Genomic DNA, 124,898 nt, shown 5'->3' on the forward strand with positions numbered 1-124,898 from the left:
ACACAGACCCTCCTGCACCGTCACTGACTCCTGCACTTGCAGCCAGAATATTTCACTCTGAGCCAGGGAAGCTGTAGGGAAATGAGATTAGATAGAGTCCTATCCCACCCTCCCTCTCCCCATTGGCCCACTCACCTGCCCACAGCAGGGGCAGCAGCAGCAGCAGCATCTCTGAGATGGAGGGTTCTGGACGTGCGTCTTGCGTGTGAAAGGAGAAATGGAAGGCAAGTGGGAGGGGATGATTTTGGGGGGCCCAAGTTAAATGGGAGGAGGCCACAACCTTGGCCATTCACAGAAGAGGAAGTGCAGACCAGAACTTGTCCCTCTACACAGAGCGGGTGGACAGCCTGCAGCTCAGACACCCTGAGACCCACCCATGGGGGAGCAGAGAAGGGTAAGTTCACATGTCCTGCCCCCATCACGGGGTTTCCCTTTAGCACCAGAGCCTGGAACAGAACCTGCGAGGACATCTGAGGAGTGGGACATGGTAAATGTCTAAGGACCTCCCATCTGAGGTGCTTTTCTTAGCACCGGTGTCTACATCAAGGAGCAGATCCTTCCAGGTTCAGGATTCTTTAGGGTCTGTGTAAGCATCTAGAACAGAGGACAAGGGGATCTTAGGTGAGGAGAAGGCAGCATCCAATCATTAATTCATCCTTTAATTCATTCTCCAAACACTTAGTGAGCATCCATGTGTTCAGGAGGCTGGAGACAAGAAGGGAGACGACCCTCCTGGTCCATGCCCATGAGATGCTCCCCACTCAGTGGTGTCACTTCCTCCCCGAACACTCAGCCCTGTCACGCTTTACAGTTGCAGCCACTGATGAGTTTGCTGTGTGTCCTGGAAGAATACTGGGTATTTTCTAAAATAGGAGTAGGGATTTTTTTTAACTTATTGTGTACTAATTCATGAAATTTTAATGGCATCTCCAAACTAAAATCCATGTAGCCTCTTCAAGTAAAACAAAATGGAGAACACACGTTCTAGGAGCCAGTGCAGAGGAAACTTCTTTTCCCTGAATGCTGCCATTCAGTGTTGGGTGGGCTGGACCAAAGTTTTTTAGATTCTCATAATACAGATTAGCATTTCCTTTCATGTAAAACATCTTCTTGCAGTTACACGTGACTCACAAGACAAAATATTTCCAAAAACATGAGTGGAAGCTACAATTAAAATTTTGGATTCAGCTCACCTGGTTTTGCATCTCACTCCATGTCATGTGCATCTGGGAAATCCTCGACACCTGTGACATAACAGCAGTTGCCACCATCTGTTTGTAAAAAGCTTTTAAATACAGGAGTATCTAGATAACTGTCCCTTCAAACTTATTAACATGGAAAGATTTTACACCCTCTTTATATGTAAGGATTTGAGTCTCCAATAAGTAAAATAATATTTATGTTCTAGATTATTACAGAAGTAAGAATGTGGTATATAATAGAAACCCCAGTACAATTGGTTTCACAGTCTGGAAAGTTATACCATGTTCATGGACTAGAAGGGCCTCTGAGTTCTCATTGTTTTTCTTTAAATTTTCATAATTAATGTAAAATAGTATGCACCCACTTGCAATTTACATTTCTACAAATTTTGACCATCATATACAACCCAGTTATGTCCACCACAATCAAGATATAGAACATTTTCACTACCCCAAAAGGTTTTCCCACACTTATTTGCAGCTCATCACTCCCACCTCTGCCTCAGGGAACCACTGATATACTCTCTATCTTCGAGAATTAATTTTGTTTACTTGAGAATTTTCTAGAAATGTACTCAGTTGTGACTAGATTCTCTCGATGAGTAGTTTTTGTTTTTGTTTTTGTTTTGGTGAGGAAGATTGGCCCTGAGTTAACATTTGTGCCAATCTTCCTCTATTTTTTTAATTTGGAAGACTGCCACAGCGTGGCCTGATGATCAGTCTCTAGGCCCATGTCTGGAAACTGAACCCACGAACCTCAGGTCAAAGCACAATGGGTGAACTTAACCACTATGCAACCAGGCAAGCTGCAGCATACTGTCTTTGAAATGGATCGAGTTGCATGTTCCACTATGCAGTAGTTCATAATGTCTGATCCTGAGCAGGGTGAGGACCATCAGAGGGGCACAGGTAGGGGAATGCTGGGAGGGCGCGAAGTTCCTGTTTTCACCCCTATCAGGACCCAGACTTTCTGCTGATTCATGACTCTGGGGCTCAGGAAAGCTTGGGGTAGTAACTACAGGAAGTGTCTGGGCACAGTTGGGGTGGGACCCCTGGAGTTCTTGAGGCCACCTACCGAGAGACCAGAATGCTCCAGACAGAAATGTGAGAAAACTCAGAAAGAGGAATAACCTGTCCAAGACTGAAAGTGAAAATCAGCTCAGATGGAGAAAGGCAGAAGCTATTCTTGCAGGGGTGGGTGGGGTTCAGGCTAGGTGCGGGGACAACTACAAAATTTAAAGGAAAGGTTATTTCTCCCAAGGTCTTGCAGCAGTTGTAAAATGCCATAAAGACTCCCTCTTTGAGTGATTAATGCTTTCTTATTGATGATGTCCCGACTTTGGCTTTGTTATTCCATCTAATTCCTGGGGATATGCATGGCTCAACCACCCTAACCTCAGGACAGCACCCAATCCCTAATTATCACCTGTAGGGGATCAAGAACATAAGTCTGCAGATGGCAGCACACCCTGGAAGGTTCCGGATACCCCTGACCAGCATCGTTGACCTAGGATGTGACCAGACCCTTCCCCAGGCTCCTCCCACTCTGCCTTGGGGACTTGTAAATGGTTGACTCAACAGGGGTCTCCATCCACCAGGAGACACTCTGGCTCCTGGGGAGATCCAGGCAAGGGAGATGGTGCTGTCCGTGGTGCTGAAACAGGCTCACCATTGGAACTCGGCTACCTCCTCTTTCTGCAGAAGGGCCTGAACTGAGGCTTAAGGTCCCAGTTTGGGGCCAGGAGAGCAACGATATGAGGATGGATAGAGGCAGGTTAGTAGCCGACAATCAGGAGTGGGTGGTGCTGGTCTCCTCTCTCTGTTCCTTCTCCCACCTCTCCTGTTCAGTCTCAAGCATTGTCCCTACTGTGGACGATGTTTATCTGCCCCACCTGGGCTGAACCACAGGGCAAGACCAAGCTCTTGCTAAGGATTCCTTTTACTGGCCTCTGTACTTCTCTTTTAAACAGCTTGCTTCATGCCAGCCTCACAAAAACAAAAATAGAAAATCAACAACTCTGAAAGTGAGGAGGCTAGTCTTCACATTTGACAAAGGAGAAAACTGAGTGTCATGATCAGAAACATCAGATACTATGCCTGGATCCCTTTCTCCAATTCTGTCCACCTGTTCCAGTGTTTTTGGGCAGGAGAGAACAGTCTCAGCCCTATTGGGGAAGGTAAGGGCTTCCTGAACACTTATTTCTGCTCCAGTCAATCTCCCTTGCCAGTAGTGTGGAACTCGATTGATATTGTCAAAGGGGCTCTCCCTCCATCTAGGAGAGGAATGCACCTACCTGGTTAGCCTTCTGTTTCTTGATCAGGATGTGGGAAAGGGTGAGACTGAGTGTTCTCACTCTGTTAGGAGAGGACCAAGATGCCCTACCTCCGTATTGTTCCTCCAGCCCTGGGGTCCTAAACCAGCTCACTTTCTTACGACCTTCAAGAGTTATCCTTTGATTGCTTCTTACACCATTTATAGGGTTTATAGTTGTAAAGAGAGGAGAGAAGGAGGGAATAATGGGTCGATGACATCTTATCTGCATTATAAGTCTAGCCACTAACTTTTAATGTTTCAAGAGATGGGTTTACTCACATGACCCACTGACATTATCATAAGCAGAAGTCTAACTCAACTCTCCCTTCTGTGTGTAGAGTAGGGGGAGGCAGGGTTAGGTATCAGCATTTTTACACCAGATCCGAATCTTCTATTAGTTTATTTAAGGGTCACTTTATGATCTCATGGCATAAGGCTTTGTCCCTGTTATGGTTTGGTGCTGCTGATGAATTTTGGCCTATTTTTCTTTAAACTGATCTTTATTGAAATTAAAATATTGGGTTTTTAGGAGGAAGATTATGAGATCCTACTTCCCTCCACCATCTCAACCCAAACATCCATTACTGGGCTGATTCTGAAGGATAAACGGTGTTAGCCAGATGAAGACATGGTGATGGGCCTTCCTGGAGGAATGCCATGGATGCACAAAGACAATGAGGAATGCCTTAGAATGGAGGTGCTTAGAGAATGACTTGAGGGATTGATGGTTAGGGTATGGCGATGGGGAAGTAGATAGGGTGAGATGAAGAACAATCTACATTAGAGGTCAGGAAACCACATCCCATGGGCTGCCTGATTTTGTAAATAAAATTTTGTTGGAACACAGCCAAATTAATTCATTTGCAGATTTTCTGTGGCTGTTTTTTTAATTAAAAACACAAATTTGAATAGTTTCAACAGAGGCCATACAGCTTCAAAGTCTAAAATATTTGCTATTTGGCCCTTTACATGAAAAGGTTTCCTGACCCCTGACTTAGAATGTCAAGTTGAAAAGCTTGTAAATTATTCCTTTGGGCTGAAGAGAATGAGAAGTATTTTGACTATGATCAGCTCTGAGCGTTAGGGAATTTTCTAAATGTTAATGTCTGATTTGCCTAAACTGGGACTAGTCAGAGGCAGGCAGGATGGAAAGGGAACATCCAGTAGTGGAAAGAGATGATGCTGGAGGCCCAGTCAGGGCAGGATCCACGGGAGGGCTTTGAATAGAGAGTGAACTGACATGTTATGATGTGGCGTCTGAGACAGAACACACCCAGCCTTTGGGTGAAATGTCACTAAGCCTTTCTGTTCAAGGGAGAAGGAAACAGGATGCACCAAACTCTCACAATATACCCGGATTTTTCTGGGTGTTTTCCATTTGCACTTTATTTAATCCTCACTGCAACTCTGTGAGGCAGGACTTCTTAGCCGCATTTCACAAAGCAGGAAACCGAAACATGGAAGAGTAAGGTGGCTTGCCTGATGTCCTACTCTTAATAAATAAAAGAGCATGGGTTTGATTCCATGTCTCTCTGATTTTGAAGCCTAATATAGTTCTAGTGTAGCCGGAAATTCACATACAATAGCTTATAAAACCATTGCCTATTTGGATGTTAAGTCTCTAAGAATTTGCCTTTGGGTCCCCTTCCTGTAAAGAATATGGATGCTCCGGCTGAGACTGACGCTCTGGCTGGTTCTCCCCTGGGTCCTGTAGGTGCCCTCTTGAGGATTCATCCTGTTAAAGCTGAGGGAGGCATAATGAAGCTCCTGCTCCATCTCCAAGGTGGAGGCAATGCCTGCAGAGCTTGTGAGGTCAGCAGAGCTCTCTGACTCGGACTCGTGCTGGTGAACCTGTGTGGAGAGCAAAGAAGGGGGTCAGAGCAGAGCACTGGGTGGGGAGATAAGTCAGAGAGGGTCTATGAAGTGAATTTGATTCTGAAATGACATTTATTCTTTCTTCCATTTTTATCTAACATTTCCGAAGGTCCCACTTATTCAATTATCCAGTGAATATAGCACTTATTGGTTGCTTTCCAATTCCACTGAAAATTCACACAGACATCTGTGGAAAATACTATTACTTGGCAGAGAAAGAAGCTCAGTCTCAGAGAGGTTAGGTACTTCGCAACATCACACAGCTACTGATCATGCTCTCTCTGTGGTCTCCTATGTGCCAGACACTGGATACACAGGAAGATGTTTATGAAAATCTACTTCACCTCTTGTGTCTCTCTTTTACTCTCACACTCGAAAGTCTTCTGACACCAGATGTGTGGGGTTTTTTCCTCCTACAACAGACAATTCTCTGTGACATCAGCTGAGTGTCCTCCAGTTGAACGCAATTCTGACACTACCTTAATGGAGATAAGGTGAGATCCCAGAGTTTAAGGTCTCAATCCCACAAGCCTGCCTTCCCACCCACCACTTCAGATGCCAATCTCAAGTCCAGCTTGTCGCTTGTGCTTCTGGCCAACAGGCTATAAATTGAAGGTTTCCATGGCCCCCTCCCCAAGCTCAATTAATTTGCTAAGTGGCTCAAAGAATTCAGAAGAACAGTTTACTGTGTACTAGCTTATTACAGAAGAATATGATAAAGGATACAGATGAACACCCAGATAGAAGAGATGCACAGGGCAAGGTATATGGGAAGGGGTGAGGAGTTTCTATGCTTTCTCCAGGAGAGCCACTCTCCCAGCACCTCCATGTGTTCAGCAATTTGGAAGCTTCCTGAACCCCACACTTTTGGGATTTTTGTGGAGGCTTCCCCATATAGGAATGATCAATTATTAACTACATTTCCAGCCCCTCTCCAGTCTCTGGAGAAAGGCTTCAGGGATGGAAAATGCCCATCCAAGAGCCCACCAAGAGTCACCACATTAAAACCAAACACAGTGTTCTCCCCCAGGAACTTCTAGGAGTACAACCAATTTCTTCTGCAGACTCATTTCTCAGCTCTAGATTGACTGCAACACTTCTCAGAAGAGTCTTTCCACTTCCTTTCCTCCCATTCTCTCTTGAACTCTCTCCAATCAGGATATCCGCCTCTCCCAGGCTACCAGATCTGCTTTTGTCAAGATCAGCTGTGATACCACTTAGCAAAATGTAAACAGTCATTTCTCAGACCCTATTCTACTGGAATTATTAGCATTTGAAACAAATAAGCATTCTCTCCTCCTTGAAGCTCCATATCACCTTGGCCTCCAGAACCCAACCCTACACCCTCCTGGTCATTTATTTTTCTCTTTGATCTTCTTGTTCTTTCCAACTCATCTCCCTGACTTTAAATGCTGGAAGATCCAAGGCCTTCAGTGACTGGAGAAAGATAAAGAGCACATTTAAGATGGGCAGGAAGGAAGTTGTGGGTCATCCTGGCAAGACATGTGTTGGAGGAAGAGGCCTGATGGGGGCTTCTCATGTCTAAGTGCAGCCCATCCCCCCAGCCCTACCATGTGAGCTCTGAGAGTCCAGTGCTGACCTGACATGGCAGAGACCCCACCCCAGTCAATGCCTCATGGGAGGGGGCTCCTTCCTACCTGTGCCTCTCTACATGAGCACTTATTTCCTGTACATATTCACTACTTATTTGCTTGTTATTTTATCCCCCTCCCCAATTAATATGTTTTTTTAACAGAAGGGGCGTTTTACATTTGTAACATATGTATTTGAAAAAGTACACGTATTACTCAAGCCCTCAGGACAATTGACAAGTGGGAGATAGTAGCTGAAGGAGTAGATGAATGCATGCGTGATTGTTGACCGTGTGCTCAAAACCCTCACAGCAGTGACCACACTGGTCAGAGCTAAATAAATAAATGAAAGTCAGCACTCAAAGGATGAGCAGAAGTAGCACAGGCTGATATAGGCATGTGAGGAGGAGGGGACAGGGGAGCAATGATTCTGAGAGGCAAAAATTTACTCTGCTTGAGCTGAGCGAGCAGGCCAGTGTGGGAGGAGTGAAGCACTGAAGGTGACTCTGGTTTTCCTGCCCCAAATGCCAGACCAAGTTGTTCGGAAGCTCACCTCTTGGAGGTGTGGAGAAGCAGTGCGTTTCAGGATGGAGGGAACGCTAGTGTGCTGAGGAAGAGAGCTGGGAGGGCTGCAGCAGAATAAGGACTAAGAGGGGAGCTCAGCTCAAAGGCAATGATTGTATTAAGCTGTATTCAGAAGAAGCACAAAAAGGCTTTCCAGCATATGGGTGCAGGGAGAGGTGATGAAGGACTGGGGTGGGACAAAGCCAGGTCTCTGGTTGGGTGCCAGGGAAAAGAGTGTCATGGGTGAGATGGACAGCCCAGCAGGAGTCATGTGTGTCAGGCGTGTATTAAGCATGTGTTCCTGACGTTTTGACACTGGGTGCCTTTTGACCCTGCCAGGGCTAGTGAATTGCTAGAGGTAGTAAAGGACTTTCCTGCGAGCTTGCCTTTCACATTGCAAACCAACCAGTCCAAAGCTCACACTCCAACCACTTCCTTTCCCAAGTTCTTACACTCCAGACTATTCTCCCGCCATAATCTCCCCAGGACCAGGTACCAGACAACTGGTACCTGGAGACAACCCTCACACCCCAGAGCCTGCCAAAATTATTAAAACTAACCAGACATAAACCTGCTTATCCTGCCTCACTTGCCTTTCCCATGGAAGCCACAATCAAGGCTCCTGCTGACATTTTCCCCTTGCTCCCTCTGCCTCCTGACCACCGCTGGTGCTTCCTTGCATGGCCCTATGTGGTGTGGCATTTCACCCTCCTCTTGGGAACTGTGAGTAATGACTGTCTCTCAATCTGTTGGCCTCATGTACATGAATACAGGCATGCATTGCTTAGGACCAGGACAGGTTGTGAGAAATGCAGCTTTAGGTGATTTCATCATTGCGTGAACATAACAGAGTGCTTATACAAATCTAGATGGTATAGCCTACCACACACCTACGTTATGTGGTGCTAATCCTATGGGACCACCTTTGTATACGTGGTTCATTGTGGACCAAAACACTGTTATGTGGTGCACGACTGTAATAAGAAAACATACAATTTCAAACATGCAGGAAGGTGATGAACTTATTTCTGGACACACCTAATGGAGCATGACTGTCAGCCACCCCGTGGAGATGTGGCAGGCAGACTGCATGCCAAGATGCCCATGTCATCCACCAGGGAAGCTGATCCAACAGCAGGGTGGATGTCATCCATGCCCACTGCTGTCTTAACTGCTTTCCTACTGTGGGTCTTCACTCTGATGGGAGACACCAGAGTCTTTGACACAGGTCACTCTTTTGAGGCTGGAGTGAGGGACTAAAGCAGGTCAAGTGTGGGATGAGCCCAGAAGCCTTCATAAGAAGACCTTGTAACAAAGTCTCCTTGCTCCTGGACGTCTGGGATGAGGGCTGGGAATACACTCATGACTGGCTCAGGGTCTACCAGCTGGATTCTCACCATCACCATACATCCCACCCTTTCTATGGGCCCTCACAACCGCTCCAGGTCCCTCTTCACCTCTTGGCCCACAGGCAACCCAGCTCACTTGAAGAAGATGAGGCAGAGGCAGAGAGCGAGCAGTGCAGTGACACCAGCTCGCCCAATGATCCCCTGAATCACTCCTGCCCTCATCCCTGGTTCCTCTGCAGACAGAAGAGACATGGAGTGAACTCAAATCTTGATGAACTGTCTTGTGTCCTCTCCTCTTCAGCACCTAGAACGGGGAGCCCCTCCCCTCCTATCCAAGGTTCAGCTGCTCAGTTCACATCCATGATAGGACCACAGCTTTCTCCAGAAGGACGCAGTCCACATGACACCTCCTATCCACACCCCACCTTCTTGTCCAACAAGCTCCATCTCTTCTAGGACCCAGGTTTTCCTCCACTGAGGGTCTCTCTACAGCCCCCAGACTAGGCCGCAGCAGGAGTGTGAGGCACTGGGTCTCACAGTGATCCAGAGAGAGAAAGAACACAACCCAGAGAGCCCTGTAGGATGCTAAGAGCCTTGTCCCTACTTCCTTCCAGGGAGGATGTTTGAATCTCCTCTCCTGTCCTCCACAGTCCTTGTCACTCAGGGTCAAATGTGGCCTTTTGTGCCTCCAGAGGGGGCTGGAAGCTAGGAGTTCTCATTCCTTCAGGTCAGACCCAGACAGCCCTCCTGGCCCTCGCTGGCCATGCCTCCTAGGAACCCAACACCCAGGGTAAGAGATGTGTCTCTGGGCATCACCTGCCAACAATTTGATGGGCACTTCTGATAAAGCCCCAGAAAGACTTACTGTCCAGTGAGGGTCCCAGATGCCATGATCCATGGGCATAGAGCAATCAGGGGAGCTGGACTCCAGAGAGAGGTCAGGGTGAGGATGGGAGATCAACAGTCTAAAAAGAACCCAAGAGATTTTTTTTGGGCAATGGAACTATTATGTATGATACTATAATGATGGATACATGTCAATACACATTTGTGCAAACCCATAGAATGCACAACACCAAGGGTGAACCTTACTGTCAGCTGTAGACTTTGGGTGATAATGACGTGTCCATGCAGATTCATGGGTTGTAACAAATGTACCCTCTGGTGGGGCATGTTGATAGTGGGGAGGCTGTGCATGTGGGGCAACGTGCAGTGGGTATAGGGGAAATCTCTCTAATTTCGGCTTATTTTTGTTGTGAATCTAAAACCTAAAGTCTCTAAAAAATAAAGTCTACTAAAAAAATTCCCCCAAGGCCTTCAGTGACTGGAGAAAGATAAAGAGCACATTTAAGATGGGCAGGAAGGAAGTTGTGGGTCATCCTGGCAAGACATGTGTTGGAGGAAGAGGCCTGATGGGGGCTTCTCATGTCTAAGTGCAGCCCATCCCCCTAGCCCTACCATGTGAGCTCTGAGAGTCCAGTGCTGACCTGACATGGCAGAGACCCCACCCCAGTCAATGCTTCATGGGAGGGGGCTCCTTTCTATCTGTGCCACTCCATATGCAGGCACCAATTTCTGGGTTCTCTGGAGCACCTAGGACAAGAAGAGAGGATTTCCCCCTTCATTGGGGAGGGTGGGGTGAGAGAAGCTGACATCCTCCCAAATCGCAGGAGTCACAGAAATAGTGGAAGCATTGGACTTGTGTCCTTCTAGGTCCTGTACTCAGGCAAGCCCCCAGACAAAAGAACCAAGTGTCCCCAGCCTGGCCCTCCAGTCCCCCACACCTTTAGGGACCCGGGCATTCTGGCCTAGCACTTGAAGGTGAGATTCATCTGGAAGGTTCTTTCCAGGACCACATCTGCAGGGAACTTCACCTGACAGGTGAGGCTGGTGTCATGGTCCTGGGGCCATGGGGTGAGGGTGAGCACTGAGGAGAGGTGGGTCCTGGGACCCAAGGAGGTGAATGCAGCTGATGTCCAGGAGAAACTGGGGGGCATGTCCCACTTATAGGCCCAGGACATAGAGCAGGTCAGGTTCCTGGGGTGGCCAGACTCCAGGGTCCCTGGGCTGAGGATGTGAGGCCTGTTGGTCAGGGCTGGTGAGGAGATAAGGAGACATGAGGATCAGGAGGGAAGGTCTGAGGTGTAGCCCTAAGAGAAGCCTCAGGCTTTGGTCCAGCTCCTCCCTCTAAACTCTGCCCTACTTTAGCCCCAATCCCTTCTAAGAACAGGGTCTTATCTCAGTTGCACCGTGGGGCCCCCATGGCCTTCTCCTGTGGCCTCTTCTAGAGCCAGGGCCTTACTCGTCACGTGCACACAGAGCTGTTTAGTTCTGTAATCCCATTTTTGACTTCTTCTCTCCACCCCAAAACAGTATTTTCCATTGTCACTCCTCTTGCCATCCCTGATATCCAGGCAGCAGTTTTTGGTTCAGGGGTCCCCGAGCAGATGGCATTGGCACTGGGTCTCCTCCTGCACTTTATGAGCTGGGTTGTTTGCCACTGGAGCATCCTGGTTTGTATCAGCTCCTCCCCAGAACCAGTAGCCATGAGCTGGGGCAGAGTCAGTCCAGTAGTACTGGGTGTAGGAGAAGGTGCAGGGCACAGAGATGCACACGCCCTCCTCCACAGTCACAGATTCCTGCACTTCCAGTAGGTATCTGTCATACTGAGCCAGGGACCCTGACAGGAAAGGAAAGTCAGCCACAGCCTCTCCCCTCAGCCCACTCACCTGCCCACAGCAGGGGCAGAAGCAGCAGCAGCAGCATCTCTGAGATGGAGGTTTCTGGGCTTTTGACCTATGTCTGAAATGAGAAGGAGAATGCAAGTGGGAGCTGGCACTGATGGGAGACCTACAGGAAGCTGCAGAGAAACATGTGACCTGTGCCATTCACAGAAGAGGAACTGCAGGCCTGAGCTCATCCACCCTCTGCACAGAGTGGGCAGACGCTCCAGGATCCAAAGATGCTGAGCCCTCCCAGAAGGGAGCAGACAAAGAACAGATTCCATGTCCTCTCCCCATCTTTGGGCTTCCTTCCTGCACCAGAGCCTGGACCAGGACCTCTGAGGACATCTGAGGAGTGGGACACGGTGAGTGTCTAAGGGCCTCCCATCAGGGGTGCTTTTCTGAGCTCTGTTGTCTAAACCAAGGAGCTGGTCATCTCCTGCCTGGAAAGTCGTCTCCTGCTTGACCCTGGAAGGTCAAGCCTCATGTAGCGCTCAGGTGGTGGGTCCTGCCAGGTGTAAGATTCTTTAGGGTCTGTGTGAGTGTCTGGGGCAGAAGAAAAGAAAGGGATTCTAGGTGACATGAAGGCAACAGCCAAGCATTCCTTCCTTTCTTCCTTCCTTCCTTCCTTCCTTCCTTCCTTCCTTCCTTCATCCATTCATTCCCCCAAACACTTAGTGAGCATCTCTGTGTTGAGGAGGCTGGAGAGAAGCAGGGAGACGACTGACATAGTCTATACCCATGAGATGCTCCCTACCCAGTGGAGTCACATCCTTCCCAAACACTCATTACTATTGGGCTTTAGAGCTGCAGTCACTGGTGAGTTTGCTGTGTGTCCTGGTAGCATACTGAGCGTTTTCTAAAAATATGAGATTGAGAGTTTCTTCCTTACTTCTTGTGTGCTGATTCGTGGAGTTACAATGACATCTTCAAAATAAAAACCATGCAGCATCTTCATGTAAAACAAAGAGAACACGTGTTCTAGGGGTCAAAGTAGAGGAAACTTCTTTTCCCAGAACTGTGTTGTTCAGAGATGTGTGGACTGGGGTAAATTTTTTTAGATCCTCATCAAACAGATAAGCATTTCCTGTCACCTAGAACATCTCCTTCTCATAGTTACAAGCTGCTCACAAGGCATAATGTTTCCAGGAAATATGAGTGGACTATACAGCTACAATTAAAATTTTAGGTTCAGCTCATGTGGTTTTGCTTCTCACTCTATGTCATATGCATCTGGGAAATCCTTGACACCAATGACATAAATGTATTTGCCACCATCAATTTGTAAAATCTTGCAAATATAAGAGTTTCTAAATAACTGTTCCTTCAACCTTCCTAACAGAGAGAGATTTTCCACCCTCATTTGAAATGTAAGGAATTGAGTCTCCAATAAGTAAAATAATACTTGTTCTTGGTTATTAAAAAAGTAAGAATGTGGCACATAATGGAAACCTCAATATAACTGGTCTCACAGTCAAGAAAGTTATACCACGTTCATGGATTGGAAGGTTCTGAGAGTTCTCATTGTTTTCCTTTAATGAACATTATAAGTCACAGAAAATAAAATGTATCTGCTTGAAAGCTACATTTCTATGGATTTTGACAAATGGATGCAGCCCAGTTATGACCTCCACAATCAGGAGATAGAACGTTTGCACTACCCCAAAAGGATAACCCACAACTATCGCAGCTCATCACCCCCGCCTCCACCCCAGGCAACCGCTGATATACACTCTATCTTGGTGAATTAATTTTGTCTATTGGAGAAGTTCCTAGAAACGTACTCATTCTGTCTAGATTCTCTCACTCAGCAAACTACTTTTGAAATGGATCCAAGTTGCATGCTTCTGTAGTTCACGTCTGATTACTAAGTAGTATTCAATTACGTAGATATACTGTAATCTTTTTTAATACGCCTGTGGACAGACATTTGAAATTTTCAAGTTTTTGGCAATAAATATTAAGGCATAAGGCTTTTTATGGACATATTTTCATCCCCATGAGTACAGACAATAAGTGGAATTGTTAGATCAGTGAGTAACCACATGTCTAACTTTAGTAGGAATTGCCAAATTGTTGTCCAGAATGATTTTAACCTTTACTCCTGACTCTAATGTGCTAGAATTCCAGCAGCTTCACACCTTTGTTAACACTTGGTATTGTCAGTTTTTTAAATTATAATTCTATTGGGAGTGTAGTGCTATCTAACTGTGGTTTTTGATTTTCAATTTATGTTAAATTTAGATACAGTGAGATCCTCTTTTTATCATATACAATTCTGTGAGGCACGACAGATGTATTTCACTATGTACCCACCACCACACTCAAGATACTGAAGAGAGTCATTACCCAAGACGGTCCCTCCTTCTGTCCCTGGGGAGCCAAATCCTCTCTCCACCCATAACCCCTGAAAAAATGTTGATCTATTCTCCATCCATCTTGTTTTGCTGTTTACAGAATGTTGTAGAAATGGATACAGCAAAATGTAGTCTTCAAAGTCTGGCTTCATTCACCTGGCATAATGCTTTTGACAGTTCTCCAGATTACTTGGTGTATGCATCAATAATGTGTTCCTTTTAATTGCTGGCTGGTACTCCACTATTTCAATGTGCCCCATTTTGTATACACTTACCAGCTGAAGAACATTTGGGTTGTTTTCAGATTTGGGGCAACTATGGATAAAACTGTGATAAACATTCGCATGTAGGTTTTGTAGAAACATACGTTCTTGTTTCTCCAGGGTAAATACCTAGGTATCAAATTGCTCAATCTCATGATAAACATAGGTTTACCTTTATGTGTTCTCCACTGTTCTCCAAAGTGACTGTACCCTTGGTGCTCCCACCAGCAGCGAGTGTGAGTTCTGGCTGTTCCGCATCCTCATTAGCATCTGCTATTGTCAAAATTTCTCTTTCCTTTCTTTTTGTTTATCTTTTTAGTTATTCTGATAGGTGTGTATCTCATCCTGGCTTTAGTCTATCGTTTCCTAATGACAAGTGATGTTGAGATGTTTTCATGTGCTTATTTGCCATCTGTTTATCTTCTTTGGTGAAGTGGATGATTAAATCTTTGGCTGCTCTTTTTACTATTATGGTGAAAAATACGTAACAAAACTACCATTTTAACTTTTTGTAATTGTTCAGGTCAATGGCATTAAGTAGGTTCACATCGTTGTGCAACAATCACCATCATCTGTCTCCAGAACTTTTAATCTTCCTAAACTGAAATTGCGTCCATTAAATGAATAACACTTCATTTCCCCTGCCCTGGACCCTGGCCACCACCATTCTATTTTCTGTGTGTCTATGAATTTTCCTACTCTAGATACTTCATTTAAGTGATATTTGTCCTTTTGCGACTGGCTTACTTCACGTAGCATAATGTCTTCAATCCACACTGAGGCATGTGTGAGAATTTCCTTCTTTTCCAAGGCTGAATAATATTCCATTGTATGTGTTTTCATCACTTAGTTAATCCCTTCCTCTGTTGATGGCCCCTTGGGCTGTTTCCGTATCGTTTTTATTGTGAATAATGCTGTTATGAACATGTGTGTACATATATCTACTCAAGTTCCTGCTTTTGATTCTTTGGGTACACACCAACAAGTGAAAATACTAGATATTATGGTAATTCTATTTTTAACTTTTTGACAAATTGCCATACTGTTTTCCATAGCAAATGCACCATTTTACAATCTCAAAAGCAAAGGACAGGAGTTTCACTTCTCTGTATCCTCACAAACATTTCTTATTTATCCTTTGGGTTTTTCCCTTTAAATATCCACCCTAATGGGTGTGAAGGGGTACCTCACTGTGTGGCCGTAATTTATATTTCCCTAATATTAGTAATGTTGATCATGTTTTCACGTGTTTGTTGGGCATTTGTATATTTGGAGAAATGTCTACTAAAATTTTGGCCAAGTTTTGTATACAGGTATTTGTTTTTCTGTTGGTGAGTGGCTGGTTTTTAAAATACATATATGAAACTAGGCTTTTATTTTTGTTTTTTACTGATTTATTTTTGTGAGTCCTTGATATATTCTAGATACAAGTCACTCATCAGACATATTTGCTCATATACTCTCCCAGTCTGTAACTTTTACTCTCTTTATAGTGGTGTTTACCACTTTTACCATGGTATTACTCATTAGGTGACCTATTAACGTGTCAGGAGAAGGGAGAGCAGAGCAAAGATTAATGGGAGAAGATCTGGAGGTCAGATGTGGGCATTCAAGGGTAAAAGTTCATGTGAGAAGGGCAACCACCCAAAGATACCCAGGTCTTAATCCCTGGACCCTGAAAATGTTCCCTTATAAGGGAGAAGGGTCTTTGCAGATGTGATTAAGGTGAGGATTTTGACCTGTGGAGGTGATCCTAGGTTATCTGTGTTGTTCCCTAAATCTAGTCGCAAGTATCTTTCTGAGAGAGAAACAGAGGGCTATGTTCTACACACAGAGGAGGATGACCAATGTGACCACAGACACAGAGTGATGTGGCCACAAGTCAAGGAACTCTGGCAGCACAATCATCTGGGAGAAGTAAAAGGTGGATTCTCTCCTCGAGCCTCTAAGGGAGTGTGACACACAATTGACTTGATTTCTGCCCAGCATAACCGATTTTGGTTGATGAGCTTCACAAGATGTTACCGCAAGATGTGGTACATTTGCAGATTGAATATTTCAAGTTGGAGGAATTCGAGAAATGTATGTGCAGGAAGGCCTTTCAGACCTTCCCTTGAAGCAGGTCATAAAACCCTCACTGAGAGGCGCCCTCCCTGTACCCAGAGGAAAGAAGCATCTTATCTCCTAAGATCAAGGGGCACAGAGAAGAATGGGAAGGAACAGGCCTTGCTAAGTTTCTCCAGGTTTACTGCACTGAGCTCACATTCTTTGTCCTATCATATCTCTGCATGATTCGACTTTGTATCAAATGAAATGCCCAGATTTAACTATTTTTTCTGGTCTTCCTTTCCTCAGGAAGGCTCCTGTGCCATGTTTAACATATAGTAAATATATTTGTATGCATTTCTCTTGTCCACAGTTCTGGTGTTACAGGGATCCAATCGAGAATTTACAAGGCCAGAGGGAAAATATTAATTCTCCCGTCCATGAACTTCAGTCTCCAGAACAGCGAGAGAATATTTTTTTTTCAGACTTTGAGTGTGTGGTCAATTGTCACGGTGGCTCCAGGAAGCTACTACAGGTGGGAAATTAGGTAGATGGTGTCTCCAGGGAGAACACAGAGAATAGCAAAGAAAAGCCCTCCTTCATGGACCTGTTGCTCTGTTCGTCTTTGCAGCCAAACTCCTCAGAGTGTTGTCTGTACCCTCTCTTCCCATCTCACCTCCTCCAATTCTCTCCTGAAATCGCTCCAACCAAGTCTGCACCCCTTTCCTGCCTCTCCACTAAAACGATGTTGGGATCACAAAGGACAAACGTGTTTCCTTGTGCCCTTCTCTTCTCCAAGTGCAACCACCCCTCTTGGCCTCATCTGTTGTCATCACTTACATGGCTCTACATTCTCATATCTTCAGCCCAAAACCCACTCCTGATCTCCGGACATTCGTACCCAGTTCTCACGCTGACACCTATAGTAGGATGTCAAGTGGCTTCTCAGAATAAATATCCCCCTTCCAAACTCTACTCTCCGGCGTCCTTCATAGAACACAACTCTATCCTTCCAGTTGCTCAGGAGAAACATTTGGGCATCATCCTTGCTCCTCTCTCTCCCTCACTCCTCACATCTATTATGAAACCCTGCTACTTCCATCTTTATGATACATCTAAACATAAACCCTCACTCTCCACCCCACTCCCTGGTTCAAGTCGCCATAATCTCTTGCCTGGAAAACTCAGAGGTCCCTTCCCAATCTCTGTGTTGCTGTTGTGGACCCACTCTGGCCTTTTCTGATCAAAGCACCATGGGGATCCTGGGAAAAGGAAAGTTCAATCACATCCTCCGTGGCTTCCAGATTCTCGCATTTCTTTCATGGCCTCACACGCTCTGCACCAGCACGTGGTCTGCTCCATCCTCCTAGCTTCTCCACTCCTTTTGCCTCCCTCTGCTGTCAAACTTCTTCCTCCTGTTTCCCCAACACACCAGGTGTGCTTCTGCCTCAGACTATTCCACTCACTGTCTTCTCTTTTCCCTTTTCCTGGATAATTTTCCCTGAGGCAAACACAGAACCTACTTTCTTACCATCTTTAAGTCTTTGCTCCAACATCACACCTCACTTTCTCAGATGTAGAAAATTGTCCCCAAGATGTTATATGCTCCTCTCTCTGTGTGATTTTTCTCTGAACACATATTACTAGCCACCATGCTCTAATATTCTTATTTATTTTTTCCTATTTCCATGCTTCAGTCTTCACAATGACGGCTTCATGATGAGAGATTTTGGATACTGTGTTCACTGATGCATCCCTGGCACCTATAAAAATGTTGGTACATAGTAGGCCTTCAATAATACTTGTTCAGGAGTCTATAAATAAATCACTCTGCTCAGAATCATACAAGTGTCACACAAACCACACACTGCATGAAATTTAAGACTGATCCTGAGGAATGAGCAGGACTTGGAGAGGAAGGAATGGGGGGGCAGTGGCAGGGGAGGGCATTTCAGGAGAAGGAACAGCACACGCAAAGTCTCAGAGTCACAGGGGCCTTGGCCCAGCTGAGGGTGAAGACATTGTCAGATGCGGGGAGAGGGAGGAATCTGAGGGAGAGTCCAGCAGGGGACAGACCATACCAGGCTTTCAAATCCAGCCTGTGGTGGTTGCAGCTCAGTCTCTGGCCATGGAGAGGACAGGTAACTGTTCATACTGTGCAGGACGTGGATGATGATGATCTCTGGACACACAATCTGGAGGCCTGTGTTGAGGAGAGAGATGGAAGCAGGAGGTGAGGTGGGTTCAGAGACCCAGGAAGTGATGAGGCCCCAGGAATGACCATGTCAGAATAGTGAGGATATGGGCAGCATATGATCTCACTTATACATGGACTCTTAAAAAAACACACACAGACACACACAAGCTCATGGATACAGAAAACAGATTGGTGGTTTCCGGTGGCCAGGGGTAGGGGATACAAGCTTCCAGTTTACAATAAATATGTCATGGGGCTGTAATGTGACTATAGTTAGCAATTCTGTATTGCGTGTTTGAAAGTTGCCATGAGATTAGATGTTAAAAGTTCTCATCAAAAGGAAAAAAGATTCTGTAACTGTGTATGGTCACAGATGTTTAGATTCGTTATGGTGACTACTTCACTATGCATACAAACATCACATTGTTATATTGTACACCTGAAACTACTGTATGTTATACGTTGCTTACAGTTCAACAAAAAAAAAATAGAAAGAACACATGACCCAGCTCTTTAACTTTTAAGAATTTATCCAAAAGGAGTAGACACACACGTGAGAAAGTAGACATGAGATTGTTCATTGCAGCATTTCAGTTAGCAGAATAAAATGAACGCCATGGTTTTCCACTAGTAGAAAATGTGTACGGAATCAGATCCATCCAGGCCATGGGATACTGCACAGTCACGGAGAAGAATGAGGAAAGTCTGTACTACTGACATCAAATGATCCCTTTAGTTGAACAAACTAGGGCTCAGAGCAGCCTATGGACACTGGTCACTTCCTGGGAGGGGACTGGGCATCTGAGGGCAGACTCTTTGAATTTTTGTCCGTGTGAATATATTGCCTGTGTAAAAGTACTTAGATAAAGAATTGTTAAGGAAAATAAGAAGACTAGGCTGGAGGAATCATCAGGGGACACATTATCAGGGAGCCTGAGAGGTGGGCTCTGCCCCGTGAATGTTGCCCTCTTCTCCTTGTGGAGCTGAGAGGGATGGAGAAGTCTAGGGGGAGTGAGGGAGCGATGGGGACAGCTGCTTACAGTGACCATGTGGCTGAGGATGATAGGGACCAAGGGATTCACTCACAAGGGCATCTCTGGTCACTGGCGTGAGTCCAGGGTGAGGCAGGGATCAGGCTCTGCCCTGAGCTGGAAGAGGTCTGGCCCCCCGGCAGCCCAGGAGGGGGCTCCTTCCTACATGTGCTGTTTTCTCAGGAGATACTTACGGTCAAGTTCTGTGGAGAGTCTGGGACAGAAAGACATGGTGTTCCTACATCAGTGGTGAGGGCTGAGTGGACATTGGCCCTTGTCCCCAGGGGCTTCATAAATAGACAAAGGGTAGAGGTGGGTGTCCTCTTGACCTCTTTCCAATCTGGATTCTGGAACCCAACACCAGTGTCTGAGGCCCTGACCACCCCATCCCTACTGCCCTCAGGACCCCATCAGGGACCCAGGTGTCCTGGCCCAGCACTCACAGGACATATTGAGGTGGATGGTGCTCATAATGGTCGCTCCATCCCTAGGCAAGGTCACCTCACAGGTGAGGCTGGTGCCATGGTCCTGGGGCTGGGGGATAAGGGTGAACACTGAGGAGTGAACGATCGTGGGGACCTGGGAGGAGATGGAGGACTCCATCCAGGAGAAGATGGGAGGTGTACCCCATTCACAGGCCCAGGGCACAGAGGTTCCTTGGGTGGCTGGACTCCAGGGCACCTGGGATGAGACTGTCGTGCTTGTGGATCAAAGCTGGTGAGGAGACAGGGAATCATGGAAATCAGGAGGGTTCAAGGTTTGGACCTGAGAGAAGCTTCAGATTTTCGTCCAGCTTCTCCTTATGAACGCTGAAATGCTGTACCCCAAACCCCCTCCCAGGATGGGGAGACCCATCCCAACCCTGCCCCAGGACCCTTGTGTCCTTCCCCTGTGGCCTCTGCTGAAGCCCATTCCTTATCCATCACATGCATGAAGACATGGTTAGATATGCAACTCCATTTTGTACTTTCTCCATTCGAGAAAAGTATGAAGCGTTGTCCCTCCTCCTAGCATCTCTTATGTCCAGGGAGCAGTTGTAGGTTCAGGAGTCCCAGAGGAGGTGGAATCGGCCCTGGGTCTCATTCTGTGGTTCACCATCTGGGTTGTTTGTGGCCACTGGAGCATCGTGGTCTGTATTGTCCCCTTCTCTGAACCAGTAGCTGTGAGCTGGGGTAAAGATAACCCAGAGATTCCAGGGGTAGGTAAATGAGCAGGTCACCAACAGGCACAGGCCCTCCTGCACCATCACTGACCCCTGCACTTGTAGCCAGTAATCCTCCTGCTGCTTCCTCTGGCCGTCAGCCTCCTCCCTCCACAAGAACAGGGCCAGCAGCAGTAGCAGCAGCAGCAATGTGTCTGCGATTGGCAGTGCCAGGTTCCTTGGGAAAGTCTGTTTCTCAGGATTCTCTTTCCTAAACTAAAAATTCAAGATGTAGAGGAAGCTCCAACAGGAAGTTGAGGGTGAGGGCAGAACAGTGACCCTCCTCAGAGGAGGAATTTCACCCCAGACACTGTCAGGGCCAGGAGAGCCCTTGGAGTCAACCCATGTCCACTCCTGCAGAGCCTGGTGAGAGCCCCACCCAAATTCACATCCCCTACAGGGCCTGAGCCCAATCCTCTGCCTCCTTGTTGATGCCCCACCTTTCACTTCTGCAAGTGAAAATGGGTGCCTTGTGGCCAGATCCCAGAGCCACATGCTATAGATGGTGTGGAGGACAGTCCAGGGCTGGGATGTAGGGATGTGGGAGATGGGGGAGGCTTGGGGAGTGTGGGTGAGGAGGCCAATTGTCCTCTCTCCCTCAGCATCCATGTGGTAGAAAACCCCCTCTGCTCACAAGGTCACACACCAGCCTCAAAGCTGCCCTGAGAGTCACTGTCCGCTAGAGAGACAATAAATGTCTCGGCACCTGGAGTTTCCTGTGACAGAAACTGTAATTCTGTGAATATGTGTGTTTTGTGTATTTTGAGACTCCATTGTTGGGGAATACATATTTAGAATTATATATGTGTGTGTGTGTGTGTGTGTGTGTGTGTGTGTGTGTGTGTGTGAGGAAGATTCTTCCTGAGCTGACATCCATTGCCAATCCTCCTCTACTTTTGCTTGAGGAAGATTAACCCTGAGCTAACATCTGTACCAGTCTTCCTCTACTGTGTATGTGGGATGCCTCCACAGCATGGCTGATGAGTGGAGTAGGTCCACACCAGGGGTCTGAACCTGCCAACTCTGGGCCGCTGAAGTGGAGCATGTGGAACTTTAACCACTCAGCCATGGGTCGGACCTATAGAATTTTATATGTTATGGGGAGTGAACTAAACCTTTGGTTTTTATGAAGTGCCCATTCCTCATGCTCTTTGCCTCCAGGACTCACTCATTTGATGTCAGGACAGTAACACCAACTCTCTTCTGCTTAGTTTTTCCATGGTATATCTGTTGGCGTCTTGTCATTTCAAGCTTCCTCATCCTTAAGTTTCAGTTAAGTTTCCTGCAAATATGGTGAAGCAGTCTTCCAGTCATTTACCCTGTTCTTCATTTCTCCAAACATATAGGGATAAGTCCTATTCTTTTTTTGAGATGAGACAGCAAAGTGAATTTGACAGACCAGGACACTCTCCTTACTGTCCTGTGGGGAGCTGGACAAGGCACTCAAGACGATAACTGGGATTCTCTGTGAGATGGGGTTGTAAGGAGAATGAAAGGAGAGAGAACAAATGTCCCCTTTGCCACAGTGGCCCCACTGGCCTCCATGACTGACTTCTGGACACCTGTTCCCTTGCCCAGCCACACTTCCCCTCATGGTTCCAAAACAAGACAAGCTCTGCCCTCCCTCTGGGGCTTTGCCCATGCAGACCCCTCTGCTGGGTGTTTTGGTGCTCAGGACACGTGGAACGAGGACTGCCAGGCTGGGACTCATCCACCATTGGGAGCCATCGAGATTTGTTGGAGGAAGGGACTTGCTCCTGGATACAGAGGATGTGTTTCTCCTGCATAGCTGATGCTGTGCAGGAAGTGGTGGGAATCCTGGGACAGTGGAATAGGAACAGGAGGAGTCTCCTTCAATGGACTTATCGTCAGTTTTCAAAATTTGTTAGGACATTCTAGTTCTTCGCTTTTCTATGCACAAATTAGAGTTAGCTCATCAATTTCTACAAAAGCTCTCACTGAGAATTTGAGATTGCATTGAATTTATCCACCAATTTGGGAAAACTGACATCCTAACAATATTGAATCTTCCAATCCATGAACATAGTATATATCTCCATGTATTTAGATCTTCTTTAATTTCTTTAAACAATACTTTGTATTCTTTCAATATACAGAAATTGCATATATTTTATTCGATTTATTTCATCGTTCCATGTTACTGTAGGTTTCATCTTTAAACAAACTGTTGACTTTCTAATTGCCCTGAGCCAATACATAGCACTGAAAAGGAATTTTGTCATTTGAACTAGTATCTTAACACTTTGCTAAACTCTTTTATTGTCTGTGAATAAAGACTACTTTACTTCTTACTTTATGAAGGGGGGGGCTCTTATTTCCATTTCTTGCACTCATTGCCCTGGGAAGAAACTACAATATATTGTTGAATAGAAGTGGTAAGAGCAGCCATCCTTGCCTCATCTCTAATCCTAGGGAAGAAAGTTCTATGGCCTCTTGGACTGGCCTCTCCAAGCCCTAGGAGAAATTGTGAGCAGAAACTTTCTATTAAAACAGCCAAAGTCATGCCAGATACCTGTGTTCAGAGTTCACAAAGAGCTTCACGTCAGGACTGTTGTTACCTGTTTGTTATGTACGTTTCCATGCCTCTCTCACGATAATCTGATTAGAGGGTTGATTACTCTCCTTTGCAGAACAGTAAAGTGAACACAGAGAGATTAAAGGGACTCAGTCAATTAGTGGCATAGATGGATTTGAACTCAGTTCTCTTGGACACAAGTCCTGTGGTCTTCCACGTATACTAGGGGATTCATACCATTGACGAGAAGGCCATCAATTTTAACATAATCAGAGGCTGAGTGTTATGAACTGAAAAATCATAAAATTAATAGGTTGAACCTAACCCCCAGTACATCAGAATATGACTGTATTTGGAGATAGAGTCTTTAAAGAAGTAATTCAGTGATAATCAGGTCGTTACAGTGGGCCCTAATCCAATACATCTGGTATCATTATAAGAAGAGGAAATCTTTGTAAGAAGAGGAAAGACCATGTGAGAACACAGGGAGGAGACAGCTGTCTGCAAACCCAGGAGAAAGGCCTCGGAAGGAACCAGCCCTGCTGACTTGTGGATCTCAGACTTCCAGCCTCCAGAACTGTGAGAAAATAATTCCTCACTTGTGTGGCTGGACCTCTTCATACTCGTTGTTGCTGTCTTTTTGTTCCTGAGGCTTGTGAAATCTGAGGAACGCATAGTTGAGCTCCTGTTCCTTTCTTGAGATGGGGCTCGCCCCAGCAGTGGCTGGGTGGTCTGAGGGGGCGTCTGTCCAGTACTGGTGCTGATGTGCCTGAATGGAAGGAAGAGAATGGATTGAGAGCTGGGCAACAGGGTCTGGGAGAGGGCAGCCAAGGACCAGAATGGGAGTGGGACAGATGGAACTTTGATCATTTACCCATTCATTTATTCAAAAATAGAATATTTAAGATTGGCCCATCCTTGCTAAGTGTTTATATTTAACACCTTATATTTAAAAAGAAAAAATGCTGCGAGAGGATGCTATTATCGTATTTGTCTTACAAATAGTAAAACTAAGGCAGAGAGATTACATGCATTGCCCTGAAGACACACATCTCTGTACATGCCCCACTGAGCAAGGACTCACACCCAGCTGTTTCTCGCTATAGTGCCATCCTCTGTTGGGGCAGTGTGCCAGGTGCTGTGTGTACAGTAATGAAGAAAGCAGACCCAGCCGTTGACACCATGCAGCTGGTGGTTTTCTAGGAGAAGCAGTTACTAAACAAATTGAAACCAAATACATTTCAAGTTCTCAACTTGAGATAGGAGATATTTTGAAATATAAAGCAGAGGCAGGGGAGCCACACCCAGTTTCCAGACAGGTCCTAGAAGATGGAGCAGATAGCAGGTCCTGCAGGAAAGATGGCAACAAACACCTTGCCCCTCTCTGCTCCCCGCCCTCCACACTCTCAGGCTACAGACCCATGAAATAGAAACCCTCAAACAGCAGCTCAGAGAGGCAAAGACAAACAGTTCTCAGATCAGGAGGAAAGGGCTTCACTGTTGAAGAGCAAATAGAAGAGAGGGAGAAGGCTGCCCAGAGTGAGCAAGATGAAAGCCAAGATGAAAGTCAATGACGCATCAGCTGTGCTAATCTACCATAGCCAAAACACGAGAAAGGAAGAAACGTGTCTGTGAATAATCACGGCTACAGTATTTGCATATGGACGAAACTCACCCATCAAAAAACAGAGACAGAGATTTTAATAGAAAATGTTTTCCAGCAAGATAGTTATTCAATGATTTCTTCCAGAATACTTGTTTAGTATCTGAAGTGCGTTATGAGTCAGGCATTTCTCTAGGCCCTGGAGATGCAACAGGGAATAAAAAAACAACAGCAAACTGCCCTGGGGACTCACTCCCTGGAGGAGAAAATGTTTCTGATCAGTAGTAATGAGTCCTATGCACAGTAGGTCCCAGGTGCTGTTTTAAGTACTCCTCACAGCTACACTATGACACAGGACCTCCTCATATTCTCATGTCACAGAAAGTAAACAGAAGTCAGAGAGAGAACATCATTTGTCCAGAGTCACACAGCTCATCAGTACAGAAAGGGGATTAGAATGCAGCCCATCTGGCTGTGGAGCACATGCTTTGAACCACTGGGCTCTGCTGACTTCAAGAGACAGTCATTAAAAAAAAGTTTACTGAAAATTTGAAAGTAAAGCAATGAAAGAGATATATCCTGATTCCTGACTCCCATGATTCTCACCCCCATGATTCCTGATGGCGACTGAGCACACCCTGAGGATTCCATTCCCCAAGATGGACCAGAGGAAACAATGTAGGGAATTAAATAAATTGAATTTAAAAAATGATTTTCTGTCTCCTTGTTCTACCACCAATGGAGAGAGGAGTTTTGAAATAATCAACCGTAACTGTGGGTATGTCTACGGCTCCTTGACCCTCTTTCAGTTTTTGTTCATTTGTTTTGATGAATGATGCTCTGCTGCTGGGGGTATACATGTTTAGGGTTTATATATCTTTAATGAAGTGACAGAAACCAGATATATAGAATAAATATTGCGTGGTTCCATTTATATGAAGTTCCAGAACAGACAAAATTAATCCATCGTGATAGAAATCAGTGATCCCTGGAAACCAGGGGTTGACTGGGAAGGGGAAGAAGGGAATTTTGGGGAGTGATGGAAATGTTCCATGTCTGGACTGGGGACATGGCTACAGGGTGTATCCATTTGTCAAAATTCATTTAACCATATACTTAAAATGGGTGCATTTTACTACGTGTGAAGTATACTTCAATAGATACAGTGTTGATATTAAATAAGCACAGTGGTAGATTTGAAAAATGCAAAATGGGGTGATAAATTCTCCTTGTAACCAGCGGGGCTGACATATACTAGGTTTGGGCCAGTACTCTTCACTGGTTGGTAATCAAGGCCAGAAGAAAAGGCTGATATTTCCAGGGGAATATGATCATCTGACAGGTGAGGCATAAATACTCCCAACAAATCAACTAGACTGCATACTTATCCCACCAGAAGAAGAAACATCAGAGCAATTGAGTCAATAATTTAAAATGACCACACATGGAACTCCAGGAGTATTGGACGTAAATATGGAAATGCCTAAAGGCCCTTCCCGAGGGGCATCCACCAGGGATAATGTTGAATGGAGCTCATGTCCCTTCACTCACCCTGGAGCCTGAGCCCTCGACTGAGTTCATGTTCATGGTGCTCTGCACTGGCTGGGCTGCCTTCTTCCTGCAGGTCTTCACTCTAAGGGAAGAGCCCCGGGCATTTCAGCCTGGTTATTTGGGGCATTGAGTAGGCAGACCATCCCCTACTCCCTGTAAAGATCATGGAAGTGCGGAATGAGGTAGGCGAAGGTAGGGCCCCACTCCATGTGCTCCCTCTAACCCAAGAGCTGGACCAGGGCTTGGAACAGACCCCATTCTTGGCCCTGTTGGTTACAGGCTGATTCACACCACAAGTCAGCCTCCCTTCCCCAGCTCCTGGCTGTCCAACCAGTCCAGTTCCTCCAGCTCAGGTTTTCTGTGTCTGAGACCTTCTGCTGTTCCCACCCTATGCATCTCCCTCTGTCCCTGGAGCCCACTCTCACCTGAAGATGAGAAAAAGGCAGAGAGAAAGCAGGGCCATGATGCCAGCTCCCCCGACCGCTCCCAGGAACACCCTGGCCCTGGGTTCTGGTTTACCTGCAGATAATTTGAGTTTGTGTAGACTCCAACTCCAATACGTGGCATCCTTCCAACTAGCCACTTCTCTCTGTGTGTGTTCCTTAGTGTACCCACTCCTCAAACAACACTCAGTCACTCTGCATTCCAGTGCCCTATTGAGCCTGGACCAGCCCCTTCTCCTGGCCACAGCGCTGAGGATCTTATGCCTCTAGCCACTCTGGTCCAGGCCTTAGGTTGCCTCTCCTGCAAGTTTCATCTCTCTGGAGCTGTTACGGGTTAAACTGTTTCCCACCCAAAGTTCCTGTGTTGAAATCCACTCCTCCTCACCCGTGGCTTATTCCTTGCCCCAGACCTCAGAATATGACCTTATTTGGAGATCTGGTCTTTACAGCGGTGATGGTTAAATGAGGTCATTAGGTTGGGCCCTGATCCAATATAACTCGTGTCCTCATTAAAAAGGGGGAATTTACACACAGACAGGGAGAACACCAAGTAATGATGAAGGCTGAGATCGAAGTGATGCTTATACAAGCCAAGACACACCAAAGATTGCCAGCAAACCACCAGAAGCTGGGGGAAAGGCCTGGAATAGATTCTCACAGCCTCAGACGGAACCAGCCCTGCTGATCCCTTGATCTCAGGCTTCTGGCCTCCAGAATTGTGAGATGATAAATCTCCATTTTTTAACCCTCTGTCTGAGGTACTTTGTTAGCGCAGGCCTAGGAAACTAAAATAAGGTTCCAGGCTCCTCATTCCCCAGGAACCACCCCCTTGCAGACCTCTGACATGGCAGCAACAGGACAGCGGCTCTCTGGGCCCCTTGGACATTCGTGGCCTCACAGCTGACTCTGAGGCCAGAGCTGAGCCTCTCGTTGAGACTCAGGGAGCTGTTGGCCCAGGGCCCAGAGGAGCTGGAGGTGTTGGTGAAGGAGGCGTTGCTGCTGTTCCCCTCCAGCAGACCCTCCCCCAGGCGCCAGTGCAGGGAGGGGGCCGGCTGGGCTTGGGATGAGCAGCCACAGTGCAGACCCTGGTCCTCCCAGGAGCAGGAGGGTCCCAGTAGCTGTTGGGTCTTTGGGGAGGGAGGAGGAGGTCAGCAGTGCCCCTGCCCTCCCCAGGACCCTCATTCTCTCGGGGTCCCCACACTCACAGAGCACAGAGAGGCTCACAGAGACAGTTTGGGAGCCCAGTGGGTGCCGAGCCAGGCAGGTGAAGTCTCCTCCTGTAGTCCCTGTCTGAGGCAGCTCCAGGACGGCGCTGGTGGAGATGGGGGTGGTGTTCAGGGCTGGGGACCCCTGGAACCAGCTCAGCTCTGCAGGGGGGTTGCTGTCAGCAACACAGAGCAGCCGCGCAGCCTGGCCCTCCAGGATGGGAAGATTCGAGGCATTTTGCAGGATCATGAGGGCTTTGGGGAGAGAGATGCAGAGAGAGAGACAAAGACATAGACAGATGGAGTGAGTGAAGTTGGCATCTCTCTCCACACTAACTCTGAGGAGGGGACCAGTAGAGTCAGTCCTCAGGCCTTCAGAAAAGGACCAGATGATTTCCCTGGAGCTGCTCAGAGTGTCTGGCTGATGGAGGACAGAGGGCTCAGGACAGGGAAATAGTGAACAGTTGATGGGCCAGCGAGGGGCCTGCAGAAGAAGGAAGAGATAAAACAACAGAGAGGAGGGAGAAGCAAGAGGGATGTGACGGCTTCCTTTAGATTTGGCTGGAGAAAGCTGTGGGTGAGGATAGGGTTAACTTCAGGGAGTTTGGATTTGTAGGGCTTTCCCCCTGTGCCCTCCCCGTCCCTGACCTCAGTAGCTGACTTCTCATTTACATCTCAGTTCCCAGACAATTGGAGCTCTACATCCAGCTAGACCCTACATCCATCCCAGCTCTGGAGAGAAGAGATTCTTTCCTACCTGTGCTGTTTCCTTGGGAGATGCTGATGGCCATGTTCTGTGGAGCATCTGGGACAGAAGGATGAGCAGCCTCAACATCCATGGAGATGGATGATGGAGACGGATGGATGGGCACTGGGCTTTTCTCCCCAGGAGCCATGGAAACAAGTAAATGGGGACCCCTTCTTGTTTGACTAATAGGACCCCAACATCAAGCCCTAGCCAAGCTCTGCATTGGCCCCATCCTGTCATGGACATGAGCATCCTGGCCCAGCACTCACAGGTGATGTTGAGCTGGATGGTCCTTTCCACAGTCACACCACTTGCAGGGAACTTCACTTGACAGGTGAGGCTGGTGCCGTGGTCCTGGGACTGTGGGGTGAGGGTGAGCACCGAGGAAAGGAGCGTTCTGGGGCCCAGAAAATTGAGGGCAGTTGATGCCCAGGAGAAGATGGGGAGTGTGCCCTGCTCACAGGCCCAGGGCACAGAGCAGGTAAGGTTGCTGGGGTGGCTGGACTTCAGGGGCACCGAGATAAGAATTTCAGGCCTGTGGGTCAGTGCTGGTGAGGAGAGAGAGAGGAGGTTGGGAGCCCTTGATGTGTTTTCAGCCTGGCCTCAGGTGTTTTCACTACTGTCCCCACCCTACCACACCCTCAGGTGGAACAGAACCTTCATTTTTCTGTTTCTGGACTCTGGGGCTTTTCCCTGGTCCTCTGCCTTACCTGTTACATGCAGAGAGAGTGTCTTAGTTAGATACGGGTGTTTTGTGAAGGATTTCTCCATATGAAAGACGTAAGTCCCATTGTCCCCCCTGTTGACATCTCTGATGCTCAGGGAGCAGTTGTGGGCCTGGGTAACTCCAAGGAGGAAGAACCGGCCCTGGGTGCTCTCGTGGACCTTCCGTTCTGGTTTGTTTGTGGCCAATAGAAGATCACGGTTTCCAGACATCCCTTTCCGGAACCAAAACATGTGGAAGGGCCCATAGGTAGTCCTAGAGTAGGAAAATTTGCAGGGCACGAGGACACACAGGCCCTCCTGCACTGTCACGGACTCTGGTAGTTCCAGCGAGTAGATCTGACCGTGAACCGTGGGCACTGGGGAGAGAGACAAACTCAGCTTGGGGCTCCAGGGCCTCCCCAGATTGGGGTCCCCTCTCCCCTTGACCACTTACCTCCCCACAGCATGGGCAACAGCAGCAGCAACTGCAGCGACATTCTGTCCTCATGTCCTTGGACAGTCTGCCTTCTGGGATCCCTTTGAGAGAGAAGAGAAAGTCGCAGATGTTAGAGGGCAAAGGAAGCTTAGACAGGAAGCCTGTGGTAGGGGCCACAAGCCCAGAAGAGGAAACTTCAGAGTCACAGAGTCAGCTATGAGTGCCCATTTAAGATCACCCAGCCCCATTTCTGCATGTGACAGATGAACCCTGAAGCTCAGAGAGGCAAGGAGCTTGCCCAAGTAAGGCAGCAAGGAAGGATGAGAGACCTCCAAGTCCTGCCTCCTGGGCTCATGCACAGTCAAATGCACTGGAGCAGCAGGTCCCAGCTGGCCAGCTCCCAGAGAGTCAAGAGCACACGGAGGGTGGCTTCCCTGTGAGGACAGCCAGGGAAAGCCTTTTTATTTACCTATGATCAGGCCTGAAAAACCAGATATAAGTTTTTATCTTTGGGCTGAACTCCTTCAGTGGGCCTATCCATAGACCTATCACCTCCTAGGAAGGTCACCCATCATGTAGGGCTGGTGTCATGACCTTGACCCTAACATATTGGTGGTTAGTTAGGAACAGGGTCAGGGCTTGGGGCCCAGGGCAGAGAGAAGCATCCTCTTACACAAGTCACTGACATAGCACTGTTTAGATTCCAAGATGATTGCACTTTAGATGAGAGCAGTGTGGATTTGGGGTATCTGGTACAAGCTGGAGAGGAGAGAAATACTCAGACCCCAGAGTGTGATCCTGGGGGCAACCTCCACATTGGCCTCCCCCTCCATCAGTTCCATGGTCTTGATCACCTCCCACATCCTCGAGATAAGAAGCAGGGGTGCTCCTTTCTCTGGGGTTCTCTCCTGAGGGCCCTTGGCTACTTGTCATCTTTAGAGACAGTGTCATATATTGGGAGTAATATTTCACATAATATTGCTTTATCCTAAAGTATTCCCAATTTCCCACATTGGAAAATCTGATGCTCAGAGCACTGTGGGCCCCTGGGTCCCCGAGAAGGTTGAGTTGGCCCCAGATTCTCTCTTCCAGGTTTTGGTAGGATCTGTGACCAGTGGGGGATTATGGCATCTGTTGCCCACCTCCAGGATCTGGAGGTGGGTGTCAATTGGGCTAAAGTCGGTCCAGAAAATCCATGAGTTGGATTGGAGAATGGGATAAGATGCACAAGCAGACCTTCCTTCGCCATCACTGACTGAATGTTACAGACTGTACCTGCACCATCCTTCAGGGACCACTGCAGGACACAAAGTCTCTGACTGCAGCCCCACCTGGAAGTCTCTGCCTCAGACCTGTTACCCTCACAGTTGTGGACACAGTGGCAGCAGCATCTCTGGGTTGCAGAGGATCATCTAGATTCCCTTGATACCATCTGATGAGCATCTCCCAGCTGGGAGATGGGGGTGACCCTGGGGTGGTCAGTGTGCTGGGGGCTCTTTCTGGGTTGAAATGTATGGTTTCTGCCCTAAACTTCTCCATTCAATAAGAATACTGCCCCCCTCTCAGGCCACTGCAAGGGAAGTGAAAGCTGAGCTCTTCTGGGACCACAGCAGGCTGGAGCCTTCCTCCTTCCTGCACCCTGAAATGCCACCAGTCACTTCCTGAAGACCAACCCCCACCTCCCTCAAGAGAGATGTGGAGTTTGACCATCTATTTTTCTCCAGATAGGTTCCTCAGAGCCTCTCTCATGGAGGCAGAGGAATGAGAGACCAAGACTCTCATGGGACCAAATTCTTTCTGGATTGGACCCACTCCACTCCAGGGCTGGAGCAACCTGGAGGCCTTGGGAAGCGTTGGGTGAACTCTTGAATTCATCTGCAAGGAGAAAGCTTATGGACAGAGGCTGAGACTGGAGCCTGGAGCCCTGGCTCCTGTGCCAGACTTGGGTGAGTTGTTCGGGTTCAGGGTGAGACAAAACTTTTGACTGAGTGTTTGTTCCTCCTCACATTTCCTGTGAGCCCTGCACATATATGTACAGAATATCTCTCCCCATCTTCTCCACAGATCCTCCAGCCTCCATAATTATCCTCCATGGGTTGACCACTAATTCCCCTCTCCTTACTGATCTCCCTTTTGTAGCTTCTAGGTCTCCCACTGACGGTGATCCATCTCTGATGTCACAGAACTCTTTTCCCAATCTCAGCAACGTCCCTTGTGTGCCTAAACACTTTGAATGTCTTCCATCAACTTCCAAAAACAATGCTTCATTCAGCCTCTTAATATTTCATTCCTTCATTTATCTGGTAGACATTGAGGCATATTTTTTTTTCCTGCTTTATCTCCCAAACCCCGCCCTGTACACAGTTGTATATCTTAGTTGCAGGTCCTTCTAGTTGTGGGATGTGGGACGCCGCCTCACCATGGTCTGAGGAGTGGTGCCATGTCCGCGCCCAAGATCCAAACCCCGGGCTGCCCCAGCGGAGCGTGCGAACTTAACCACTCGGCCACGGAGCCGGCCCTGAGGCATAATTTTAAAAAAAATTTTCAGGATTTGGCACAGAGGTAGAGATAGTAAAGGACCATAAGTCTTGTTCTCTGTCCTCCAGAGCTCCATTTGGGTACCAACCAGAGACTAAGTGAGAGAAAGAGAGGAAGAGCAGGAGAGAGTGGAGGACAGAGAGGGAAAAGGAGAGAGACAGATATAAGCATGTTGGGGAGAGAGGCCCTTCCTGTCTGTAAGAGGAGGAAGAGGCGGGATGGGGGATTTCCCCAGACAGGGAGGTATTTCTGAAGAGATTGGAGGTGGAGTCTGCCCTGAGAGGCAAGAAACCAATGGTATGTGAGAAGACCCTCTCTCATGCAATGTAAGGCCTTATTTCCTGGAGGTGGGAAGAAGCCTGCGAAGGGCTGACCTAGATTGAGAGGCCCCTATCCTGCTCACGTCCAGTCCTCAAGCCTCTGCCAATTCTCCCCTTTGGTTCTACCCACAGGAGGGGGCCTCTTTTCAGCCAAGACACTGTCTGGCCCTTGGGGAGCCCCAGAAAGTAGAGGCGGCGCTGTCCGTGGTGCTGAAGCAGAATTGGGTCCCTAGTTTAGGAATAGCAAGTCTGTGTAGAGGGGTCTGACTAGAGCGGAACTGGATCTGGGCCTCAGGTCAGGAAAGCAACTGAGTCAAAGGTAATGGACCGCCTATGAGGGAGAAAATCAGGAAGGGGCCTACCCTCTGGTCTGGAGGCTGGGCTTCCCCTGTGCCCCTTCTTCTTTACTCTCCGGAATGTCCAGTAGGCTCTGCCAAGCCATTGAACTGAAGCCAACAGCCGCCCATCTCTAAACTTCTTCTTACGTGAGAAAAGTAAAGCCCTATTTGTTAAAGTTCCTGAAAGTTGGCCTTTTTGTAACTTAGAACAAAACATTTCTAATTGATGCAATAAGTGGGGAGAGGAGATGATTCTTCCAATTGCTTTGGAAGTCAACACGACATTTTCGAAAAATGCCCTTACTCACTTAAATCTCCCGAGGGCACTTGAAAGTGCCTGATATAATTGACTTTTTTCACTTTTCCTAATTCAAGATTAGAGAAATAGTTTTTACCCTTTCTTTATTTTGTATCGATAAACAACTTTTACCATCTATTTTTTTTAATTAACTGTAATCTTTCCTTGTGAATTTCTATTCAAAGCATTTACACACAGGGACCTTGGAGTTTTGCCTATCAACCTCTCTAAGGATATTAATCTCATCCTTATTATTTACCTTAGAGAATCATACATTTTGCCAACAGAATATGCATCCCTAAATTTCAAAGTTTAGGTTTCACTATTTTTGACCTTTATGTAAATGGCATCATATAGTACACATTTTTTTCTGGCTACTTCCACTCAATATTAGTTTAATTTTTTTATTGTAAAGTGTACAACATGCAGAAGAAGATACAAATGGCTAAGTGTGCAGCTCAGTGATTTATCACAAAGCAAATACAGTCAGTTCACAAAATAGAGTTTTGCCAGCTCTCAAAATGCCTCAACAGTCTACCCTCCCACCATCAGAACATGAGGCTTCTATTTCCTCCCATCTCCGTGGCCCTTGCTGTTTTCTGCCTTCTTGATTTTGCAGTCTGATGAGTCTGGAGTGCTGTCTTGTTTATGGTTGATTTTTTTTTTCAACTACAGTGAGTGCAAACATCTCAACACGCACTTGTTTTCCATTCATGCTTCCACATTTGTGAAATAAATATTCATGCCATTTTGTTTATTTTTACATTGGCTTCTTTTCCTTTTTCTTGTTGATTTGTGGAAGTTTTTGTACATTCTAGTTGAAAAACTCTTGGGAGTTTAATAAAGGAAATGATTTCTCCCATGCTGTCATTTCCCAATTAAATTTGTCTGGTTCTCCTCTATTTGATGGAAACCTTTGTTTTTGTTTCTTCACTTAAAATGGGTGCATTTTATTGTATGTAAATCATACTATTATCAAGTTGATTTAAAAATTGATGAAAAATTAGTGAGAAGAGGGGCTGGCCTTGTGGCGCAGTGGTTAAGTTTGCACATCCTGCTTCAGCAGCCCGGGGTTCGCCAGTTCAAGTCCTGGGTGCGGACCTATGTAGTGCTTGTCAAACCAACCTGTGGCAGACATCCCACATATAAAGTAGAGGAAGATGGTCATGGATGTTAACTCAGGGCCAGTCTTCCTCAGCAGAAAGAGGAGGATTGGTGGCAGATGTTAGCTCAGGGCTAATCTTCCTCAAAAAAAAATGTAGTGAGGGTTTTCAAGCTTTGCACACATAATGTCAAATGGTAATTTCAGAGGTTTGATGTTACATAGCTCTGCCAGACAACAGGAATTATCTGACTGGTACTGCATCTCAATTTTTTTCCCCACTTAAAATTAACTTTTGTCATTCTCTCTTCTGATTCAGCTGTAGCATCTCTGATGTTTCCTTCCAGCCATAGAGTCAACTTGAATTTGATGATATGTTTGTTCATGTCTCTGTCATCCAAATGGATAGGCATCTTGATGCTAGAAGAAATGACGTTAGAAGGAACATCCATCTCCAATGATAATTCAGTGAGCATTCATTTGGCTCTATTATAATAGTCAAGAATTAAAGATACACCTGAGTTGAAAACAGTCCATTTGGGTTCTAATTTTGATTGATTTTTCATCCAATCTACCAAGCGACAAACCAGTCAGCCAATCAGAATTGATTAACTGTACTTTTCACCAGCCTCACCAGTGCTGACTTCTGGGTTTATGAGGATGAATATGACACAGTCCTACCCTTAAGGACCTAACTCTTAGTGTGAGAATATAGTAGTGTATACATATAATTTCAACAGTATAATAAACGCCATGGTAAAGGTGGGTACCTGATACAGAGGTGGCCACATTTACACTATGACGTGATGGTCTCCTCTCTCCCCCACTCCTAACTCCTTTCCTTGCCTGTTAAGTTCGATGAGTCAACCTACAGAATGTCAGGCAGTTTGGAAAAGACAGCTGGAACAGAAGGAGCATTCCTTGTGCCCTGCATATTTGTTATTTTTTCTTTTAGATATCAATTACAGAATTGAGTTGAGTTGAAACAACCATATTGCTCAGTTCATAGAACACTATCTTGACATTGCAAGATCCCTCTCTTTTTTTTACTATATCCTATTACTATCCTTTCAATGAAAACCTTCATTTTTATTTTTGAGGAAGATTAGCCCTGAGGTAACATCTGCAACCAATCCTCCTCTTTTTGCTGAGGAAGACTGACCCTGAGCTAACATCCATGCCCATCTTCCTCTGCTTTATACGTGGGATGTCTACCACAGCATGGCTTGACGAACGGTACCATGTCTGCACCCAGGATTTGAACTGGTGAACCTCGGCCTACCGAAGCGGGAACGTGCACACTTAATCGCTATGCCACCGGGCCGGCCCCAGAAAGCTTCGTTTTGATGCAATCAAATGTATCATACAAATTGGTCTTTTATTTTCCTGGTAGATAAAACTGCATCTTTCTTGAGCTGTTAAAAAAATTATTCTCTCACTTATGAATATTGAGCTTTGGGGAGAAGAAACACTGCAGAACGTCACCAAAACGTGAGTGTCAGAGCATCAAACTTCTCTTACCTTGTCACATTTTTGCTACAATTTTTACTGTAATGTATATATAACATATATATATATAAAGTGTATAACCTTATAGGTGTCATTAGCCAAATGGTTAGAAAGCAAAAACTAGTGCAAACCCAACACAGACCAAGTAATAAGAAACTAATGACCACCCTCCTGATGTTCCCTTGTGGGTCACTCTGATCACAACACTCTGTGTATCCCTTCTGAAAGCATTCATGCTCCTGGCTTTTACATGAACCATTTCCCCATTTTCTTTATAGCTTTATTACCTATCTATGCAGCCCTAAAAAGTATAGTGCAGATAAACCTATTTTTGAACTTGTTATAAATGTAATCACAGTATACATTGTTGCCTGTGTCTGCTTCATTTTTTATTGCAGTATAATTTACATATAATGAATGAATATATATTTATGTAAATTTATAATTAATAGCTTCTTGTAACAAGTGAATTTTTAGATAATTAACAGACTTTATTTTTTAAAACAGTTTTAGGTTTACAGAGAAATTGAGCAGGTAGTACAGAGAGTTCCCACATACACCCTCCTGCCCCTCACAATTTCCCTTATTATCCACATCTTGCATTAGTGTGGTACATTTGTTAAAATTAATGAACCCATATGTTTACATCATTATCGACTAAAGTCCATAGTTCACATTAAGGTTCTCTCTTTATGTAGTTTGGTTCTATGAGTTTTGACAAAAGTATAATGTCATGTATCCACCATTACAGTATCTTACATACATATTTTATTAAATTTGCATGATATATACTTATCACGTGTAATATACAGATATATTTATATATAAGAAATGTTTTTAAATATTGTATTTATATATAGTGCACAGGTTTTTACTGCATTTTGATACATGCATACATCCCCCCACCAATAGAGAAGTAGAGTATTTCCATCACTGCACAAGTTTCCCTTATGCCGCCCCCTCCCTGAGGCAGGCTTTACTGATTTCTATGATAGTAGCTTAGTTTTGGCCACTCTAGAACTTCATGAAAATGGAATCTTACTGTGTAGTCTCTTATGTCTGGCTTCTCACAATTCCTGCATGCTGTTGTATATAATGGTGGTCTATTCCTTTTTAATGCTGAGTTGTATCTCAGGCACAGGGAGTCCAGGATCTGCTGCTTCCTGAGTCTGTCCTCAGTTCTGGAGAACTGTGCCTGCGGCTCCTTCTCGCCTCATGATCCATCCTGCTCCACTGGATTCAGGACCTGGGGGCTGTGGGGCAAATTCACATCAGCAGGCATGTCCCCTCTGGGCTCCAACTATTGGTCTCTCTTGCTGACAACTCCACTTTTCCCAGGAGCCCAAAAGTGGGTGGGTGTCTAGGGGCTCCAACCGGACCCACTTGGGGGAGTTTGGCTGGGCTGTGAAGGGAGATCCTGCGGCCTCAGTGATGTAGCCTGACCCAGGGGCTCTGCAGAGACACCAGAAAGCCCTGGAAAGGCAATGACCACATGGTCACTCATCCAACATTCACTCCACATGAATTTCTGGGGGCCCTTAGGTGAAGGCTACTGCAGTAGACACTGAGAGTAGACAAAGCTCAGAAAATCTAACTCTATTAGTTAACGTTAGAGAAAAAAAAGAAGACACAAACAGATCTGGACTAAACTTAATGAAATTTAGTCAAATCTTTGCCACCTTTTACTGTGAGAATATAAAGCTGTTACTTTAGTCGTAGTTTCCAATATGAGGAGGAAGGTATTTATCACAAGTGTGAAACTGACATGTGATGAGGCTTGTGAAGTCTTCAGCACATTCCTGGCACTTGGGAAACTCTGGATTCCAAATAATTCCCAACACAGAGATCCAAATAATGCACCCCAATAGGAAACCATTGTCAATCTGCTCAACTGCCAATCATTGACCCTTACCATGTCCTCAGGGACCCAAGGACAGGCCAACACTGACCCACTCATCTATTCCAAAAGGTCCCCAACTCACACTGCCCAGAAAGCAATGCACTCACCTTCATGAACTCCCATTACTGACCCCCTAGGCCTCTAGTGAGATGACTCCCATATGCTACCCTCAGCACCCCACTCTACTGATTTCTATGGGTCCCCAATTGCTGCCCACCTTGAATGTGTTACAATGCGACCCTCAAATTCTTCCAGTCCCTGAAGCTCCTGCTCCCGATCAGTCAGACTCATACAGGCCCCCAAGCAGTGGATCACTTCCCAAATGTCCCTCAGTACCATCTCTGTGAGGTCAGTGGGAGCAGTCCCAGGGACAGTTCTCCAGAACCCGAGGACAGATGCAGGAAGCAACAGATCTGGACTCCCTGCTCTTTAGATAATCTGGATCCTCCTGCTGAGAGCAGACCACAGGGGCCTGGTGTTTCCTCATCCACAGGCCTCTGTGTTACAGAGGAAACCATGGACTGGCTGATGATGGAGCAGGAATTGGAGTAGGTTTGCTGGGGAACCTCTTGGGTATCGGGGTCTCTCCAGGATCCTCAATGGGGGAGATCTTAGAGTGAGTGGTGGGGGTCTTTGAGGTGAGTTATCTCTTCAAGGGCATTGGTGGGGTGAGTGATGGGGGCTGTGTGAGGTGAGTGATGCAGGATCTTTTGATTGAGTGATGAGGAGTCTGTGGGGTGAGTGATGGGGGCAAGTTTCTCTAATTTAAGTTGGATGACTAGCTCATCAATTTTCACCCTTTCCTTGTGTTTTTCTTTATGTATATAAGTATTTTTTGTAACTGTTAAACTCCAACGGTAGTTTTAATATCAGGTTTTATATCACTGGTTCATGAGACCTGCTCACTTGAGGACACTGAACACGTGTCTTAGGAGGGTCTTAAGTTGGGAAACTTACAGAGGATGAGCTTGTCAAGCCCTCAGCACCTGCCTGGCATGTGGGAAACATTGAATAAAAGTCAGCAAATTGCAGAGTCAGGTATCAGCTATGTTGTTTAATTTTCACACAATCCTGTCAGCTAAATATTATGATCATTATTAGGCCAATTTTGTGGATGATGAAACTGACGCTGAGTGCTGTTACACATTTGCCTTAAGGTCAAAAGAGAAGAACAGGGAATCAGTCTCACATTGTCATCGCTCTAAAATACACACAGTTGCACCATCCCATGTTGTCCCCTACATAGTCAGCTTCCAGAAACAACACTTCCATTTCCTATGGCCTTCAGGTAGCTCAGATTTTCAGGCAGCCATGTCTGGTGTGCCTAGTCAAAGCTTCTGGACATTTCCCTGCCTATCTGTGACAGCCTACACAGCCCAGCCTCTACTGACAAAGATAAAAGTTAAATGTACCATACCCAACCCCCACCGTGAACTGGAAAGCCTGCAAATCTGCACCAAGACCCCCAATTACTGACTGTCTCTGGTCTGTCCATAACGGGTTAACTCACAGATACAAATCAGTCATTGATAGCACAGACCTTCAGAAACCCCCAATGAGTGGGCCAAGACTGCAGAGGATGCTGAAATGCCTCTGAGTTGCTGACACGGCCCAAGCTCTAAAAATCATTAACCTATCTGATTGCTAGTAACTGTGTCCCAGGGAGTGCCATTCACCAATTTTCACAAATCTCTGATAATCCCCTGCATAGGGATCAAAATATGGCACGCCAATGTAAACCCATCATCAATCTGTTTGACTACCAATCACTGACCTTTACCACATCACAGGGACCCAAAAAGAAGCTAACATTGGCCCTTTCCCTAAAGACCACCCACACTCACCACCCAAAGCAATGCAGTCACAAGCCCTCATCACTGATCCTCTACTCTTCCATCAACTGGCTCCCATATGCTCCCAATTACAGCTACCCTCAGCACCCCATGCTACCAACTCCTGTGGGTTACCACTCACTGGCCCCCCAAGTGTATTAAATGTCCTTTGAGGGCCCTCAAAGTCCTCTAGTCCTTGAGGCTCCCAGACTCTAAATCAATCACTAAACCCCCCATCCACCAGGCAGTGAATCATATCCCAAATGTCCTCCAGTACGAGACACTAAGGCCTTCTTAAGATACGCATTCACTTTCCTCAGATGAGCAAGTCCCTAGGATCAGACAAAATAAAAACTGATATTAATGTATACTTGGAATTTAAAAATTACAAAAATACTATATACAATTACATAAATAAAATGTGCAAGGAAAGATTGAAAATTAATGGGCTTATCATCCAACTTAAATTACAGAAAACATCACCTTCACACATGTCACAGACTCCTCATCATTCATCCTACAAAGGCTGCATCACTCACCCAGCTGACCTCCCATCACTCACCCCACAGACCCCCATCCTCACTCACCCTAAGACCTCTCCATCATTCACCCAAAATGCCACCCATCACTCACCCCTCAAACCCTCCATCACTCACCCTACGGATTCCTCCATCACTCACCCCAAAAATCCCCTCTGTTATGTCTTCATGCAGAATCTTCATGACTCAACCCAAGCTGACATCCTGCCACTGAGCCCACAGAACCCCCATCACACCACCCCATATCACCTCAGCTACCCTCAAGCACCATATGGGTGAGGAACTAGTGGCCATATCAGTGAAATGGCCTCTCTGGTCCACTTGCGGTTTGTGTCCGATTCCTGAGATGACATCTCTGACAAGTTTATTGATGTGCATGTCCACTAGCATTTTTTTTTCTTTTGAGGAAGATTAGCCCTGAGCTAACAGCCATGCCCATCTTCCTCTACTTTATATGTGGAACTCCAGCCACAGCATGGTTTGGCAAGCGTGTGTAGCTCCACACCTGGGATCCGAACAGGTGAACCCTGGGCCACCAAAGCAGATTGTGCAAACTTAACCGCTGCACCACCGGGCCAGCCCACCACTAGCACTTTTGATATAACTCTCTGCCAATAGTTATCATGGTGCACGACTGGGTTTCTGTTTCCATTGCTCACTTTTATTCATCAGCTTTGTCTAGCAAAGGGCATGGTAGTGCCCAAATTGAGCTAGTCGATGAAAGCTGCCATCTGCAAAGAAAAGTGCTATTTCATACAGGCAGGGAAGGCACTTGGAGTCTCACTGAGCAGTCTTGTGGCCGTCTCATTCTGGTAGAGGACCTACTATGTGTATGTATTTATATATGTATGTATATATAGAGAGAGAGAGAGAGCTAGGAAAAACTGAAATTGCATACTCTGAAAAATAACTTTTTTACATTTTCACAGTGACTTAAAGTCTTTTTTTTCCATGAACTATGAAAGAATTCACTGTCCCTAGTAGTCCTTTTGAAAATTTTATTGGCAATCTACTATGGACAGTGATAATAAAATGGAGTAACATATGTCAAGGCTTCTAAAGTGGAGCTGGGGGGCCATTAAGGCAATGGGGCTTATGCACGCACACTAAGTCTCTACCCAGATAGAATGTAACTTTTGAACTTTGCCTTACTGTTGTTATCTCTACCTTCTTTCAAGAAATATGCTTCCTCCCATAGATAAGAACTTTTTTGCCTTAGAGATGGCCTTACCAAACAGTCATGTGTAGCCCAGAAGTAACAGTTATTTCCAGCACCAATCTCAAGTCTTGCAAAACAGTATAATTTGTCTCTTTTTGCTTTTATAAACTCTTGCCTTCTTTGGAGTACATTTTTGTGTTTCTACCTGAATCTGTGTCTCCAGAATGGCAATTCTGATTGCCCAAATAAATATCTGCTGTTTGAATTGTAGTGTACTTTTCCTCAATTGACACTACAAAAACAGAAACCAGTTTAAGAGGCAAAGTGTGTATTTGGGATCAAAGAATTTCAATTTGGGGAGCACAGATTCAGGTCAAAATCCAGTGTCCTGACTACAGGAGAGGGGTTCAGGGGTTTTATGGGAAAAAGGGAGAAAAATGAGGTGAGTTGTGTTACAGAAGAGTTCATTGGTGCTGGATGAGGTAAGGCAAGGTTTGTACTACGTAGATTGACATGAGATTTGGCCATCAGGCAAAAGGCTAGACTTGCATTTCATTGATTGGTTAGCAATTCAGTCATCAGCAAAGTCCAATTTCATCAGTCCTTACAAACAGGATATTCTTGTCCTTATTGATTTCTTGGAATGTTGGTGGTTTGGTCTAGTTTGGAAGATAAAGAGGATGTGCAAGGCAATTTCTCTGAAATGGCTGCTCTGGCCCTACTTTAATCTGGCTCCTGTCATGTCATCTTTCACATTATCTTTCTGGGAAATTTTATCTTCATTGCTGTTTATACCTAGATGGACATATTGATGAAATTATCTATTAAAAGGCAATGTGAAGAGAATTTGGGGTTGTTGGGCCACTTTGTTTAAAGGGAGGAGAATGAAAGAAAAGTTAAGTTGAAAGGAAAATATAATTACTCAGGACAATGCCAGAAGGTCCAGTAGAATTTTCAGAAGGAGCTTTTTTGATCATCAAATCCTAGAAGCAAACCCTAGGAAAGTGGGTAATAGTGACCATAAAGTAAAGAATGAGGCAATTTTCAGGAAATAGGGAGGTTGAATAGATTGAGGACTGAAAGTAAGGATCGGAAATGAACCTCCTGGTTCATGGTAACATGAGAGCATTACGTGGTCATGGAAAGGACAAGAGTTAGAAGAGATTATAAGCAGCAAAGAATATCACACACAATAACATTGAAATAAGTCAGGTATGCAAATTCTTGACTGCACAATGAAACACATTTCAGACTAAGGGAGAATGAGGATGCTTGGGAAATGGGACAAGAATGAAAAAGTCTTGGATGGACCCCAAGACTGGTAAGAGGGTCACATTCATTGAATAACATCCTCGTCCATCCATCCATTCTTCCATCAATCTATACACACATACATACATCCACCTATCCATCTCTCCATCCATCCATCTCTCCATCCATCCATCCATCACATCTGCCTTTCCATTTATTCCTCCATTCTTCTGTCCATCTGTATCAGGTAAGTTCCAATTAAAATAAAAAACACCCCAAATATTTAAAACAGAGGAAATTTAATTGGTCACTCAGTTGATAGAAGAGATGAAAAATTAAACAGAAGACAATGAAACAATCTAGAAATGAGCAACAGCAGGAAGCTACCACCAAGACAAAAGGAAGAGGCAGGGTGCCAGAGCCCATGGATCAGGGGCAACCAGGGAAGCTGGACGATGGCAGGTCTTCCTCTTTGGGAGCTGAAGGCTCAGAGGGGATGCAGCCACTGTCAGAAAGGCTGCACAATGCAGAGAGGGCAAGAAATAAATACCTTGGCTTCTCCCTTTTCTTCCTTGATTTTAGTCTCCAACATTTGATTCTCACTAACTGAACCTAGTGGGAAACCAGCTAATAAAAGTCCCCGGAAAATGTAGCCCCCAGGGGTAAATCCCAGTAGTACAGAGCAGTGTAGGAAGGGACCAGGAAATGGTCTGAGGGCACACCAGCCAAGGACTCATCTCTCCAACCTTCCATCCATCCTCTCCCATGGGACCAGTTCCGAAGACCAGATATGAAAGAGGACAGAGGTTACTTCTGGCTAAGAAAAGTCAGCAAGTGCATCCTTGATGGATGGTGGGTTTTGGTGAGAGAGATGCCTGGGGCACAGGAACTCTGTCCCTCTGAGCTTCTGTGTCCTGCCTCTCACCACATCCAGAGGAGAGAGAGTACTTCAGTCCACTCTCCCAAACACACTCCTCTGGGACCCTCTGAACCTGAGGGAAAATGTAAGGGGAGCTTAAGGGGTAGGGCTGCAGGGAACTCGCCTTGGGGAAGAAGGTAAGGCCACTCTCTCTCGGGATTTGGGGACTCAGGTACTAGATCATCTGAGGAAGGGCTCACCTACTGTAGTAGATCTAGGTGAGTCCACAGGTGAGTACAAAGCTGGTCCCCATGAGGTTCCCCTTAAGTAGGATAAGACCCAGGGGCTATAAACACCTTGCTCCACAGAGATAATAGAATTATCTGAGGGAGAAGAGACAACGAAGTTTTTCTCCCAGACCTCATCCTGCCCACAGCCCCACCCTCAGAATGCAGGTACCCTGCCCCCTCTTCCCTCCCAGATGACTCTGCACAGAGTGGCTGATGGAGATGTGCTGGGAGCCCAAAGAGAGATGAGCTGGGCAGATGAACTCCCCTCCACCACCAGACTCCATTGTGGGCAGCTCCAGGACCCCAGGCTCTGATGACTGGGAGGGCCTCGGTTGGTGTTTGGCCCTCTGGGGTCCAGCTCAACCTGGCAGGGGGTTGCCGTCAATCACACAGAAAAGACCAAGAGATTGGTCCTTCAGGACTGATAGGGAGGAGCCAATCTCCAGGGCTGCAGGTTCTGGAAATGGGGCAAGAGAACATCAGAGAGCCAGAGACCAACAGTGACAAACGCAGCCTTGTGTTCAGATGTTTAGAAGTAGCTTCTCCCTCCACCACTTCCCTTTTTGAAGCAGTTTGGTCTCTTCCTCTTTTGAGTTGATCTTTCAGTCTAGATTCAGACTCCATGAGGTGCAGGAATAGAGGGAGGGTCTTTGTCCTTAGGAGTTCCCCAATCCAGTCCCCTGGCGACCCCCTGGTTCCCACACCTCCTCTCCTGTTATCCTTATCAACACATATCTCCAGTTTCCGCAGAGTCTAATCATGCATTCATTCATTCTGCAGCCATTTACTGCTCCCTATCTAAAGGAGGTGCCACTGAGAGGGTATTGGCTCCTGAGGGAGTCACTGTCTAGAGGAGACAAGAGGCTCAGGACCAGACCCTCCCTCAGCAATATGATGAGTATTGTGATGAAGTTACTCAGGCTAAGGATGCCCTGAGGATGAGCAGCTCCATGAGAGACAGTCAGGGAGGGCTTCCTGGAGGAAGAAGGGCTTAAGCAGAGGGAGATAGACAAGTGGAAGTAGATTTCTGATGATTTTGGAGCAGAAAAGCATGCTGGGAGGAAGGACCAGGAGAGCAAAGAACTGTGGATAGAAATGGCCTTGGATTTTCAGGGTATGTAAATTAATCTTGTAAGTCAAGAGGGACAGAGTGGGTATGGAAGTGTGGAGAGCAGAGGCAAAGAGAGGAAACCTTGGCAGCATTATATGTAAATATAAATGCAAATTAAATATGAACATAAATACAAATATGTGTTTGTGTGTATACATATATACATTATAATATATACATTATGTATAAGCTCAGAGTTGGGAATGCCACAGTGATAAGCAAAGAGTTATAAGCAAAGACTTATGAACTCAACTACATAAAACAAAATTTGTATAGCAAATCCAAGCTAAACTAAGTCCGAAGACAATGATAAGCTGAGAAAATATGCTCACAATCACATTACAGACTAATGACTGTATTTCCTAATATAGAAAGAACTTATCCAAATCCTCAAGAAAAGAAACATAAAGTAATAACAATGGAAAAGGGATATAAACAGTCATACATAGAATGGCAGAACAGAATAGAATGGAAAATATTAATGACTTTGAAACCTATAAAAAAATAAAATGCTCACCTTCAGGCCTAACTAGAGAAATGCAAGCTCAAACGATGGTGGGGTACATTTTTCGCCGGCAAGATTGGATAGATGAAAATCATTGCTAATGCCCTCTGCTGTTGAGGCTGGAACGAAGCAGAGACCTAACACATTGCAGGAGGTGGGGATGCAAACTGGTACAACCTCTTGGCATATCTATCCAAATTGGTCATGCGTGTGCCCTCTGGCTGAGGAACTCAAATTCATACAGACAGCTTAGCACACTTATAAAACATATATACAACATTATTCCTTGCAGCAATTTATAGGTAGCAAAAGTTTTTTCCATTAGCATACAATTGTTTAAAAACCTTATGACACATATATGCAATGGAATATTTGACAATTGTAATAAAGTTTGAAGTTTTTTATTGTCTGATGTGAGAGGATCTCTAAGAATTATTGTTAATTAAGAAAAAAGATTCAGAACAATGTATATAGGGTGCTTTGTGTGTAAAAAAGCAGGTTCACACAGAATCTATATTTATATCTACATGAAAATATACGGATATTTTTATATATGCAAAAGGCATTTCTGAGTGAACACAGAAAGAGTTTACAATGGATGCCTCCAGTGAAGGAAACGAGGAATCTAGGGGGACTGAGATGGGAGAGGTACATTCTATCACATGCTCTTTTGAACCTTTTGAATATGAGACTGTGCAAAATAAATTGCCTGGGGGAAATACTTAAATGAAAAGTATTGAAAAGTAGACAGGTGAGGCTGGGTGGAGAGGTAGGATCTTGAGGGGGTCTTCAAAGGCAACATCCGATGCTTGGATCTGGCTCTTGGGAAGGGAGCTGGGAAGGTCAAGAAGAAGTCAGCCGCCAAAACAAAAGATCCCTCCAAGAGGTCCAGGCAAGTGAGGATGGAAGGTCTCCAGAAGATTTGACAAGAAGAAGGTCTGTTTTTGTGGTTGTGAGTGTGGGGGCTGATCACGGGGGACAGAAGAGTTAGGGGGCCTTTGAGTGCCTACAGTCCACTTGTCTGACCTCAGCCTGCTATGCTTCAACCTCCAAGACTTTTAGACTTTGTTCTGAGGTGTTGTAGACACCTTCTTCCCTCCATCACAGCCTTGGACATGAGATATTCTCTCCAATCTTTATTATTCTCACAGAAGACACTGATGGTCAGGTTCTGGGGGCCATCTGAATTCAGAAGACAAATGTTCCTCTTCAGTTTTGAGGTTAGCTTCAGTTTTAGCATCCTCTTGTTCCCCCTCCCCTGCCCAGAACCCAGGACCCAGTTCCAAGTCCCCCAGGCCCTGACTCTCTTCCCGCAGCCACTCCCTGCAATCACCCAGAAGTCCTGGCCTGGCACTCACATGAGACATTGAGCTTGATGGTCATCTCTGTAGTCACATTGATGCTGTGGTTCCAGAGCCGTGGGACGATGGTGACCTGGTTAGCTGGGGTGTCCCATATGCAGGAGAAGACGGTGGGCCTCCTCCAACTACAGGCTGCCGGCATGGAGCAGACCAGGCTTCCAGGAGGGCCAGACTCCAGAGCTGCTGGAACTTGGATGTCGGGTGTCTGGATGAAGGGTGGGAAGGATAGAGGAAGAAACCTGAGACACAGAGAGGGGACTCCAAGGTGTGAATATGGAAATAGCCTCTGCTCCAGCCCCAGAGATGTGTCTCCTCTGAGCTCCCAGGCACACCTCATGCTGATCCTCACCCCCATACTAGGAGTAGGGGTCCATTTCCACCTGTCACATTCAGAGAGAGTGTCTTATACTTCAAACTGAACATCATGGCAGATCCCTCTCTCCCATCAAAATGAGTACAACCCACCATCTTTCTTCCTGGCATCTCTGATTCTCAGGGAGCAGCTCTTGGTCTGGGAAATGGAAGGAAATGGAAGCAGCCCAGGGTCCTCTCTTGCAGCTTCTGGCTCAGTTTGTTTGTGGCCACTGGAGGATCCTGGTATATGTCGGCCCCTTCCAGGAACCAGAAGATGTGTGAGTCCGAGTGATTCCATCCATCAGGGAGGTTGGAGAAGGCACAGAGTACCAGGACCCACAATCCCTCCTGCACCGTTACCAGCCCTGGTATCCGCAGCCCATCCTCTTGCACGCTCCTCTGGGAACACAGGGACACTGTAGAGAGCATGACATTTAAGTCTCTGACATTTAGCTCCCGCTGCCCCCCACCCTCCTCTGCTCCAGTCCACTCACCCCCAACCCCATTGAAGAGATAGCAGTGGTAGCATGGGGGACATCTCTTGGACTGGAGGGCCTACTCAGAGTCCCTTGATGCCATCTGATTAGCTCTACCCAGCAGACATCTGACATTGTCACTGGCCAGTTACCCCCGAGGAACTCAAGAGTGTGTTTGGAAGCATTTAACAGTCTTTCCAAATTGTTTTTTTTCCCTTTTGTTATGTTAAGGGAATGCAATCACTAACTACCCTGAACCCCACCTAGCCTCACCACAAGAGCTATGCCTGTGACCTTTGCCTTATTGTTAATGCTAAGATCTCTCCAGGAGGAGCTTAGGCCTTGTTACAGCCACCTGCAGTGTATGTGGAAGCATATTTTCCAGCTGAGCCTGTGCAAGCGAATCCCCCACCTCTCCCTTTTGCATATCCATTCCCCATCCGAAATAAAAGGTCCCTGCTTCCCTATGTTCAGGGAGCCATGGCTCCGGAAATAATTCCTCATGGTCTCCTATTTGCCGCAAATATACCCTACTTTGTGAGACAGCTACTTCTGGTGGAGAGTCTGATTTAACTCATCAGGAGGGAACCCCACTTTGTTTTCAGTAACAGCATCTGCTTCTGGGTTTTGCCTCAAGCTCTCTCCAAAGCAACCCCCAAACCACTGCCGAGGAGGTAAAGGGAAAGCCCAATTCACCCCAGGGACACTTCAGAAGGAGCCTTCCTTCCTTTCACTTCCCCACTCAGACCCCACCTTCTGCCCCTGGAGACCCTTCTCCACCTTCCCTCAGGAGAGCCAGGAATTTGGGTCATTCTCCCACAATGCAGGGAAGGAGGAGCCGGAAGCCAGGACCCAACTGGGACCAAATCCTCCCACCCCACACTCATCCTCAGCCCAGGTCTGGGCACATAGAAAGCCTGGTGAAGTGCTGGGCAAGCTCTTCAAACCTCTGAGAGGGAAGGCCCAAGGGTGGAGGCTGGGACTGAAGCCTGGGATGCAGCCCCAGGCTGGGGTGGGATGTTTGTGGCTTTCCTTGTGCCTGTTTGGGTTCAAGGAGGAGCCTGGGCCTGCCTCATGGACACTTCTTTGGTTTCCCCACAAGCTCTACCTTTGTACTGTGGCTTGCTTCTCCAAACTTCTCTTCTGCCTGCCCCTCAGCTCTCTTCTTTCTCAGGCTTTAGAGCTGCGTGGGCTCTTGCAGCAGGTCCTGAAGATCTACCTGAGATGGGAACCAGCCTAATAAGACAGGGCCATCTGCAAGGCCCCAGGTCTATGAGGATAAGCCCCTAATGAGATTGGCAAGCTAGGAGAATCAGATAGAGGCCACCAAGATCCACATTCCACAGCCTCTGGACTTTCCTGGGCTTACGCATGCACCCTAGCACCCAGGAGTACACTGAAGGTGACCCTAGCCCCATTACCAGACTAAAAATCACACCCAGGGGTGGAGAGCTAGCGTGCTATTGATACATGTGTCACATGAGGTTGCATGTTGAACAACAGCTCAGACACAAGCACAAGCCCACCTCTACACGCCATGACAAGGCACTCCTCCCCAGCCTTTGCCTAATAAAAGCTCCACAATCCTGCTCCATAACAGGCTGGTCACCCGCCCCTTTCCTTTCCACGTAGGCTCTCTTGTGCCTCTCTTGTGCCCAAGCTAATAAACTTTTACTTTTCTGCTCCCATTTGTTGTCTTTCTTGATTTCTCTCCTGGGGGACAATAAGAACCCAACATGCCAGTAACGCACCCTTTTCACACTTAATCCGGTCCCTCACCACTCAGGACCTCATCTATTGAGCCCATAGCATCTCCCTTCCTCATCCTGCCTCCCTTGGACCCAGTAGATGCCTGGCCTGCTGAGCTGCCTGACTGAAAACCATCTGGCTTATGGTTACATGAAGCCACGGAGTCCACTTCTGATGACTATATGATCTTCCTGGGCCAGGGAATGTGATGTGACTCAGGGACAGCCAGATGGAAGAGAGGCAAAGGGCAAGGTATGGGGAAAGGGCAAGGAGCTTCCATGCTCTCTCCCGGTGCTCCACTCTTCCCAAATCTCCATGTGTTCATCAACTTGGAAGCTCTCCAAACTCTGTCCTTTTGGGTTTTTATGGAGGTTTCATAACATAGGCAGGATTGATTAAATCATTGGCCATTGGCAATTGATTAAACTTCTAGCCTCTCTCCTCTCCCTGGAGGTGGAGGGGGTGTAGTGTGGGACTGAAAATTCCAACCATCTAATCACATGGCTTGTTCTCCTGGAAACCAGCCCCCATCCTTAGGTGTAATCCAAATGTCACCTTATTAATGTAACAAAAGACGCCTCAATCTCTCTCCTCACTTAGGAACTTCCAATGGTTTGGGGAGCTCTGTGCCACAAATGAGGACAAAGACCAAATATATATGTTTCTTATTATAAATCACAATATCACAAGTATCTACATCAGTCTTTCTGTCCAATGATGCGAACCTCCTACAATACAATGTGAAAATGATACAAAGAAATAGGTAAAATTGCAAATTTCCAAAGAGATGCAGGATTTCAAGAGATCAATGATAAAAATGATGTTTGAAAAACGTGTCAAACCATGGATTTGGGAGGATCCAGAAGAGTTAGACCCATTACCCCTGGAAGAAAATCAACAAGAACGATGACATGATTCAAAAGTGTCGACAAAAATAATCCATAACCCATCTATAAATGAAAATTTGGGTGAGTTTATTCTGAGCTGAAATCTGAGGATTATAACCCGGGAGAGTCTTTCCACAAAGGAACAAAGCACTCCAAAGAGGTGGGGGTACACAGGGTGGTTATATACCCCCAAAGAGTATGTTTCACATATGATTGAAATGTCCCTTTTACAATAGTCACGAGGCTGCTCTGTCAGCACAGTGATTGACGGAAACAGCAGATAGGTCTGCTGTCTCGGTGAACCCCACAGGGTGGCAGGTCTGTTGCCTCGAGCTGGGCCGTCACAGATGAGCACTGCAATCAGTTCCCAACCTAAGGAAAGATGCTTAATCTTTAAAGAGATGCCAACTTTGGGAGGGAGAGGGAAGTTGCACCTTTATCTCAAAATGTCTAAGCAGATATACAATGCATGCTCAATGGCCACAGTCAGGCCCTTTTGGAAAAAACAAAGTCAGGCGATATCATAGGAAACCTAATAAATATTTGTTGAATGAATGATATAGAATAAATATTTTTTTAAGATTTTATTTTTCCTTTTTCTCACCAAAGCCCCCCAGTATGTAGTTGTGTATTTTGAGTTGTGGATCCTTCCAGTTGTGGCATGTGGGATGCCACCTCAGCTTGCCTGATGAGCGGTGCCACGTCCGCGCCCGGGATCCGAACAGAGAAACCCTGGGCCACCCAAGCAGAGAGCGGGAACTCAACCACTCGGCCACGGGCGGGCCCGCGAAATGGAATATTATTTTTCTCCTATAAAGCTCATTCTTATTATGTGCCAGCACTATTTTAGCCATTTTGCATATGATAATTTATTTAATTATTTAATCCTTACAACCTTAGGAAACAGGAAATTGAATTACAGTGAGGGTAACTAACTTGCCCAAACTTGAACTTCAAACCCAGGCAGTCCAACTCCAGAATCTTTGCACTAAGTTATTATAACAACTGCAGTAAATGGCTGCAGAAGTAACGAATAAATGATCAGACAATGGAGAAGGGGGGGAAAGAGAGAAACAAAATGAGGGAGAGAAACTACTTCTGAATACTAGGTCCACCTTTTGTCTCTCCTTTTCTTCGTCTCCACCTTTTTCTTCTCCCCTCACCTGAGTGCGCTGGAGAGTGGCTCCTCCCTATCAGTCCTGAAGGCCAATCCCTGAGTCTGATCTGTGTGATTGACAGCAACCCTCTGGCAGGCTGAACGGGACACTGGAGAGCCAAGCCACGAGCCTCTTCCAGTCCTCAGAGCCTGGGGTCGTGGAGCTGCCCCCAAAGGAGTCTGGTGACGGTGGGCAGTTCGTCTACTCGGCTCCGCACCCTTTGGCCTCCTAACACGTCTGCATTAGCCTCTCTGTGCAGAGTGACTCTTGGGAGGGAAGGGCGGGCAAGATACCTGGATTCTGAGGGTGGGGCTTTAAATCAATGTGATAATACAGAGAAAAGGTATTTTTCAGAATGTGCAGTGCCAGTTGCTCTTAGAAATATATATACACAGATATTCAATAGGTCCTCTGCCAACGTGGGACAACCCCAAGACTTTACTCTGTGAGATTGCAAATACCTTCCCTGGCTGTACGGAATGGACATTCTTTGAAAATGACGGCCTCCATTCTTTATGGGCGCGGCCATGTCGTTCGCTTGACAGTTCCTGAAAGATTGAACCGCGCAATAGACATACGGACACTGCAAGGCGCCATGCTAACTATTGGCAGGGAGTGGCTTCAAAGCTTCTAGGGAGCATGTGCTCAGTTCAACCAGCCGAGAAAACGGGGACAACTCAACCTGAGCCGGAAGTGGCCCAGAGCCGTCATTTCCGCTTATGTTGTCAGCTGTTTCTAACCCGTCTGTCGCATGCGGGACCCTGAGGTGATTTGGGATGTTAGCAGTGGGGATTCTGTGGGGTCAGTGAGGCGACATCGGCTTGGTGTGAGTGATGAGGCGGGGCGATCTGTGGGGTGAGCCGGGTTTTCTAATTTAAGTTGGATGATTGGCTCTTTGCGTGTTTTTTGTGTGTATATAACTATTTTTGTAACTTACATTGCAAGTGTACTTTAATACCAGATTTTATGTTGTTGGCCCATGAAACTTGCTCATTGGAGTACAGTGAGCATGCGTCTTAACAGGGCGTTAGTGGATGGTCCTGGGGGACATTTGGGGGAAGTGACCCACTGCTTGGGGACTGTTGGAGGCAGTGATTGATTAGGAACAGGAGCTTCTGGGACTGAGGACTTTGAGGGTCACATTGTAACTCTGGGGAGCATGATTGGGGGCCTATAGAAATCAGTGGGGTGCTGAGGGTGGCGTATGGGAGCCTGTCGAATGGAGGCCCAGGGGGTCAGTGATGGGGGTTTGCGAGGCCTCTCCTTGGGGCCCTGTGGACGTGGTGAGAGGCAGTGATTGGCAGTTGAGCAGATCCACGATGGTTTCCTATTGAGGTGTGCTATTTGGAACCTCTTCTGGGGGATTATTTGGGGTCTTGTGGCAATCACAGCCCCTGGGGAACATTTACTGGCATGCAGCGTTGGAATGATTTCAGGAGTCTGGCCACATCAGTGACCGGCAGGCATTTCGTGACCTTGTGGCAGACCTGTGGTCCACTCTTTGGGGATTTCGGGAGGTCAGTGTGGTCATAACTGCATTTGGGGGTGGCTGGCGTGGGGCGGGGCAACCCAGGGACAGGGAAAAAACAGTAAGTGACTGGGGATCCTGGTGCATGTCTGCAGGTTTTCTGGGTCAAGGTGGGGGGTGAGTACACTGAACTTAAGTTTCATCTTTGTCGGAAAAGGCTGGGCTGTCTAGGTGGTTATGGATGGGCACTGAAATGTCCAGAGGCTTGGATTAGGTGCACCAGACATGGCCGACTTGAAGCCTCAGCTCTCTGAAGGCAACAGGAAACAGAAATGGGTGTTTCTGGAAGCTGACCGAGTAGGGGACCACAGGGCCTGTGGTGACAGTGTGCAGTTTAGAGTGAGGCAGACGTGGGACTGATTTCTTGTTCTTCTCTTTGCAGACTGAGTGACCTTAAGGCAGATTATGTAACAGCACTCAGTCTCAGTTTCCTCAAAATGGGTATAATAACGATCATGATACTTAGCTGACAGGGCTGTGTGAAAAGGAAACAAGGTACCTGATACCTGACTCTGCAACTTGCTGATTTTTGTTCATTATTTAACCACAGGCCAGGCAGGTGCTGAGGGCTTCACAAGCTGCATCTTTTGGATGTTTCCCAATGTCTGTGATAAATATGTGTATCCTCATTTTGGAAACTGCAACTAAAGTGGTATCTCCAGTTAAAAGGTGGCAGAGCTGCGATGAAAGCTTTTAAGTTTACTCCAAATCTCTTGGTCTTTTTTGTAACCCTAATAACTAGAGTTAGATTTTTCTGAGCTTTGTCTACTCTCAGTGTCTAGCACAGTAGCCCTCACCTAAGGGCCCCCAGAAATTCATGTGGAGTGAATGTTGGTTGAGTGACCATGTGGTCGTTGCCTTTCCAGGGCTTCCTGGTGTCTCTGCAGAGCCCCTGGGTCAGGCCACATCACTGAGGCCACAGGATCTCCCTTCACAGCCCAACCTGACTTCCCCCAGCAGATCTCATTGGAGCCTACAGATGCCTACCCAGTTTTGGGCTCCTGGGAAAAGTGGAGTTGTCAGCAAGAGAGACCGAGAGGTGAAGTCCAGAGGGGACATGTCTGCTGGTGTGAATTTGCCCCCGAGGCCCCAGGTCCTGGGTCCAGCGGAGCAGGATAGATCCTGTGAGGTAAGCAGGAGCCCCAGGCACAGTTCTCCAGAACTCTAGGGCAGGAGATTCCGGACTCCCTGTGCCCGAGGCAATCCAGGTCCTCCTGCTGAGAGCTGACCACACGGGGCTGGTGTCCCCTCAACATGTCTCTGATATAGGGGACTCTGAACTGGCTGATGAAGAAGGCTGTCTTAGAGAAGAGGGTTGGCCCTAGGGCAAAGGAAGAAGAAAAGGTCACCCCTAGTCTGGGTGGGACGCCCTCGGCACAGCAGGGAAATGCTGACTCCTTCCTGCTCAGCACAGGCTAAATCCTTCATCCACCGCTGGGTCCTGGCATATTCTCCGCTGGTCCCCGCCTGACTCCTCACCTGCTCTTGGGGTTGGCTTGGTACCCCTTTGTCCTAGTTTATAGAGTCATGGGATACTAGAGCAAGAACTGGCTCCTAAGGACCACGTGGTTTTTCCTGTGTTTAAAGATGATAAAAACGCCGGAGAATAGTGTTTCCAAATCGCCCACAGATATTAATATTTGATATTTAGGAATGAGAAAGCAGGATTCTTGAGTATACTAAAGATTTCCTGAAAGTCCAAGTTATTCGGTATATTTCATGGCACTCTCTGTGTTTTCAAATAATGAGTGGCCATGATAATAAACAGTGCATCATTATCATGTGATAGATTTATACTCAAAGTTACAGAGATTTTCTGTTTAAAAAAGGTATAATAAATGCATGGCTTATTACCATTCAACCAATATATTGTGAGGAGGTTATATATTTCAATAATGTTTAAAAATCATCTCAACCTGATGGAAACATTTTATAATAGAAAACATTAAAAGAAAGGAACATTGACACTATCATAATAAATGCCTAATAAAAATCACTTAAAAGTTGAAAGATAATGCCCCAAATATTTAATATTTCAAAGTAATTCTTAAAATTAAAACACGAATTAAAAAAAATTGTCTAGATCATTGTTTAGTGACTGCTAGTTTGCTGGGACTGCCATAACAAAGTACCAAAGACTGGGGGGCTTGAACAACAGAAATTTATTTTCTCACAGTTCTGGAGGCTGGAAGTCTATAAGATCAAGGTGTCGCCAAGTTGGTTCCTTCTGAGGTCTCTCTCCTTGGCTTGAATTGTAGGATATCCAGCTGAGTCTGGAGAATTGCTTGGTGTGGGGGAACCCCCCTCACACACACAGAATTGGGTTCAGGATCCCAAAAGAATTACTTCTCACATTCTCAGGTTTAGATTTAGACCTCTTTCATATAGTCGCACCTCCAGCACTCACCTGCATGCTTCTCATACTTACCCTTCCAAGAGATGTTTCAAGTTTTTATCAGATCAGCGTTCCCTGTTGTAAAGGAAAATCTCCCTTCTTATACAGAACACTGCACTTCTGACAATTCTGGTCACCAAATGTGGGGATTTTTCCCACACCAAGCAATTCTCTGTGACACCAGCTGAGTGTCCTACAATTTAACTCAATTCTGGCCCTATCTACCCATAGATAGTGTCAGATCCCCCAGGTTAAGGACTCAGTCCCACAAGATTGCCTCCATTCCCGCGACCCCCGACCCCCACTTCAGATGCCAATCGCAACTCCAGGTTGTCACCTGTGCTTCTGACCAGTCGGCTATAAAATCAGGTTCCCACAGCCCTCTCCTTGGGTTTGATTAATTTGCTAGAGTATGTCAATGAATAAGAGGCATAAACTGCAAAAGCAGCAAAAAATTTATTTGGGGTTTCAAGAATTGCAATTTGGGCGACACAGATTCGAGAAACTCGTGTGCTCAGAGAAAGACAAAGGAGATGGGTTTATAAAGACAAAAAGAGAAATCACACAGGTTGTCCTGCAAGACTTGAGATCAGTGCTGGCAACAACTGTTACTTCTTGGCCACACGCGATTGGTCGCTAAGGCCATCTCTAAGGCAGAAAGCTCTTATCTATGGGAGTAAGCATATTTCTTCGAAGAAGGTCAGGATGACAGCAGTGAAGCGCAGTTCAGAGATTCCATTCCATCTGAGTAGAGACGTGCATAAGCCTCACTTCCCCATGGCCTCCCTGCTCCATTTTTACAAGCCTGACATATGTTACTCCATTTTGTTATTATCCTGTAGAAGTGGTTTATACAAATCAGGAAACCCATTTACTCACTAGATTACTGCTTTACTACAAAGGACATTAAAAGATAAAAATCAACAGCCAGAAGAGATACATAGGGCAAGATCCCGAACAAAGGAGCTTCTGTCATGGTGGAGTTGGAGGCCTGGCATGGTGGCACTTGGAAGTGATCTGGGTCACCAACCTGGAAGCTCTCCAAACCTTGTCCTTTGGTGTTTTTATGAAGGCTTCACTATACAGACAAATTAATTAGGTCATTGGGCACTGCCCACTAATTCAACCTCCAGCCCCTCCCCCCTCCCCCCTCCCCGGAGGTCAGGGTTGAGACTGAAATGCAGCCCTCTAATCACATGCTTGGTTCCCCTGGCAACCAGCCCCCACCTTTGGGTGGGTCTGAAGTCACCTTATTAACATAACAAGAAACACCTTTATTCCTCATCACTTAGGAAATAACAAGGGTTTTAGGAGTTATGTGCTAGAAACAAGGACAAAGACCAAATATATATTTATTATAAGTCACAATATCACTGGTATGTAATAGATGGCAGGATATTTCTATAAATTTTTCTAATCCCCCAAAATATAATATGAAAGGTTGTTAGTGGGAAGCCATATGATATATCATGGTACAAAATCATTAAAAACATGACTCTGCATGTAACTCCCTTTTTGCCAGTGATGTCTGATTCACATTGAGCTGGGGTATGTTGTTAACAGGGATCAGTGTCCTTCGAGGACGTGACCATGGACTTCAGCAGGGAGGAGTGGCAGCAACTGGACCCTGCCCAGAGACGCCTGTACCAGGATGTGATGCTGGAGATTTACAGCCACCTCTTCTCCGTGGGTGAGCACCCCTGACCTGGGAATCTTGAATGGGCCTTGCTGAGATTTCCTTCCTTGTGGAATGCAGTGGGACATCTGAAGTGTGTGATCAGGTTGCCTTTGGTTTGTCCCAGATTGTTCATTCCTCTTGGGCACGCCAGATTGTTCATTCCTCCTGGGCACGTTTGAGGATTACTCTGTTCCTAGTGAAAGATGTTGACTTTTCTGATGAACCAATGCAAAGTTTCAATGACCCAAGACCACAGTGTCGACTGAAATAGAGTCTAGGTGATATTAGTGAAGGAGTTTATTCAATAATCAGCATGAGGAGTTCGAACCCCAGGAAAACAGTTCAACACAGGGCTCTGATGGAAGTGCTCCGAGGTGTACACGTGAATTTAAGTGCAGCTTACATCTCTTTCACAAACTGCGATCCTGGCTCAACACAAGGTTGACATGAGAGAAGCCATATTGTAGAAAGGAAACCATTTTGTAACTTTAAATGACCTCTGAGTAACTAGTCCAGACATGCTCTGTTGATTTTGTGGCCTCTCCCAGCTGCTTTAAGATGATAACTTTGTTCTTTTGAGTTCCTTAAGAATGTGATGACCCCTGGGCAGAGAGCCTGTGCTCATAGCCATCATCAGTGACCACTGAAAGATCAGGGTGTAGGGCATTTGTCCAGTCTCATGCATATCCAGTAAAACAAAGGACTATCAGGAACTGAGACCAGATGTCTGCCCCACCCAAAGACCAGCCGCCTCCCCCACCTGGAGACTGGCCTCCTATATAACTGGCCTGTAGTCTGTTCTGTGAGATGGGTCTTTCGGACACGAGTCAGCCATCTTCCCTCTTGCTAGCAAGCTATAATAAAGTCCTTTCTCTCCACCCACCTTGCCTTCTGACTATTGGCATGTCTCGCGGTGAGCAGAGGACCCCCTTTGGGCGGTAACAAGTGTACGTGCAGGGAAGAGGAAAAGAAAAAAGCAACTAGATTTAAACACAAAGGGGGATAGAGTACATCTGGGCTTTTCTCTAGGTTATACATTGAAGGCAACATAAATAAGAATTTCTTGGTCATGCCTCAAACAAGTTCAGAGATGCTGACGTTAGTCTTCTGTGTGTGGAGGGGAGGCAAGGACCAGGGTCCTTAGTTAGTCCCTTAATCTCTAAGAAATGTATCTGGGAAATGTGAGAGCAAGGTACCCCTTTATCTCTTCCTGTTGTACATCTGTCCAGCTGACATCTTCAGTCATGAGATGAGAGGTTGCAAGATCATCTGACACAGGCTGAAGCTGGCCCGCACGGCTGCTTCACAGCACAGCGTGGATTTTATGGTGCTGACTGACAGCCTATGCAGTTTGCTTGCTAGGTTTGCCTGTTAGACCAGGAAGAGGGGTCCCAAACATCTGTCCACGACATCCAAATCCAGTGTCCTTTCTCATTAACAGGGTATCACATTCCCATCCCAGAGATCATTTTCAGGATGGAAAAAGGAAAGGAGCCATGGATAGGGAAGGCCAAACTCCTCCCCCATCAGCGGCGTCAAGGTGAGTGACTAACCTTGGAAGACATGGATACTTGGGTGTGGGGGGAGCATTGTTCAACCTACTACACTCATCCATTCCCATGGTAGACATTTAGGGTGCCTCCTCCTCCCAGTTTCTACAACTAACGCTTCGTACATTATCTTGTAAATAATGTGTAAGAATTTTCAGAGGTGCATACTCGGGGGTGGGATCACTGGACGCAGGTGTACTTAATTTGACTAGGTAAGCCATATTGCTCCTCAGTTGGGCTGTATAATCTCCACTCCCACGTGGGAATGCATACGGATCTGCTCTTGCACATCTGGCTTGCCAACACTTAGCATTTACCAATTTCTCATTTATGGCCATGTCTGTTTCATGTTATAATTTTTCTTGTAACTATGTTGTTAGAGGATCTCATTCTCTCTCTTATCTGGTTGGGTTTTCCATGTGTACATTGCCTTTGTCATATTGTTTTCCCTTTGTGTCCATGGACTTTCCTCAAGGCCTTTTTTCCTTTTTATTTATCCCCTGAATTCAGTGATCTTTCTTTTCTGTGCTGGGTCTTCTTTTTTCTTTTTCTCCTGATTGGGATGTCTCCAGCTTGGGGGGTCTATACTTCCCTCTGGTCATCCCTTCATATAGGAATCGCCTTAAAAGGCTTTTCTATTCTGAACACTTAGGCCTCATACATTTTTCTGATGATCCCTGTATCAGCCCCTCCAGTCCTCATGCCTAAACTGTATTCTGTTACCCTGTTTAGCTACATGGTGGACAGTTCCCATGAGATGACTCACTTCGTTTTGGGAGATCAGAAATTGGAATCATCACACAAATCGGAAATTCTTCTCACTTTATACATTTTGTCAGAATCATCTGTTTCTAAGCTCTTCCATCTCAGTCTTGTAATTTATTTTAGAAATTCTACCATTTTTCTTTTTGCACATACCATTTAGTTGACCGTTTTTCTTAATCCCAGTGCTGTCATCCTAAACCAGCTCCCTATTTTCTCATGCTTGAGTTATTTTGTTCCTAATGGGATTTATGGATTTTACTCGTTTATGAGTTCAGTCAAGACACTATGGACAGATTTTATTACCACAAAGATTGATGTTCCTTTTTTTCTCAGTAGATTTTGATGCAAAAATAGTTATTTCCTACTATGTCAGATTAACAAACACTTTTCAGTTACATTATATCATGGCCACATATTTCCAATTTAAAAATGCACCTGAATAGTTCCATCACTCATTCTCTACTTCATTGTTTCATATATTTTTAAATATCTGCTATATAGACATTATGTACATAATATATATTCGCCATAGGATGGTCTGCTCTGCATATGTTCAGTTGATTACGTTCTAGTCTCCCTACTCTGGTTTCATTATGTCAGTGTTAAACATGAGGAAACCATTCAGGATATAGAAATTATTGAATTTCTGAAGATAGGCAGAAAATAATATTTTGCTCTATGTTCAGAAGGACATTTAAAATATCTGCTGAGATTCAAAGCAACGGAGATTGTAATTGGATAGAGTGGATAATGACATGAGATGTTAACATCAGCCTCTTGTGTTAATCATGTCTATTTACTGGAAGGCTACTCAAAAAATAAGTATCAAAATGGGGGACACACAGAGAGTAACTGCTTTTAAAGGTCAGAGAAAACGGTGTCACCCTAGAGGTGGCATGACGTTGGGAGGTAGTTTTAAGGGCACAGTACTCGTAACTGCTCCATGAAGCAATTTTGAATTGGAACAAAGGAAAAGCAAAGCAGGCTTAATGGGGATAGAAGACATGAGTATTTGCTGGAATTTGGGATATTAAACTTTTTTTGAAGCAACATTGTCAAGCTGTGTTGGAGAGTTATGGATAAGCTTTTCAGCACAGTTCTGATATTTTATATTGAACATTTGTGGCAGTGATTTGAATATCATCAGGTTTAGCAAGAGTTTTATGATCTACGGGCCAGCCCCATGGCCGAGTGGTTAAAGTTCTGCATGCTCTACTTCAGCAGCCCAGGTTCACGGGTTCGGATCCGGGGCACGGACATACTCTTCTTGTCAGCCATGCTGTGGCAGCATCTCACATAGAAAATACAGGAAGATTGGCACAGATGTTAGCTCAGGGCTAATCTTCCTCAAGCAAAAAGAAGAGGAAGATTGGCAACGGATGTTAGTTCAGGGTGAATCTTTCTCACAAGGAAAAAAAAAGAGAGTTGTGTGATCTAAATGAAGTGAAAAGTTAAAAATGGTCCAAGTCTATGCCTGGGAACCCAGAGTATAAGATCCTCAGAATAAATGAAAGCCAATGTTTGGGTGAAACTGCTATATAAGAGTGAAAAATGAAACAAAAAAACAAATACCCAATTAAAAAACAGGTAAAGGACTTGAATAGCCGTTTCTCCCAAGATGATAAGCAAATGGCCAACAATCATATGAAAAGGTGCTCAATATCGCTAATCATTAGGGAAACGTAAATCAAAACCACAGTGTGATATCACCTCACACCCATTAGAAGGGCTACTGTTAAAAAAACAGAAAATAAGTGTTGGCAAGGATGTGGAGAAGTTGGCACCTCTGTGCACTATTGGTGGGAGTGTAAAATGGTGCATCCACTGTGGAAAATGGCATGGCAATTCCATAAAAAATTAAATACAGAATTACCATATGACCCAGTGATTCTGCTTCTGGGCATATATATCCAGAAGACTTGAAAGCAGGATCTTGAAGAGGTATTTGCATACTCATGTTCATAGCAGCACTATTCACAATAGCCAAGAAGTGGAAGCAACCCAGTAGTCCATGGATGGATGAATGGATAAACAAAATGGGATATCTACCTACTATGTAACATTATTCAGCTTTAAAAAGGAAGGAAATTCTGACACATGCTACAACATGGATGATCCTTAAGGACATTACGATAAGTGAAATAAGCCAGTCACAAGAAGATAAATACCATATGATTCCATTTATATGAGGTATGTAGAGTAGCCCTAGTCATAGAAACAGAAAGTAGAATGGTGGTTGCCTGAGGGGGAGGGGGAAATGAGGAGTTGTTTAATGGGGACAGAGTTTCAGTTTTGCAAGATAGAAAAGTTGTGGAGGCTGGTTGCACAACAATGTGAATGTATTTACACTGCTGAGCTTCAGACTTAGACATGGTTAAGATGGTAAATTTTATATTATGCGTTTCTTACCACAACAAAAAAAAAGTTAATGACAAAAATAAAAGGCATTCTCATATTTTTAAAAAGTGAAAGATTTATGAGGTTTTTGGACAGGACAAGGGTCTGGGATAAAGTTTATCCAAGTGACTGAAAGACAAAAGAAACAAGATGTGATGGTCTTATCATACTCAGTATGTAAACGTCTGGTAGGATAAAGTAATAGTAAAATTTGGTCACTCTATTTTTCTTCTTTTTTTTTTTTTGAGAATCTGCTACGTCTTGTGTTCTATACTACTAAATTGGATGATCAGTGACTCCTATTCTTGGTACAAAATGGGTATATTGGGTAGCATAAAGCTGAAAGTTATAACAAAGAGACCAAGGTTCACTATAATAATTTCTAGAATAATTTCTCTCCTATAAAGCAGTTCAAAAAAGCAGGTCACGGGGCCGGCCCCGTGGCCGAGTGGTTAAGTTTGCGCGCTCTGCTTTGGCAGCCCAGGGTTTCACCAGTTTGGATCCTGGGCGTGGACATCGTACCACTCATCAGGTCACGCTGAGGCGGCGTCCCACATGCCACAGCTAGAAGGACCCACAACTAAAAATATACAACTATCTGCTAGGGGCATTTGGGGGGGAAAAAAACAGATTGGCAACGGTTGTTAGCTCAGGTGCCAATCTTTAAAAAAAGAAAAAAAGCAGGTCATCAGGAAGCCTTAACTTCTTGTATTCTTCAGGTGTCTTAAGTTTTTCCCTTGTCATTGTTGCACCGTCCTTTATGATATTGTCGATCTGTGTGATTGAATGTGCATTGCATTCAAAGCCAGGTTCTACTAGGCAGAAAGCGACGGAGAGTATTGAGAAGCTGTGATCTTACTGCCCTGGCCCAGAAGTGGTGCATAATGTTGTGTGTACATTCCATCAGCAAAAACACAGTCTCACTGACACATGTCAATGCAAAGGAAATCAGGAACTGTTAACGGAGCTTGGCAGCCATGTACCAGCCACATTTAACTTCTGTGGACGAGGGTAAAACAGATTCTGGGGGACAGCTTGCTTGTCCCTTCTTCCAGTGTACCTTTCTTGGGTTGTGCCTATATTTCCAGGTTCAAGAAGAAAAATTTCAGCTTCGTGGAGAGTTGAGAGTTTGGGCATAGGTATTCTTTCACTGCTTGGCCATGTTGGGATTGATGTTTCAATAGTTTTCCAGAGGATATATGTGGCTAATGGATTTCATATTGTTTTTAACAAGTGAGAGGAAGCTGGGAGATTAGTGACGACTTAGATCTGCAAGCTAATGAAGACCTATACTCTGAGCCCCCTCCTTCAAGCTTGCCCCGTAAACATTCTTGCCTGTTTTATCCTGAAGTCATCCTACTAAGTCAGGGTATCAGTGGGTATCTACATCAGGTTGCCTTTGTTTAAATCTAATTTTCCCACAGGTCAACAAAGTGATTTTGGCCAGTTCCAGGCATACCTCAGAGATACTGTGGGTTCAGTTCCAGACTGCCCCGCTAAAGCAAACATCACAATAAAGCAAGTCACACAAGTTTTTTGATTTCCCAGTGCATATACTGTAGTCTGTTAAGTGTACATTAGCATTATGTCTAAAAGAACAATGTAGATACCTTAATCAAAAAACACTTTATGCTAACTATCATCTGGGCCTTCAGCAAGTCGTAATCACTTTGCTGGTGGAGGGTCTTGTAAAAAATGCAGGATCTGTGAAGTGCAGTAAAGCAAAGTGGAATAAAACGAGGTATGCCTGTACTTAACCATTCTGTGCCTCCTTTTCTTCATCTTTAAAACAAGGATAATAAGTGTAGTTACCTTGTGGGGTTGTGAAGATTAAACACATTTATATGTGCATCATGTCAAATATTGTTTGGCATATGCTACCTGCTATATAGATAACTGTTTGACACATAATAAGGACTGTGTGACTGTTGCGTTATCAATGCCATCACCGCCATTATTAGATGACTCAGCATTTTCCCTTTGTTCCGTCTCAGTCAGCTCCGTATCATTTCCCCTCTATCATCCACTAACTGTTCAGTGTGTCTGTTTCATCTTCTTTCTCCTTCTAGAAGGGGATTTGGGGCTTGAAACCCCACCACAGGAAACTTCTGAAAAAGCTTCATTTCACAATGATATGGCAGTTGAAGTCACAAGAGATCGTTCATGGTGTTCCATTTTAAGAGAACTGTGGAAGGACACTGACCATACAAAGAGAGATCAGCAAAATCAAAATAGATCTTCAGATCATGGGGTTTTCCGCAGTAAGAAAACATTGAAGACAGAAAAGGATTGTGAATATAAGGACCCTGGAAAAATCAGTCATGTGAGGCCCGACCATGTTTCTTCACAAAAAAGACCTCATATACGTTACTCATTTGCAAAAAGTTTGAAGCCTAACCTAGAAGGTAATCATCAGAATCAAAGCAATACCACAAAACCCCTTGATGAGATTGTTGGGTCTGGTCAGCTATTCACCCATAGCTCTTCCAGTGCCAGCGGCAAGAATATTCATACAGGAGAGAACTTCTGTGAAAGTAATCAATGTACAAAAGTCCGTGGTCATAAACAGTCACTCACACAACATCAAATTCAAGAGAAACCAGATAAATGTACTGAATGTGGGCGGGACTTTGCCCAAAAGTCACACCTCCTTGAGCAACAGAGATTCCACAGTGTAGAAAACCTCCAGGAATGCAGCAAATGTGGAAAAGCCTTCACCCCACAACCAAAACTCAATGTATGTCTGACAGATCATACAGGTCACGTACCTTACATATGTAAGGAATGCGGAAAGGTCTTCGTCCAGAAGTCAGAGTTGAGTACACACCAGAAAACTCACACCAGAAAGAAGCCCCATAAATGCCCTGAATGTGGAAAAGCCTTTTTCCAGATGTTATCTCTCTTCAGGCATCAGAGAACGCACACTAGAGAAAAACTCTACAAATGCAGTGAATGTGGGAAAGCCTTCTCCCAGAATTCAACCCTCAATATACATCAGAAAATTCATACTGGTGAGCGAGAGTATGCATGCAGTGACTGTGGAAAAGCCTTCACCCAGAAGTCGACACTCAGCTTACACCAGAGAATCCATTCCGGGGAGAAGTCCTATGTATGTATCGAATGTGGGCAGGCCTTCATCCAGAAGGCACACTTGACTGTGCATCAAAGAAGTCACACAGGAGAGAAACCTTTTGAGTGCCACAACTGTGGGAAATCCTTCATTTCCAAGTCACAACTCGATATACATCATCGAATTCATACCGGGGAGAAACCTTATGAATGTAACGACTGTGGAAAAGCTTTCACCCAAAAGTCACACCTCAATATCCACCAGAAAATTCATACTGGGGAAAGACACCACGTGTGCAGTGCCTGTGGGAAAGCGTTTAACCAGAAGTCAATACTCAGCATGCACCAGAGAACTCACACTGGAGAGAAGCCTTACAAATGCAGCGACTGTGGGAAAGCCTTCACTTCCAAGTCACAATTCAGAGAACATCAGCGAATTCACACTGGAGAGAAGCCCTATGTATGCACCGAATGTGGGAAGGCTTTCAACGGTAGGTCAAATTTCCATAAGCATCAAATAACTCACACGAGAGAGAGAACTTATGCCTGTTACAAATGTGGGAACACCTTCCTCCAGAAATCCGAGCTGATTACACATCAGAGAATTCATATTGGAGAGAAACCTTATGAATGCCGTGACTGTGGGAAGTCCTTCAGTAAGAAACCACAACTCAGAGTGCACCAACGAATTCACACAGGAGAGAGACCCTACGCATGTTCTAAATGTGGGAAGACCTTCAACAACAGATCAAATTTTAATAAACACCAAACAACTCACACCAAAGACAAATCTTACAGAAGCAGTTATTCTGCTGAAAGGCTTTATCCAGAAATCAATTCCTAGTATGCATAAGCATGTTCATAAGTGAAACAAATTCTCTGAATTTCTTGAAGAAGAAGATATCTCGTAAGAGTCAGATCTACGTGTATGATATAGAATTCACGCTTCAGAAAAACTCCAGGAACGCACTGCATGTCACAAAGTTACACATTTTTACATGAGGCAAATTACTCAGAAAAGAAGTTTTAAGAATGAGTAGAATTGTCTATATTTGTACTAGCTTTGTTAAGGATTATAAAATTACTCTGGGAAAGAAACCCTGACTAATGCATTGAGAAAAGTATTTCTATAGAAAGTGGTACAAGACAGATTGTTACCAGATTATTTATAGAAAAGTTTGTAGGAAATTACATTAATGATAACCAAAGTGCCAGCAAACTGAATGATGACCAGACAATATTGTGTATGTACATTTATATATGTATATTTACCATACATACATTCATATAAATATACCATTTACCATATATACATATGTAAATATTTATATTTACCATATAAATATATATACATATATATGCTATGCCCTTAGTTCTGTAGTTTTGGCTATGGAATTCACTGCATAATAGGAGGTGTGGATAGGTTATAGATATATTTTAAAGAATCTAATGTAATTGTGTTGATCGAGTTTATTCCCTATTGAATATTTATATCCTGAGGTTGCACAGTCAATAACTACTAATTTCTTTGAATATAGACACATGAATGTACACTTTTTTGGGTAAATACATAAATGTGATTCTATATTGTATACTGTTCTCATGGTGGAGTTTTTAAGTTTCTTTCATGAGTAGCTCAGCTGTATGCTCCCCTTTTCTTCCACCTTCACCACCTCTGGTGAGCCTCTCCATAAATAACTGGTGTCAACCAGTATGGACTCTTTCCTATTTTTGTATAGGCTCCTAATCATATACACCACAAGTCAGCAAACTGGCCATCAACCAAATCTGGCTGGCCACGTGTTTTTTTAAATAAAGTTTTATTCGACACAGCCATATTAATTTGTTTCTGTATTGTTTGTGGCTGCTTTTGTGGCTCCAATGGCAGAATTGAGTAAGTGTAGCAAAGACCGTATGGCCTGCAACCCAAAAACATTTACTATCTGGCTCTTTACAGAAGTTTGCCAAAACTTGTTATCCACACACCCTAACATGCTCATAATCACATACCTATATACGAACTCTTTCCTCTTTGTTTTATAAATGTCAGATCAGATCATACACATGTGTGTGCATCTTGTTATTTTCACTCTACATCTGTTCAGCGGCTGCGTGGTATGCTGTTGTGTGGACATGCTGTAATTTGTTCAACCATCCTCACATTTTTTTATTATTCATTCTTTTCCCTACTGTTTTTTTGCTATAAGAAAGAAGCAGAATAGCATAATCTTTAAGTGCATGGGCCCAGGAGCCAGGTTCCTATATTTGATTCTACATCAATTGGACAAGTTATTTAACTCCTCTGTCCTGGTTTTCATAAGGAAGATTATAATAGTGCCTACCTCATGAGTTTGCATGATAAGTAAATGGGTGAGTGTGCGTGAAGCCCTTGGAACTGGGAGGAGAGAACCACTGCTTGGTGAATTTGAGTGGGACTCTGTGGGAACGAATGAATGGAAATGAGAGGGTGGGAAGTGGCGGTGGCAGAGAGAAGCAAGTAAAATAAATTCTTCTTTAATAAGAAACCAGGTGAGATGGGTGGGAGGGCTGCCCCACAGTCCTAGTCCCAGGGATTCCATTTGGGCCTCCAGATACCTCACCCTGGCACTGGGGCTCATGGGGCTGGGAAGTTGATGTCCACAGTGAGGTTGGTGTAGAGGGGCTGCAGCTCCTTGGAAAGGAGCCTGTAGCCCAATGAGTTGAAGCCATCATGTCGCCACCTGCGGTGGATCCGGGCCAAAAGGCCAGGACTGGGGCGAGGGGCAAGAGGGATAGCCTTATGAGCCCAGGGCTCAGGGACAGGCCAGGACCCGCGACCTCTCCCCTCCAACCTTAACTCACCTCTGGGGCCTCTGCTTGTGGCTGGGGTCCTGACCCTCCTCCAGCATGTGGTAGCGGCCAAAGAGCAGATGGGGCCGTAAGAGGAGCATCCCACTTAGTTTCAGCCTTACAGGGGAGAAGGCAGGGAGGCCAGATGCCCATCTCCTCTGAGAGGGTCCCCATGCCACACCCAGCCTCTCAGGCCAGGAGGGCTCACATCTCCCTTGGTCCAGCATAGCTCATGTCCCTCCTTAACCCAGGGCAGCCCCTGTCCCCTACACCATGGAGGCACCTGCAGCCCCCTGTGCTAGGCTCCCTAGAGCAGGGCCCTCACCTGGCAGCGATATCATCATCCTCACGCTCCCAGCCCCAGTATGTGTTAGGGAAGCCATTTATCCTCAGGTAGTGAATGGGGCGCAGAGCAAACACCCCTCCAAGGTAGCCTCGGTAGGGCAGCCTGGAGAGGCAGAGAGAGTTGGAAGCACAAGAAGTTTCAGACAACAGGGGCCCTGGCCCTTTTCTGGCCAGGATCTCCAAAGTTTATTTCTGGGTGAACCCTTTTCCACATACCCCCGACCCTTAGGGAGTTCCCTTGCCTAGTCCTGGGGTAGCCCTCCCCCGACCCTTGAGATTACCTCGTATTGACCTTGGGATAGCCCATCCCTGAATCATCTGACAGGCCCATCTTGCGACTCCACTGATGGCCCCTTCTCCCCAGATCCTTAGGATAGCCCCTTCCTGACCCCTAGGTAGCCCCTCCTTTCATAAGTTCCCATCCTCTGACCTCTGTTAACAACACCTCCGCCTACCACTTTATTAAGTGCACCCTGACTCCCCCATTGATAAGCAACCCCATCCCCACTTGACACCCACATCCAAGTGGAAGGTTCTTCACTGTCTTCAAGGACTTTCCTCAGGCCCGATTGTCCCCTCCCTTCCTCGGCCCCAGGGATCAGGGCTTAAACTGTACAGATGGGCAGAGTAAGGTCCAGGGAAGGGCAGGGCCTGGCCAACTGCCCGCCACAGGAGGTCCCCTCCCTCCACCTACTTGTAGTTGAACTTGTCAATGGCCACGGACACATGGGCAGGGAAGATGTCACAGATGTAGAGGTTACGGTCGTCCTCTGGGAGTAGGTTCACATCGTGGAAGAAGATACAGTCCCAGTCCTCCTCCTGCATGGCCTCCCGGAACCCCACATTGCGTAGCTTGCCTTGGTTGAAGGCAGTGTTGTTCACCTGGGGTGGACAGAGATGCTTGCTGCTGCCCTCACCAGCAGGCAGTGGTGTTCACCCACCTGCCAGGCTCGTCCTCTCTCACCTTTTCAAATGCCATTCTCCCACCTGGAAGCCCTTCTTATACCTACTGTGGAGCTGGAAAACCCAGACTTGTCCAGAAAAGTCCAGCTCCAAGCTTACCTCCCCTGGGAAACTTTTCTTGGACCCCCATCCCCATCCTAGGCAGAGTCAGTAGCTTTAGCCTCTTAGCTCTCCCTCCTCAGCCATGTTCAAGGTTCTCAAGAATTATCACCTTCAAGAGGCCATCTGAGGGAGGCAGAGGTTAGGAGTGATCAGGGACCACCTGTGTCTCTGTTTCCGTTCCTACTAGACAAAGACTGGGTTTGATGCCCAGGAACCATGACAAGGTTTGCCTCTCCTCTGCTCTACTTCCTCCATCATCACCTTCTTCAACAGCACCACTTTAATTGTTACCGTCATCACTTGTTATCATCGTGTTCATCATCAGCATTACCACCATCATCACCATCACTATCTTCATCATATTCAACACTATCCACATAATCAGCTCAACTCCATCATCACTGTTACCAACATCACCATCACAACCATCGTGACCATCACCACCACCATTACCACTCTCAGCAGCAGCAGCAGCATCTTAACACCACCGTTACCAGAATCCTCACCAAAAAACCATCATCTTCATCATCATCATCATTATCACTATCACTTATTGAGAACCTACTATATGCCAGGCATTGGCCTCACTCCTTTATATTCATTAACTCAATCCTTCCCACAACTCAGTGAGGGAGGTGTTATTATCATCCCTGTCTCATTAATGAAAAAGTTCCCCCAAGCTTATGCATAGTTATACTGAGTAACAGTGTGTTGAATTAATGGATAGATAGATGGATGGGTGGATGAATAAATGATTGGTCCCACACTCAGACCACACAGGTAGTAATGGGCAAGGCCAGGATTCAAACAAACATCTAACTGACCCCAAACCTAGTGCTTTAATTTGCCCCTTAGCTTTATTGCCCACTCTGGCCAGCCCTGGTCTCAGAGAGGCCCAGATGCAGTGGGACTGGGCCTTTCCCTCAGATAGCCATTCAAGCTGACCCCAGACTCAGCCAGTCTAGACTGGCCTAAACTATAGCTCTTGGCTCTGAATTCCCCCAATTCAAGTTCTTGACTCATAAACCCAGTCCCCTAGATCTGTCTGACCCTGACACTCTCAGAAAGTGACGACATCAGCCCTGACTCTCCAAGGCCACGTTCAGAACCCTCTACCCTCTTGCCCCTGCCCCGCCACATTCCTACTGCACCTGGTTCACCACGTAGATGGCATAGTGCAGTTGCTGGCGCTGCAGGAAGGGGTGCAGGTGGAAGAGCAGGTCCCGCAGGTGCTGGGCTTGCCCATAGTAGGGCACCACTACCGCCGTGTGGTGCTGTGTCCAGCAGTCAGGTGGCTGGTACTGGCCTCCCAGCTCCACCAGTGGGTTCTTTTCCACCACCTGCTCCATCGTCAGGTTTTCCGGGATCATTACCTTCAAGGGGCCATCTGGGAGAGGCAGGGGCCAGGGATGGTCAGGCATCTAGCCCAGAAACCGCACAACCCAGCTGTACTGGGTTGGATCATGTCCCCCTCCCCCTGCCAAATCCATGTCCACCTAGAACTTCAGAATGTGACCTTATTTGGAAACAGGGTCTTCCTAGACATAACTGGTTAAAACGCTGTCACCCTGGATTAGGGCGGGCCATAAATCCAATCACTAGTGTCCTTATAAGAAGGCCATGTGAAGACCCAGAGAGAAGGTGGCCACAGAGGCAGAAATTAAAGTGATGTGCCTACAAGCCAAGGAATGCCAAGGATTGCTAGCAGAAGCTAGTGGAGAGGCATTGGATGGTTTCCTTCTCAGAACCTCCAGAAGGAACCAACCCTGCCAACACCTTGATTTCAGACTTCTGGCCTCCAGAACTGAGAGAATGCATGTCTGTGGTTTAAAGGCAGCCAGTTAGTGGTACTTTGTTACAGCAGACTAGGAAACTAATCCGCCAATACAAAGGGCTCTGAGCTGCCCCAATTGGCTCAAAAATGTCCTGCCCTCCTGGTTGTCCCTCCACCTCTCAGTACCTCCTTCTCAGATTCTTCCCTCATCTCTCCCCTGGTTCCCATGTTTCTCTCTTCTCTCCCTCAGCAAGCTCATCATCTCCTGTTGCTTTTCTTCCTCTGGACCCCCATGGTCCTAAATTTGCCTCCTGAGCTCCAACCCCCACTTGCCTCCCAGATGTCTCCTCCTGGATGGTTCTCAGACTGCCCTCTCTCCCTGTATCTCAGTCTGCCCTCCTTCTCAGTCCGCGCTCTCACTGATGGCTCCACCATCCACCCCTCACCCCAGCAGTGCCACCTCCCTCTCTGTGGCAGATCATATTTTTTCCAAAGATGGCCCCAACCATCTCTTTTATCCAACATGCCCTTTCTACAAGGTGATTTGACACTCCTCCTATTGAAAAGTGGGAATATGTCCCCACCCCTTAAAAATAGGTAGGCTTTTGTGACTGTTTCAATGAATGGAGTATGGCAGAAATGACATTATGTGGCTTTTGAGGCTGGATCACAAAAGGCCATATGACTTTTGCCTTGTCTACACGAATACTTGCTCTGGGCACCTTCAGTTGCTGTGTAAGCAATCTATTTGCTCTGAGGCCACCGTGCTGTGTGGAAGCCCAAACTAGCCCATCGGAGAGTCTACCCAGAGATTACATGAAGAGAGCGAGGTGCCTAGCCAGCTGCCGGGTGCTCCAAGCCCCTGCTGTCCTATTTCCAGCCACATCTCACTACAACTGCATGAAAGATCTGGACCACAACCACCCAGCTGAGCCTGTCCCCAAATGCCTGACCTATGTAAAATTTAAGAGCTAATGATTGTTTAAAGACACTAAGTTTGGGGGTGATTCATTATGATACAGCAGGAGATGCCCCCTGCCTTCTGCTTCCAGGTTCTGCCCCACTCCTTAGGGCTTCCTGTCAGCTCCCCAAAGCCTGAGGTGGGGGAGGCCCCTACAAACTTACTGATGTAGGGTGAGACGATGGGACAGTTGGGCAGATCCTCCTCACTGATGTCCACAGGGTGGATCTGGCTGAGGTTGGAGTACACATCCCAGTAACGGATTCCTGGAGAAGACACCTGAACCAAAAACGGCAGCTCTTCTCTCATCTCTGGCCTGTCTTGTATTAGGAAGCGCAAGAATGAGATGAAGCCGTGGCAGTGGGGGTTTTGGTAGAGGAACGCGCCCATAAGCAGCAGTTGGACCCCCAGAAATAATAACAGGAGCCACCTCTGCTGTTCCATTCTGGGAAAGGAAAGAGAAGGTCATTCCTCCCATTTTGCAAAGCCCTCACTTTTGCCCCATGTGGCTCAGCCCCAGTCCCCAGCACCCGTCTTTCCCTGACTGGCTTTGCACACTCCACAGAGGGGACACGGGAGTGAGAGGAGCTGTCGAGGCCACTCAAGTCCACACCACCTGTGCAAAGAACCTGCCTTGTGCACATCTCCAGCCTCATCTCTTCCAGCCTGGTCCCCTCCAAACCCTCTGGTCACACTGGATGCCAGCTGGGCTGTTCCCCTGGGCAAGTGACTCAATCTCTAAGGCTCAGTGTCCTTGTCTGTGGAATGGAGCTTATAGCTGGATCAGGCTCATTGGGTTGTTATGCTAGAACATGCAGTGAGCACAGGTCAGGATGACATGGACTCAGCATTATTCCAAGACTGGGCCAGATTCTCTCACATCTCCCTCATCCCGTATGGAAGATACCCACCCCACTCCTGCTCATTCTGGGTGTCCTTCTCTTCCCCGCCACAAACACCAAGTAGCTCCTAGTGGCTTCCACAGCCTTTGTATCTCCCTGAGGCATAATCTGATCACCCTGGATTGTGACCTCCCCCATCAGACTAGAGGCTTGCAGAGAACAGGGTCCAGGACTGGATCATCTCTGGTTTCCCAGCATTTCCCAGCACAGGAGGCCCCAGGCAATGGATGATGAATGAGTGAATGAATGAGTGAATGAATGAGTACAGACAGATGCTACTCTCTACTTGATAAACTCCTACTCACCCTTCAAGAGCCATCACAAGCGCTCCTTGTCTAGGGAGTCTCCTCCAAGCCCTTCACTCTTGTGTACACCCTGGGTTCTCTTGGGTCCTGGTATCTCTGCTGTCACAGCTCTGGTCACCAGAACTGGAATGACCTGTGTCCAGGTCTCCTTTCCTAGCCTGGGAGCCCTGAGCAGGAAGACCTCTGTCATGATTCACCTGTGGGTCCCCCCGTCACCCTTAACCAAGGTCTGAGTGTTATGAATACTTATTTATTTATGTATATTTACTAAGTACCCACACTGCAACAGGCATGACCGTGGGCACCAAGGAAAGAGCCAGAAACAAAACCAACAAAAACCTCTACTCCCATGAAACCAGAAGACAGGCAGGAAAACAGACAATTTCAGAGTGATAAAAACTTACAAATAAAAAGGGTAGAGGAGGAAAGGGAGTCGAGAGTAAAGAAATGGTGGAGGCTGTTTCTGCGAGGGTGGTGGGGGAGGGAACATTGAGACAGAGGCCCAGAGGAAGAGGAGGAGACGGCCTTGGGAAGTGTTTCTGGCAGAGGGAACAGCAAATATAAGGGGCCTGAGGTGGCAAGGGGGAGAACATTGGAAAGAATGGTAGGAAAGGAGGTCAGAGTGGTGACCCGGGCTAGATCGGAGCCTTCTAGGTCACGATGGAGGAGTGTGGCAGTGATGTGATTGACTCACATATTTAAAAGATTGCTCTAGAGACATTTTTGTTTTTTGTTTTTGGTGAGGAAGATTGGCCCTGAGCTAACATCTATTGCCAATCTTCCTCTTTTTGCTTGAGGAAGATTGTCCCTGAGCTAACATCTGTGCCAATCTTCCTTTATTTTATGTGGGTTGCCACCACAGCATGGCTTGATGAGTGGTGTTTAGGTCCACGCACAGAATCCAAACCTGTAAACCTCTGGCCACCCAAGCGGAACATGCAAACTTAACCACTACACCACTAAGTGGGCCCCTTTAGATACATTTTTGATTGTCATGACTGGCGGCAGGTGGATGTTGCTGGCATCTGGTGGACAGAGGTCAGGGATGCTGCAGAACATCCTACAGTATACAAAACAGCCCCACCCACACCCCACCAAACCAAATCATGGCAGTAATGCTGAGGTTGAGACACTCTGCTTGACAGGCAATGAGAAATGTTCTTCACCAATGGAAAGTACTTGGAGGGGAGGAATGACTCAGTCTCTGTCTCTCTCTGTCTCTGCCCCCTGACCCCATCCCAGAGAAACTTCTTGGCCTTGAGGCCTGGGGTGGTATCAGCACTGCTCCCAAAGAAGGACCAGGGAAAGTTCTGAATTCCTGCTCTTCCCAAGACTCACTGAAGGCAAAGACTGATACATGGACCCTGAAGGCTTCCCTCTGGCTGCTCTGTGGTGAACAAATCCTGGGATTATTTTCTTCCTGCTTCACCAGCAGAAGCATGATGAGTCCTGTTTTGAATTTACACTTGGAGAGAAGGATGCTATACTTAACAGTGGAAACTGGTGATTTCAAGGAAAGGTGGAAGAGAATGGGATGGGTTCAGGATGAGCTGTGCTCTCCAGGTTCATCCCAGGGGATGCCTTTAAGCTGAAAGCAAATGGGTCCCAGGAAGAGAAATGAGTAGGATTTGTGCTGGTCCACGCTGGTCCCAAGGATCATTCTGAAGCCAAAGGTGAAGGATAGGAATAGATGCATAAATAGGCTTATCAAAAGCCACCAAAAAGTTACATACAGGCTGGTGTTCTCGTCACTAAATTGGCAAGTATATTTTCAGATGAACTGGAAAATCTCATTATAGAAGCAAGCTCAGGATCGAATCTCAAATGTGAGGCAAGACAGAAGGTGATCAGGGATAGAAAATCCTCAAATTGTGGAGCACTGAGGAAACAAGAATCCAATTTCAGTAGCAAGTTCTCTGTGGTGGGTAGAATTTTTCCCAGCTTTTCAGCTGGAAAGGCAGCTTACAAAGGAGCGCTGCTTCACAGAATACCATCCAGGCTTTTGAGTGGTGTTTCTCGATTCAGATACCCCTCGTTTAAGCAAAATGAGATGAAAAACTAGACCCTAACAGATATGGTAGAAATGCACTCCATTCACACAGAAAAGACAATCAGTTGTCAAATACATCTCAGGAACTTCGGCTGGAGTTGGTGTCGCCCTTTGGAGACCAAGACTGGTCTTTGAAATATCCTACTAGAGTTGGCCCAGCGACAATTTATGGATGTGTTTCCTGGGCTGAAAATAGCAGGGCTCATGATAATCCCTGTTTCCCAGCTGTGAATGCTGCAGGTGTGGACCGTGCCTGAGTTATGCCACACTGGCCAGTGTTCGGTTGCTCTGTAAACAGAAGGTGCCAACAAAACCTTGATGGTGACTCTCTTTCCCTTTCCTGGGCAGGGGGTTGCTGAGCTCAGAGGATTGATGAGTCTTAGATGGTATATGTGCTCTCAGGAGCTTTATTCTTCATGCAGAAGTCAGATGTATCTGGTGGCTTCTGTGGAGCCACCAACAGAGCGAGCATGCTGGTTACACATCATCTAGTGTGGGGACACCCAGACTCACATTTCCAGACTTCCTCCTCCTCCTCATGCAGGGACAGAAAAGGCTGCTGCTATAAAGTGTGGTTTGTCTCCTGGAGAGCCCAGTAAAAATGACCCCTCTGACTCCACAGGAAACATGAGAGAGGCATTTTAGAGCCTGAAGGCTTTGTAGATTTCAACAAAATGATTGTTTTCTTATTCCTCATTTTATAATTAATCTCTCTTGCAACCAGCAGGATTATGACTTAAGACACAGCGCTACTGTATTTGGCACTCTTGATGGTGAAAATTTAATTATAAACAATGATTTTCTAAAAAAAAGAATTTGACAGTACAATCATGTGACCATAGGTGTGGAAGCATAAGGGTGTGTTCTTGTTACTTCCTCAAAAAATAAAGACTTCATTTCACTGCTGTTGAAAGGTGAACCAAGTATGACAAAATCAATTGTATATTTGTTTGTTCTCCAAAGCTACATAAGATTTGAAGAAAAAAATTGTGTCTTAAGCTAGCAGCAACTCTCATGCGTGTTCCATGATTCAAATTAGTAGAGCGCACACCCACATTTTCCAAGTGACATAGTACTGTTTTGTTCAATAATGTTATCTTTTCATTTGTAGAAAGCAAGCACTGGTTGCCATGGTGTGTTTGTACATCCCTTAGGAGCCTACTGTGATCTTGGCGATCCAAGAGGGACTCCCCCCGAAGGAGTCTGGACTCCCCAGTTCCCCTTGGAAAGCGGCTTCTTCATCATCCTCATCCTCATCAGGTTCCTAAAACGTGCCCCCACCTTGGCTCTATTTTCTGAGTCAAGCTGAGGGAGGCAGGGGTAGAGGGTGAGAGCTTAGGGCTCTCTGCCCCAACCCAGGTTTATCAGGCCCCTCTTTTCACTGAAAAGGGAGAGGTCGGGGCAGCGGGGACCTTTGGCTGACCTAAATCACCTAGTATAGGTGGGCCTCCAGGGCCTACACTGCCCAAAACACACATCACAGACATGAGGGAAGGGGTGGAAACCAAACCATCCAGAGGCCCCTCTTTCCAGAGAAAATGTAATGTTGGAAATGAGTTTCTTCTGTAAGAATGAAATCTAATTTTTTTTCATCAGGAAAACATCTCTCTGGCTAGATCTGTTAGGCTCAGAAATACATGCCCCAATAATGTCTTAGAGGTTTCAGCGTATAGGTCTTTCACCTCTTTGGTTAAAGTTACTCCTACATATTTTATTCTTTTTGTTGCGATTGTAAATGGGATTGGATTCTTGACTTGTCTTTCTCCCAGTTTGTTGTTAACGTATAGAAATGCAACTGATTTTTTTTAAAGCTGATTTTGTACCCTGCAACTTTGCTGTAGTTGTTGATTATTTCTAATAGTTTCCTGATGGATTCTTTAGGGTTTTCTACATAGACAATCATGTCATTTGCAAACAGTGAGAGTTTGATTTCTTCCTTTCAAATTTGGATTCCGTTTACTTCTTTTTCTTGCCTAATTGGTCTGGCCAAAACCTCCAGTACTATGTTGAATCAGAGTGGCAAGAGTGGGCACCCTTGTCTTGTTCCTGTTCTCAGACGAATGGCTTTCAGTTTTTCACCATTGAGTATGATGTTGGCTGTGGGTTTGTCATATATGGCCTTTATTATATTGAGGTACTTTCTTTCAATACCCATTTTATTCAGGGTTTTTATCACAAATGGATGTTGGATCTTGTCAAATGCTTTCTCTGCATCTATTGAGATGATCATGTGATTTTTATTCCTCATTTTGTTAATGTGGTGTATCACAGTGATTGATTTGTGGATGTTGAACCACCCCTCCACCCCTGGAATAAATCCCACTTGATCATGGGATAGGATCCTTTTAATGTATTGTTGTATTTGGTTTACCAGTATTTTGTTGAGGATTGTTGAATCTCTGTTCATCAGGGATATTGGTCTATGATTTTCTTTCTTTGTGTTTTTGTGTTGTCTTTGTCTGGTTTTGGGATCAGGATGATGTTGGCCTCATAGAATAAATTAGGAAGTGTTCCATCTTCCTCAAATTTTTTTTTTTTTTTTTTTTTGATGAGGAAGCTTGGCCCTAAGCTAACATCTGTTTCCAATCTTCCTCTTTTTGCTAGAGGAAGATTGTCCCTGAGCTAACATCTGTGCCAATCTTCCTCTATTTTGTATGTGGGACACCATCACAGCATGGCCTGATGAGTGGTGTGTAGGTCCACGCCTGAGATCCGGACCTGTGAACCCCAGGACACCAAAGCAGAGTGCATGAACTTAACCACTACTCTACCAGGCTGGCCCCTTCTTCAGATTTTTGGAATAATTTGAGAAGGAGAGGTATTAAATCTTATTTGAATGTTTGGTAGAATTCTCCAGAGAACCCGTCTGGTCCTGGACAGTTGTTTTTTTGGGAGGTTTTCGATTACTGTGTCAATCGCTTTACCTGTGATTGGTCTATTCAGACCAATCTCTATTTCTTCTTGAATCAGTTTTTGGAGGTTGTATAAATCTAAGAATTTATCCATTATTGAAAGAAATTGAAGAATACATAAAGAAATGGAAAGATATTCCATGCTCATGGATTGGAAGAATAAACATAGTTAAAATGTCCATACTATCTAAAGCAATCTACAGATTCAATGCGATCCCAATCAGAATCCCAATGACATTCTTCACAGAAATAGAATAAAGAATCCTAAATTTATGTGGAACAACAAAGACCTTGAGTAGCCAATGCAATACTAAGAAAAAAGAACAAACCTGGAAGTATTACACTCCCTGATTTCAAAATATACTACAAAGCTACAGTAATCAAAGCAGCATGGTACTGGCACAAAAACAGACACACAGATCAATGGAACAGAATTGAAAGCCAAAAAATAAAACCATTCATCTATGGACAGTTAATCTTCAACAAAGGAGCCAAGAACAGACAATGGAGAAAGGAAAGTCTCTTCAATAAATGGTGTTGGGAAAACTGGACAACCACATGAAAAAGAATGAAAGTAGACTGTTATCTTGCACTATACACAATAATTAACTCAAAATGGATTAAAGACCTGAATGTAAGACCTGAAACCATAAAACTCCTAGAAGAAAATATAGTCAGCACACTCTTTGACATCGGTCTTAGCAGCATCTTTTTGAATATCATGTTTATTCATGCAAGAGAAACAAAAGAAAAAATTAACAAATGGGACTACAGATTAAAAAGCTTCTGCAAGGCAAAGGAAACCATGAAGAAAATGAAAAGACAGCCCACCAACTGGGAGAAAACATTTGCAAATCATATATCCAACAAGGGGCTAATATCCAAAAATATATAAAGAACTTACACAACTCAACAACAAAAACACAAACAACCTGATCAAAAAATGGGCAGAGAATATGAACAGAAATTTTTCCAAAGATATACAGATGGCTGACAGACACATGAAGAGATGTTCGACATCACTGATTATCAGGGAAATGCAAGTCAAAACTACAATGAGATACCACCTTACACCAGTCAGAATGGCTATAATTACTAAGACAAAAAATAATAAATGTTGGAGATGTGGAGAAAAGGGAACCCTCATACACTGCTGGCGGGAATGCAAACTGGTGCAGCCACTATGGAAAACAGTATGGAGATTTCTCAAAAAATTAAAAATAGAAATACCATATGATGCAGCTATCCCACTACTGAGCATCTACCCAAAGAACTTGAAATCAACACCTCAAAGAGACTTATGCACCCCTGTGTTCACTGCAGTATTATTCACAATAACCAAGATGTGGAAGCAACCCAAGTGTCCATCAACTGATGAATGGATAAAGAAGATGTGGTATATATATATATACACACACAGTGGAATACTACTCAGCCATAAAAAAGACAAAATCATCCCATTTGCAACAACATGGATGGACCTTGAGGGTATGATCTTAAGCGAAGTCTGAATTGAGCTGAGCTGCAAATGTAAAATACAGACCAGATTGGAAGACTATGTGAAAGATGGATGCAGACTATAAGCCAGACAGAGAAAGACAAATACTGCATGATTTCACTCATATGTGGAAGACAAACACATGGAAAAAGAGAACACCAGATTAGTGGTTACCACAGGGGAAGAGGGCTGGGGGCAGGCAAAAAGGGTAAAGGGGGACATATGTATGGTGATGGATAAAAATTAGACTACTGCTGTTGAGCACAATGAAGTCTATACAGAAACTGATAAATAATAATGTACACCTGAAATTACACAATGTTATAAACCACGATGATCTCAACAAAATAATTGAAGAAAAAAAGGCAAAGAAATATATGCCCCAGATGAGACAGTGCTTTTGCTCTGAGACAATGTGTAAACTTCCTGACCCCTGAGAAGGCAAGAAATGTCTTCTGGGATATGGAACCTGTTCTATCTAACAAAGCAGGGGTCTTCCTACTGGGATATGCACACAAGTGTCTGAAGACTCTCTGCGTGGTGTCATGTGTTTCTATTCTGCTCATGTTGGGATATTCTGTATTCAGAACAACCAAAGCATTATAGGCTAGTGAAACTTTTTTTTTTTTTTAAGTGAACTGGAATGTTTTTAGGGACAAATTTTTCAAGTTACATTGGATAAAATAACCCATGTAAAAATAATGATCTCCGTTAGAATTGCTGTCCATTATTCTCTAAGGTAATTAAAACCTATTTAATTGAGTTGGGTCATGAAATATTTACTCCATTAACAGCCAATCCTCATCTCATGTCAACTTATAAAAGAGATAACGTTTTCTACCTCCAAGTAACAACAACAAAAATGTTAAGGTTGAAAAACCTCAGGTGTCAACTTAAAATGAGTGAGGCGGTGGTACAAAGTTTTTCAAAATGGTATTGAGGTCTCCCAAGCAAAAGTGTTTTAAGATTACTATAATAAATACACACACACGCTCAGATCCCTTATGTCCTAGCTACTTTCAAAATTTATGAAAAATTGTTTTAATAATTTCCTAAATCATAAAACAGAGGCTAATGGGGACATTCATTTACTGGATCAAAAGTATTCCTATCAGGACTGGCTCCGTGGCCGAGTGGTTAAGTTCGCGCACTCCACTGCACGGCCCAGGGTTCAGATCCTGGGCGCGGACATGGCACCGCTTGTCAGGCCACGTTGAGGCGGCGTCCCACATCCCACAACTAGAAGGACCTGCAACTAGGATACACAACTATGTACTGGGGGGGCGGGGGAGGGGCGGTTGGGAAATAAAGCAGAAAAAAAAGATTGGCAACAGTTGTTAGCTCAGGTGCCAATCCTTAAAAAAAAAAAAGGAAGATTGGCAACAGTTAGCCTAGGTGCCAATCTTTAAAAAAAAAAAAAAAAGTGTACATATCAAGCTTTTTTTTTTTAAGGATTTTTTTTTTTTGAAGATTAGCCTTGAGCTAACATCTGCTGCCAATCTTCCTCTTTTTGCTGAGCAAGACTGGCCCTGAACCAACATCCGTGCCCATCTTCCTCTACTTTATACATGGGATGCCTACCACAGCATGGCTTGCTGAGCAGTGCCATGTCCACACCTGGGATCCGAACCAGCAAACCCCAGGCTGCCGGAGCGGAACGTGCAAACTTAACCGCTGCGCCACCGGGCCGGCCCCTCAAGCTTCTTGGTTAAGGTCTCTTGCCCCAGGGAGTGGGGCAGGGTAACTTTGCTATTTGCTGAGAATTTCTTGTGGTCTAGAGCAGGGCTGTACAATACAATGCAAGTCACAGATGTAATTTTACATTTTTATTAGCCACATCAATAAAGCAAAAGTAAACAGGTAAAACAAATAATTTTATTACACTTAACCCAATACATCAAAAATATATAATCAAGAAAAAAATTATGAGTGAGATAGCCTGCATCCATCTTTCACATAGTCTTCCAATCTAGTCTGTATTTTACATTTGCAGCTCAGCTCAATTCAGACTAGCCACAGCTCAAATGCTCACTAGCCCCATGTGGTGAGTGGGTGCCACACTCAACAGCCACACGTTGGACATTTGCATGTATTCCACGTGTGCCTGGTAAAAACCTGTCATCGCAAATCATTAGGTACAGGGTTCTATTTCTGTCAGTTAATTCAAGCTTGTTAGCGGTCTTGTTCAAGATTTCCATAGCTTTATAGTCTTTTGTCCACTTTAGCAATTACTAGAGAGAGGTACTGAAAGGTTACAGTGATTCTGGAATGTGTCAATTTCTTCTTGTCACCCTGTTAACTTTAGTTTTCTTTCTTTGGAGACTATGTTGTTTGGTGCATCCCACTTTGCAGCTGCTTTGTCATCCTGGTTATTCCTTTTAATTTATGCGATACTTTGTGACTGACAGCGCTTTCTGACTCAAAACCTATTTTGTTTGGTAATTAATGCAGCTGAACTTAGATTTCTGTGAGTATCTTCCTGCTATATCTTTTCACACCCTTTCACTTTCACAATTTCTGAGTCTTTAATTGTTAGATGTGGGTCTTGTGTACACAGCACAGAACATCTTTTTCTTCTTAACTCTCCTGGTGATAGAGACAATTTTGCTCATTCCTATTCTTTCCACAGAGAATCTCACTTAAAAACGTGTTTCTTAACCATTTTCCCCAATCTAAACCAACACTAAGCTTTTAGGTTTTATTGATGAATATATTCCCCAAAGGGAGTCCTGACATTAATCAAATATTTCCCCCGTGCTGGGCCATTTCAACCTCAAAGCCACTCTTTGATTTCATAGATAAGGACACTGGCGCCCTAAGTCATTCAGGTGTAAGAAAAGAACATGAGTTTGAGTCCAGGCCTGTGTAGGTGACTCCAAGGTCTTTCCACAGCCTGGTTGAGGGTGTCTTGGGGAACAAGGGTGGTAGAGGTCAGAGAAGGCTTCCCCAAAATGGTGACTTTCTGGGTAGGTCCTGAAGGATGAGTAGGCATTCAATCCCATGCCAAGTGGGAGAAGGGCATTCCGGGCATAGAGGTGGAGGCACCAGAGAGCCAGCGAGCTCAACTAGTGGTGGTAATGGTAGCTGTTATATATGGAGCACTTACTGTGGCCCAAGAGCTGTTCTAAGCACTCAACAAGCATTCTCTCTTCTCGACCTCAGTACTACTAACGTTTTGGGCAGGTTAGTTCTTTGCTTTGGGGGCTGTCCTGTGTGTCACAGATTTAGTAACACTGCTGGCCTCTACCCAGTGGATGCCAGTACCTCCCTCTGCCAGTTGTGACAGCCAAAAATGTCCCAGCCAAATGTCCCCTGGGGGTCAAAATCATCCTAGGCTGAGAAGCACCGCTCTAATCCTATGAGGTTGCACTATTATTATCTCTGTCTTACAGGCGAGGAAATGTAACTTGTCCAGTTACACAAGCAGGATGGTAGTGCCAGGATCTGCCCCAGGCCACCTCCATCCTTAACCACCACATCCCATGGCGTCTGTTTCCTGTCTGAGCCTTGTGTTCACCAGGGTGCAGATAACAGCAGGAGACAAGGAAGGAGGTAAGCTGGCGGCAGCTCAGGAAGGGCCTGGAATGCCTTGCCTGCTGTGTACCAGGCCTTGGGCCCAGCAATTGTAGGGAGCCAGATTCAAATCCAACCGAACCCCTCCCTCAAGGAGCACCCAACCCAAAGAGACACTGAAACAATGACAGACAGCCACAGCCCAAGGTGACAGGGCCTCTCCGACACAGTGAGACACCAGGGACAGGGGAGCCCACAGGTGGCTTGTTAAACCAGTGCAGGGGAGAAGTCCCGTAAGCTTTCTGGAGGAAGTACATCCAAGTGGCCACCTGGATAGGAAACAGGAACCAGTGTGGTGGGGAAGAGGGGGGAGGGTGGGAGAGACTTCAGGAAGAGCAGTCACATGTGCAAACATCTGGCAGAAGGAGTTATTTTGCCGGCAAAAGTGGGGGCTTGCCAGAGGTTCAGTGGTGAGAGATAAGGCTGAAAAGTCATCAGGTGTCAGGTCGCAAACACACCCGACCTTTACCCTGCAAGTGATGAGAAGCTACAGACAGTTTCATCTGCCCTCTCCAAAAACCCCCTGACACCAACTCAGCCTCTTCCCCTAGAATATCAAGTGAATGTGTTGCAACAAATGGAACATAAAATGTTTGCAGAGCATCCATGAGAAACTTCTGCCCAAACTGTGCCAGCTTGTTGATGCACGTGGCCACTAAGGACTGAAGGAACTGGTCCAGATCTCAACACTGCCAATTACTGGTGCCCCAGGGAAGTGACATAAGGAACCCGAACAGTGCCCCACCCCTCCCCCCCTCTTCTTACAGCACTGGTCTGAATGCTTTACCTATATTAACTCATTTAATTCTCCCAACAATTGCTAGCATTGTCCCCACTGAACAGATGAGGACACGGAAGCACAGAAAGGTTAAGTTACTCAGGGTCACACAGCTAAGTGGCGCAGGGTGCCACCCAAACCATCTGGCTTTCACATCCTCTTTTCTTCACCGACACCCAGTTTGAGGTACACCTTCTTTTTCCTAACTTCTCACTCAAAAGTCTGTGAGTGATGTTGAGATCTGCTTAAATATTTAATTAAAGAACCTTTCAAAGCAGGAAATGGCTTAAAACCAACTTGGAAACACCTGAATTTGTATACTAGTTTTTCGGTAGAAAACAGCAGAATACCACTTACGCCAGGGTTCCTCAGCCTTGGATGATTACTATTTGGGGCCGGATAATTCACTGTTGTGGGAGCCCATTCCTGTGCACAGCACGTTGAGCAGCATCCCTGGCCTCTGCCAACCGGGTACCAGTCACACCCTTCCCCAGTCCCCCAGTTGGGACTCCAGATATTACCGAATGTTCTTTGGGGACAAAATCACTCCAACTTAGACTAACTGTAGGCTGCCTGTGGTTTTGAAACCCCCACCTTACTGCTTACTTTAAAAGAAAACTTAGGCCGGGCTGAGAAAGCAAGCCATCCCTGATTATGAGAATTAAATGAGATGAAAATCATGAAAGTTTCTTTGCTCAATAAACACTTTCCATGTTACCTCATTTATCTTCGTGAACACTCTGGCATGCAGCTTCTATTATTATCATCCCCATTTTACAGATGAGGAACTTTAGATGGTGTGTGGAAAGTGTCTGGTACATGCCAACTGCTCTTTAAGCACTGTTAATGCTGTCCTGATTAGCAGCACGTGCAACCTCTGGGCTCCTGCAGCTCCTGACATCCGGTACCTCCAGATCAAGCTTTATTATCCCCATGTCGTCAACCAGGCCCGACACACCTGTGTTCCAGTGGACAGGCCTGGCACACAGGAGGCTCAGGAAATGATTGTTAACAAATGAATGAGCCCGATGACCAGGGTTCAACCTTCGCGACAGATTCAGACACCCAAATGCCCCCCCTCACCCTTCACTCTCAATCCTTGCTATCAGGAGCCTCACAGGGGTAGAGACAAAAGTATCTCAGAATATAGTATACAAGAAAGGGGGCAGTTTGGACGCTGGAAGGAGGCAGAGCGCTTGGACCTGGGGAGCAGGGCTCTGGCTGACTCTCGGGAAGGTGCTCCGTTTTTGGTGTTTGCGGCTTGCGCCCCGGGGAACCGTCTGTGTACAAGTCTCACCTGCCCTCCTTGCCGAGCTTTGCCTTCTACTCCACCAGGCAGTAAGTGTGCGCATTTGTCACTGACCCAAAACAGCGCACAACTGCTCACCCGGGTTCACGTCCGAGCCCGGCGCACGCACAGAGAACGGCAAACCGCTACCTGTCTGCTCCGCGCACGCACAGCGCCCCGGCCCGCACCGCTGCCACGCCTGCGGGGGCGCGAGCAGAAGCCCACCCCGGGGCCCCCGGGCACGCAGCCCAATCCTTGCAGTCTGTCCACCGCACGCGCTAGCTATCCCTTTCACACCCCCATCCCTTTTCTCCCCCTACTCCGACGCCTCTCCACCTGCACCACGAACTCCATCATGCTCTCACAAGAGGAGAAAATCTGAAAACATCCACCCCATTTTTGGAATAAACTGCATAACACACAGCAAAAACTGCACGCACACTTCCGACACCGCCCCTGTTCCTGCGCAGGCGCAGACGGGAACCGAGCTGGACTGACCTGATGCACTCTGGGAGCAGTGGGCGAGGCACATGACGTCACCGCGAGGCTCGCAGGGAGTTGTAGGCCCAGCTCGTACCAGAGCCCTAAGCACTTCGGGCCGGGCCGCCGCACAGGCACCTGGGAGTCGTAGGCGGCTCGGCCCAGAGCCTTCTGGGAGTCGTAGTCCTTCTACCCGCTTCCGCCTTTTCTCGAGCCTGGACCGTGCAGCGTGCGTTCTACTCAGGTGAGTGCCCCCTCTCGCGGCAGGCCGGTTCCGGCCCTTTGTCGCGCTGCCGAGCAGGAGTTGATGGTCTCCATATTTCTCTCCCACGCGTTCCGGTGGGCATCCCCGGAGAGATGGCACTCCTCTCCGTGATCCCTCAACGCTGGTCTCCCGGCGGCCCTCTAGGCGGGAGTGCCCTAAGCAGCCGGTACCCCTGGTGACCCGCTTTGGACTCTGCGGCCTGGTCTGACTCCTTTTTGTCCCCACCCCTAAACCTGGGCGCGGTGCGAGCGCATCCTCCTCTGTCCTGGTTACAACCTAGAGAGGTCAGGGCTGGTGTGGGGGGCGATCGGGCAGCCATAGGAGCCCAGAGGAGGCGCCAGACCCAGCCCAGGGTTCAGAAAAGACTTCCAGAGCAAAGGACCACAATCCACCATGCCCCAAAGAAATTCCAGATTCTCTGCCCCAAACCTACCCCTCTTGCAATATTTCCCCATTCTTCCCCATCCCCACCTCCTCCCCACTAAATGGTTCCACTGTTCTTCCAAGTGCTCAAGCCAAGACTTTGGACTTGTCCTGAGTCCTCTATTTCTCTCATCCACCGCCCTCTCCCAGCCAAGCCTTGTGTGAGTCCCATCTGCTCTATCTCCAGAAGAGATCCAGCATCTGACCACTCCTCTCCAGTTCCATTCCACTACCTCCACTCTGCTCTGAGTCACCATTATTGCTCACCCGGATCATTGCAGGAGCCTCCTCACGGGTCTGCCCGTGTCTGCCCTTTCCACTCCCCACCCTCTATTCATACCCAGCACCTCGAAGGATCCTGTTAAAATAGAAGTCAGATCCTGTCATTCCACAGTCCAGTGGCTCCCATCTCATTCACAATAAAGTCCAAGCCCCTCATTCTGCCAACCTCCAAGTCCCCGACCTTCTTCGGTCTTCAGTCACAACATACTTTCCAACCAAGTGAACACTGCCAGGCCCTGCCCTTCAGGTCCTTTGCATTTGCTATTAACTCTGTCTGGAACATTCTTCCCACCTTGATCTAATGTCTGGCTCCTTCCCGTCCTTCTGGCCTCAACTCAGAAGATAATTCCCTCATACTACTACTCATATTTGTAAAGTATCTTGGTTATTTACTTACTTATCCATCGGGTGGCTCCTCCACTTAGAATTCAGTGCCTGCAACCTTTCCAGTTTTGTTCCAGTGCCTGGCTTACCTTCGGTACATAGGAGGCACTGAGTGGGTATTTGTTGAACGAACGAATGAATGAATGAAAGCTTAAGCTGGGACTTGAGGATGTAAGACCTGCACAGTGCTGGGGGAAGAATGCTCCGGACAATGGGTTTACTCTGGGCGCTATCCAGGCAGCCTCCCCAGAGACAACGAGCCCTCAATCCGGAATCCACATGTAACCCACCTCCTCTCTCTCCCCGTCCAGGAGAAGCCTACCTCTCCTGCCCCGCTCGGACCCCGCGATGCCAGCCCCGCAGTGCGCCACCTGCCACAAGGCGCGCGCCGCCCTCCGCCGCCCGCGCTCGGGCCGCGCGCTGTGCGGCGCCTGCTTCTGCGCCGCCTTCGAGGCCGAGGTGCTGCACACGGTGGTCGCGGGCCGCCTGCTGCCGCCCGGGGCCGTGGTGGCCGTGGGCGCCTCGGGCGGCAAGGACTCCACGGTGCTGGCGCACGTGCTGCAGGTGCTGGCGCCGCGCCTGGGCATCTCGCTGCGCCTGGTGGCCGTGGACGAGGGCATCGGCGGCTACCGGGACGCGGCGCTGGCGGCCGTGCGGCGCCAGGCGGCGCGCTGGGAGCTCCCGCTCACCGTCGTGGCCTACGCAGACCTCTTCGGGGGCTGGACGATGGACGCCGTGGCCCGCAGCACGGCCGGCTCCGGCCGCAGCCGCGCCTGCTGCACCTTCTGCGGGGTGCTGCGGCGCCGGGCGCTGGAGGAGGGGGCGCGCCTCGTGGGAGCCACACACATCGTGACGGGTGAGCGCAGGCGCGCAGCTGGACCTACGGGATGGGGGTGGCAGGGAGCCAGGCGCATGCGCGGGAGAGGCGGAGGGCCGTGAAAGGGGACTGGGGCGCGTGCCCGAGAAATGGTGAAGGAGACCCTGGGTGTGCCCTGAGTGGAGGCTCTCAGTAGGGAGGAGCAGGTGTGCGTGCCCACTGAAGGCTCATGGACTTGGTACGTGCAGGCCTTCCGGATGGGCGTGGCAAGCTTCTGAGTCACTGCGGTCATCTTGGTCAGCACACTGGCGAGGGAGGGTGGAGGGGTACTCCCTAGGGGCTAGGGCTGTGGTTCTCTGCAGCTTTTTTTTTAACTTTAATTTTAATTTTTATAGCAGTAACATTGGATTATAACATTATATAACTTTCAGATGTACATCATAATATATTTCAAATTCTGTGTAAATTTCATCATGTTCACCACCCAAAGACTGATTACAATCCATCACCACAAACATGTGTCTACAATCACCCGTTCTCCCTCCTCCCTTCCCCCTTCCCCTCTGGTAACCACCAATCCAATCTCTGTTGCTATGTGTTTGTTTGTCGTTGTTTTTATCTTCTACTTATGAGTGAGATCATATGGTATTTGACTTTCTCCCTCTGACTTATTTCACTCAGCAAAATACCATCAAGGTCTATCCATGTTGTTACAAATGGGTGGATTTCATCATTTCTTATGGCTGAGTAGTATCCCGTTGTGTATATATACACCACACCTTCTTTATCCATTGGTCCCTTGATGGGCACCTAGATTGCTTCCAAGTCTTGGCTATTGTGAATAATGCTGCAATGAACATAGGGGTGCATGTGTCTTTATGCATTTGTGTTTTCAAGTTCTTTGGATAAATACCCAGCAGTGAGGTAGCTGGATCATATGGTAGATCTATTCTTAATTTTCTGAGGAAACTCCATACTGCTTTCCATAGTGGCTGCACCAGTTTGCACTCCAACCAGCAGTGTACAAGGGTTCCCTTCTCTCCACAGCCTCTCCAACACTGGTTGTTTCCTGTCTTGTTAATTACAGCCATTCTGACTGGAGTGAAGTGATACCTCATTGTAGTTTTGATTTGCATTTCCCTGACAGCTAATGATGTTGAACATGTTTTCATGTACCTCTTGGCCATCATATGTCTTCTTTGGAGAAATCTCTGTTCAGATCTTTTGCCCGTTTTTTAATTGGGTTGTTGGGTTTTTTGTTGTTGAGATTGTTCCCTGCAGTTTTAAGAAAATGACATTCTTTGTGTTCCCTCCACAAAAGAAGGGGTGTGAAAGGATATCCCCCATCAGAAACCATCGATAGTCTGAAATGCACGGTGTCTTTTAATTCCTTTTCTCTGTCGGCTTCTCCTCTCTGATAACTCTCTTACTCTGTCCCAACCGTTACTTCAACAAATAATTACTGACCATGTACTGTGTACCAGACGCGAGCCACGTAGCCATGAGCAGACGACCTAACCTCGGTTTCCTCTTCTGTGGAATGGGGATGTTAGTAATGTCTAGGTCCTGGCGTTGTTGGGAATTTGATGAGTTATGTGTGAAGCCCTCAGAGACTGGAAAACAGTAAACATTATACAAATGTTTGCCCTTATGATGATGCATAAGACAGACGTCTCTGCACCTGCCCATTTCTCACATACTTAATTATAACCCAAGTGCTACTAAGGAAAGTTACACAGATTTTGCGAGTTTGTAACAGGAGGACTTAGTGAAGGGAGAAAGGCGGGGATTGAGGAAGCCTCTCCTGAGTGAGCTGAGCCCTGAAGGCCACGTGGGTGACATGTGGAGGACGAATAGGGGATGGGAGAGGTGTTCTGCGCAGAGGAAACAGCTCATGCAAAGGCCCTGAGGAGGGGAAGCAGGGCCAGTTTTCGAAGCCCTAAGACGACCAATGTTTTGCTATTAGACTCAAGTATAAGATGATGATGCGGAATAGGTAGAGATTTAGCTTAAATTTTGTGGTGACCGTTGTGTAAATATTCCCTCACTTTCTCCCTGGTCTTTCTAAACACCGGGATCTGCATCCCCAGAGACACTTGTGTCAGCTCACTGGAGACTCTCCATTAAATGCCATCGTGACTCCTCCTGTGCAGTCTGAAGGACCCTCTTAACTGAGGCTGCAAAGATCTTTGTAGCTGAAGCACTTTTCTCACTAGGTGAAAGGGCGGCTAGCACAGGGCCTGGTTTGCAATAAGTGGGTGGAAACTAAGAGGACCCCGAAGCTGCTCCACGGAGCCTGTGTGTGTGTCCCTTCGTTTCTCGGTGTGTCCACCTTCAGCCTCCACCTGGCTGCCCCACGGCGCCCCGGGGTCTCCATGGCCCTGTCTCGCCCTCCCCGCCGTTCCCCACGCCCCCTCCCCACCTCCCTGGGTCCTGACTGCACCACGGGGACCCAGGTCTCCAAGACCTGCACCCCTTGCGCCGGCCTGCTCCCTGTCTCTCTCTGGGTCCTGGCCGCCCCACAGTATTCGGAAGGAGGGGTCTCCGTGGCCGGGTCACCCACTCGGTGCACACCACTCGCCACGCCTCCTCCCCTTGCCCCCGGGTCTCCCCGACCAACAGCACCCACCTCCTCGCCCCCGCCTGACGTCCCATCTCTCTCCCCCAGGCCACAACGCCGACGACATGGCGGAGACCGTGCTCATGAACTTCCTGCGGGGCGACGCGGCGCGGCTGGCCCGGGGCGGGGGCCTGGGCTCGCCGGGCGAGGGGGGCGCCCTGCCGCGCTGCCGCCCGCTGCAGCTGGCCTCGCAGAAGGAGGTGGTGCTGTACGCGCACTTCCGCCGCCTCGACTACTTCTCCGAGGAGTGCGTCTACGCGCCCGAGGCCTTCCGCGGCCACGCGCGCCACCTGCTCAAGCTGCTGGAGGCGGCGCGGCCGTCGGCGGTGCTGGACCTCGTGCACTCGGCCGAGCGCCTGGCGCTGGCCCCGGCCGCGCGGCCCCCGGCCCCCGGCGCCTGCTCCCGCTGCGGGGCGCTGGCCAGCCGCGCGCTCTGCCAGGCCTGCGCTCTCCTGGACGGCCTCAACCGCGGCCGGCCGCGCCTGGCCATCGGCAAGGGCCGCCGGGGGCTGGACGAGGCGGGGCCGCCGCGGGACGGGGAGCCGGAGCGGGCCCCTGCCCCGGAAGCCGTGCCCGCCTTCTAGGGACTCGGGTTCTCGGCCGGGATGCGCCGCCCGGGAGCGCGGGGCTGCCTGTGAATGACACTGTGAATAAACTCGGTTACCTTCTCCCGCCCGGAGCTTCGCTTTGAGGTGGGGTGGGGGTGGGGGAGCGGGAGACAGAACGGGTGACCTGTGACCCTACAGAAGCTGGGGGCCTGGACTCCCGGGTCTAGGGGAGGAGGGGCTGGGGGTCTGGACTCCCGGGTCTAAGGGAGGAGGGGCTGGGGGCCCGGACCCCTGGGTCTGAGGGAGGAGAGGCCCAGGGCCTGGACTCCTGGGTCTGAGAGAGGAGGGGCTGGTGGCCTGGGCTCCTGAGTCTGAGGGAGGAAGGGCCTGGGGACCTGAACTCCTGGGTCTCAGGGAGGAGGAGCTGTGGGCACGAACTCCCGAGTCTGAGGGAGGAGGGGGCTGGGGGCCCAGACTCCTGGGTCTCAGAGGAGGGGAGTGAACAGGTTTCCATTCCTGAGTCAGGGGCAATTCGGAGACTGCTGCCCCGTTCCTCCGCCGGTTCTGGGCATGCGCAGACAGCCCCAACCCTCCCCGAGCATCTACCATGTGGATGCTCAGACCAGATGGGCCCTCTTCGTGTGCAGTAATGGTGGTGCTTCTCTTCCAGGGCTGCGCATCCTGCGGGCGCTGCGCCGTCTTATTTCATCGCACCGCGATCTCTTTGGTTGTAGCCTGAGACCCTGGTAACTGGCCTGAGTCACCTAGCTGGAGAGGGACCGAACTGGGGTCTCACACCCAGGTCTGCCTGTGTTTTCAAGACTCTGGAATCGTGTCCCAGCCTCACCTGAATCTCCTCCAGTGTCTCTGTGTGATGGGTGAGGGGCAGCTGGGTGGGCTCCCCACACCTCAGATTCTGGAGGCGGAGCTAGGTGACTCTGGGTCAGTGACTAAGCTCTCTGGTCTTCCGTTTCCTCCTCTGAAAATGGAATCAAAGCCCCCCATCAAAGCAGTCTCTTGAGGATTTGATAACGCGCTCAATAAATGGTGGCCGACTGGGTTGTCATGCTAAGGTTTGGCCACCAGGGGGCTCTGGTTTTCAGAGTTGTTGTCCTGCTAGTCCAGACAGGTGTAGGGCCCAGAAGCTTCTAGCTTGACCCCTGGGGAAACTTGTCTTCTCAGTCCCACCTCCAAGCTTTGCTGGGCTGGTGGCTTGTCAGGAATGCCCTGCGGTCCCATCTTCCTGCTCAAATCCTCCAGGGTCCTCCTAGAAGCCTCACTGATTCTCTCCACCCACTCCACCTATCCCAGGACAAAGGACTCTCCCAAACCCCAGCCCTGGGTCATGCCCTCCTGTGTGGCCATCCACACTCTTCTGGGCCGTGTTCTCCCTAATTGGACTGAGCTTTGAGGCCAGAGACCAGATCTCCCTCCCTACCAGATAACACAGCATCACTCATTCATTTATTGAGCCCCTAATGTGTGCAGGACCTTTCCAGACATTGGTGGGGGGAAAAAAAGACAAAACCTCTCATTCATGGAGCGTACAGTCTTCTGGGAGAGAGGCAGTAGATGAGGAAATATATAATATGAGGTCTGATGATGAGTGCTGTAAATAAAGCAACCTAAGGGGAAAGGCTGTGAAGAGGTGCTGTTTTAGTTTGGGGGTTCAGGGCAGAAGGTGACTTTTGGACACAGACCAAAACAAAGCAAGGGAGATTTCTAACAATGTTGGAGTATCTCATGTCAGAACAACATTGCCACTGAGAGCAACTGGGAAAACAAAAAAATACAAATAGACACACAAAATCTATTTGAAGATATCAAAGAGCTACCAAGGCTGGATTCCAGGAAGAAGAGAAGCTCATTACACTGAGGGGGCCAGAAGGTTAAGGAAGTGAGTGGAAAGCAGAGGCTAAGAGGCTGGGACTCTGAGCTGAGTGAGCTTTCAGCAGTGTCATGGTGCTGGAGATGAAAATGGAGACTGGGGCTCTCAAGGCAGGCAGGACTTGAGGAGCCAAAATCCTGGGGAGAAGGGAAGAGCATAAGGTGAGCCCAACCTTGCGTTCAGATTTTCTCCTGGGCAGTCTCATGGAACAGGGTAAACAAAATTTGAAATTCAGGGTCTCCTAAGAAGGAGAGATCCAGTAAACACGTCAGTTAGGACCCAAGTAGGACTATAAATTAGAAGTAAGGGTCCCCTGTGATGCGGGGTCGGTGAGCCGAGGAGTTGAAAGAAAGATTTCTTGGACTTTCAAGATCTGGCAGTAGCGCTCTTTTATTTAGAGAATAGTATGGAATAGCATGGGGACAGGACCCATGGGCAGTCAGGCTGCTGCGTGGGGACAGGGCCCACGGGCAGGAGGAGCCGCAGCTGCTGCCCCCGCTACTGCTTCAAACATGGGTGGAGAGTAAGGCTAAATTTAAGGCATAGGTATGTGAGCCATCTCTTTACAAGACAAAGGAAAGAACATGTAAAAAAGTTAAAATGGTATCAGTGCAGGTGGGGTCTGGCCATTGGGTGGTCCCACAACTTTTAGATAAGAATCAAATCGGATTAAGTAAAGGCCAGAAGCCACCATCCTAAATCAGTTACATGAGATTGCCAGACAGTAACCAACTTAAGTTCTTGCCTTTGGCATTGATTAAGAGTTTCCAGAGATAAGGCCATCCCCCCTTCCTCCTGGTGCAGAGGGGGAGGCATGGAGATTTCCTTCACAAATGCAAATGTCTCTCCAAGGGCAAGCAAACTCTGCTCCTTGGAGCCTGCTTCTCATCTGCAGTTTTAAAATTCACCACCCTAAAATAATCCTCATCACCTGGAAGTAGACCCGCCACAAAAAGACCAGACCCAGCTTCACACTCACTCAGTCCCAGACTGGATTAAGAAGACCCCTACACCATCTGCTTCCGGAAGATAAAAGCAAGGTAGCCCTCACCACACGAGCCTATTTACATTTAAATTGATTAACATTCAATTGAAAACTCAGTTCCTCTGTCACACTAAACACATTTCAAGCACTCCAGAGCCACATGTGGCCAGTGGCTACAGGATTAAACAGCACAGATACAGAACGTTTTCATCATCACAGAAAATTCCATTGTGTCGTGCTGTTCTAGACTGTTCTAGAATCCGGAAGTGCTGTTTTAGAATCCAGAGGAAAAACATTCTCAGCCACAGCCTCAGAAAACCTGGACAATTTTTCATACAAAATACCTGACAGTCAATAAAAAATTTACAAGCATGCCAGGAGATAGGACGAAATGATAGAACACCAAGCCAAAAACAGAGCATAGACATAATCACAGGTGATCCAGATGTCGGAGTTTCAGGCGTGGACTTTGTCATCAACATGTTCAAGAAAATACATGCCAAAATAGAGAATTTCACTGTCAAATTAGAGTACATTAAAAAAGATCCAGGCAGGATGGAATAACTGCTACCAGACTTACCCTCCTGCTGCAAGAAACTATCAAATTAGACATAATTTGTGAGGCAATTCGCTCTGCCTTGCTCCACATACAGTTCATTCTTCCAAATTCCAGCCCTGGTGACCAATACCAGCCTCAAGTCCACCACTGCCCACTTGGCTGTGTGCCCACAGAGGCAATGACTACATAGGGGTAACAGCTTCCCATATCGGTTTCTGTGAGCTCCTCTTTTGAGGCTCCCATGTTGGTGCCTGGACATCTTGGCTTTTCACATTTCCCTGTAAGCTCTATCATGTCCACCTGCATCTGTGTTTCAGGTGAACTGCTCAGTGATGCTCTCTCCTGTCCCCCCCGCCCCAGACCATCACTTCCCAGCTCCTCTCACATTGTGTAAGGTCTAGATCCCCTAACAAATCTCTTATTCTCGTAATTCCTTCAGTGGCTGTTTCCCTAGCCACCCGCTGTGTGATACACCTCTGATAAATTTTAGAGATGATTTTAGACTCTGGGTCATATTCTTTTCCTCTGGAGCACATTTACTCTTGCCTGTAGCAGGTGCATCACTTCAATCTGATCAGAGATTGAGGGAATCCAAAACCAAGCTTCAATCCTTAAGGGGTCTCATCTATTTCCAGTCCACCCTCCTCTTCAGGATGCCAACCACAAGACTGCAATGTTTACCAGGGCCCCTCCTCCATGGCAAGCCCTCAAGTACATCTTTTTTTTCTGCCTTTTCTCCCCAAAGCCCCTCCAGTATGTAATTGTATATTTTAGTTGTGGGTCCTTCTAGTTGTGGCATAATTCAACTACATCTTTTATCCTTCTAGCCCCAAGAGACTCATGTACGTTCCACCCAGCTTCTCAGTGACTGCTCAGAACCAGCACTCTATTTGAGGAAAATAATGGCTCCAAATACTTGGTTCACCTCTTTTCACTTCCAGCTTCTTCCATCTTCACTGTGCAAATTTTCTCTCTGTTGACCCCAAACATTTAAAATATTTTATCCAGATTTCCTAGTTTTTTTTCTTTTCCAATAGGAAGGTTGGTTTGAAATAACCTGGCAAGCCACTGTCAGGATTGTGTCACCTGAACTAGAGAATTTGCTGAACCTTCCTGCATGCCCTGAGCCCCTCCACCCCTAAGGTTCTAGGATGCCATCCCCTGAGGGGCTCCCCCACAGGCCTTAATTCTCCCGGGACCAGCTAACCTGCTCCCAACTCATGAGCCACACCATAAGATTATTTGCTCTGTGGCCTCACCACTCTGAGTCTAGTCACCCAATAGATGAGTTGAGAGTTGCCATGCCCTCCCTGTTCTGGGCTGCACCCACTGCATCCCCCATGTCCCCACACACCACACCCCCCCCCCCCCCGCCATGTCCTCATTTAAAGCCAGCCGCAGCTAGTACCTGTCATGCTCACAAAGAGCTTGGGTGTCCCTGTGCCTCACATCCGGTCACCTTTCATGTTTGGCAAGCAATTGCTGGTCTGGAGGTCTCAGAGGAGGTAGATTTGCCCTGGCCCTCTTCTTACACATTTTAGACTCCGTCATGTGTGGTCACTGGAGCATCCAGGTGAGGATGGCTCCTTCCCAGAACCAGCAGCCATGGACTGGATCTAATTCCGCCTGGGAATCCTGGAGTGGAGAAGATGCAAGGATGCACTGACCCTTCTACATCATCACAACCTTAGCGTGCGTGTTGGGGGAGAGGGTGTCCCAGAGTGACCCCTTGCCAGTAAAAGTTGGTAGGCATCCTAGCCCCTCACCAGGCCCTGGCATAGGGAGGTCAGGATCTCCTTGTGCCCAGACTCCAGGGTCCCCAGGATGTGGATGTCAGGTATCTGAGTCAACACTGGGGAGGAAGGGAAGAGACCTGGAGCTCAGAGAAGTAGGATATCAGGAGGACTGTTCATGCTTTCCTTCAACCTAACCCTCTGTGGAGGCTCCTACCCTACAGATCACGTTCAGAGATTGTGTTTTCTATTCATTACAGTATCTCCCAAGAAGCTTTCTCCTCCCAAAGGAACAATGTCTGGCTCTCCTCCATCCTGGCATCTCTGTTTCTCAGGGAGCAATTGTAGGTGGAGGTCTCCAAGGAGGTGGCATTGGTCCAAGGTCCTTGGTCCTCTCCTGCAACTTTTCACCTGGCCTGTTTGTGGGCATAGGAGGATCATGTTATATGTTGTCCCCTGCCATAAATCAGAAGACGTAGACTATTCTAGAGTAAATTCATAAATTTCAGGATAAGAGGAGGTCAGAGCCCGAGGATATGCAGGCGCTTTGCCCTACACCATGTCCCCAATTCTCATACCTGCAGCTCCTACCCTGCATGCTTCTCCAAGTTGTACCCCCAAATGGAGACTGAGGACCCTCCATGAGGTCACATTTCCTGCAGCCATCTGACCCCTCCACACTCAAAGCAGGAGGAGCAGCAGCAGCTTGGGCTTGTGGGGAGCAAGTCTGGGACCCCTGACTTGACCAGATCCGTCCCTTCTATCTGGAGATCCGGGGAAGCTGCAGAAAAAGCAGGCATCTAGGGGCTCTTTCTGGATTGGGCTATCCCCAAATCCTCCCTCTGTCAGAAGCTCCCCTTTTCCCCAGTGACTATCAGGGAAGTGAAGGCTGAGCTCTTCACTAGTGATAACCTGTCAAGATGGCCCCCTCCATCCTCCTCCCCACTCACGTTGCTTCCTCTAATTGTCCATCCGCACCTCCTTCAGAAAATGGTTGGAGTGTGGTCTCTCTGCTCACTTAGAATTCCTGCAGCATCTCTCAGAGGAGAAGACTATAGGGGCCAGAACCAACCTGAAATTGAATCCTCTCTCTATTTTGGCCCTCAGCCCAGGCATGGTCACATAAGAAGCCTCAAGAAAGGATGGCTGAACTCATACTCATCTGCAAGGGCCCCCTTAAGGTCAGGGTTTGAAACTGCGAACTGAGGCCCTGGCTCCAGCCCCAGACTTTGGTGTGATGTTTGTGGATTTCTGGTGTCAATTTGAAGTGAGAAAGACCCTAGACTTGTGTGTCTTGAGAAACCTCAGCCCATCTTCAGGTTTCTCATGAGCTCTGCACATCTTCAGAATGAGTTCAAACTTCTAAACAGTTCCTCCAGCCCCACAAGACCTCTCCTCTTTATGGTACCTATTGAATCTCCATCTCCTTACTCTACCACCATTTTTCCCTGACTTTTCCTGGCTTTCTCTGCCCTTCATGACAACTCTTTCCAAGCTGTGGTCCACTGAGGCCACAGGATCCTTTCCCCGATTTGAATATTTAACCTTCATGTAGAATGAAATAAAACTGAGGACTTATTTCTGTGACCCATCGGCTCCAAATGCATCATCTCAACTAGACTTCTGATATTTCATTCTTTCTTTTGAGCTGAATCAGGACTTGGCATAGCATCAGGCAGAGAAAAGAATGACAAATCATGTTCTCTGTCGTCCAGAGCTCCATGACAGTACAAAGAAGGGATTAAAAGCAAGAGCAAAATATCGACTCACTGGAAAGTGAGGGGGAAAAGGAGAGGAGTCTGGACACAAAGAAGGTTTTCTGGAGGAGGCGAGGGTAGAGTCGGCCTTGAGAGGCAAGAAACCCAGCGGCCTGTGTAATGCATTGTCTTTCCAAAGCTAAGTCCCAACTTCTCTAGGATGAGGGGATGTTCAGGAGGAGACTGAGGAGGAGCTTGGCTGCCCCATGACCAGCACCTCTCTCCTGAAGGAGAAAATGTCACTGGCCACATTCTCCGTGCTTGTCACATCAGGATGAGAAAAGGCTCTGTCCCCAGGGGGCGCTCCATCCCTCATGCTTGACCCCGGAAGCGCACCCCGAATGGTGGGCGCTGTCCATGGTTCTGAGCATAGCTGGTCTCGGGAAACTCCCTCCTCTGCCATGGACCTCTATTCACAGGCATGAGGTCCTGAGCCTTGGGCTAGCAGGGCACCTAAGTTGGAGGGGCTTCGGAAAGGCCAGATCCCTCTTGGGAAGGAGGAGTCAGAGGAAGGGGTGGGAGCAGGCTGGGCTCATCTCTCTACTTTTCCTCTCACCTCTCATATTGGCTTAACATTCTTCTAAACTTGTGCCAGCCTCGCTAAGGAACAAAGAATAACAAGGTATTTTCAGAGGTTCCAGGTTATGCTGATGCTGCCGACCCTTGGACCACACTTTGAGTAGCAAGTCTGTGCCTGGATTTCCCGGCAGATAAAGGGTTAGGAAAGAGATGAATGTTCGCTGAAGTTCCCTGGGTGCCAGACGCAGGGCTGTGCCTTTTTGTATATATTGTCCCATTTAATTCTCACAACCGATCTGAGACAGAGCTGGTTAACAATTCTCATCTGGCAGAGAGGGAAACTGAGACTTGTGTGGTAAATGACCTTCACAGGGTCTCACATCTTTGATGCACATTTTGGGGCTGGGATTTTAACCCACACACCTGACGCCATAAAGAGTGCCCCTGAACCAACTCCACACTGGCCTCAGAAGAGCAGATGATACACACTGAGGAAGAGTTTTATTTAAAAGGGATAGAGACCATCAGGCAATAGTCCAGGGCTGATGGTGGCAGCAGAGAGCAGAAGGAGAGGCACCACCCTCCCCGCTCCACAGGAGGCGAACTCTACAGGGATCAAGGTCACATCTCAAGGGACCAGCCACCAACACCATCTTTCAACTAGTTCGGGAACCTCTGCTGCTGGTGGACATGCAACATGCTCACTATGAATGAAGGAGTGGATTCTACTTAGCATTTGCCACTGGAATGTCCCTAAAAGTGGAAGTTTCCCATTGAACTTTATGTGTCTTAGGGGAGCTAGTCAGGCCACCACTAAGAATTAAGATCTCACTGTGACCTAAAGAAAGGGTGGTTTCTGGAGACCAGCTATGGAGAAAAGGGGACTGGGGAAGAAGCTGGACATAAGTGGGGAAGAATATACAGAGACTGGTAATAACGACAAGAAGAAATATTGGTCCAATGTATTTACTGCCCACTGCCAGCTGACACTGTTAGCTGTTTCCACGCTGCATATTTTCCCACTGGACCTCACAATATAAGAATTCGCCTTATGAAATTAACTATATTTGGGGGTAGGCTAAGCTGCTTGAAACATTCATAAATAAATATTGAGCATTTATCTTGGCTGTGCACTGTGTTAGGTGCAAGAGATTCAAAAGTGAACAGAGCAGATTCAACATTAACTTCATCGTGAACCAGGACATTCTGTGGAGCCTCTGTTTTCTTATCTGTGTAATGGAGCAGGACACCATTGCCTTCAGGAGCTTTTAGGGCTGTTGTGAGGCCGGGGAGGGGCTTTGGGGGACCTGAACTGCCCCACTTCTGCCAGGACTAACTTCCCTGCAGCATTTGCTCAACCCTAGCCATACCTCCCTCCCAAGTTCAGGACAAGGCAGGCCCCTGGCCTTTACTCAGACGGTCCTTCCAACTGCCATGCCCCTCCCCTGCTTCCTCATAACCCGATAACCTCTCCTTGGTCTGATACCTTGAAGATATACCTCCTTCTAGTCTGCCATCTATTAACTTTGTCTGAAGTGTCCTTTACCACAATATTTTCAACGTTGGTATTGTCAAATCCATCAAGATTTTTGGCCAGAAGGCTGAGTTTTTATTACCTTTTGATCATCACCTCTTAATAACATTATTCTTTCTTGAAATTTTTCCACAAAGGTGGCCATCAGAACGTAAGACACTTCCTAGCTTGAAATATATTTACGTATATTGGTTATAAAAATATCTTTATAGTTGACATTGTGCAAACTATAGATATTTATAGTTTATATTATATAAATATATAATATGTTTAAATATAATTAATGTATAATATATATTATATTTCTATAATATAAATATAGTTATAAATATATAATATATTATAAATACATGATATATAGCTTATATTATATAAATATATATTTATAGTTTACACTGTGTGGTCATCTCTCAGGTCAAGAACTAGAACTTGAAGGCTCCCCAGGAATCTCACAGTCTCCCTCTGTTTTCCATCCTGTCCAAGCCTCTCATGGTTACCACTGTATTAACATTCGGGGCCATCTTTTTTCCCCTACCTTTGCCTATAAGCATAACACCTGCGTGTCTATTCTTACACAACATGTTTGCTTTAGAACTTCACGCAAATGGAATAATGTAGTTACATATATTTTGGATGACCTTAATAGAACCATGCCAGCTTTCTTTTCATTAATGTTGGCATAGTATATAATTTTGTCACCTTAATTTCGTCTCCTTTTGTCCATCTCTATCCTTACAATTTAGATGCATATATTATAAGGTGCATATGGATGGAATATTATTCCAAGCCAGCTCTCTGTTTTTAATTGAAGCATTTATCCCGTTATATTCAATGTAAGTAACCCACATTATATTTTATTTTCTATATGTGCCACCAATTCCACATTAATTTATCTCTCCATTTTTGTCTTCTTTTGATTTACTAAGTTTTTTTTACAGTACACTTTTAATGACTTCTAGTTTATACGTTATACATTCTAACTCTATTCTTGTAGTCATTGCCATAAAAATTACTGCACATATAATTAACTTATCAAAGATTTCAGTAAGTGAGAACTTCTCTCTCTTCCTAGACAGTATGTTGATGTTAAGAAATGTAAAATACACTTGTCTTCCCCTACACACTTGGGACTTAGCTGTTATTATTGTCAGGAGTTTTATTTTATTTGTTTATTTATTTTTTTGAGGAAGATCAGCCCTGAGCTAACATCTGCCAATCCTCCTCTTTTTGCTGAGGAAGACTGGCCCTGAGCTAACATCTGTGCCCATCTTCCTCTCTTTATATGTGGGACGCCTACCACAGCATGGCGTGCCAAGCAGTGCCATGTCCACACCCAGGATCCGAACTGGTGAACCCCGGGCCACCAAAGCAGAACGTGGGCACTTAACCGCTGTGCCACTGTGCTGGCCCCTATTGTCAGGAATTTTAAAACTATCTTTTATTTTTATTCTATAGGGAACTCCACCATTTATTTGTTCTAAAAGATTTGTATTGCTTCCTCATTTTTTAATGCTTTCTACCAAGTATAGATTATATAAAGTGATATTTAAAGATAGTATTTGCTTTCTTCTGCTCTCCATGGTTGCTACTGAGAATTCAGTCAATTAAACTGCTCCTCTTTTGAAGATGATCTGTCTTTTTCCTCTGGTTTGGGTTCTTTTGGTTTTCTTTGACTCACTGTTACACTGATACTGTTACCAAACCAGGCCTGTTTTGCCCACCACACAGTAAGCCAATCACTGAGATGATGAGTTTTGCAGAAGAGAAAGGGTTTATTCACAAGGCAGCCAGTGAGGAGATGGGACAACAATTCTCAAATCCGACTCCCCAAAAATGGGGATTAGGGATATTTATGGGATAAAGGGGCAAGGTGGTCTAAAGTATGGGGGCAGATGATTGGAGGGCTGGAAAAGTGAGGTATTCAATAATCTGTGCAAACATAGTCAAGATTCAGGGCTCTTCATAAGATGCATGTTCACAAAATGGCAGTCTTTGCATGATCTGAGGGTGGAGTTTTCGGCCCCCCCGATGTCAAAGGGTCACTTATTGGACATTCACGCAAGCCCAGTTGATGGGTCGCTGGTCTCAACCAACTTAAACTGAACAAGAAGTCTACTCTCAGTTCCTGAAGAACAGCTTAAGCACCGTGATCATGGTGACCCGAACATCAGACATGTTATCTATCAGGAAACTATGGGAGTCTGATAATATATTGCTTATCTACATGACTTTTAAGAACAAGCAGCACAACTAAGAATGGGCTGTGGGGGGAAATGACGAAAGCCTCAATTGATAATTGCCTGCAGAAAAAACTTTAGTTACTAATCAGAATTGGCCACTACAAAATGTGTCTTTGGGGCTGGCCCCATGGCTGATCGGTTAAGTTCCTGCACTTGGCTTTGGCGGCCCAGGGTTTCATCAGTTTGGATCCTGGGCGCGGACGTGGCACCACTCATCAGGCCGTGCTGAGGCGTTGTCCCATGTAGCACAACCAGAAGGACCCACAACCAGAATATAGAACTTTGTACTGATGAGGCTTCAGGGAGAAGAGGAAGGGAAAAAAAGGAAGATTGGCAACAGATGTTAGCTCAGGCGCCAATAATAAAAAAAAAAAAAATAGTGTCTCTTTGGCTTATTTTTAAGGACAAAAGACTCTGAAAGAAACTTTGACCTTCCCTCTAACGACCTAAAAGAGTTTGAGATAGAAAGCCAGTTCCAGGAAGGAACTAATACCACAAGATAACTACAGTTTAATATAAACTAGGTGTGATAGACAAGGACGAACCTAACAAAGTCCCTTTCATCTCTCATGGTCTTTGAAAGGCATGGTCAACATTTGCTTACCACAAATTTGCTTTTCCATCTCCATGTGAATTGCCTTCCTCCCCTTTGAAGTCCCAAACCACTGCCCCCAACATCCTCCTTTGTCTCCAGCTGAAGATGGTATTTAAGGTGGCCTTGGCCATTCTGGCGAGTTACTCAGTTTTCCTGGGTTTCTCCCATGTATACATGTTATTACACTTTGTTGGATTTTCTCCTATTATTCTGTCTCATGTCAATTTAATTATTAGACCAGCCAGAAGGACCTAGAGGATAAAGGAATAGTTCTTCCTTCCCTACACTAGCTATCTAATCATTAATGGCTATCTGGCCACCAGTTTCGATACAAACTCAGTGTGGAAGTAATCCCCTAGGAAACTTCCCACCTTAGGCAGAGCCAGCGTCTTGACTTCCATTTCCAGGACCTTGCAAGGCCACACAACCAAAACTCACATGTTGAGTATGGGCAAATGCCACTGGGAATTTTGGTATTTGGCTTAGATATCCTGCCTTATTCTCTGGGTTCAAGCTTGTCCCCAAATTCTGGCCTGGTAAGTTCCCATTTTCTTTTCAGGTATTCTATAGTTTTAAAGTAAGGGATTTTTTTTCTTTTTTTGCCTTTTCATCTTTTCCAAAGGATTTTGTTATTTTCAGCAGGAGGCTTGATCAGAATAATCTAACCTGTCATTACCAAAACCAGAGTCACAACTCAACTCCTTATGGTGCTGAAAATGGGGTTTGGGTAGTGGATGTCGGGAATCAATGTCCTCCTGGTTCCATGCTGGAACTGTCCACTTCTTTCCTCGTGGCCACTTTCTAAAGTTTAGCAAATAATTGATCCAGGTTTGGGTGCTTGTTTTGTGTTGCTGGGGGCACTCACCTGGGCCTGTTTTATTTGAGATGAGCCCCACAAACATTTCCCTGACTGGAGCCAAGGTTGTGGCTGGACCAGCCTTTGTGGTTGTTTTTATGATTGCAGAACACGCTTCAGCAGCAACCATCAGGAAACTTTGAAAAATCAACTTTTATTACTCAAAAGTCCTGGAGGAGACACAGCACCCCGAGGGCCATTCAGCGAGATCGCGGGTATAGAGAGCCAGAGACAGTAAGGACCTGGGGTTCTGCCTTTACTGGGGTTGAGGCTGGGGTGTCTATGGTTTTGCGGGTTCACTACTGGCAAATTTAAAACATAAGAGCAGAAATTAAAGGGCAGGAAGGGAAAAGCAGGGTAACTCAAGAGGTCAGTTATATAATTCACCTATGGCTTCCTAAAAAGGAAGGTTCACAAACGGGGCCGCCTGGCTCTTTCTCTAGTTGTACAGCTGGCAATACGTTTATCTGGGATGCACGTCTTCAAAATGGATGGCTCAGCAATCAAAAGCTTGATGACAATTAAAACTTACGGTCAAGAAAGCTTATGGTTAGCACTTACACTACAGTGCTGCTGGTGAATTTGGGGCTGTGTTTGTTTTAGTGCTTTCTTCAAAATAAATTAAATTTGTTCAACTTTAAAGGAGGGAAACTATGAGCTCTTTGTCCAATCCACCTTCTCAATCCAAATCTGTCCATGACTCAAGTTTGAAGGACAACATAGCGTAAGCCAGATAAAAGCAAGGCAGCATGGCCTCCAAGAGAGGGATCTCAAATTGTAAAGACATGGGTATGAACCAGCATGGAAGGGTTAAAGAAGAATGGTCAATGGGGCTGGCCGGGTGACACAGCAGTTAAGTTCGCATGTTCTGCTTTGGTAGCCCGGCAGCCCAGGGTTCATCAGTTAGGATCCCGCGTGCGGATATGGCACCGCTTGGCAAGCCATGCTGCGGCAGGCATCCCACATATAAAGTAGAGGAAGATAGGCACGGATGTCAGCTCAGGGCCAGTCTTCCTCAGCAAAAAGAGGAGGATTGGTGGCAGATGTTAGCTCAGAGCTAATCTTCCTCAAAAAAAAAAAAAAAAAAAGAATGGCCAAGAGGAGAGGATGGATCAGTAGATAGCAGTGAGGTTATGAAGGATTTCAAGTGCCAGGAGCAGTTGCTTGTGATGTACTGTCCAAGGCCAGGGAGTCATGAATGGGTTTGTGCAGGAGAGACAGTTAGCTCTCCAGCTGTTGGAAAGATCACTTTGGAGCCCACAAATGAGATGGTGAAGGGACTGGAGATCAGGAGGTGGAGGAATGAGTGGGAAAAACTGACAAGTACAAGTAGAGGAAGGAGATGACCACAGAGAGATTATAAGATGCTGTATCATGAACCAAATGCCAGGTTGAGGAGCCAGTCGTTCCCTGGGGAGGCTTTGAAGCATTCTGGGAAGAAAAATAACATCGACCAGTTGCTTCTCTGTCCCCTGTGCCTGGTCACTTCAGCCTCAGGAGAACTTGCCAACAGGACCTTTTTGTAGAAGGAAGAGAGACCAGCAGGCACTGAGCACATGCCCTAAGCCGGGATCTCTGTGGGTTGATTTCCCTATGCCAATTTCTTTAATGCTCACAACCACCTTTGAGGTAGGAATGCACGATTTCTGATTTACAGAACGGTAAACTGAGGCACCCAGAGATGAAGTGAGTTGCTTGAGACCAATGCGTTAGGAAGTGCTGGAGCCTGCATTTAAGCCCAAGTCTCTAATCCTATCACCTGTCTTTTTTCTGCTCTACCAGGGGATGCTCATATCATAGTTAATGTTAATATTGCTGCAACAGCTCCTCAGGCTTCCCTTAGTCATTGACTTCCTCTTTCTGCCTCAGAGGCTGTGCTCCCTCTGCCAGGACTGAGCTGTGGGCAAGTCCTCATTTGCTTGCCCCGATCTCAGAGTACTCGTTGGTGCTGGTGGCCTCCTGGTCCTGAGGCTCCTGAAACTTCATCTGGTGAAAGCTGAGAGAGGCATAGTGAAGTTCCTGTTGCTCCTCTGAGGGAGGGGCATCTCCGGCAGGGGACACTTGCTCTGGGGGGCTCTCTGGCTGGGGCTTTTGCCTGGAACCCTGAGGAAAGGGGACAGAAGGGAGTCAGAGAAGGAACAAAGGTGGGCACGGCCCCCAAGGGGAAGTTGGGCTGATGGTAAATTTACTCATTCATCCTTTTATTCCATACACATTTCTTATGAACTCAACTATTTGTTCATTCACTTAAAATTTTGTGATACTACAATTGATTAGGCCATATCAAGGGCTTACTAATTGCATTTAATCCTCATCAAATCCCAGTATGAATTATATTCTTATTATCCCCATTTAAAGATAAGGAAACTGAGATAGGGAGAGGTTAAGTAACTTGCCCAAAGTCACTCATCTAGTAAATGACAGAGCCAGGAATCAAACCCAGGCCTGCCGTGTAATTGGCCATGTCCCCTGTGCCGGGTCCTGGGTGAGGGGCCAGATGGACAGTGTGAGAACGCAGACAAAGACCCTGCCCTCAGGCAGCTTACAGTCTGCTAGGAGGACCAGATGATAGACAAGGACCAAGATTATAGACAAAGCAAACTTCCAACTTTGATGTGTGTGATGAGATATTTTATGCAGAAACCAGAAAAGAGATGGCACTTATGGATCCTGGACCCAAGTTCCATAAAATGAAAACAAAAATAGAGCAGAACTCATGTCCCCAGTAAAGATGGTACCCAGACACTGGTGAACAATTCCCTTTCCTCTCCCACATATGCCCAAACCTCTACACCACCACGCTATACAAAAGTGTGTTGAAGGCAACATTATCCTTCAAATACTAGCTCAGAAAAGGGGGAAAAAGGATTGGAGATTAGGGAAAAGTGGTTTCATGATGTCAGAAAAAAATAGACTATCTGGAGGGAGCTACCCGTATTAGGTGTGAGCAAGATGAGATGAAATGACAAAGCAGCTATGTTCATTGACCCTACTGCAACCAAAGAGGGGGAAATAAGGACGTGTGTCCATTAATAGCCTTATCTTCTATGAAAAAAAGATTAAATTGAGACTCATAAGACAAGACACAGCTTAGATTAATGAACAGGAGAGAGGGATGTGTTCATTCTTTCACTCAACATCTCTTTGCTGAGTGCTTGCTATGAGTTAGGTGCCATTCTTGCAAATGGGAGTGTAAGAGGGACTGAAACAGTTCAAGATAACTGCCTTCATGCAGTTCCTTGTTAGAGAGGGAATAGCAATATTAGGCAATACATGTAAGGGTTGTCCCCACGCGCTCTTCTAAGCAGTTCTTGTAACAACTCAGTGAGACGGGTCCTGACATCTCAATGGATTCATTTTCAGAAGAGAAAGCAAAGACACAGAGAGGTTAATTCTTTTGTCCCAAAGTCACACACTTTGGAAATGGGTAATTCCAGGACTTGAACGCAGGAAATTGAACTAAAGTTCATCACTTTACTATTCTGCCTACACTATGAAAGTGCCCAGAAAGGTAGAAAATAAAATAACGGGAAAAACAAAGTTCTCTCTCCGGTAGTGCCTGTCAAGATAGTGAATTCATCCACACTACTGGCTCTATTTCCTAAGATCCAACTTTGGAGGAACTACAGAGCTACGGGATGACAAAATTTCATAAATCAATCAGTCGATCGATTGATCAATCATCACATTGAAATCCAGAGAGGAAAGTAAAGGCTAATTTGAAGGAATGGAGTTGGGACGGTGGGGCGCTGCATCCCACGGCCAGGGAGACTGGCTTGTTGACGAGAGGATAAGCCACCTCAAATATGCTTGAGTTCTACTCCTTTCTCTCCTCCACCCTTGCCCTGGGACAATCACTGCCTATCCTCTTGTTGCAGAACTCAGAACACGGACAGGGCAGTGACAGGCAGGTTTCCTTGGACAAGCACCAAAGGCCCACTGGGGTGAAGAAAGCAGAGATGGAGCTTTGCCGGCCTTTGGGATTCTTTTGTCCATTCTCTCCTTTCCAAACTCCTGAGTCTGGTGGATCAAAATCCAAGAGGAGTCCTGGCTCAATGCTACTTCTCCCTGAGGGTCTGAAGGCAAAAGGGTGGCTTGAGCTGCTTTCTTGGGGAGATGGGAAGTGGGAACGATCAGTTGTGATTGGTGCCTGGGAGTGCTCCACCCCAGGGCTTGTCTCCTTCTCTCCTTTGAGCTGACACAGACAGCATCTGCCCTTCGCCCTCACCCAATCGACACTGTAAGACAGAGTAGCTAAAATCCCAGGGGAATACGAGCTCACAGGTCAGAAGACTGGACGCCTGTGGAGTGTAAATGTCCCAGAAGAAAAACAAGCTGATGGAACCTCCAAAGCACAAGCATCAGAACACTTTAATCAAGAATTTAAACTAAACATACTAAATGCACTAAAAGAGGTAAGAAATGCTATTACCAGCATGCAAGAAAGAGTAAGAAATTATGGAGGCCAGCCCTGCGGCATAGTGGTTAAGTTCAGCATGCTCTGCTTCAGTGGCTGGGGTTCATGGGTTCAGATCCTGGGTGAGGATCTGCACCACTCATCAGCCATGCTGTGGCAATGATCCACACACAAAATAGAGGAAGACTGGCAATAGATGTTAGCTCAGGGTGAATCTTCCTCACCAAAAAAAAAAAAAAAAAAAAAAAGATTAAGAAATTATGTACATCAGAAACTATGTGTGTAAAACAAGAAATTATGTAAATTATTAAAAAGGAACTATGTATATAACTATGTAAAAAGTGGAAATATTATGTCTGAAAAATATAATAGGATGAACCTGACAGATGGGCTGAAGAACAGAATGAATACGATGGGAGGCAAGTTCATGAGCTGGAAGGGCAGTTTGAAGCCTCCCCTAGAGTAGGGAAGGATGCAGAATAGAACATATGAAAGAAAAGTTACGGTAGATGGAGGATAGAAAGAGAAAAATCTCAATTCAAACTATAATAGTCCCCAAATGTGAAAAATAGGAAATAAAAAGAGGAGAAATATTTGAGTGTAAATAGTGGTGATAAAATTATCAGAATTAAAGAAAGATGAGCCACCTCAGCTGAAAGGGGCCCACAAATGCGAGAAAAGAGACAAGGGGAAACCCACACCCTAACACACTATAGTGAATCTCTCTCTCTCTCTTTTTTTTTTTGTCAAGGAAGATTGGCTCTGAGCTACCATCTGTTGCCAATCTTCCTCTTTTTTTCTTTTTTCTTTCTCCCCAAAGCCCCAGCAGATATTTGCATATCCTGGTTGTAAGTCATTCCAGTTCTTCTATGTGGGACACCACCACAGCATAGCTTGATGAGCAGCGTGTAGGTTTGCACCCAGGATCTGAACCAGCGAACCCTGGGCTGCTGAAGCTGTGCCACAAACTTAACCACCATGCCATGGGGCCAGCCCCTGTAATGAATCTTAAGAAAATCAAAACCAAAGAGAAAGTGTAAAAGTTTCCAGGGAAAATGAATGGATTACCTACAAATGTGCAAGATTCAGACAGACATAAGATTTCTTAACAGCGATGAAGAGTACAAGAAGCAGTGGAGTAAAATGTTTAAAGCTTTGAAGGAAAATCACCATGATCTTAGAATTTATATCCTGCCAAATGAAATTCAAATGTAGGAGGATAAAAAATATCTTCAGACACGCAAGTCTTCAGACATCTTAACACAGCAAAACCCAATTGAAAACACAGTGGGAGGGAGAATTCAAACAAAAAGAATTCAAATAAAGATAACAAAAGCAAGAAACACTGCAATAAATATGAGATATAAAGGTGACAAAATACTTCAGTAAAATGTGTACCTGTGTATTAAAAAAAAAAGACCAACGAATAGAAAAATGTTAAATATGTTCATAATCACCGAGAACGAAAACTGGAGATCTAGAAATGGAACCAAAATTGTGGAAGGTGGGAGGAGGAGAAACCAACAGATATAGAAGCATGCTCAAGTTCTTTTGTTAGCTGTAATACAGAGGTATCAATTTTTTAAGTAAGAAAGGAGAAAATAAAATATTGAAAAAAATGGACCCAAGTGAAAGGAGAAGGTAAAATAGTAGAAAGAAATCCACATATATCAATAACCACAATAAACACAGATAGAGTGGACTCAACGGAGGATGTCAAATTGGATTTTAAAAAAACTAGTTATATATTGTTTACAAAAATCATTGCTAAAGCATAAATAAAGTATTGGGGGAAAAAGGGTGGAAAAATATCAGGAGCCTTACTGACCAATGAGAAATTGGTGTATCTCTGTTAAGATCCAACCAAATAGACTCTGAAGCAAAAAGTATCAAGAAGAGTAGAGAGAATTACTACGTGTGTTTTGTTCAATTCACTAAGAGGATGCAAGACTCCTAAAATATATGGTTGTAATTTAAAAGTACATCCACTATAAGAAACATATTTGGTAGAACTACAGGAAAAAATTGACAAATATATTATCCTAATGTGGGATTTCAACATCCCTCTATCAATTATTGATAGGCCGTGAAGACCTATTAGTAAAGCTTTGGATTTGAACAATACGATTAACACACTGGCCAATTGATCCATTGATATAGAATCTAAGAAACAGAAAACATACCTTCTTCTTAAGCACACGGGAAATACACACAAAAATTCATCACACACCAGGCCACAGATCAAGTCAACAAATTTTAATAATGGGTGTTGTTAAAGCGATGTTTTGAAAGAAGTTTACCCGTAAATGCTTTTATAATGAAGGAAGAGTGTTATACATTAATAAGCTAAGTTTCTGGTGTAAAAGGTTAGCAAAAGAACACCAGAAAAAGCCAAAGCAAGCAGAAGGAAGGTACTAAGAAAATGAGAGTCAAAATAAATAAAATAGAAAACCAAGATACAGCGATAAAATTAACAATCCTCAAAGTTGGTTTCTTGAGACTAATAACAAAATAGGCAAACAATTGACAAGATTTGTCTAGGGAAAAAAGAGAGAAGTCACAAAAGACTGGTCAGGAATGTAAAAGGGGAAGTAATCCCAATTAAACCCAACAGAATAAAATTAAAAGAGTACTACCCATAACCTTTCATCAAAAAATGATAAAACTTAGGTGAAATGAACAAATTCTTAAAAAAAAAGCTCACGGAAGAACATGTAAAATGACCGAATCAGAAAAATTGCACATAGAAACAAGAGCACGTCTAGGTGGTTTTACTAGTGACGCCTATTAATTATTCAAGAAACAGGTCATTCCAATTTTATACACTCTCTTCCAGATAATAGAAAATGCAGGAATATTCTCCAATTCTTCAATATTATCTTGATACTCTAACAAGCATATGACAGGAGGAGAAAGGAAAATGAAGGCCCATTTTGCCCATGCACATAGATGCAAACACACTAAACCAAAGGATAGCAGACTGAATTTACTAGGGTATTAAAATATATATATATATATACATACACACACACACACACATATATATGTATAATGAACAATTTGGTTCTTTCTCAGGGATGCTAGAGTAGTTTCTATTAGAAAACCATGAAGTGTCATTCACAATGGTAAGAGAGGAGGGGAAAATCATATCAGTAGATGCATTTGAAAAGCTCAACAGAAATTTATGATAAAAACTTAAATCGTTTAGTGATCGGAAGGAACTTCCTTACCCTGATGATGGTTACCTATTAAAAAAAAATCCTACGACCAAAAACCAACTTAAATGGCAAGATATTGGGTGCATTTTCTTCAAAAACAGGAGTAATAATGGATGCTCAGCTTCACCACCTCTATTTGACTTTGGAGGATTAGCCAGGATATGAAGACAGGAAAAAGGAAGGAAGTGTTTAGGATCAAAGTGAAGAAATAAACTGTGTTTTGTAGAAGATATGATCAACTAATTTGAAATCCCAAAAGATTCTAAGTGGCACTCAAGACCAATTTGTGATATTTTTTTAATTAAAAAAAGTCTATAAAAATACTTCAATGTCTGTATACAAATTATTAGAATGAACAGGAGAGGTTAACAAGTTGGAAGAATATAAGATCAATTAAATATGTCATTGTGTGTCACTCGTTCCTGCATCTACTGAGAGAATGAAGAGAATTCTCAGCACTGAGACTGCTGATGCCCCAGAAGATGTGGGTGTCACTACACAGAGATGAACATTTATAGTGAAGAGGCTGGAGGAACCCAGGAGAGGGCCTCAACTCCTTCAGGAAGTTGAGGAAAGTAAAAAGGAAAGTAAAAGGAGAAGCTGTGTGTGGACAAATAGTGAGGAAATGAGGAAAGTGGCTACTGTTCAAACAATCTGTAGTCACATACTGCCCACAATCTGAGGTGTTACAAGGACTTCCATTGCCGGATGGGGTAGTCTGAGTGTGCTCACTTCCCCATCACTTATTCTGCAGAATGAATCTTTTGTAGAAATCTGAAACCCCTTAGAAGAAGATCTGCAGAAAATGCACGGGACCAGGTGTTTCTTGTTCAGGACCTAAAGCCCAAAAGGACAAGCTGATTCATGACGGAAATGACACCCAAGACCAGTCTGTGGTTTTTTGAATTGCAAAAAACAACCTCACGTATTTTCAAAAGATATTTTCATTCTGCATACCAGCAATGAGCAATCAGCAAATGCACTTTTAAAATGATAGCATTTTATAACAGTAACAAAAACTAGTATTTAGAAAGAAAAAATAGCAAAATATGTGTAAGACCTGTGTGAAGGAATTCTACTTCTTTGTTGAAAATATTAAAAAAGATTTAAACCAATAGAGAGATATCTGCTTTCGAGGATAAGAAAATTTGAATTCGTAAACAAGTAAATTCTTCCCGAATTGATCTATAGATTCAATGTAATTCCAGTCAAAACAGCAAGAAGAATATTTTGGGGAACTTGACAAACTAATTCTAGCATTTAAATAGAAGAACAAAGACTCAAGAATAGTCAAGACATTATTGAAGAAGATTAAGGAAGAGACCTTGTTATGTCAGACATTAGGACTTATTTTTGAGTCTATAGATTCTGTTGACTCTATAGACAGTTCTGACTCAGAGGCAGTGAAATTGACAGTTGGAACAGAATAGACACCACAGAAAGAGACTTACACATGTATAGAATTTTGATATACGACAGAAGTGGCATGGCAGATTAGTGAGGGAGGGAGGGAGAGAATATTCTACAAATGAAGGAGGAAAATACATAGATCAATACTGCACACCACACACAAAAATCAACTCCAGTTAGATTAAGTCTTCAAATGTCAAAAAGAAAACAAAACTTTTAGTAGGAACTATACTTGAATGTCTGAAGTTTAGGATGGGGAAGATTTTCTTTTTGGGGTGGGGGGGGCGGGCAGGATTAGCCCTGAGCTAACTGCTGCCAATCCTTCTCTTTTTGCTGAGGAAGACCGGCCCTGAGCTAACATCTGTGCCCATCTTCCTCTACTTTATATGTGGGACGCCGACCACAGGATGGCTTGACAAGCAGTGTCATGTCCGCACCCAGGATCCGAACTGGCGAACCCCGGGCCGGAAGCGGAACGTGTGCACTTAACTGCTGTGCCACCAGGCCAACCCCAGGAAAGACTTTCTTAAATGAGACCCAAAAGGCACTCAATCGAAAAGAGAAGATTGTTGAATATGTTTATATTACAGTAAAGAACTTAAGACAAGTTACTCACTGGGAGAAGATATTTGCAATACGTATAACCAAAAAAGTAGTATAAAAATATATAAAGCTCTCCAACAAATTTAATAAGAAAAGGTCAAACACCCAACAGAAAAAATGGGCTACAAATGTGACCAGGTATATTAGAGAGGAGGTGTTCATATGCCAGTGAAGACGCAGAGAGATTCTCATCCTCATCGGCAACCAAGGAAATGAAAATCAGCACCATAATGAGATAGTGAGATGACAAAAAAGTTGGGAAAACCAGGAGCTGGAGAGATTGTCGATCAACAGAATCTCATAGGCACAGATAAGAGTATAAATGGATGGAAATGCTTTGGAAAACCATTTGTCACGATCTTGTAAATATGAACATTCACATACGCTATGACCTAATAATAGACGCTTAAGTAATGCTAAAGAAAAACTCTTACACTTGAATACAGTGAGATGAATAAGAATGTTTGTAACAGTAGCATCTGGATAGAACTCAAATGTCCACCAGTTCAAGCTTAGATAATAATCATAAAATGACATATTATACAATGGGAACTGCAACTTTGTGCAACAACATGGAGGAATCTTCACAACATAATGCTGAGTCTACAAAGCAAGTCCAAGAAGAGGGCCTGGAGCGTGACCCCCTTTGTAGGTTCAGAAGCAGTTAAACTAAATAGGGTATATTTCAGATACAGATATATGTGATAACACTACGAACAAAAGATTCAGAGCAGTGGTTACTGGGGCTGGGTCAGAGATCAATATGGGCAGATGTAAGTTATCAGCGTTTGAGGTCTTGAGTTGGATGGTGGGTTCACAGCTGCTTATCACATTATGAATAAAAACAAGTAAGTCAAAGAGAACAAGCCTTGCTCCACTGATAAAGGCTTGGTGATGAACAAAGCATTTTGAATAATTCCATCTAACACAGCCCAACTTTATATAAGGGGAGGGGGAACATGCAGGACAGGGACAGAGTGAGACAAAATTCCAGCCTCTGTCCCCAAGGCCTTCACAAGGACAATGAGAGGGTGAAGACAGGTAAATACAGTGATGTGTGACGTGCCCCTCTGCACAGGGATGCACATGGGGCTTCGGGGACACAGAACAGGATGGATGGACATTGACGGAGAAGGAAATGACAAAGGTTTCCCAGAGTAGGAGATGTTGATATTGATTGGAGCTAGAAGAATGAGATGAAGTGGTCTGCTGTAAATGCAGAAGGGAGGGCACTTCAGGTGAGAGGTATTGTCCATGCAAAGGCTCCAAGTCATAAAGAAGTCATTGTATAGAGACAGTGACAAGGTCAGTGTGGCTGGACCATGGGGCAGAACCAGAGGCTGAAGTGGCCATCAGGGGAGATCTCAAGAAGGACCTCAAATATCGGATCCAGGAATGTGACTTGATTCTCCAAGCAGTGGCAGCAAACAACATTGAAATTCCAGAATGGCTGGAAAGTAAATAGAATTTGGAAGACTGTTCTGGCAGTCTTTATCTGGCAAAGAGGTGAGGTAGGCTCAGTAGTCAGCAGGGTTGAAGGAAGAGGATGACCAGGGGACCATTCACTCTGGGAAATGAAGGGGAAGAACAGAAGGGAAGTCAATTCCCAGGTGTCTGCCCAGGTGACTAGGGAAGAGCAGATTTGGACAAATGCTAAGAAGCTCAGCCTGGACTCACCAAATGGACATGCACAGGGCCCCCCACTGCATGAGACGATGCCCACATCACTCACCCAGGCAACTGTACCCATGACAGGATCTTCATCATCCGTGCCCTCTCGTTTCCCGGCTGCTTGCTTCCTGCGGGTTTTCACTCTAAGGGGAGAAACCATTGCACTGCATCCAGATCCTGGAACCAGACTTGGAGACCTTCCTGACATGCAAGTGAGGACTCCATCCTCCTGAATAACCGGGGGTTTGGCCAAGACTGAGTTTCCATCACTAAAGACCCTTGTTACATACAAAAACTTGTACATGAATGATCATAACAGTGTTATTCATGAGAGCCAAAAAGTAGAAACAACCCAAATATCCATCAGTGGACGAATGGACAAATAAAATGTGCCCAATCCATACAACGGAGCATTGTTTGGAAATGAAAAGGAATGAAGAACTGACACGTGCCATAACATGCAGGAACCTTGAAATCATCACGCTAAGCGAAAGAAGTTAACCACAAAGGACCATGTAGTATATGATTCCATGTATATGAAATGTCCAGAATAGGCAAATCTAGAGAGACAGAAAATAGATTGGTGGCTGCTTGGGCTAGGGGGAGGAGGAGGGCAGGATGACAAGGAAGGAGTGCAGAGTTCCTCCTTTTTTTGGTTTCTTTTTCATTTTGGGCTAATGAAGAAGTTGTACAATTGACGGTGCCAATGGATGTACAACTCTGTGAAAATACTAAAAGCTACTGAACTGTACATTTTAAATGTATGGGAATTATATCTCAATAAAGCTGTTACCCACCACCAAAAAAGATGCCTCTAAACCTACTCTACTCAGCTATGCATTTCTGCAATTCAGTGACTTCTCACCACACTTCCTACCACACACCCCGCCCCCCCCACCCCACCCCCGACCCAGGACAAAGGCTTACATGCAAAAGAAGGTGAGGCACAAACAGAGTGACAGCAGGGTCATGGCACCAGCACCTCCAAGAGCTGCAGAAACCATTCCCGCCGAGGATACCAAATTGCCTGCAGAGAGGATGGGTGTTAGACGACACACTCCCAGGCCTCGGTCTCTTGTCTTCCCATCTCCTTGCAGAACTTGCTCTAGGGTCTTGTTCAGGCAAGAGATGGAGCACCTGTCCTAGCAATCACTTTCTGTCCAGGCCCCAGCCCCTCTCCCTCCAAGCTTCATCTCTTCTAGAATAATAACTTCTTTCTACTTCAGCCTCTGACCTGGCAGCAGCAGGACAGTGATGTTCTGGGACCCATGGATATTCATGGCCTCACAGCTGAACCTGAGGCCGGAGCTGAGCCCCCCGCTGAGGCTCAGGGAGCTGTTGGCCCAGGGTCCCATCGAGCTGGAAGTGACTGTGAAGGAGGCGTTGCTGTGGTTTCCCACCACCAGCCTCTTCCCCAGCCGCCAGCCCAAGGAGGCAGCTGGGTGGGCTCGAGATGAGCAGTTGCAGCGCAGACTCTGGTCCTCCCAGGAGCACGAGGGTGTCAGCAGCTTTGGGGGGTCTGTGGGGAGGCGGGATAAGGGTCAGTGATGCCTCTGCCCTCCCCAGGACCCAGGTGTCCTGCCTCCCAAGTCCCCTCCCACCGAACTCACAGTGCACACAGAGGGTCAGAGAGACCTGCTGGGAGCCCAGTGGGTTCTGAGCTCTGCAGATGAATTTGCCTTCATGCTCCAACTCCACCCAGGGCAGCTCCAGGATCTTGGGCTTCCTGGCCTGGGAGGGGCTCAGGGTCCCATTCATCTTGGCCCAGCTAACTGTGGCTTCAGGGTTGCTCTCGGTGACACAGTCCAGGAGCAAAGATGCCCCTTCCAGGACCTGAAGACATGAGCCATTCCCTGGGTGTTTCAGTTCTGGAGAAAGAAAGAGAGAGTGTACTCAAGAGCCAGTGAGCTCTGGGAGGCTGACAGTTTCCATCCCTCCCTCCTTCCAGGATATGGTTGGCATCTTCCTCTCCTCCCCTAGCCTATTGGCTTGGGTCTGGGTTCAAAGGCTGGGTCTTTACACCCTAGGACATTGACCCAAAGTGTCTGGGCCTCATCTCTTCAGGGGAGGCTCAATGTCCACTGGGACATGCCTGGACTGTTTGGTGGAGAGAACAGAGAGTTCCACGGCTTCAGGAAGCAGATTCCATGAATGCAGCAGGAAATAAGACTGAGGATGCTGGGGTGGAGGAGTAGGAGGAGAACCAGAGGCAGTGCCATGTAGGGCGAAATGCACTTTGAACAGAGTGTGTGCGTGTGTGTGTGTGTGCATGCACTCAGGCACACAGGAGGTAGGGGAGAGGAAGGTGGTCATTTTTTTAAAAATTTTTTAAAATTTTTTTCCTTTTTCTCCCCAAAGCCCCCCAGTACATAGTTGTATATTCTTAGTTGTGGGTCCTTCTAGTTGTGGCATGTGGGACGCTGCCTCAGTGTGGTTTGATGAGCAGTGCCATGTCTGCGCCCAGGATTCGAACCAACGAAACACTGGGCCGCATGCAGCGGAGCACACGAAGTTAACCACTCGGCCAGGGGGCCAGCCCCCGGAAGGCGGTCATTTTTATCTTTGCTCTTCCCATATCTGATTTCAGTCAAGCTCTGATAGACCCTGTCTGTTCAGAGTCGGCCCCAGGGGCAGGTCACAACCCCGGAGAGGAGAGGTTCTTTCCTACCTGTGACATTTCCGGAGAGGACATGGATGGTGAGGTTCTGTGGAGCATCTGGGATAGAAAGACACAGCCCCGTTTCAGAGGTGAGGAGGGGGATGGAAGTTGAGCCAGCACCCAAGGAGGGTGGTGGAAACTGGAGAAGATGGAGGTTGCTGTTCTTCCTGCACGCTCCCCACCTGGACTCCCAGGGCTCAGATGAATGCTTGCGTGTTTGAAGCTTAGCTCACCCTCACTCTCTCCCTCTACTCTACACACACAGCCCCATCTGCCCTCAGGGACCAACCATCCCTCCAGCACTCACAGGAGATGTTGAGCTGGATGGTTCTCTCCGTGGCCACCTGAGCTCCTTGGAGTTTCACCCAACAGGTGAGGTTGGTGCCATGGTCTTGGAGCCTTGGGGTGAAGGTGAGTACTGAGGAACGGAGGGTCTTGGGGTCCAGCGAGTGAAGAGCCGTCCCCTCCCAGGAGAACATGAGAGGTCGTCCCCCTTCACAGGACCCTGGCAGGCTGCAGGTCAGCTTTGTGGGGCGGCCAGACTCCAGAGGCTCCAGAAGGTGGATGTCGGGTTTCTGTGTCAGGTCTGAGGAGGAGACAGAGAGATGCCTGGGCCCCAGGGGGGTGGGGACCCAGGGTGTGACCCTGAGAGGGACCAGAGCCTCAGACTCGGAACTGACCCGGGTCCTGTATCCCTCTGACCAGCCCAGCCCAATGCCTGGAGCAAGGAATGTTCCAATGTTCTGTCTAAGATGAGTGTCTCCACATCCCAGGGTCCCCTCCTGGGGCCCCTGCTGTACCTGTCACCAGCAAATGCAGCTTCTTATCTCTGTAACTATAGTTCACATAATATCCTCTCTCCACTCGGAAGGAGTAGATGCCTGTATCGCTCTTCCTGGCGTCTCTGATGCTCAGGGAGCAGTTGTTGGTCCTGGGGTCCCCGACGAGGCGGAATCGGCCCTGGGTTTCTGTATCCACTTGTTGCTCTGGGTTGTTTGTGGCCACAAGTATAGAGTAGGGCCAGGAATCCCCATTCCAGAACCAGTAGATGTAGAGTTCACGAGGGAAATTCCTCCTCCGATCCCAGGGGTAGGAGAAGGAGCAGAGCACGAGGACACACAAACCCTCCTGCACAGTCACCGATTCCGTCAGTTGGAGCTGGTACCCTGGATACTCCTGCAGGGACCCTGGGGGGGACACAGACACTCAGCTGCAGCTCCGGCCCCTCCCCGTCCCATGTCCATCCCTCCCCCTGGGCAACTCACCCCCCCACAGCAGGGGCAGCAGCAGCAGGGGCACCATGTCTGCTTTGGCCAGGCCACAGCCCGGGTCCAGCTCCCCTGTCAGGGAAGGAAATGCCACAAATGTGGGGTGAGGCTGAGGAAGCCCCAACAGGAAGCTAGTGGGTGAGGGAGAGCTGTCGCCACCACGGAACAGGAACTAGGAACCACAGGCAGTGGGGTGAAGTAGCGGCTGAGAAACCGTCCTGTCCCACCCTCTCCCTGCACCCGGCACTGCAGGTGAATATACCGAGGCCCCCAGGGGTAGAGAGGCTTGTCCAGATGTGAACCTGGAAGTGATCGCCTCCCAAATGCTGTTGAAGTCAAGAGTGAGGTCACCGAGGGGGCAGAGCACTTAGAAACAGCAAGGAGGGCTAGTCCGGTGATTCATGGGGACCCACTCTCCAGCTGAAATGCACGGAATGTTCTGGAAAAGGATAACTTTGAATTTCCTTGAAACCATTCAAGCATTGGCAAGAAAGAAAGGAAGCTGCAGACCCAAATCCAGTGGAGGGTGGAACTGCATGAGGAAAGCCGAGAGTTAAAGCCCTTTGCTCTGAGGGGCTTTTGGAACCTGGGACACTCGCCTGCTGGTTTCACGGATCTGAGGGTCTTGGGGTGCAGCCAGGGAGCACCGGCCTTTGCAAAGCAGGATGTCCCCATTCCACGGGGACCCCAAAAGCCTAGACCTCAGCACAGAAGCTCAATCTTCAGGGCCCTTCACATGCACCGCCCCATTTCCAAAGCCAGGGCGAGGGCCCAAGTGATGTGTGGAAATAACCTGGAATCCTACAGCTGTTTTATGAAAGGAATTGATCAACGTTTCCCCAAATTTGACAACGATCTTCAACAGTTTGGACACTCTCACTAACAAGTTGTGGGATTAAAAGAAAGTTTCTTAAACTATAGAAGCTATAAAGAAATTTCAATCAATCATGCCAGAGGAAATACTGAATACTCTTTCTATGCTATTATATATGTAGAATATTCTTATGACTAAATATATTTATTAATATAATATTAATATCTATTAACAGACTATATGACAAAGTGAGTCTCATGTAAAGAGTCAACCAAAGAGTATGAGTGAAAAACTGTGAGGAAAATGTGTCATGCAGGTGTGCCAGACAGGTATTCTGGACTGGCATATTTTAATTAATTAATTAATTTATTTATTTACTGTGGAGGAAGATTGTCGCTGAGCTAACATCTGTTGCCAATCTTCCTCTTTTTGCTTGAAGAAGATTGTCGCTGAGCTAACATCTGTGCCGGTCTTCCTCTATTTTTGAATGCCAGATACCGCCATAGCATGGCTTGATGAGCAGTGCACAGGTCTGCACCTGGGATCTGAACCCTCGAACCCTGGGCCACCCAACTAGAGTTTGTGAATTCAAACACTATGCCACCAGGCTAGCCCCTTTGAGCATTTTAGCTTTTATAATTTGATGATGTGTTTTCTTATTTCAAAAGTATTCATATGTGCGCTACACGTTGTATTTTTTTCTTTTCTTTTTTTTTTTTTTATAAGATTTTATTTTTTCCTTTTTCTCCCCAAAGCCCCCCCGGTACATAGTTGTGTATTGTTTGTTGTGGGTTCTTCTAGTTGTGGCATGTGGGACGCTGCCTCAGCGTGGTCTGATGAGCAGTGCCATGTCCGCACCCAGGATTAGAACTGACGAAACACTGGGCTGCCTGCAGCGGAGCGCGCAAACGTAACCACTCGGCCACGGGGCCAGCCCCTGTATTTTTTTTCTAAGGTGTGATTCCACTTTCTGTGTAAATGTCGTGCTCCACAGGACCCAGGATTGCTCCTGCCGGAGGGTCCAGGCAAACGAGAGAGCACCAGCTACATCCCCCACTCCTCAAGTACTGCGGGGAAGACTGCTGGGCAAAGCAGCCACTAGAGAAGGCCAGGTTCCACAAATTGTGCAGCACAAATTCACATCAGCTGCTGGTCTAGCAAATCTCAAGCTGGGATTATCGAAAAGACAAGAAGTAACAAGTCTTACAAGGATGCGAAGAAAAGGGAAGTCTGGTGCACTGTTGGTGGGAATGTCAATGGGTGCAGTCACTATGGAAGACAGTGTGGAAGTTCCCTGAAAAATTAAAAATAGAACTATCATAGGATCCAGCAATTCCACTTCTGGGCATTTGTTTGAAGGAAATGAAAACACTAACTCGACGAGGTATTTGCACCCCCCACGATCTGGAGAGACTGCGGTAAATAAAATAGGTCATTTAAAATAACTTCATCTTTTTAAAAATATTTTTTTAATGTGGCATTTAGAAAATTCTCTATGACACATATGGCTCATGTTTGGTGCTCACATTATGCTTCTATCAGATGGTGACAGTTTAGAGAAACTCTTAACCCATGTGCACTCGAGAGATAGTCCAGAACCCTCAGAGCAGCGCTGTGTATGCTAACCTCACTGGAGACATTAGAAATGTCTGTCAATGGTCTAAAGTGTTCATGGTGTTCTAGGGGTACAGTTGTCAACTATATGACAATCAAAACAAAGAAACACTGCCACACAAAGCAAGGTCTATTGGAAGTTTGAGAGAAAGAAGCAGAATCATACGTCAGTAAGACTCCATTGATATAAAGTTTAAAAACAGCAAAACCAAACGGTACTGTTTGGTGATACACTGTTAATGCCAAAATGAGAAAGTAAAAAGAAACATTCAAGGTCATTGAGGAGCGTTGGAGTGAGGAGAGACACGAAGTCGGCTTCGGGGGCTTCTTGCCGACTTCTATTTCTCAACCCGGGTAGGAATTCCATGGGCGTCCCCTTTATGATTATTCCTCAAATAGAACATGTAGGGTTCAGGCTTTCTTTTGCACTGTTTCTTATATCTCAGAGGAAACACGAAAAATAAACTCATGATCAAAAAATTGGAAAGGCACCACTAATGAGATAAGACAACTACCGCTGGCTTAGAATGAATTTTAAATATTAAAATGACAAATGGCTCAGAATTCAGAAATTTAGTTCCCAGACGTTAAAAACTATTGTGAATTTACCTTCGTGAATCCAAAATCAGTATCAGTAACGTAAACGAGTAATGAGATCATTTCTATTTTACCATCTGCTTCCTGAGAATTTAGCTATGCTGGAAACACACATTTAGGTCCTCTAAAATATGTCTTTCTTAATAAATAGAAAAGGAATGATTGACTCAAAATGAAGTCGTAGATAGAAGCTACAAAAGGCATGGAATATACAAGAAAATAAGCTGAAAGCACATAAGAGTTGCCTCCCCAAAAGAGAGAGGACAGAATAAAAATCCTGATAAAGATTGCAGAGTTCCCAAGACCCATTAAACAACCATGGATCTGCATGCATCAGAATGGCTGAAGGTGAAAGGCTGATCTTACCACGTGTTGGAGAGGAGGCAGAGGAACCAGAGCTCCTCAAACTGCTGGGGAGGATGCAAATGAGTACAGTCGCCTGTAAAACTCTGTGGCAGTGTCTATTAGTGCTAAAACCACATCCTCTAGGGTCTAACAAGTCCACTTCTATCCATCCTCCCAAAGGAAATGAGTGTACATGTCCATCAAAGGCCATGTACAAAAATGTTCTAACAGCTTTATTCATAACGGCCAAAAGCTGGACTTAACACAAATGTCCATCGGCATCAAATGAGCTCAAGAAACAGTGGTATATTCATACGATGAGATAATACACTGTAGTCAACAGTCAGCCACAGACACGCTCAAGAATATGGTGAGATTTTACAGACAAATGTTAAGGAAAAGCAGACAGGTACGAAAGAGTCCCATGCTGCATGATTCCATATACTGAAATTCCTAGCACCAAAATAACTAATTAGTGATGATAAATGTGAGAATAATGGTTTCTCTAACCATAGAACATATGGACTGAGACGTAATATAGCTCGTGTCACATGGAAAAACTGTCTAGAATATGGAAAATATTTAAAGTCTACACCTTGAAATGGGTGTTAGTTTCACAAAAATCTATATCTGTATACCTATATCTGCACCTGTCTGTCTGTCTATCTATATATTTATTGCACCACAATTAAGACTAGTGGACTTTGGAACCACTTCAATAAAAAGGCAAAAATAGTGCATTTGCATCCTTGGTTCAGCTCATGCTGGGATTCAGAGTATCTGGGAAAGAGAGGCCAACTTGTATGGACCATGAAAAAGATGAGCAGTATTCGATTGTTTTTTCTCAGACAACAGTGGAGAGAGTTGTGGGTATTCCTCCACCAAACGCCCAGCCCTGAATCCTGATGTCTAAGACTTGTGTAGAGACTGGATAACTGTGAGAGAAAAAGGGACCCGTTTAAGGATGCTCCTTGGGGGACTTCAAGGGTCCAATATGCCTTGTCTTAGGTTCCCATGGAGACAGTGATACACAGATTCTCTGTGTGGAGAAGAGAGATTTGATGTTGTAAGCCCTGAGTGATGGGAGGGAGGTAGAGGGGATAGGTAGAGGCAGAATGGGGAAGGGGTCTGAGGAGGGGAGCAGGATGGGGCAGGGAGATGAAGCTGTGAAGGTTTGGAGTGGGATGAGAGTGAGGCTAGGACATCCCTCCTGGGCAACCGTACCCAAAAGGCAGAGGGGAGCTCATTCTGTCCTCCCAGGTCTCTCTCCAAATGGAATTTCAGTGACTGAGTTCTAAGATTCAAGTTTGGAAGAAATGAGATTCCAGAAATTGATTAGCCTGGGTTTGGCAGGGCCTGCTCACCTGGCATCCACCAAGCTAAGACAATGGGTGAGGAGGAAGGTGGGCCCACTGGGGCGTCCCATGAGCACCCTGAGCCCCAGGAGCCCCCTGGAAACCAACAGCACAGGGGCAGGAAGCAGGGCCACATGGGAAGAGGAGAGAGGAGGCAGTATTCCTATCTCTAGACTGTAGCCCCTTCCCCTTCATTCCCTGTCCTCCCAGGACCCAGATGATCTTTCCTGAGCCTCCAACGACAGCAAGAGTGTCAGGGAGATGTGCAGGCAGCCGAGAGATGCTGAGCTCCAGACTGTCCTGGACTGGGAGAGTCTTCAGGAATCTTCTAACCACACTTACTTCCCCTGCCCCTGGTCCACACCCTGGCCTCTACCCCTCAGAAGTCTTGCCTCCTCAGGACCTGGACATCCAAGTTCTCTCCATCTTCATTCCAGTTCGAGAAAGGGAACATGAAAACAAGGAGTGAAGGTGAACACCAAGACAAGGAGCGGAGATGACCACCAAGTAGTCAGGTATCTCAGATCCCTGAGAGGTGAAGGTAGCACCTGTCTGAGGGAAGCTAATGAGTGGTTCGTCTCCATTTGGCTCCAGGGCCCCTTCCAAACCATGGCTAACAAGAGATCCCCACTAACTCCATCTGTGATTCCATCCCAGTCTCTACTTCCGTTGCCCTCTCTTGGAGAATGGCCCCACTTGTCACTCTCACGGTGACTCTGTGAGTGAATAGCTATATGTTGTACCAAATCCTCTCAACACCTGTCTCCCACTGATGCCCATTAGTGATCCCTTGGTGCTCAGAGAGCAGTTATTGTTCCGGGGGAAACGGAGGGGGTGACATTGACCTTGAGGATTATACTTTGTACTTCGATCCTGTTCATGTGTTGCCACTAGAGCACAGTGACCATGTGTGTGGTGACAGTGAGTCTGTCCAGGATCCCAAATGTAGGAGAAGGTAAAGTGCTTCTGTTGACTTGTGCCCTGGGGTGAGGGACAGAGATACCTGCAGCGCCAGCGCTGCTCTCCTCCTGAGCTCCCCTTGGCTTCATTCTACTCAAGGCTAGAGGCATCTCTCAAGCTGGAGGGTCCAGAGGTTTCTCTTGACATCCTCACTCCCCTAATCCCCATACTCTGTCCTGCCTCTTAGGGGCGACAAGCAGATGGATGGCTGAGAGGAGAGGAAGTGCAACCGGAAGCCACAAGGTACAGACAGAAGGGCAGGAGAGGATATTTCCCCATAACCTGTACGAGGAAAGACAGGCCCTAATTATAGAGAAGGGGCCAGGCAAATCCAGCTCAGGGGC

The 124,898-nt window shown here is 46.2% G+C and overlaps 5 protein-coding genes, 1 long non-coding RNA gene and 2 pseudogenes across 11 annotated transcripts; 3 read left to right on the plus strand and 5 right to left on the minus strand.

Moving 5' to 3' along the window:
- The window catches only part of LOC106822306 (myeloid cell surface antigen CD33-like), a 1,050-nt pseudogene extending 881 nt beyond the window's left edge, over positions 1-169 (minus strand).
- A 2,698-nt stretch (positions 170-2,867) lies between these two features.
- LOC106822305 (myeloid cell surface antigen CD33-like) lies at positions 2,868-11,662 on the minus strand (annotated as a pseudogene).
- Positions 11,663-22,839: 11,177 nt separating this feature from the next.
- LOC106822338 (sialic acid-binding Ig-like lectin 6) lies at positions 22,840-30,158 on the minus strand. Of its 2 annotated transcripts, XM_014827461.3 has the most exons (8): positions 29,960-30,158; positions 29,511-29,882; positions 29,070-29,348; positions 28,810-28,857; positions 28,053-28,307; positions 26,830-26,923; positions 26,405-26,486; positions 22,840-24,019 (listed from the first exon to the last, which is right to left on the minus strand). In XM_014827461.3, exons 1-8 carry the CDS (start codon positions 30,000-30,002, stop codon positions 23,846-23,848), a joined length of 1,347 nt encoding a protein of 448 aa, XP_014682947.3. In that variant the 5' UTR covers positions 30,003-30,158; the 3' UTR covers positions 22,840-23,845. The 2 variants fall into 2 exon arrangements, with proteins under 2 accessions (XP_014682947.3, XP_044615690.2); XM_044759755.2 differs by lacking the exons at positions 26,405-26,486; positions 26,830-26,923.
- A 1,464-nt stretch (positions 30,159-31,622) lies between these two features.
- On the plus strand, positions 31,623-47,849 carry LOC139042196 (uncharacterized). Its single transcript, XR_011498633.1, has 3 exons — positions 31,623-31,887; positions 35,931-36,028; positions 37,182-47,849. It is a non-coding gene; the product is annotated as an uncharacterized lncRNA (long non-coding RNA).
- A 4,209-nt stretch (positions 47,850-52,058) lies between these two features.
- ZNF175 (zinc finger protein 175) lies at positions 52,059-66,913 on the plus strand. 2 transcript variants are annotated; one of them, XM_014827473.3, is made up of 5 exons: positions 52,059-52,242; positions 53,871-54,133; positions 56,963-57,089; positions 58,519-58,617; positions 63,859-66,913. In XM_014827473.3, the coding sequence occupies exons 2-5, from the start codon at positions 53,984-53,986 to the stop codon at positions 65,700-65,702; spliced, it is 2,220 nt and encodes a 739-aa protein (XP_014682959.2). In that variant the 5' UTR covers positions 52,059-52,242; positions 53,871-53,983; the 3' UTR covers positions 65,703-66,913. The 2 variants fall into 2 exon arrangements, with proteins under 2 accessions (XP_014682959.2, XP_044615692.1); XM_044759757.2 differs by having other exon boundaries at positions 52,205-52,331.
- LOC123281204 (cytoplasmic tRNA 2-thiolation protein 1) lies at positions 57,071-91,081 on the plus strand. 2 transcript variants are annotated; one of them, XM_070499199.1, is made up of 6 exons: positions 57,071-57,089; positions 58,519-58,617; positions 82,892-83,051; positions 85,609-85,862; positions 87,284-87,828; positions 90,458-91,081. In XM_070499199.1, the coding sequence occupies exons 4-6, from the start codon at positions 85,669-85,671 to the stop codon at positions 90,991-90,993; spliced, it is 1,275 nt and encodes a 424-aa protein (XP_070355300.1). In that variant the 5' UTR covers positions 57,071-57,089; positions 58,519-58,617; positions 82,892-83,051; positions 85,609-85,668; the 3' UTR covers positions 90,994-91,081. The 2 variants fall into 2 exon arrangements, with proteins under 2 accessions (XP_070355300.1, XP_044615695.2); XM_044759760.2 differs by lacking the exons at positions 57,071-57,089; positions 58,519-58,617; positions 82,892-83,051; positions 85,609-85,862 and adding an exon at positions 85,891-86,085.
- On the minus strand, positions 67,114-85,597 carry LOC106822347 (beta-1,4-galactosyltransferase 3-like). The gene is made up of 7 exons (XM_014827480.3): positions 85,148-85,597; positions 71,997-72,277; positions 70,249-70,484; positions 68,727-68,914; positions 68,013-68,135; positions 67,700-67,804; positions 67,114-67,608 (listed from the first exon to the last, which is right to left on the minus strand). Exons 2-7 carry the CDS (start codon positions 72,274-72,276, stop codon positions 67,473-67,475), a joined length of 1,068 nt encoding a protein of 355 aa, XP_014682966.2. The 5' UTR covers position 72,277; positions 85,148-85,597; the 3' UTR covers positions 67,114-67,472.
- Positions 91,082-95,757: 4,676 nt separating the features above from the next.
- LOC106822346 (sialic acid-binding Ig-like lectin 5) lies at positions 95,758-119,024 on the minus strand. Of its 3 annotated transcripts, none has more exons than XM_070499198.1 (9): positions 118,867-119,018; positions 118,402-118,788; positions 117,909-118,187; positions 117,611-117,658; positions 116,553-116,810; positions 116,177-116,461; positions 115,870-115,969; positions 115,004-115,085; positions 95,758-96,024 (listed from the first exon to the last, which is right to left on the minus strand). In XM_070499198.1, exons 1-9 carry the CDS (start codon positions 118,901-118,903, stop codon positions 95,947-95,949), a joined length of 1,554 nt encoding a protein of 517 aa, XP_070355299.1. In that variant the 5' UTR covers positions 118,904-119,018; the 3' UTR covers positions 95,758-95,946. The 3 variants fall into 3 exon arrangements, with proteins under 3 accessions (XP_070355299.1, XP_044615712.2, XP_070355298.1); XM_044759777.2 differs by lacking the exon at positions 95,758-96,024 and adding an exon at positions 102,607-105,726; XM_070499197.1 differs by lacking the exon at positions 95,758-96,024 and adding an exon at positions 112,922-114,838 and having other exon boundaries at positions 118,867-119,024.
- Positions 119,025-124,898: the final 5,874 nt, after the last annotated feature.

This window comes from Equus asinus, chromosome 26 (assembly GCF_041296235.1).
Source record: "Equus asinus isolate D_3611 breed Donkey chromosome 26, EquAss-T2T_v2, whole genome shotgun sequence".
Classification (NCBI taxonomy): domain Eukaryota; kingdom Metazoa; phylum Chordata; class Mammalia; order Perissodactyla; family Equidae; genus Equus; species Equus asinus.

What these genes read in the sequence shown, in the direction of transcription:
- LOC106822338 (XM_014827461.3), bottom strand. Translation starts at nt 30,002, where the DNA reads ATGTCGCTGCAGTTGCTGCTGCTGTTGCCCATGCTGTGGGGAG. An exon ending in CTCCCAAGGAAACAGCACAG is followed by an intron (nt 28,308 to 28,809) that starts GTAGGAAAGAAT and finishes CTCTCCCCAAAG; the next exon opens with CCCTCATGATCCTGCAAAAT. An exon ending in TGCCTTTTTCTCATCTTCAG is followed by an intron (nt 26,487 to 26,829) that starts GTGAGAGTGGGC and finishes CTCTTCCCTTAG; the next exon opens with AGTGAAGACCTGCAGGAAGA.
- ZNF175 (XM_044759757.2), top strand. Translation starts at nt 52,310, where the DNA reads ATGAGGCGGGGCGATCTGTGGG. An exon ending in AGCAGGATAGATCCTGTGAG is followed by an intron (nt 54,134 to 56,962) that starts GTAAGCAGGAGC and finishes TGTTGTTAACAG; the next exon opens with GGATCAGTGTCCTTCGAGGA. An exon ending in CCCCCATCAGCGGCGTCAAG is followed by an intron (nt 58,618 to 63,858) that starts GTGAGTGACTAA and finishes TTCTCCTTCTAG; the next exon opens with AAGGGGATTTGGGGCTTGAA.
- LOC106822347 (XM_014827480.3), bottom strand. Translation starts at nt 72,276, where the DNA reads ATGGAACAGCAGAGGTGGCTCCTGTTATTATTTCTGGGGGTCCAACTG. An exon ending in ATTGACAAGTTCAACTACAA is followed by an intron (nt 68,136 to 68,726) that starts GTAGGTGGAGGG and finishes CTGCCTCTCCAG; the next exon opens with GCTGCCCTACCGAGGCTACC. An exon ending in CACAAGCAGAGGCCCCAGAG is followed by an intron (nt 67,609 to 67,699) that starts GTGAGTTAAGGT and finishes CCCTCGCCCCAG; the next exon opens with TCCTGGCCTTTTGGCCCGGA.
- LOC123281204 (XM_070499199.1), top strand. Translation starts at nt 85,669, where the DNA reads ATGACGTCACCGCGAGGCTCGCAGGGAGTTGTAGGCCCAGCTCGTACC. An exon ending in GCAGCGTGCGTTCTACTCAG is followed by an intron (nt 85,863 to 87,283) that starts GTGAGTGCCCCC and finishes CTCCCCGTCCAG; the next exon opens with GAGAAGCCTACCTCTCCTGC. An exon ending in AGCCACACACATCGTGACGG is followed by an intron (nt 87,829 to 90,457) that starts GTGAGCGCAGGC and finishes TCTCTCCCCCAG; the next exon opens with GCCACAACGCCGACGACATG.
- LOC106822346 (XM_070499197.1), bottom strand. Translation starts at nt 118,903, where the DNA reads ATGGTGCCCCTGCTGCTGCTGCCCCTGCTGTGGGGGG. An exon ending in GCTGCATTTGCTGGTGACAG is followed by an intron (nt 118,188 to 118,401) that starts GTACAGCAGGGG and finishes TCTCCTCCTCAG; the next exon opens with ACCTGACACAGAAACCCGAC. An exon ending in TCATGGGTACAGTTGCCTGG is followed by an intron (nt 114,839 to 115,003) that starts GTGAGTGATGTG and finishes TTCATTTCCCAG; the next exon opens with AGTGAATGGTCCCCTGGTCA.